General features: G+C 44.2%; 1 long non-coding RNA gene and 1 pseudogene across 1 annotated transcript; both read left to right on the top strand.

Moving 5' to 3' along the window:
- The first annotated feature begins 745 nt into the window (after window positions 1-745).
- On the top strand, window positions 746-67,879 carry LOC135530778 (plexin-B2-like; annotated as a pseudogene).
- Window positions 67,880-93,006: 25,127 nt separating this feature from the next.
- Window positions 93,007-115,358, top strand: LOC135530777 (uncharacterized). The gene is made up of 5 exons (XR_010453895.1): window positions 93,007-93,093; window positions 103,210-103,237; window positions 110,558-110,593; window positions 110,752-110,828; window positions 114,429-115,358. It is a non-coding gene; the product is annotated as an uncharacterized LOC135530777 (long non-coding RNA).
- Window positions 115,359-120,000: the final 4,642 nt, after the last annotated feature.

The raw sequence follows: 120,000 nt of genomic DNA on the forward strand, positions 1-120,000 counted from the left end.
CTTAGTTAAATGCACTGACTGTGATATGTGGTTGGTCTCACCTACCTTAGTTAAATGCACTGACTGTGATATGTGGTTGGTCTCACCTACCTTAGTTAAATGCACTGACTGTGATATGTGGTTGGTCTCACCTACCTTAGTTAAATGCACTGACTGTGATATGTGGTTGGTCTCACCTACCTTAGTTAAATGCACTGACTGTGATATGTGGTTGGTCTCACCTACCTTAGTTAAATGCACTGACTGTGATATGTGGTTGGTCTCACCTACCTTAGTTAAATGCACTGACTGTGATATGTGGTTGGTCTCACCTACCTTAGTTAAATGCACTGACTGTGATATGTGGTTGGTCTCACCTACCTTAGTTAAATGCACTGACTGTGATATGTGGTTGGTCTCACCTACCTTAGTTAAATGCACTGACTGTGATATGTGGTTGGTCTCACCTACCTTAGTTAAATGCACTGACTGTGATATGTGGTTGGTCTCACCTACCTTAGTTAAATGCACTGACTGTGATATGTGGTTGGTCTCACCTACCTTAGTTAAAAGTTAAATGCACTGACTGTGATATGTGGTTGGTCTCACCTACCTTAGTTAAAGTTAAAGTTGCTCTGCACGAGCGTCTGCTGAACAGAAAGTCGTCCTGCTGTAATGTTATTCAATAGGCTGCTCTGACTTAATAGTTGACTAACGTCTTCTGCATCGACCCGGCCTCTGTCTTCTTTCTGCTCGTGTAACGTAGGTGTTGAAGCTGCACCTGTCGACCAGTCCAGAGGTGTACGGCCGCGCCCCTGGGGAGAACACCGGGGACAAGGTCAACAAGAACCTGCTGTTTGACACCAGCCTCACACACCTCTACATCACCACAGAGAAGAAGGTGAGCCGTGATCTTAACGTGGAACTTTATTCCATAGCGTAGATTTTCATCAGTGTGAGGCGTTCCTTGCATTTAGGTTCGTACCGTATCAAAGCCGTGTTTGAATCAGCCGTTTATGTTTTGCTCATAGATCACCAAGGTGCCAGTGCAGGCCTGCCACCTGAAGACAGACTGCCAGTCCTGTGTGGCACAGGAAGACCCCTACTGTGGCTGGTGTGTGCTGCAGGGCAAGTGAGTACAGTCCCAGTTATAGCCAATGTTCCCTCTAAGCAGGGTGCAGCTCCTCTCGGACTGTCGCGCAGAAGAAATACCAGCCCGCGCAGAGATTCAACTTCACTCAACTTTCTAGACTTTCAGTTAACACTATCAATGTTTCCCTTTACTGTGGGAGTTGTGATTGAATCCACGCTTTCAATGCAACATACCGAGGCAGAACGCACGGTGTCGGATTCTATTACATGGACAGGCACGGCTGAGCTGTACTCTACACAGACTGGTGCTCCTTAACCAATCACAGCTGCATGTAGCCACATGTGGCACATTTGTTCATGTTCTTTGCTTGTTAGTGAGTTATTATCCCAGTTATAGATCATTTGTAGTCAACGATAGGGGACGATAGGGGAGGGATTGCTTCCTACAGGAGCACACAACCTTTACATTTCTAGCCATCTTTAAAAAGCCAGTCAGGTGATGAGATTTTTTTTTGTCTTAAAGGGGCAGTGTTGTATTTTGAGACGGGCTTGAATAAGCCAAGTAGCCAATAGGCAGAGGGTAGCATAATTTGTCTGATACTCTGTAATAATGGTATGGGAATAATAATGCATTTTATTTAGAAAAGTGCTTTTTGCATCAACACAACATTTTCAGTCCCCTCCTTGTCTGAAGGACAAGTGGATGGACAGGTTCATGTCAAGCCCTGCATGTTTTTTCAGAAGTCTCATGGAATGTAGACCTATATTGAACACCACACATTAGCTGCAACTGTTGGCTGAATGATAGAACAGCTATTTCCTTGTTAAAATGTGTGGTGTTCAATGAATTTTCTCCATGTTTTTGATGGTAGGCCACTCTGGTAGGCCTACATTATGATCAAATATTCACAGTAGCCTATATAGTCACTGTTTAAAACTGTAACTTAAAGCAGGTACAGCCTCCATGTTCACAGTAATGTGCGCTGGACGTAAGCAGACTTGAAATTTGCTCAGAGACAATTCTTTGGGGAACATTGGTTATAGCTGCAATATTTCCTGCTGCTCATTGATTTTTTCAATTAATAATATAATGTAACTTATAAATGTCTTATGAGCTTAGTACTGATTTATCCTGTTATAGATGGTCCAGGACTATTTTCTCTCTTGAGCTCCTATCAGTGAGGAACTGGGCCTGGATACAGGTCCAGGCTCCTGGTTAGCTGTGGTCCAGACTCCTGGTTAGCTGTGGTCCAGACTCCTGGTTAGCTGTGGTCCAGACTCCTGGTTAGCTGTGGTCCAGACTCCTGGTTAGCTGTAGTCCAGACTCCTGGTTAGCTGTGGTCCAGACTCCTGGTTAGCTGTGGTCCAGACTCCTGGTTAGCTGTGGTCCAGACTCCTGGTTAGCTGTGGTCCAGACTCCTGGTTAGCTGTGGTCCAGACTCCTGGTTAGCTGTGGTCCAGACTCCTGGTTAGCTGTGGTACAGACTCCTGGTTAGCTGTGGTCCAGACTCCTGGTTAGCTGTGGTCAGACTCCTGGTTAGCTGTGGTCCAGACTCCTGGTTAGCTGTGGTCCAGACTCCTGGTTAGCTGTGGTCCAGACTCCTGGTTAGCTGTGGTCCAGACTCCTGGTTAGCTGTAGTCCAGACTCCTGGTTAGCTGTAGTCCAGACTCCTGGTTAGCTGTAGTCCAGACTCCTGGTTAGCTGTGGTCAGACTCCTGGTTAGCTGTGGTCCAGACTCCTGGTTAGCTGTGGTCCAGACTCCTGGTTAGCTGTAGTCCAGACTCCTGGTTAGCTGTGGTCCAGACTCCTGGTTAGCTGTGGTCCAGACTCCTGGTTAGCTGTAGTCCAGACTCCTGGTTAGCTGTGGTCCAGACTCCTGGTTAGCTGTAGTCCAGACTCCTGGTTAGCTGTAGTCCAGACTCCTGGTTAGCTGTGGTCCAGACTCCTGGTTAGCTGTGGTCCAGACTCCTGGTTAGCTGTGGTCCAGACTCCTGGTTAGCTGTGGTACAGACTCCTGGTTAGCTGTAGTCCAGACTCCTGGTTAGCAGTGGTCCAGGGTTAGCTGTGGTCCAGACTCCTGGTTAGCTGTAGTCCAGACTCCTGGTTAGCTGTAGTCCAGACTCCTGGTTAGCTGTAGTCCAGACTCCTGGTTAGCTGTGGTCCAGACTCCTGGTTAGCTGTGGTCCAGACTCCTGGTTAGCTGTGGTCCAGACTCCTGGTTAGCTATGGTCCAGACTCCTGGTTAGCTGTAGTCCAGACTCCTGGTTAGCAGTGGTCCAGGGTTAGCTGTGGTCCAGACTCCTGGTTAGCTGTAGTCCAGACTCCTGGTTAGCAGTGGTCCAGGGTTAGCTGTAGTCCAGACTCCTGGTTAGCTGTGGTCCAGACTCCTGGTTAGCTGTGGTCCAGACTCCTGGTTAGCTGTGGTCCAGACTCCTGGTTAGCTGTGGTCCAGACTCCGGGTTAGCTGTGGTCCAGACTCCTGGTTAGCTGTGGTCCAGACTCCTGGTTAGCTGTGGTCCAGACTCCTGGTTAGCTGTGGTCCAGACTCCTGGTTAGCTGTGGTCCAGACTCCTGGTTAGCTGTGGTCCAGACTCCGGGTTAGCTGTGGTCCAGACTCCTGGTTAGCTGTGGTCCAGACTCCTGGTTAGCTGTGGTCCAGACTCCCGGTTAGCTGTGGTCCAGACTCCCGGTTAGCTGTGGTCCAGACTCCCGGTTAGCTGTGGTCCAGACTCCCGGTTAGCTGTGGTCCAGACTCCCGGTTAGCTGTGGTCCAGACTCCCGGTTAGCTGTGGTCCAGACTCCCGGTTAGCTGTGGTCCAGACTCCCGGTTAGCTGTGGTCCAGACTCCCGGTTAGCTGTGGTCCAGACTCCCGGTTAGCTGTGGTCCAGACTCCCGGTTAGCTGTAGTCCAGGGTTAGCTGTAGTCCAGACTCCAGGTTAGCTGTAGTCCAGACTCCGGGTTAGCTGTAGTACAGACTCCTGGTTAGCTGTAGTCCAGACTCCAGGTTAGCTGTAGTCCAGACTCCTGGTTAGCTGTGGTCCAGACTCCGGGTTAGCTGTGGTACAGACTCCTGGTTAGCTGTAGTCCAGACTCCTGGTTAGCTGTGGTCCAGACTCCTGGTTAGCTGTGGTCCAGACTCCTGGTTAGCTGTGGTCCAGACTCCTGGTTAGCTGTAGTCCAGGGTTAGCTGTAGTCCAGACTCCTGGTTAGCTGTGGTCCAGACTCCGGGTTAGCTGTGGTCCAGACTCCGGGTTAGCTGTGGTACAGACTCCTGGTTAGCTGTAGTCCAGACTCCTGGTTAGCTGTGGTCCAGACTCCTGGTTAGCTGTGGTCCAGACTCCTGGTTAGCTGTAGTCCAGACTCCTGGTTAGCTGTGGTCCAGACTCCTGGTTAGCTGTAGTCCATACTCCGGGTTAGCTGTAGTCCATACTCCGGGTTAGCTGTAGTCCGGGGTTAGCTGTAGTCCGGGGTTAGCTGTAGTCCGGGGTTAGCTGTAGTCCAGGGTTAGCTGTAGTCCAGGGTTAGCTGTAGTCCAGACTCCTGGTTAGCTGTAGTCCGGGGTTAGCTGTAGTCCAGACTCCTGGTTAGCTGTAGTCCGGGGTTAGCTGTAGTCCGGGGTTAGCTGTAGTCCGGGGTGTGACTGGTCTCTTCTCCTCCAGGTGTTCCAGGAAGGGAGACTGTCCCAGGGCTGAGGATGACAACACGTGGCTGTGGAGCCCCAACCAGCAGTGTGTTCAGATCCAGGCCTTTAACCCACCCAACCTCAGCTGTAGGAAGACCGAGCAGGTACTGAGTGGTTGAGTGTACATGTCTACGTTCCCTGTCATTGGCAGCTGTCTTCTCCAGTGTGAAAGATCCCTCATCTGTTGTGCTGGGTTTGCTTCATTCTGAATTCATTCATCCTGAGTGTAACTCTCGTCAATTCCTTTAAGCTCTGCTCCCTTCCAGTGCATTTTCTCTCTCTCTCACACACACACACACACACACACACACACACACACACACACACACACACACACACACACACACACACACACACACACACACACACACACACACACACACAGAGACATAAATTAGTTTTCTGGGACAGTTCTGGATTAATGAACTGTGTACATTTTAAACTGTAGACCTGAATATCAGTCACTTCCTTTATTTCACTTCATTTCATCTCAATTCTCTCCAGGAACTTGAGTTTTTGTCACATAACCATTCCTGTGACTTGAAACATAATTGCATTTCCTCAATGGACCTCTTTGTATTCAAGAGGAAGTTTATTCTCTTGCTTCTTTCTCTCTCTTGGTTTCTGTCTGTCTCTCTCACTCCTCAAAAACCTCTGTTTTTGTCCTGTCCAGGTTGAAATCTACATCCCCTCCCTCCCCAAGATCGGCCCTTCTGACATTATCAAGTGCAGGTTTGGTTCGGACACTAGTGGAGCTGTGGTGATGGACCAGAAGGTCATCTGTGCCCTCCCTGACCCTGTGAACATCCCCTCTACACCTGACAAGCAGGGTGAGTCCTCCTGAATACTGGTCCTAACCCCGGTCCTTAGCTCCTTGGGTGGTAGATGGGTTCTGAATACTGGTCCTAACCCCGGTCCTTAGCTCCTTGGGTGGTAGATGGGTTCTGAATACTGGTCCTAACCCCGGTCCTTAGCTCCTTGGGTGGTAGATGGGTTCTGAATACTGGTCCTAACCCCGGTCCTTAGCTCCTTGGGTGGTAGATGGGTTCTGAATACTGGTCCTAACCCCGGTCCTTAGCTCCTTGGGTGGTAGATGGGTTCTGAATACTGGTCCTAACCCGGTCCTTAGCTCCTTGGGTGGTAGATGGGTCCTGAATACTGGTCCTAACCCCGGTCCTTAGCTCCTTGGGTGGTAGATGGGTTCTGAATACTGGTCCTAACCCCGGTCCTTAGCTCCTTGGGTGGTAGATGGGTTCTGAATACTGGTCCTAACCCCGGTCCTTAGCTCCTTGGGTGGTAGATGGGTTCTGAATACTGGTCCTAACCCCGGTCCTTAGCTCCTTGGGTGGTAGATGGGTTCTGAATACTGGTCCTAACCCGGTCCTTAGCTCCTTGGGTGGTAGATGGGTTCTGAATACTGGTCCTAACCCCGGTCCTTAGCTCCTTGGGTGGTAGATGGGTTCTGAATACTGGTCCTAACCCCGGTCCTTAGCTCCTTGGGTGGTAGATGGGTTCTGAATACTGGTCCTAACCCCGGTCCTTAGCTCCTTGGGTGGTAGATGGGTTCTGAATACTGGTCCTAACCCCGGTCCTTAGCTCCTTGGGTGGTAGATGGGTTCTGAATACTGGTCCTAACCCGGTCCTTAGCTCCTTGGGTGGTAGATGGGTTCTGAATACTGGTCCTAACCCCGGTCCTTAGCTCCTTGGGTGGTAGATGGGTTCTGAATACTGGTCCTAACCCCGGTCCTTAGCTCCTTGGGTGGTAGATGGGTTCTGAATACTGGTCCTAACCCCGGTCCTTAGCTCCTTGGGTGGTAGATGGGTTCTGAATACTGGTCCTAACCCCGGTCCTTAGCTCCTTGGGTGGTAGATGGGTTCTGAATACTGGTCCTAACCCCGGTCCTTAGCTCCTTGGGTGGTAGATGGGTTCTGAATACTGGTCCTAACCCCGGTCCTTAGCTCCTTGGGTGGTAGATGGGTTCTGAATACTGGTCCTAACCCCGGTCCTTAGCTCCTTGGGTGGTAGATGGGTTCTGAATACTGGTCCTAACCCCGGTCCTTAGCTCCTTGGGTGGTAGATGGGTTCTGAATACTGGTCCTAACCCCGGTCCTTAGCTCCTTGGGTGGTAGATGGGTTCTGAATACTGGTCCTAACCCCGGTCCTTAGCTCCTTGGGTGGTAGATGGGTTCTGAATACTGGTCCTAACCCCGGTCCTTAGCTCCTTGGGTGGTAGATGGGTTCTGAATACTGGTCCTAACCCCGGTCCTTAGCTCCTTGGGTGGTAGATGGGTTCTGAATACTGGTCTAACCCCGGTCCTTAGCTCCTTGGGTGGTAGATGGGTTCTGAATACTGTTTTTAAAGCTCCTGGATATATCAGTTCTGTTACTTTCCTAACCCCTTGTCTTTGCTCCTTGGGTGGTAGATGGGTTTGATTCATACAGAACCAGTCAGGTGACCGGGCTAATATTTCCTCTCAGAGCAGTGGAGATGGGTTCTGACATTCTGTCTAACCCGTTCAGACTTTGGACGGTGCAGGTGAAGATCCTGGTCAACCCCGGCTTAGCTCTTGGGTGGTAGATGGGTTCTGAATACAAGTTCTAACAACTGTCCTTAGCCACCGGGTGGAGAGTCCAGGAACACTGGCCGTAAGGTCGCCAGTAAAGCCCTTATTGGTCACCAATTTTCTGAGGCAAGATCACTTTCCAACCCCGGTACCACTTAGATATCCTTTAAAAACAGGACTTAATAATGGTCCTAAGAACAGTAACCTAATAAACACTGTTGTGTAGGAATGGGTTCTGAATACTGGTCTAACCCGGTCCTTATCACAACATTGGGTGGTTTATGCCTTCCTGACTACTGTTCTTCTCAGACCATGTTATATTTCAAAATGAGCTTTGATAACAGAATAGATCAGTTGTATCATTTGTAGATGGGTTCTCAGCTGAGCATAAGCCTTGAAATAATTATCTGTTTATTTTACTGGACTGATGGTCAGTCTCGGAACAGAGGCAACGATGCGCAGCAGGGCATCCAGTCCTGCTTTCTAATCCTTTCCTCTCAGTGAGTGCTGACCTGTGGTAGGGGACATTCATAGTCCCTGCTTTCAGACTTTCCTCCGGTGAGGCTGAAGATCCTGGTCAACACGGCTCGAGGTGACGTCCAGTCCCTGCTTTCTCCTTTCCTACAACTGTGCTGACCAATAGAGAGGGGACACGCCTCATAGTCCCTGCTTTCCCTTTCCTCCGGTGAGGCTGACCTTTAGAGAGGGGATCACCTCTCATAGTCCCTGAGATCTTTCCTCAGATATTCTTTAAAAACAGGACTTAATAATTAGCCGGTGATGAGGCTGACCAATAAACAGGACACATTATCACAATAATAGAGAGGGGTCATAGTCCCTGCTTAGAACAGTCCTCCACACTGTTGTGTAGGAATGAGGTTTCTGCAGTAGGTCTAATACATTATCACAACATATTGGCTTGATGCCTTCCTGAGAGGGGTTCTTCTCAGTCCATGTTATCCTTTCCTCCGGTGAGGCTTTGATAACAGAATAGATCAGTTGCTTTATCATTTCCTCCGGCTCAGCTGAGCATAAAGGGGAAATAATTATCTTTTCTCCTTTCCTGGACTGATGGTCAGTCTCAGCAGAGGAGGGGAGCAGGGCATCCAGTTCCTGCTTTCTCCTTTCCTCCGGTGAGGCTGACCAATAGAGAGGGGACACCTCTCATAGTCCCTGCTTTCTCCTTTCCTCCGGTGAGGCTGACCAATAGAGAGGGGACACCTCTCATAGTCCCTGCTTTCTCCTTTCCTCCGGTGAGGCTGACCAATCCACCTGATGGCCAAACTCAAGTCGCACCACATTATTTCTGCCTCATGCTCCAATTCATGATGTTCCTATGACCAGAAAAGTGAAATATTCCTGGATATTGACATAGACTTGACGAGCTGCTAATAATTAAACAGCAGGCCTGTTGATACACGGCTACTCAGCACGAGTGGAAGTAGGGAGATGCACATTTATGTTTTGTAAAAACTTAACAGAACTCACTCATAAAAACAGCGTTGACAGTACTGAATAGAAGCTTAAACTCCCCATCCCGGATCCGGGATCGTGACTAAAGCCTCAGGCTCATTTGCATAACGCAACGTTAACGATTTCTGAAAATCACAAATAAAATGAAAATAATGCGCCTACTCTCAAGCTTAGCCTTTTCTTAACAACACTGTCATCTCAGATTTTCAAAATATGCTTTTGAACCATAGCAATTGACTAATTTGTGTAAGAGTATGCTAAGCTAGCTTACCATTTTGAGTAGCATTTAGCACGCAACATTTTCACAAAAACCAGATAACCAAATAAATAAAATCATTTACCTTTGAAGAGCTTCGGATGTTTTCAATGAGGAGACTCTCAGTTACATAGCAAATGCGCAGTTTTTCCTGAAAGCGTCTGTGTGTAGGAGAAATCGCTCCGTTTTGTACATCACATTTGGCTACCGAAACGAACCGAAAATTCAGTCACCTACAACGTCAAACTTTTTCCGAATTAACTCCATAATATCGGCCGAAACATGGCAAACGTTGTTTGGAATCAATCCTCAAGGTGTTTTTTCACATATCTCTTCATTGATATATCGTTCGTGGAAGCCTGCATTCTTCTCTGAATTCTGTGGAAAAATACTTGCAGCTGACTTTTGCGCACCAATTTCGGCGCAGGACACCGGGCGGACACCTGGTAAATGTGGTCTCTTATGGTCAATCTTCCAATGATATGCCTACAAATACGTCACAATGCTGCAGACACCTTGGGAAAGGGCAGACTTACTCCTCTCGCATTCACAGCCATATAAGGAGACAATGGAAAACAGAGCCTCAAAAATCCTGCTAATTTCCTGGATGCCGTCTCATCTTGGTTTTGCCTGTAGCTCACGTTCTAGGGCACGCACAGAAAATATCTTTGCAGTTCTGGAAACGTCAGTGTTTTCTTTCCAAAGCTACCAATTATATGCATAGTCGAGCATCTTTTTGTGACAAAATATTGCGCTTAAAACGGGCACATCTTTTTATCCAAATGATATAGCGCCCCTAGAGTTTCAAGAGGTTAAAGAACTCACTCATAAAAACAGTGTTGACAGTACTGAATAGAAGCTTAAAAGAACTCACTCATAAAAACAGTGTTGACAGTACTGAATAGAAGCTTAAAAGAACTCTCATAAAAACAGTGTTGACAGTACTGAATAGAAGCTTAAAGAACTCACTCATAAAAACAGTGTTGACAGTACTGAATAGAAGCTTAAAAGAACTCACTCATAAAAACAGTGTTGACAGTACTGAATAGAAGCTTAAAGAACTCACTCATAAAAACAGTGTTGACAGTACTGAATAGAAGCTTAAAGAACTCACTCATAAAAACAGTGTTGACAGTACTGAATAGATGCTTAAAGAACTCACTCATAAAAACAGCGTTGACAGTACTGAATAGAGGCTTAAAGAACTCACTCATAAAAACAGTGTTGACAGTACTGAATAAAAGCTTAAAGAACTCACTCATAAAAACAGTGTTGACAGTACTGAATAAAAGCTTAAAGAACTCATATAAACAGCAACTGCTTGCTGTATTCTTTGACAGTCTTTCTCTGGTTGTGGAGTTTGTCCCTTCAGACAAATGAAATGGTTGGAACCCTTTGCCTACCCAGCAGAACTGTACGATAGGAGTGCAAGGTGGTCGACTAGGAATGCCTTGAAGATGGACCCGTCGGTGACCACTGCTTTATGGAGACGACCCGTTAATGACGCTTTTCTGACAGTTATTCTGTTCAGTCATTTTACACGGAACACCTTTGGGGATTTCTGTTCTCATTGGCTATATAAACTCTGATTCCTTATCTCTTCCTTCTATTGGTTGATTGTCCCCAGGTGTATAGCATGTGTGACCAGTGAGTGGCAGTGCCAGTGGAATGCCCAGGACCATACCTGCAGTGACAGAGATGTCTCTGTAGATGGAGCTCACATCGTCAAAGCCCAACAAGTAGGAGGAAGCCCTGTCTCAGTGAACTACACAGTTTGGCTCAATCTCCTTTTGTCTTTCCACAACTCCTTGTGTCCTCTCTCCCCGCCTCCTCAAGAAGAAGGTCCAATACTTTTTGAAAAGCAGGCCAGAAGAGAGGATGTGAGGAAGTGAAGGAAGATTAATTGATAAAGAGCTATTGTCTCTGATCCAGCTTGTATCTGTTACTGACTTTCTGGCTTATAGGTGGCAACTGGCAAGCTCCGCCTGTCTGCCTGTCTGCCTGTCTGTCTGCCTGTCTGCCTGCCTGCCTGTCTGCCTGCCTGCCTGTCTGCCTGTCTGCCTGCCTGTCTGCCTGCCTGTCTGCCTGCCTGCCTGTCTGCCTGTCTGCCTGCCTGCCTGCCTGTCTGCCTGTCTGCCTGCCTGTCTGCCTGCCTGTCTGTCTGCGTGTCCGTCTGCGTGTCTGTCTGCGTGTCTGTGTGTCTGTCTGTGTGTCTGTGTGTCTGTCTGTGTGTCTGTCTGTGTGTCTGTCTGTGTCTGTCTGTGTGTCTGTCTGTGTGTCTGTCTGTGTGTCTGTCTGTGTGTCTGTCTGTCTGTGTGTCTGTCTGTGTGTCTGTCTGTGTGTCTGTCTGTGTGTCTGTCTGTGTGTCTGTCTGTGTGTCTGTCTGTCTGTGTGTCTGTCTGTCTGTGTGTCTGTCTGTGTGTCTGTCTGTGTGTCTGTCTGTGTGTCTGTCTGTGTGTCTGTCTGTGTGTCTGTGTGTCTGTCTGTGTGTCTGTCTGTGTGTCTGTCTGTGTGTCTGTCTGTGTGTCTGTCTGCCTGCCTGCCTGCCTGCCTGTGCCTGCCTGCCTGTCCGCCTGCCTGTCTGCCTGCCTGTCCGCCTGCCTGTCCGCCTGCCTGTCCGCCTGCCTGTCCGCCTGCCTGTCCGCCTGCCTGTCCGCCTGCCTGTCCGCCTGCCTGTCTGCCTGCCTGTCCGCCTGCCTGTCTGCCTGCCTGTATGTCTGCCTGTATGTCTGTCTGCCTGTATGTCTGTCTGCCTGTATGTCTGTCTGCCTGTGTGCCTGCCTGTATGTCTGTCTGCCTGTATGGCTGCCTGTATGTCTGCCTGTATGCCTGTATGCCTGTCTGTATGCCTGTCTGTCTGCCTGTCTGTCTGTCTGCCTGTCTGTATGTCTGCCTGTATGTCTGTCTGTATGTCTGCCTGTATGCATGTCTGCTTGTATGTCTGTCTGTCTGTCTGTCTCTCTGATTAAACCAGCTACCTTCTGTTCTCCCTCCAGGCTGATAGCTGTCCTCAGTTTGAGAACCCAGACCCTCATCTCATCCCTGTAGGCTACCCCATCCCCATCAGCTTCCAAGGGAAGAACCTGGACATCTACAAGGTGAGATAGACACAGCTCTTAGGCTTGCTCCCCTAATTACACCATATTGCCTATACAGTGCACTACTTAGGGAATAGGGTGCCATTTGAGTAGGGAATAGGGTGCCATTTTGGGTTCATTGTAGGGAATAGGGTGCCAGTTTGGGTTCACTGTAGGGAATAGGGTGCCATTTTGGGTTCACTGTAGGGAATAGGGTGCCAGTTTGGGTTTACTGCAGGGAATATGGTGCCAGTTTAGGTTTACTGTAGGGAATATGGTGCCATTTCAGACACCTATTTAGTCATTGTCTATCATTGATGATTAACTTGGCTGTTCCTCTAATGAGAGTACATCCTCTTTTCTTCCTCATTCACTATTAGATCATGTACAGTACTGTTTATCTAATATGGTTCGTTGTGCCTGACAGCCTGACTGACTTCTACTCATTCTAATATACATGTTCTCTTGTCCTGTGTGTATCTCTGTCCCGTGTGTATCTCTGTCCCGTGTGTATCTCTGTCCCGTGTGTATCTCTGTCCCGTGTGTATCTCTGTCCCGTGTGTATCTCTGTCCCGTGTGTATCTCTGTCCCGTGTGTATCTCTGTCCCGTGTGTATCTCTGTCCCGTGTGTATCTCTGTCCCGTGTGTATCTCTGTCCCGTGTGTATCTCTGTCCCGTGTGTATCTCTGTCCCGTGTGTATCTCTGTCCCGTGTGTATCTCTGCCCCGTGTGTATCTCTGTCCCGTGTGTATCTCTGCCCCGTGTGTGTATCTCTGTCCCGTGTGTATCTCTGTCCCGTGTGTATCTCTGTCCCGTGTGTATCTCTGTCCCGTGTGTATCTCTGTCCCGTGTGTATCTCTGCCCCGTGTGTATCTCTGTCCCGTGTGTGTATCTCTGTCCCGTGTGTATCTCTGTCCCGTGTGTATCTCTGTCCCGTGTGTATCTCTGTGTCCTGTGTGTATCTCTGTGTCCTGTGTGTATCTCTGTCCCGTGTGTGTATCTCTGTGTCCTGTGTGTATCTCTGTGTCCTGTGTGTATCTCTGTCCCGTGTGTGTATCTCTGTCCCGTGTGTGTATCTCTTGTCCTGTGGTGTGTGTGTGTGTCTCTGTCTGTCCTGTGTGGGTCTCTGTCTCTCTCTCTCTCTCTCTCTCTCTCTCCAGGATCACACGTTTAAAATTGGCACGGAGCTCATGAAACACACGGAGGAAGAGTTCACCTTTAATGAGGGGTTAAAGTTCAACTTCAAGGGTTATGAGGTCAGTAATATCCACCTCTAGTTGAGACAACACAGGTTTTACTTCCCAGCGCCCCACATGAGCAGTACAAGTCTTCTCCCTCAGTCCCAAAGACATTCACCTCCAGCCAGTACTCTGACTCTCTCTGTCTCTCCACCCATCTGTTTTCATACTGAGTTTGAGAGGCTGCCAGTATGGAGTTAAGAGCTATGTTGTGTGCGGATTGTGTGTGCATACGTGCATGTCAGTGTTTTTGTCAGGAAAATGTGGTGCTGGATATTTGACAGGAAGTATTATAATTTAAGACGTTTGAGAAGTTTACCGGGCCCATATGCATTGGGTGGTTAGGGTTAGGGTGGTAACCTGATTAGGGCGTCCACCCACGGTGCTCAGAATGACAGAAATCACATTTACATTATGGTACTTTGTCATAACAGAACATGCAACGATGCTCACGGTGAAGATGAGAGAATAACTGTCCACGCCGACCTTTCCTCAGACAACAAGACGAGTAAAGAACAGCAGAATCACCAGCCTGTCAATCTAATATCCCCCACAATAGAACAGTTGACCTATTGGTTAGCTTGTGATTCTGTGCAAGAAAGAAATTGCCTATTCCAAACAGACTCTGGGTCAGATTCTTAATGGTCCAAAAGCCAGCTATAACCAGCTAGCAGAAACCCTGGTATGTGTGTGTGTGTGTGTGTGTGTGTGTGTGTGTGTGGTGGGGGGGTCCTGTGTGAGCGAGAGAAAGAGCCAGCAAGTGTGTTTTGACATGTCTCTGGCCCTCAGTAACTCAGATGTCAGTTTTCTCTGTTGTGTATATCCTGTGTGTTAGTTTGCCTACGACAAGGAGCAGGAGGTCAATGTGTCCTTCCACATCAAAGACCGAGACACAGAGAAGAAGATTGACAGCACTCTGACTGGTGAGTCAGACCGTCTGACACACTGGAGTTGATGCAGCGCTGCTGTTCAATGCACTGTTCAAACAACTGTCTGAACACAAGTTGATCCATTTCAACTCTTTCACCTTAATGGACCTGCGTTGGATAACCCCAGTATTGGACATGTTTAATATTCAGCCATTATTATTATTCATACATTTTTGGGACAAAGTTCAAGCTTATTTGAATAAGATGTGAACCCTGTACAGACTGGTGGGTTATTGGTATGGAGTCGTTGTTTCATCTCTTTCCCCTTCTCTCAACCCCCCCCCTGCTTCTCTCCCCTCCTCCTCTCTCCCGTTCTACCCTCTCCTCTCTCTCCTCTCTCTATCCTCCACCTCTCCCCTGCTCTTCTCTACCTACTCTCCCTCCTTCTCTCTCCCATTCTACCCTCTCCTCTCTCTCCTCTCTCTATCCTCCACCTCTCCCCTGCTCTTCTCTACCTACTCTCCCTCCTCCTCACTCCCATTCTACCCTCTTCTCTCTCCCCTCTCTCTATCCTCCACCTCTCCCCTGCTCTTCTCTACCTACTCTCCCTCCTCCTCTCTCCCATTCTACCCTCTCCTCCCTCTATCCTCCACCTCTCCCCTGCTCTTCTCTACCTACTCTCCCTCCTCCTCTCTCCCATTCTACCCTCTTCTCTCTCTCCTCTCTCTATCCTCCACCTCTCCCCTGCTCTTCTCTACCTACTCTCCCTCCTCCTCTCTCCCATTCTACCCTCTTCTCTCTCCCCTCTCTCTATCCTCCACCTCTCCCCTGCTCTTCTCTACCTACTCTCCCTCCTCCTCTCTCCCATTCTACCCTCTCCACTCTCTCCTCTCTCTATCCTCCACCTCTCCCCTGCTCTTCTCTACCTACTCTCCCTCCTTCTCTCTCCCATTCTACCCTCTTCTCTCAACCCCCTCTCTCTATCCTCCACCTCTCCCCTGCTCTTCTCTACCTACTCTCCCTCCTCCTCTCTCCCATTCTACCCTCTCCACTCTCTCCTCTCTCTATCCTCCACCTCTCCCCTGCTCTTCTCTACCTACTCTCCCTCCTTCTCTCTCCCATTCTACCCTCTTCTCTCTCCCCTCTCTCTATCCTCCACCTCTCCCCTGCTCTTCTCTACCTACTCTCCCTCCTCCTCTCTCCCATTCTACCCTCTCCACTCTCTCCTCTCTCTATCCTCCACCTCTCCCCTGCTCTTCTCTACCTACTCTCCCTCCTCCTCTCTCCATTCTACCCTCTTCTCTCTCCCCCTGCTCCTCTCTCCCATTCTACCTTCTCCTCTCTCTCCTCTCACTCTATCCTCCACCTCTCCCCTGCTCTTCTCTACCTACTCTCCCTCCTCCTCTCTCCATTCTACCCTCTTCTCTCTCCCCCTCCTCCTCTCTCCCATTCTACCCTCTCTCTCCTCTCACTCTATCCTCCACCTCTCCCCTGCTCTTCTCTACCTACTCTCCCTCCTCCTCCATTCTACCCTCTTCTCTCTCCCCCTCCTCCTCTCTCCCATTCTACCCTCTCCTCTCACTCTATCCCCCACCTCTCCCCTGCTCTTCTCTACCTACTCTCCCTCCTCCTCTCCCATTCTACCCTCTTCTCCCCCTCCCATTCTACCCCCTCTCCCTCTCCTCTCTCTCTCTCACTCTATCCTCCACCTCTCCCCTGCTCTTCTCTACCTACTCTCCCTCCTCCTCCATTCTACCCTCTTCTCTCTCCCCCTCCTCCTCTCTCCCATTCTACCCTCTCCTCTCACTCTATCCCCCACCTCTCCCCTGCTCTTCTCTACCTACTCTCCCTCCTCCTCTCTCCATTCTACCCTCTTCTCTCTCCCCCTGCTCCTCTCCCATTCTACCCTCTTCCCCCCCCCTCCCATTCTACCCTCTCCTCTCCTCTCTCTCCTCTCACTCTATCCTCCACCTCTCCCCTGCTCTTCTCTACCTACTCTCCCTCCTCCTCTCTCCATTCTACCCTCTTCTTCCCCCCCTCTCCCATTCTACCCTCTCCTCTCCTCTCTCTCCTCTTACTCTATCCTCCACCTCTCCCCTGCTCTTCTCTACCTACTCTCCCTCCTCCTCTCTCCATTCTACCCTCTTCTCTCCCCCTCCTCCTCTCTCCCATTCTACCTTCTCTCTCTCTATCCTCCTCCTCTCCCCTTCCTCTCTCCTATTCTTCCATCTCCTCTCTCTCCTCTCACTCTATCCTCCTTCTCTCCCTCCTCCTCTCCATCTCTTAGTGGTGTTGTATAACTGTTCTCTGGGTCGTGAGGACTGCAGCCTGTGTAAGAATGCCGACCCCAAATACAGCTGTGTGTGGTGTGCCAACATGAGGTCCTGTGTGTACAGAGAATTGTGCCAGTCCCAGGAACCAGTGCAGTGCCCCAACCCCAACATCACTGAGGTGAGAATAGTCTCTGTCTCTGATTATCACTAGAGGTGTTCTCCTCTGTCTGGTGCACTCTTCCTTCCTGTCTTCTTCCCTTTAGCTGTCACTGTCTTACTCTTCTCTTACACATGCTGTCCTCCTCAACTTTCCCATGTTCAATTTGGTTTAAATAATGCAAAAATAAAGTGTTGGAGAAGAAAGTAAAAGTGCAATATGTGCCATGTAAAAAAGCTAATGTTTCAGTTCCTTGCTCAGAACATGAGAACATATGAAAGCTGGTGTTTCCTTTTAACATGAGTCTTCAATATTCCCAGGTAAGACGTTTTAGGTTGTAGTTATTATAGGAATTATAGGACTATTTCCCTCTATACCATTTGTATTTCATATACCTTTGACTATTGCATGTTCTTATAGGCACTTTAGTATTGCCAGCCTAATCTCGGGAGTTGATAGTCTTGAAGTCATAAACAGCCCAATGAAGCATTGTGGAGAGCTGCTGGCAACTGCAGGAAAGTGTTTGAATGAATGCCTACAAGCCTGCTGCTGCCTACCACCGCTCAGTCAGACTGCTCTATCCAATATCAAATCATAGACTTAATTATAACATAAATAACACACAGAAATACGAGCCTTATGGCATTAATATGGTCAAATCCGGAAACAATAATTTCAAAAACAAAATGTTTATTTTTTCAGTGAAATACGGAACCGTTCCGTATTTTATCAAATGCGCGGGTACCCTATGTCTAAATATTGCTGTTTCATTGCACAACCTTCAATGTTAAATCATAATTATGTAAAATTCTGGCAAAATAATTACGGTCTTTGTTAGGAAGAAATGGTCTCGACACAGTTCACAACGAGCAAGGCGGCCCAAACTGCTGCATATTCCCTGACTCTGCTTGCACAGAACGTAAGAGAAGTGACACAATTTCCCTAGTTAAAATAAATTCATGTAAGCAGGCAATTTAACTAAATATGCAGGTTTAAAAAATGTACTCGTGTATTGATTTTAAGAAAGGCATTGATGTTTATGGTTAGATACATTGGTGCAACGACTGCTTGTTAAATCACCCGTTTGGGGAAGTAGGCTGTGATTTGATGATAAATTAACAGGCACCGCATCGATTATATGCAACGCAGGACAAGCGAGATAAACTAGTAATATCGTCAACCATGTGTAGTTAACTAGTGATTATGTTAAGATTGATGTTTTTTTATAAAATAAGTTTAATGCTAGCTAGCAACTTACCTTGCACTTGCATAACAGGTGGTCAGTCTGCCACGCAGTCTCCCCGTTGAGTGCAATGTAATCAGCCATGATCGGTGTCCAAAATGCCGATTACCGATTGCTATAACATGAAATCGGCCACCCCTACACTGAACTACTACTGTAACGACTGTTCACTACTATATACACACTGAACTACTACTGTAATGACTGTTCACTACTATATACACACTGAACTACTACTGTAACGACTGTTCTACTATATACACACTGAACTACTACTGTAACGACTGTTCACTACTATATACACACTGACCTACTACTGTAATGACTGTTCACTACTATATACACACTGTTCACTACTACTGTAATGACTGTTCACTACTATATACACACTGAACTACTACTGTAATGACTGTTCACTACTATATACACACTGAACTACTACTGTAACTGACTGTTCACTACTATATACACACTGAACTACTACTGTAATGACTGTTCTACTATATACACACTGAACTACTACTGTAATGACTGTTCACTACTATATACACACTGAACTACTACTGTAATGACTGTTCACTACTATATACACACTGAACTACTACTGTAATGACTGTTCACTACTATATACACACTGAACTACTACTGTAATGACTGTTCTACTATATACACACTGAACTACTACTGTAACGACTGTTCACTACTATATACACACTGAACTACTACTGTAATGACTGTTCACTACTATATACACACTGAACTACTACTGTAATGACTGTTCACTACTATATACACACTGAACTACTACTGTAATGACTGTTCTACTATATACACACTGAACTACTACTGTAACGACTGTTCACTACTATATACACACTGAACTACTACTGTAACGACTGTTCACTACTATATACACACTGAACTACTACTGTAATGACTGTTCACTACTATATACACACTGAACTACTACTGTAATGACTGTTCTACTATATACACACTGTTACTGTAATGACTGTTACTATATACACACTGAACTACTACTGTAATGACTGTTCTACTATATACACACTGAACTACTACTGTAATGACTGTTCTACTATATACACACTGAACTACTACTGTAATGACTGTTCTACTATATACACACTGAACTACTACTGTAATGACTGTTCTACTATATACACACTGAACTACTACTGTAATGACTGTTCTACTATATACACACTGAACTACTACTGTAATGACTGTTCACTACTATATACACACTGAACTACTACTGTAATGACTGTTCTACTATATACACACTGAACTACTACTGTAATGACTGTTCACTACTATATACACACTGAACTACTACTGTAATGACTGTTCACTACTATATACACACTGAACTACTACTGTAACGACTGTTCACTACTATATACACACTGAACTACTACTGTAATGACTGTTCTACTATATACACACTGAACTACTACTGTAATGACTGTTCACTACTATATACACACTGAACTACTACTGTAACGACTGTTCACTACTATATACACACTGAATTACTACTGTAATGACTGTTCTACTATATACACACTACTACTGACTGTTCTACTATATAACTGAACTACTACTGTTCACTACTATATACACACTGAACTACTACTGTAACGACTGTTGAACTACTATATACACACTGAACTACTACTGTAATGACTGTTCACTACTATATACACACTGAACTACTACTGTAATGACTGTTCTACTATATACACACTGAACTTACTGTAATGACTGTTACTACTATATACACTGAACTACTACTGTAATGACTGTTCTACTATATACACACTGAACTACTGCTGTAATGACTGTTCTACTATATACACACTGAACTACTACTGTAATGACTGTTCTACTATATACACACTGAACTACTACTGTAATGACTGTTCACTACTATATACACACTGAACTACTACTGTAATGACTGTTCTACTATATACACACTGAACTACTACTGTAATGACTGTTCTACTATATACACACTGAACTACTACTGTAACGACTGTTCTACTATATACACACTGAACTACTACTGTAACGACTGTTCACTACTATATACACACTGAACTACTACTGTAACGACTGTTCATTACTATATACACACTGAACTACTACTGTAATGACTGTTCTACTATATACACACTGAACTACTACTGTAACGACTGTTCACTACTATATACACACTGAACTACTACTGTAATGACTGTTCACTACTATATACACACTGAACTACTACTGTAATGACTGTTCTACTATATACACACTGAACTACTACTGTAATGACTTCTACTATATACACACTGAACTACTACTGTAATGACTGTTCACTACTATATACACACTGAACTACTACTGTAACGACTGTTCTACTATATACACACTGAACTACTACTGTAATGACTGTTCTACTATATACACACTGAACTACTGCTGTAATGACTGTTCTACTATATACACACTGAACTACTACTGTAACGACTGTTCACTACTATATACACACTGAACTACTACTGAACTAACTGTAATGACTGTTCACTACTATATACACACTGAACTACTACTGTAATGACTGTTCTACTATATACACACTGAACTACTACTGTAATGACTGTTCTACTATATACACACTGAACTACTACTGTAATGACTGTTCACTACTATATACACACTGAACTACTACTGTAACGACTGTTCACTACTATATACACACTGAACTACTACTGTAACGACTGTTCTACTATATACACACTGAACTACTACTGTAATGACTGTTCACTACTATATACACACTGAACTACTACTGTAACGACTGTTCACTACTATATACACACTGAACTACTACTGTAATGACTGTTCACTACTATATACACACTGAACTACTACTGTAACGACTGTTCTACTATATACACACTGATCTACTACTGTAACGACTGTTCACTACTATATACACACTGATCTACTACTGTAATGACTGTTCTACTATATACACACTGAACTACTACTGTAATGACCTACTATATACACACTGAACTACTACTGTAATGACTGTTCACTACTATATACACACTGAACTACTACTGTAATGACTGTTCACTACTATATACACACTGAACTACTACTGTAACGACTGTTCTACTATATACACACTGAACTACTACTGTAACGACTGTTCACTACTATATACACACTGAACTACTACTGTAACGACTGTTCACTACTATATACACACTGAACTACTACTGTAATGACTGTTCACTACTATATACACACTGAACTACTACTGTAACGACTGTTCTACTATATACACACTGATCTACTACTGTAACGACTGTTCACTTCTATATACACACTGAACTACTACTGTAATGACTGTTCTACTATATACACACTGAACTACTACTGTAATGACTGTTCTACTATATACACACTGAACTACTACTGTAATGACTGTTCTACTATATACACACTGAACTACTACTGTAACGACTGTTCTACTATATACACACTGAACTACTACTGTAATGACTGTTCTACTATATACACACTGAACTACTACTGTAATGACTGTTCTACTATATACACACTGATCTACTACTGTAACGACTGTTCACTACTATATACACACTGAACTACTACTGTAATGACTGTTCACTACTATATACACACTGAACTACTACTGTAATGACTTCTACTATATACACACTGAACTACTACTGTAATGACTGTTCACTACTATATACACACTGAACTACTACTGTAACGACTGTTCTACTATATACACACTGAACTACTACTGTAACGACTGTTCACTACTATATACACACTGATCTACTACTGTAACGACTGTTCACTACTATATACACACTGAACTACTACTGTAACGACTGTTCACTACTATATACACACTGAACTACTACTGTAACGACTGTTCACTACTATATACACACTGAACTACTACTGTGATGACTGTTCACTACTATATACACACTGAACTACTACTGTAACGACTGTTCTACTATATACACACTGAACTACTACTGTAATGACTGTTCACTACTATATACACACTGGACTACTACTGTAATGACTGTTCTACTATATACACACTGAACTACTACTGTAATGACTGTTCACTACTATATACACACTGAACTACTACTGTAACGACTGTTCTACTATATACACACTGAACTACTACTGTAACGACTGTTCTACTATATACACATTGAACTACTACTGTAATGACTGTTCACTACTATATACACACTGATCTACTACTGTAATGACTGTTCACTACTATATACACACTGATCTACTACTGTAATGACTGTTCACTACTATATACACACTGATCTACTACTGTAATGACTGTTCTACTATATACACACTGAACTACTGCTGTAACGACTGTTCACTACTATATACACACTGAACTACTACTGTAACGACTGTTCACTACTATATACACACTGAACTACTACTGTAATGACTGTTCTACTATATACACACTGAACTACTACTGTAATGACTGTTCTACTATATACACACTGAACTACTACTGTAATGACTGTTCTACTATATACACACTGAACTACTACTGTAATGACTGTTCACTACTATATACACACTGAACTACTACTGTAATGACTGTTCTACTATATACACACTGAACTACTACTGTAATGACTGTTCACTACTATATACACACTGAACTACTACTGTAACGACTGTTCTACTATATACACACTGAACTACTACTGTAACGACTGTTCACTACTATATACACACTGAACTACTACTGTAACGACTGTTCACTACTATATACACACTGAACTACTACTGTAATGACTGTTCTACTATATACACACTGAACTACTACTGTAACGACTGTTCACTACTATATACACACTGAACTACTACTGTAATGACTGTTCACTACTATATACACACTGAACTACTACTGTAACGACTGTTCTACTATATACACACTGAACTACTACTGTAATGACTGTTCTACTATATACACACTGAACTACTGCTGTAATGACTGTTCTACTATATACACACTGAACTACTACTGTAACGACTGTTCACTACTATATACACACTGAACTACTACTGTAATGACTGTTCACTACTATATACACACTGAACTACTACTTCGACTGTTCACTACTATATACACACTGAACTACTACTGTAACGACTGTTCACTACTATATACACACTGAACTACTACTGTAACGACTGTTCACTACTATATACACACTGAACTACTACTGTAATGACTGTTTCTATATACACACTATACTACACTGATCTACTATACACACTGTTCTACTATATACACACTGAACTACTACTGTAATGACTGTTCACTTACTATATACACACTGAACTACTACTGTAATGACTGTTCTACTATATACACACTGAACTACTACTGTAATGACTGTTCTACTATATACACACTGAACTACTACTGTAACTGACTGTTCACTACTATATACACACTGAACTACTACTGTAATGACTGTTCTACTATATACACACTGAACTACTACTGTAATGACTGTTCTACTATATACACACTGAACTACTACTGTAACGACTGTTCTACTATATACACACTGAACTACTACTGTAACGACTGTTCACTACTATATACACACTGAACTACTACTGTAATGACTGTTCACTACTATATACACACTGAACTACTACTGTAATGACTGTTCTACTATATACACACTGAACTACTACTGTAATGACTGTTCACTACTATATACACACTGAACTACTACTGTAATGACTGTTCTACTATATACACACTGAACTACTACTGTAATGACTGTTCTACTATATACACACTGAACTACTACTGTAATGACTGTTCTACTATATACACACTGAACTACTACTGTAACTGACTGTTCACTACTATATACACACTGAACTACTACTGTAACGACTGTTCACTACTATATACACACTGATTACTACTGTAATGACTACTATATACACACTGAACTACTACTGTAATGACTGTTCTACTATATACACACTGAACTACTACTGTAACGACTGTTCACTACTATATACACACTGAACTTACTACTATATAATGACTGTTCACTACTATATACACACTGAACTACTACTGTAATGACTGTTCTACTATATACACACTGAACTACTACTGTAATGACTGTTCTACTATATACACACTGAACTACTACTGTAATGACTGTTCACTACTATATACACACTGAACTACTACTGTAATGACTGTTCTACTATATACACACTGAACTACTACTGTAATGACTGTTCTACTATATACACACTGAACTACTACTGTAATGACTGTTCTACTATATACACACTGAACTACTACTGTAACGACTGTTCACTACTATATACACACTGAACTACTACTGTAACGACTGTTCACTACTATATACACACTGAACTACTACTGTAATGACTGTTCTACTATATACACACTGAACTACTACTGTAACGACTGTTCACTACTATATACACACTGAACTACTACTGTAACGACTGTTCACTACTATATACACACTGAACTACTACTGTAATGACTGTTCACTACTATATACACACTGAACTACTACTGTAACGACTGTTCTACTATATACACACTGATCTACTACTGTAACGACTGTTCACTACTATATACTACTATATACACACTGACTGTTCTACTATATACACACTGAACTACTACTGTTGACTACTATATACACACTGAACTACTACTGTAATGACTGTTCACTACTATATACACACTGAACTACTACTGTAATGACTGTTCACTACTATATACACACTGAACTACTACTGTAATGACTGTTCTACTATATACACACTGAACTACTACTGTAACGACTGTTCACTACTATATACACACTGAACTACTACTGTAACGACTGTTCACTACTATATACACACTGAACTACTACTGTAATGACTGTTCACTACTATATACACACTGAACTACTACTGTAATGACTGTTCTACTATATACACACTGAACTACTACTGTAATGACTGTTCACTACTATATACACACTGAACTACTACTGTAATGACTGTTCACTACTATATACACACTGAACTACTTCACTACTATATACACACTGAACTACTACTGTAACGACTGTTCACTACTATATACACACTGAACTACTACTGTAATGACTGTTCACTACTATATACACACTGAACTACTACTGTAATGACTGTTCACTACTATATACACACTGAACTACTACTGTAATGACTGTTCACTACTATATACACACTGAACTACTACTGTAACTGACTGTTCACTACTATATACACACTGAACTACTACTGTAATGACTGTTCACTACTACTATATACACACTGAACTACTACTGTAATGACTGTTCACTACTATATACACACTGAACTACTACTGACTGTTCACTACTATATACTGAACTACTACTGTGACTGTTCACTACTATATACACACTGAACTACTACTGTAATGACTGTTCACTACTATATACACACTGAACTACTACTGTAATGACTGTTCACTACTATATACACACTGAACTACTACTGTAACGACTGTTCACTACTATATACACACTGAACTACTACTGTAACGACTGTTCACTACTATATACACACTGAACTACTACTGTAACGACTGTTCTACTATATACACACTGAACTACTACTGTAACACACTGAACTTCACTACTATATACACACTGAACTACTACTGTAACGACTGTTCTACTATATACACACTGAACTACTACTGTAATGACTGTTCTACTATATACACACTGAACTACTACTGTAACGACTGTTCTACTATATACACACTGAACTACTACTGTAATGACTGTTCTACTATATACACACTGAACTACTACTGTAATGACTGTTCTACTATATACACACTGAACTACTACTGTAATGACTGTTCTACTATATACACACTGAACTACTACTGTAATGACTGTTGTAATGACTGTTCTACTATATACACACTGAACTACTACTGTAATGACTGTTCTACTGTTCACTACTATATACACACTGAACTACTACACACTGAACTACTACTGTAACGACTGTTCTACTATATACACACTGAACTACTGCTGTAATGACTGTTCACTACTATATACACACTGAACTACTACTGTAACGACTGTTCACTACTATATACACACTGAACTACTACTGTAACGACTGTTCACTACTATATACACACTGAATTACTACTGTAATGACTGTTCTACTATATACACACTGAACTACTACTGTAACGACTGTTCACTACTATATACACACTGAACTACTACTGTAATGACTGTTCACTACTATATACACACTGAACTACTACTGTAATGACTGTTCACTACTATATACACACTGAACTACTACTGTAATGACTGTTCACTACTATATACACACTGAACTACTACTGTAATGACTGTTCACTACTATATACACACTGAACTACTACTGTAACGACTGTTCACTACTATATACACACTGAACTACTACTGTAATGACTGTTCTACTATATACACACTGAACTACTACTGTAATGACTGTTCACTACTATATACACACTGAACTACTACTGTAATGACTGTTCTACTATATACACACTGAACTACTACTGTAATGACTGTTCTACTATATACACACTGAACTACTACTGTAATGACTGTTCTACTATATACACACTGAACTACTACTTAATGACTGTTCTACTATATACACACTGAACTACTACTGTAATGACTGTTCACTACTATATACACACTGAACTACTACTGTAATGACTGTTCTACTATATACACACTGAACTACTACTGTAATGACTGTTCTACTATATACACACTGAACTACTACTGTAATGACTGTTCACTACTATATACACACTGAACTACTACTGTAATGACTGTTCTACTATATACACACACACTGAACTACTACTGTAATGACTGTTCTACTATATACACACTGAACTACTACTGTAATGACTGTTCACTACTATATACACACTGAACTACTACTGTAACGACTGTTCACTACTATATACACACTGAACTACTACTACTGTTCACTACTATATACACACTGAACTACTACTGTAACGACTGTTCACTACTATATACACACTGAACTACTACTGTAATGACTGTTCTACTATATACACACTGAACTACTACTGTAATGACTGTTCACTACTATATACACACTGAACTACTACTGTAATGACTGTTCACTACTATATACACACTGAACTACTACTGTAATGACTGTTCTACTATATACACACTGAACTACTACTGTAATGACTGTTCTACTATATACACACTGAACTACTACTGTAATGACTGTTCTACTATATACACACTGAACTACTACTGTAATGACTGTTCACTACTATATACACACTGAACTACTACTGTAATGACTGTTCTACTATATACACACTGAACTACTACTGTAATGACTGTTCACTACTATATACACACTGAACTACTACTGTAACGACTGTTCTACTATATACACACTGAACTACTACTGTAACTGTTCACTACTATATACACACTGAACTACTACTGTAACGACTACTATATACACACTGAACTACTACTGTAATGACTGTTCTACTACTATACACACTGTTCACTACTATATACACACTGAACTACTACTGTAATGACTGTTCACTACTATATACACACTGAACTACTACTGTAATGACTGTTCTACTATATACACACTGAACTACTACTGTAATGACTGTTCACTACTATATACACACTGAACTACTACTGTAATGACTGTTCACTACTATATACACACTGAACTACTACTGTAATGACTGTTCACTACTATATACACACTGAACTACTACTGTAATGACTGTTCACTACTATATACACACTGAACTACTACTGTAATGACTGTTCACTACTATATACACACTGAACTACTACTGTAATGACTGTTCACTACTATATACACACTGTTAATGACTGTTCTACTATATACACACTGAACTACTACTGTAACTACTACTGAACTAACGACTGTTCACTACTATATACACACTGAACTACTACTGTAATGACTGTTCTACTATATACACACTGAACTACTACTACTGAACTACTACTGTAATGACTGTTCTACTATATACACACTGAACTACTACTGTAACGACTGTTCTACTATATACACACTGAACTACTACTGTAATGACTGTTCTACTATATACACACTGAACTACTACTGTAATGACTGTTCTACTATATACACACTGAACTACTACTGTAATGACTGTTCACTACTATATACACACTGAACTACTACTTTAATGACTGTTCACTTCTATATACACACTGAACTACTACTGTAATGACTGTTCACTATATACACACTGAACTACTACTGTAATGACTGTTCTACTATATACACACTGAACTACTACTGTAACGACTGTTCACTACTATATACACACTGAACTACTACTGTAATGACTGTTCTACTATATACACACTGAACTACTACTGTAATGACTGTTCACTACTATATACACACTGAACTACTACTGTAACTGACTGTTCACTACTATATACACACTGACTACTACTACTGTTCTACTATATACACACTGAACTACTACTGTTCGACTGTTCACTACTATATACACACTGAACTACTACTGTAATGACTGTTCACTACTATATACACACTGAACTACTACTGTAATGACTGTTCTACTATATACACACTGAACTACTACTGTAATGACTGTTCACTACTACACATATACTACACTGAACTACTACTGTAACGACTGTTCACTACTATATACACACTGAACTACTACTGTAATGACTGTTCACTACTATATACACACTGTTAATGACTGTTCTACTATATACACACTGAACTACTACTGTAACTGACTGTTCTACTATATACACACTGAACTACTACTGTAATGACTGTTCACTACTATATACACACTGAACTACTACTGTAACGACTGTTCACTACTATATACACACTGAACTACTACTGTAATGACTGTTCACTACTATATACACACTGAACTACTACTGTAATGACTGTTCTACTATATACACACTGAACTACTACTGTAATGACTGTTCTACTATATACACACTGAACTACTACTGTAACTGACTGTTCACTACTATATACACACTGAACTACTACTGTAATGACTGTTCTACTATATACACACTGAACTACTACTGTAACTGTTCACTACTATATACACACTGTTCTACTATATACACACTGAACTACTACTGTAACGACTGTTCACTACTATATACACACTGAACTACTACTGTAACGACTGTTCACTACTATATACACACTGAACTACTACTGTAATGACTGTTCACTACTATATACACACTGAACTACTACTGTAATGACTGTTCACTACTATATACACACTGAACTACTACTGTAATGACTGTTCACTACTATATACACACTGAACTACTACTGTACTACTGACTGTTCACTACTATATACACACTGAACTACTACTGTAACTGACTGTTCTACTATATACACACTGAACTACTACTGTAATGACTGTTCTACTATATACACACTGAACTACTACTGTAATGACTGTTCTACTATATACACACTGAACTACTACTGTAACGACTGTTCACTACTATATACACACTGAACTACTACTGTAATGACTGTTCACTACTATATACACACTGAACTACTACTGTAATGACTGTTCTACTATATACACACTGAACTACTACTGTAATGACTGTTAACTATATACACACTGAACTACTACTGTCGACTGTTCACTACTATATACACACTGAACTACTACTGTAACGACTGTTCACTACTATATACACACTGAACTACTACTGTAACGACTGTTCACTACTATATATACTACACTGACGACTACTATATACACACTGAACTACTACTGTAATGACTGTTCACTACTATATACACACTGAACTACTACTGTAATGACTGTTCTACTATATACACACTACTACTGTAATGACTGTTCACTACTATATACACACTGAACTACTACTGTAATGACTGTTCTACTATATACACACTGAACTACTACTGTAATGACTGTTCACTACTATATACACACTGAACTACTACTGTAATGACTGTTCTACTATATACACACTGAACTACTACTGTAATGACTGTTCTACTATATACACACTGAACTACTACTGTAATGACTGTTCACTACTGTTCTACTATATCACACTATATACACACTGAACTACTACTGTAACGACTGTTCACTACTATATACACACTGAACTACTACTGTAACGACTGTTCACTACTACTACTATACTGTAACACTGAACTACTACTGTTCACTACTATATACACTGAACTACTACTGTGACTGTTCACTACTATATACACACTACTACTACTATATACTGACTGTAACGACTGTTCACTACTATATACACACTGAACTACTACTGTAATGACGACTGTTCACTACTATATACTACACTGAACTACTACTGAACTACTACTGTAATGACTGTTCACTACTATATACACACTGAACTACTACTACTGTTCACTACTATATACACTGAACTACTACTGTAACGACTGTTCTACTATATACACACTGAACTACTACTGTAATGACTGTTCACTACTATATACACACTGAACTACTACTGTAACGACTGTTACACTACTATATACACACTGAACTACTACTGTAATGAACTACTACTGTTCACTACTATATACACACTGAACTACTACTGTAACGACTGTTCTACTATATACACACTGAACTACTACTGTAATGACTGTTCACTACTATATACACACTGGACTACTACTGTAATGACTGTTCTACTATATACACACTGAACTACTACTGTAATGACTGTTCTATTATATACACACTGAACTACTACTGTAACGACTGTTCACTACTATATACACACTGACTACTACTATATACACACTGAACTACTAATGACTGTTACTGTAATGACTACTATATACACACTGAACTACTACTGTAATGACTGTTCTACTATATACACACTGAACTACTACTGTAATGACTGTTCTACTATATACACACTGAACTACTACTATAATGACTGTTCACTACTATATACACACTGAACTACTAATGACTGTTCTACTATATACACACTGAACTACTACTGTTCACTACTATATACACACTGAACTACTACTGTAACGACTGTTCTACTATATACACACTGAACTACTACTGTAATGACTGTTCTACTACTGAACTACTACACACACTGAACTACTACTGTAATGACTGTTCACTACTATACACACTGAACTACTACTGAACTATATACACACTGAACTACTACTGTAATGACTGTTCTACTATATACACACTGAACTACTACTGTAATGACTGTTCACTACTATATACACACTGAACTACTACTGTAATGACTGTTCACTACTATATACACACTGAACTACTACTGTAATGACTGTTCACTACTATATACACACTGAACTACTACTGTAACGACTGTTACTACTATACACACTGAACTACTACTGTAACGACTGTTCACTACTATATACACACTGAACTACTACTGTAATGACTGTTCACTACTATATACACACTGAACTACTACTGTAACGACTGTTCACTACTATATACACACTGAACTACTACTGTAATGACTGTTCACTACTATATACACACTGAACTACTACTGTAATGACTGTTCTACTATATACACACTGAACTACTACTGTAATGACTGTTCTACTATATACACACTGAACTACTACTACTGTAACTGACTGTTCACTACTATATACACACTGAACTACTACTGTAACGACTGTTCACTACTATATACACACTGAACTACTACTGTAACGACTGTTCACTACTATATACACACTGAACTACTACTGTAATGACTGTTCTACTATATACACACTGAACTACTACTGTAATGACTGTTCTACTATATACACACTGAACTACTACTGTAATGACTGTTCTACTATATACACACTGAACTACTACTGTAATGACTGTTCACTACTATATACACACTGAACTACTACTGTAATGACTGTTCACTACTATATACACACTGAACTACTACTGTAATGACTGTTCTACTATATACACACTGAACTACTACTGTAATGACTGTTCACTACTATATACACACTGAACTACTACTGTAATGACTGTTCACTACTATATACACACTGAACTACTACTGTAATGACTGTTCACTACTATATACACACTGAACTACTACTGTAACGACTGTTCACTACTATATACACACTGAACTACTACTGTAATGACTGTTCTACTATATACACACTGAACTACTACTGTAATGACTGTTCACTACTATATACACACTGAACTACTACTGTAACGACTGTTCACTACTATATACACACTGAACTACTACTGTAACTGACTGTTCACTACTATATACACACTGAACTACTACTGTAACTGACTGTTCACTACTATATACACACTGAACTACTACTGAACTAATGACTGTTCACTACTATATACACACTGAACTACTACTGTAATGACTGTTCTACTATATACACACTGAACTACTACTGTAACGACTGTTCACTACTATATACACACTGAACTACTACTGTAATGACTGTTCTACTATATACACACTGAACTACTACTGTAACGACTGTTCACTACTATATACACACTGAACTACTACTGTAATGACTGTTCACTACTATATACACACTGAACTACTACTGTAACGACTGTTCACTACTATATACACACTGAACTACTACTGTAATGACTGTTCTACTATATACACACTGAACTACTACTGTAACGACTGTTCACTACTATATACACACTGAACTACTACTGTAATGACTGTTCACTACTATATACACACTGAACTACTACTGTAATGACTGTTCTACTATATACACACTGAACTACTACTGTAATGACTGTTCTACTATATACACACTGAACTACTACTGTAACGACTGTTCTACTATATACACACTGAACTACTACTGTACTACTACTGACTGTTCACTACTATATACACACTGAACTACTACTGAACTAATGACTGTTCACTACTATATACACACTGAACTACTACTGTAACGACTGTTCACTACTATATACACACTGAACTACTACTGTAATGACTGTTCTACTATATACACACTGAACTACTACTGTAATGACTGTTCACTACTATATACACACTGAACTACTACTGTAATGACTGTTCACTATATACTGAACTACTACTGTGACTGTTCTACAATATACACACTGAACTACTACTGTAATGACTGTTCTACTATATACACACTGAACTACTACTGTAATGACTGTTCTACTATATACACACTGAACTACTACTGTAATGACTGTTCTACTATATACACACTGAACTACTACTGTAACGACTGTTCACTACTATATACACACTGAACTACTACTGTAATGACTGTTCTACTATATACACACTGAACTACTACTGTAACGACTGTTCACTACTATATACACACTGAACTACTACTGTAATGACTGTTCTACTATATACACACTGAACTACTACTGTAATGACTGTTCTACTATATACACACTGAACTACTACTGTAACGACTGTTCACTACTATATATACACACTGACTGTTCACTGAACTATATACACACTACTACTGTAATGACTGTTCACTACTATATACACACTGAACTACTACTGTAACGACTGTTTACTACTATATACACACTGAACTACTACTGTAATGACTGTTCACTACTATATACACACTGAACTACTACTGTAACGACTGTTCTACTATATACACACTGAACTACTACTGTAACGACTGTTCACTACTATATACACACTGAACTACTACTGTAATGACTGTTCTACTACTATATACACACTGAACTACTACTGTAATGACTGTTCTACTATATACACACTGAACTACTACTGTAAACTGACTGTTCACTACTATATACACACTGAACTACTACTGTAATGACTGTTCTACTATATACACACTGAACTACTACTGTAATGACTGTTCTACTATATACACACTGAACTACTACTGTAACGACTGTTCACTACTATATACACACTGAACTACTACTGTAATGACTGTTCACTACTATATACACACTGAACTACTACTGTAATGACTGTTCACTACTATATACACACTGAACTACTACTGTAACGACTGTTCTACTATATACACACTGATCTACTACTGTAACGACTGTTCTACTATAACACTACACACTCATCTAAATCATCCCCTCTCTCTCTCTCTTCCCCACAGATCATCCCTCGAACTTCGGGCCTCTGAACGGGGGGGATAGTGGTGACCATTAAAGGGTCTAACCTGGGCATAAAGAAGGAGGACATTAAGAAGGTGACGGTGGCTGGAGTGGACTGTGTTCACCAGGGGGACAGATACTCTGTCTCCACCAGGTATAGTGATAGTAGTGGGGGGGGGTTTGTTTCCGTCCATTTTTGACAAGTTGACAAGATCAAGGCAAAGGGTGGCGACTTTTTAACAATCTCAAATATAACATGTATTTTGATTCACGTGTTTTGGTTACTACATGATTCCATATGTGTTATTTCCTAGTGTTGTCTTGACTATAATTCTACAATGTAGAAAATAATAAATAAAGAAAAACCCTTGAATGAGTACAGTAGGTGTCCAAACTATTGACTGCTTCGGTCTTTTCAACTTTAATTCACAACCGAAAATGAACCTGATTTTAAACGTCTAGAAAATACATATTTTAGATGTCTTTTCAACATAATTTTGCTTACTGGGACTATTCTCGGTTTGTGAAAGGGGGGGGTGGCATTTTTGGTCTTGCCAGAACGGCAAGGACCGGCCCTGCCTGTAATGGACTTTTATGTCCAGCGAATAACATGTTTCATTAAACACAACATTTCGATGTACAGTATGTCTGCTTGTGTGTGTGGTGGAGAAACCGGGCCTTTGTCTTACTCCAGCTGTTCTGTGTCTTCTCCAGTGTTGTGTGTGAGATCGGTCCGGTCCGGTCTTCAGTGGACAACCCAGGTCCCATCAACCAGGGGGTAGTGGAGGTGGAGGTGGAGGGGGGCAGGAGAGGACGTTCAGAGGTCCTCTTCACTTACAGGGTACGTTTCATACAGCTACAGGGCCATTCTTTACCCCAACATGAATCCTAACTGTTGTAAGAGTCACACTGCAGGAGTGATCTGACGTTTCATACTGTACATGGCTCTTAGTGTGGTTGAAGCTCTGCTCAGTGCTCAGACAGCCACGATGTTAGTCTCTCTCTGCTGGTTTTACATCTCCACGTTCATCAATGTACTTAGTTCTTAGGAGATGCTCTTAGAATTCAGAATATCATCTGTTGAAAGGAAACAGAATTTAACAGGGGAGTTTAACGAGTATAATGATTGACTCAGGCTCCCATTATAGATGTGGTTTTATTTCACTTCATGGTAAATATTTACACTAATTTATTTTGGGGTTCGTATTTTCTTGTTTGTTTGTTTCTGCCAAAATAACAATGTCCCCATGAGAATGTACTGAGCTACTTATCCTTCTTATAGATTTGATCAAAGCTTCAGATTTTCTAGGGAACATAACATTATTTTGCTCTCTCTGGCTCTCGTTTGCTCTCTCTGGCTTTCGTTTGCTCTCTCTGGCTCTCGTTTGCGCTCTCTGGCTCTCGTTTGCTCTCTCTGGCTCTTGTTGTGGTGTTCAAGTGGGGCTCAGTAGCTGTGTTGTGGTGTTCAGTAGTTGTGATGATAAAGTGGTGTTCAGTAGCTGTGTTGTGGTGTTCAGTAGCTGTGGTGTTCAGTAGCTGTGTTGTGGTGATAAAATACTAAGTGGTGTTCAGTAGCTGTGTTGTGGTGATAAAGTACTGCTGTTGTGGTGATAAAATACTAAGTGGTGTTCAGCAGCTGTGTTGTGGTGATAAACCAGTGAAGGGGAATGGGACGTGACATGAGGTCTAACTGGTGGTTCCAGTGGGCTCTGGGTTGTTAGACAGTGGGCTCTGGGTTGTTAGACAGTGGGCTCTGGGTTGTTAGACAGTGGGCTCTGGGTTGTTGGACAGTGGGCTCTGGGTTGTTGGACAGTGGACTCTGGGTTGTTGGACAGTGGGCTCTGGGTTGTTGGACAGTGGGCTCTGGGTTGTTGGACAGTGGGCTCTGGGTTGTTGGACAGTGGGCTCTGGGTTGTTAACTGTAAAGCACTTTGGATGAAAACATCTGCTAAATAACCATATAGAATGGAGAGGAGTTTTTCCTTGTCAGGTCATGCAGTCAAGAAAAGGTCCAGGACCTAAGTATGTTTCCTTATCACTGATGTCTCATCTCTTATCCCCTCCAGGACCCCATCCCTGAGACAGTTTCCCCCCTGAAGGGCCCTGTGGCCGGGGGAACAATCATCACTATCTCTGGGAAACACCTGGATACGGCAAACAAGGATGATATCATTGTCACCGTGGGGGGAACACCCTGTGAAGTGTAAGGATGATCATACTTGAGTCTTCCAACCCCTGCAGGTTGCTGTCTGGACAGGTTGCCTGAGTCATGTCCTATTCACTTCTTATACAGTAAATTTGTTCCTTTGAGATTACCTTCTCTCCCCTCAACACTATGACCCCAGTTTGACCTTTCCCATGATGCTCTCTGTCCCCGTTTCTCCCTCAGGTTGTTGTTTGGCAGTGAGATCACCTGTGAGACAGGTGTATACAAGGGACAAAAGGTTCCATTGGAGTCCCTGAGAGTCTCGGTGAAGTATGGGAAGAGCACCACCAAGGACATCCCTGTCACTTCCAACTTCCAGTACTCTGAGAACCCCAAACTCACGGACTACAGCCCCAAGACCAGCTTCGTATGGTGAGTGGAGTCCACAGTGCCCCAGAGAGGGTGGAAGTCAAAGCGCCTCTTTAAGCCAAGCTTGAGTTGAATGCAAAACACTTTGAAGCGGATAATTAAATGGCCGTATCTTATTGGACACATTCAGGTCGTGTCTCCTCTTTCAAAACGTTTCAAGAGGTTTCTTCTGTGTTGTGCTTCCTAACATGACCCTGATATATGGTGTCGTCGTCTAGTGTTTCAGTGGAGGCAGGAGGATTACATGTTAGTCATTTAGCAGACGTTCTTATCCAGAGCCGCATAGTTAGTGCCGTCATCTTGAGATGGCTAGGTGGGACAACCACATGGGGTGGCAGGTAGCCTCGTGGTTAGAGTGTTGGACAGGTAACTGGGAGGTTGCAAGATTGAATCCGCGAGCTGACAAGGTAAAAATCTGTCGTTCTGCCCCTGAACAAGGCAGTTAACCCACTGTTCCTAGGCCGTCATTGAAAATGAGAATTTGTTCTTAACTGACTTGCCTAGTTAAATAAAAATAAATCAGTCATAGTACTGGAAGTACATGTTTCATCTGTCTATATCTTCAAAGTCCCAGCTAGTAAGAGAGAAAAGAGTCAAGTATGAGCGTTGGTTCACAAAAGATGTTTTCAGAAGACGGACAGGGACTCTGCTGTCCGAGCTTCAGGGGGAAGCTGGTTCCACCATTGGGGTGCCAGGACAGAGAAGAGGTTGGACTGGGCTGAGCTGGAGCTGCCCTCCCGTAGGGGTAGGAGAGCCAAGAGACCAGAGGTGGCTGAACAGAGTACTCTGGTTGGGATGTAGGGTTTGAACATAGCCTGAAGGTAGGGAGGGTCAGGTCCTCTTGCTGCTCCGTAGGTAAGTACCAGGGTCTTGTGGTGGATTCAGCTTTGACTGGAACCCAGTGCAGTGTGTGGAGGAGCGGACTGACATGGGAGAAGTTAGGAAGGTTGAACCTCAGGGGGCTGACATGGGAGAAGTTAGGAAGGTTGAACATCAGGGGGCTGACATGGGAGAAGTTAGGAAGGTTGAACCTCAGGGGGCTGACATGGGAGAAGTTAGGAAGGTTGAACATCAGGGGGCTGACATGGGAGAAGTTAGGAAGGTTGAACATCAGGGGGCTGACATGGGAGAAGTTAGGAAGGTTGAATCTCAGGGGGCTGACATGGGAGAAGTTAGGAAGGTTGAACCTCAGGGGGCTGACATGGGGGAAGTTAGGAAGGTTGAACCTCAGGGGGCTGCAGCGTTCTGCTGAGTTGCACAGGTTTGATGGCACAAGCAGGGAGCTCAGCCAACAGAGTTGCAGTAGGATTGTGTGTGTTGTATTGAGAGCTGACGTGTGTGTTGTCTGGTGTTTCAGTGGAGGCAGGAGGATCGTGTGTGTGGGCAGTGGTTAGGAAGGTTGACCTCATCAGAGAGCCATCATGAAGGTGCTGCCCTCTGCTGATGACTTCTCTCAGTCCCCTCCCGTTGAGGTCAGTACACACTACTCACTACTATTACAATACACCTAAAGTTATCATTCTAGAGTCCCCTCCTATTATACAATACACCTAAAGTTATCATTCTAGAGTCCCCTCCTATTATACAATACACCTAAAGTTTTCATTCTAGAGTCCCCTCCTATTATACAATACATTGCATGTTATCATTCTAGAGTCCCCTCCTATTATACAATACATTGCATGTTATCATTCTAGAGTCCCCTCCTATTAAACAATACATTGCATGTTATCATTCTAGAGTCCCCTCCTATTAAACAATACATTGCATTTTATCATTCTAGAGTCCCCTCCTATTATACAATACATTACATGTTATCCATTCTAGAGTCCACTCCTATTATACATTACATTACATCATTCTAGAGTCCACTCCTATTATACATTACATGTTATCCATTCTAGAGTCCCCTCCTATTATACAATATATTGCATGTTATCATTCTAGAGTCCCCTCCTATTAAACAATACATTGCATTTTATCATTCTTGAGTCCCCTCCTATTAAACAATACATTGCATGTTATCATTCTAGAGTCCCCTCTTATTAAACAATACATTGCATTTTATCATTCTTGAGTCCCCTCCTATTAAACAATACATTGCATGTTATCATTCTAGAGTCCCCTCCTATTAAACAATACATTGCATGTTATCATTCTAGAGTCCCCTCCTATTATACAATACATTACATGTTATCCATTCTAGAGTCCCCTCCTATTATACAATACATTACATGTTATCATTCTAGAGTCCACTCCTATTATACATTACATGTTATCCATTCTAGAGTCCCCTCCTATTATACAATATATTGCATGTTATCCATTCTAGAGTCCACTCCTATTATACATTACATTACATCATTCTAGAGTCCACTCCTATTATACATTACATGTTATCCATTCTAGAGTCCACTCCTATTATACAATACACCTAATGTTATCATTCTAGAGTCCACTCCTATTATACAATACACCTAATGTTATCATTCTAGAGTCCACTCCTATTATACAATACATTACATGTTATCCATTCTAGAGTCCACTCCTATTATACAATACATGTTATCCATTCTAGAGTCCACTCCTATTATACAATACATTACATGTTATCCATTCTAGAGTCCACTCCCATTGAGGTTAGTATACCATTCCACAAGTTCTCTGTTTCCTGCCAGTAGTGTATTCTAATCCCTCTAGTGTACAGTACAGCTGTGCTATTATCCATGGCAGGTAGCTAGCATGTCCTAGTCTACAGTACTCTAGCTGTGCTATTATCCATGGCAGGTAGCTAGCATGTCCTAGTGTACAGTACAGCTGTGCTATTATCCATGGCAGGTAGCTAGCATGTCCTAGTCTACAGTACTCTAGCTGTGCTATTATCCATGGCAGGTAGCTAGCATGTCCTAGTGTACAGTACTCCTAGCTGTGATATTATCCATGGCAGTAGCTAGCATGTCCTAGTCTACAGTACTCCTAGCTGTGGTATTATCCATGGCAGTAGCTAGCATGTCCTAGTGTACAGTACTCCTAGCTGTGGTATTATCCATGGCAGTAGCTAGCATGTCCTAGTGTACAGTACTCCTAGCTGTGGTATTATCCATGGCAGGTAGCTAGCATGTCCTAGTGTACAGTACTCCTAGCTGTGGTATTATCCATGGCAGTAGCTAGCATGTCCTAGTGTACAGTACTCCTAGCTGTGGTATTATCCATGGCAGTAGTTAGCATGTCCTAGTGTACAGTACTCCTAGCTGTGGTATTATCCATGGCAGTAGCTAGCATGTCCTAGTGTACAGTACTCCTAGCTGTGGTATTATCCATGGCAGTAGCTAGCATGTCCTAGTGTACAGTACTCCTAGCTGTGGTATTATCCATGGCAGGTAACTAGCATGTCCTAGTGTACAGTACTCCTAGCTGTGGTATTATCCATGGCAGTAGCTAGCATGTCCTAGTGTACAGTACTCGAGCTGTGATATTATCCATGGCAGTAGCTAGCATGTCCTAGTGTACAGTACTCGAGCTGTGATATTATCCATGGCAGTTAGCTAGCATGTCAACAGTGACTCAGTGAGTTGTAGGTTTTTGTCTGTGACTACAGACTTCTCTGTGAGACTAAACACAGCCAGTGTCCTGCCAGGAATGAAATATCTTTCTCTCTCTCTCTCTTCTCTCTCTCTCTGCCCTCCTCTCCAGTTCATCCAGCATGCCGTAGGTAAGAACGACACTGTGCTGTTGTTTGACAGTCCAGTGGTGAACAGGTCCTCTGAGACCCAGTCCTTTAGGGCCTTCCTCCAGCTAGACAACGTGATAGAGGAACTGAATTCCTTTGAGTACCACCCCGACCCATTCTTCAATGAACTGACCAAGAACATCATCACTGAAACCTCCATCATCATCGTTACGGTAAAGAACAGTAACACTACTCTTATGGGGTTGTGTTGTCATGGTTACTGTCTAGTAGTTTTTTGGGTTATTTCTAGTAATACTCGCTTATTGTTTTCTGTGGGCCATTGTGGCGTAAATGTTATTCTGCTTCAGCCTCCCGAGTGGCACAGTGGTCTTAGCTGTGCCACTAGAAATTCTGGGTTCGAGTCCAGGCTCTGTCGCAGCTGGCCGCGCCTGGGAGACCAATGGGACGGCGCACAATTGGCCCAGCGTCGTTCAGGTTAGGGGAGGGTTTGGGCCGGCAGGGATATCCTTGTCTCATTGCGCACTAGCGACCCCTGTGGCAGGTCGGGCACAGTGCACGCTGACACGGTCGCCAGGTGTACGGTGTTTCCTCCGACACATTGGTCCGGCTGGCTTCCAGGTTAAGTGGTCAAGAAGCAGTGCGGCTTGGTTGGGTTGTGTTTCGGAGGACACACAGCTCTCGACCTTCGCCTCTCCCGAGTCTGTATGGGATTTGCAGCGATGAAACAAGACTATAACTACCAATTGAATACCACGAAATTGGAGAGAAAAAGGACAAACAAACAAACAAATGTATTCTGCTTTGTGACTATGATGTCTCCTCAGAGAGAAAAGACAATTATAGTGCATTGATATTGATAGAATTAATATCAATATTGAGATAATCATATCTGCTTTTACAAATGATTGCATGTCCCTGTAGTCCAGAGGTTGACGACCAACCACCTCTTTCTCCCCAGGGTCGTGGTTTCAGCAAGGCCATGACAGCTGAAGAAGCCCAGGCGTTCGTGGGAGATGCGTCCTGTAAGGTGACCATCCTGCAGGATGACAAGCTGTTCCTGGAAGCTCCGTCCACCCAGCCCAGAGCCCGCTCCAAACGCCCGCGCAGAGACACCAGCTCCGACCATTTGGACCTAACGGTGACAACACTGGCCTTCTGTCTAAACCCAAGGCATAGAGAGAGGCTTCAGGCATTAGCACTGGACAAGCTGATATGTCTCTCTGGCTCTCAACATGTATTTCAGATAGGTGCTTGTGTTCCAGTACATTTCTATCTAAATCAGGGCTGTCCAAACTTAATCCAATGTCCTGTTGCAGGCATTCACTTCAGTCAAGGCAGTAACACACTGGATTCAACCATACAATAATCCTAGTCTTCTGACCGGGACCACTCAGTCCTGACAGAAAAATATCACTATCAACACCATGATGTATATCTGACTCTCCACAATTATACACGTCTTGTAGCGAATTAGCTTTCTTCTATTTGCCTTTAACTGACTTGAACTCTCTTTCTCTCTCTCTTTCTGTCCATCTCTCTCTCTGTCTCTCTCTTTCTGTCCATCTCTCTCTGTCTCTCTCTTTCTGTCCATCTCTCTGTCTCTCTCTTTCTGTTCATCTCTCTCTGTCTCTCTCTCTCTCTGTCCATCTCTCTCTCTGTCTCTCTCTTTCTGTCCATCTCTCTGTCTCTCTGTCTCTCTCTTTTTGTCTCTCTCTGTCCATCTCTCTCGCTCTCTCTTTCTGTCCATCTCTCTGTCTCTCTGTCTCTCTCTTTTTGTCTCTCTCTCTCTGTCCATCTCTCTCGCTCTCTCTTTCTGTCCATCTCTCTCCCACACTCCCCCCATCTCTCTCATTCCCTTGCTTTCTATATCTATCTTTCTTTCTTTATCTCCCTCCCTCCCTAACAGATCAAGTTTGGTAATGGTGAGTGGGTGGTGGGCTCAGTGAACTATGAGAGGAAGTACGAGGTTCCTTTGGCTATCATCATCCCAGCTGTCCTCGTCCCTATGCTACTGTTCATAGCTGTGTCCATCTACTGCTACAGGTACACACCTACACTTCCCATCAAGCACCACTCATGTAGTTCTGATAAATTAATTGTTTTTAGTTTACCCGGTGAAATGGGTGTCTGGAGTTTACACTCTAGGACCAATGAATTAATCTCAAATGTGCAAACTATAGATTCACATAGTGGAACAGTTCTGTACTCTAATGGACTGTTCCGATGTGTTAATGTCTGTAGTCTAATGGACTGTTCCTATGTGTTAGTAGTCTAATGGACTGTTCCTATGTGTTAGTAGTCTAATGGACTGTTCCTATGTGTTAGTAGTCTAATGGACTGTTCCTATGTGTTAATGTCTGTAGTCTAATGGACTGTTCCTGTGTGTTAGTAGTCTAATGGACTGTTCCTATGTGTTAGTAGTCTAATGGACTGTTCCTATGTGTTAGTAGTCTAATGGACTGTTCCTATGTGTTAATGTCTGATGGACTGTTCCTATGTGTTAGTAGTCTAATGGACTGTTCCTATGTGTCTGTAGTCTAATGGACTGTTCCTATGTGTTAGTAGTCTAATGGACTGTTCCTATGTGTTAATGTCTGATGGACTGTTCCTATGTGTTAGTAGTCTAATGGACTGTTCCTATGTGTTGGTAGTCTAATGGACTGTTCCTATGTGTTAGTAGTCTAATGGACTGTTCCTATGTGTTAATGTCTGTAGTCTAATGGACTGTTCCTATGTGTTAATGTATGTAGTCTAATGGACTGTTCCTATGTGTTAGTAGTCTAATGGACTGTTCCTATGTGTTAGTAGTCGAATGGACTGTTCCTATGTGTTAATGTCTGTAGTCTAATGGACTGTTCCTATGTGTTAATGTCTGTAGTCTAATGGACTGTTCCTATGTGTTAATGTCTGTAGTCTAATGGACTGTTCCTATGTGTTAAGTAGTCTAATGGACTGTTCCTATGTGTTAATGTCTGTAGTCTAATGGACTTCCTATCTAATGGACTGTTCCTGTGTGTTAATGTCTGTAGTCTAATGGACTGTTCCTATGTGTTAGTAGTCTAATGGACTGTTCCTATGTGTTAGTAGTCTAATGGACTGTTCCTATGTGTTAGTAGTAATGACTGTTCCTATGTGTTAATGTCTGTAGTCTAATGGACTGTTCCTATGTGTTAATGTCTGATGGACTGTTCCTATGTGTTAGTAGTCTAATGGACTGTTCCTATGTGTTAGTAGTCTAATGGACTGTTCCTATGTGTTAGTAGTCTAATGGACTGTTCCTATGTGTTAGTAGTCTAATGGACTGTTCCTATGTGTTAATGTCTGTAGTCTAATGGACTGTTCCTATGTGTTAATGTCTGTAGTCTAATGGACTGTTCCTATGTGTTAGTAGTCGAATGGACTGTTCCTATGTGTTAATGTCTGTAGTCTAATGGACTGTTCCTATGTGTTAATGTCTGTAGTCTAATGGACTGTTCCTATGTGTTAATGTCTGTAGTCTAATGGACTTCCTATGTGTTAGTAGTCTAATGGACTGTTCCTGTGTGTTAATGTCTGTAGTCTAATGGACTGTTCCTGTGTGTTAGTAGTCTAATGGACTGTTCCTATGTGTTAGTAGTCTAATGGACTGTTCCTATGTGTTAGTAGTCTAATGGACTGTTATGTGTTAATGTCTGTAGTCTAATGGACTGTTCCTATGTGTTAATGTATGTAGTCTAATGGACTGTTCCTATGTGTTAATGTGTTAATGGACTTCCTATGTGTTAGTAGTCTAATGGACTGTTCCTGTGTGTTAATGTCTGTAGTCTAATGGATGTGTGTTAGTAGTCTAATGGACTGTTCCTATGTGTTAGTAGTCTAATGGACTGTTCCTATGTGTTAGTAGTTCTAATGGACTGTTCCTATGTGTTAGTAGTCTAATGGACTGTTCCTATGTGTTGGTGTTAATGGACTGTTCTATGTGTTAGTAGTCTAATGGACTGTTCCTATGTGTTAATGTCTGTAGTCTAATGGACTGTTCCTATGTGTTAATGTATGTAGTCTAATGGACTGTTCCTATGTGTTAGTAGTCTAATGGACTGTTCCTATGTGTTAGTAGTCGAATGGACTGTTCCTATGTGTTAATGTCTGTAGTCTAATGGACTGTTCCTATGTGTTAATGTCTGTAGTCTAATGGACTGTTCCTATGTGTTAATGTCTGTAGTCTAATGGACTTCCTATCTGTTAGTAGTCTAATGGACTGTTCCTGTGTGTTAATGTCTGTAGTCTAATGGACTGTTCCTGTGTGTTAGTAGTCTAATGGACTGTTCCTATGTGTTAGTAGTCTAATGGACTGTTCCTATGTGTTAGTAGTCTAATGGACTGTTCCTATGTGTTAATGTCTGTAGTCTAATGGACTGTTCCTATGTGTTAATGTCTGATGGACTGTTCCTATGTGTTAGTAGTCTAATGGACTGTTCCTATGTGTTAGTAGTCTAATGGACTGTTCCTATGTGTTAGTAGTCTAATGGACTGTTCCTATGTGTTAGTAGTCTAATGGACTGTTCCTATGTGTTAATGTCTGTAGTCTAATGGACTGTTCCTATGTGTTAATGTCTGTAGTCTAATGGACTGTTCCTATGTGTTAGTAGTCGAATGGACTGTTCCTATGTGTTAATGTCTGTAGTCTAATGGACTGTTCCTATGTGTTAATGTCTGTAGTCTAATGGACTGTTCCTATGTGTTAATGTCTGTAGTCTAATGGACTTCCTATGGAGTCTAATGGACTGTTCCTGTGTGTTAATGTCTGTAGTCTAATGGACTGTTCCTGTGTGTTAGTAGTCTAATGGACTGTTCCTATGTGTTAGTAGTCTAATGGACTGTTCCTATGTGTTAGTAGTCTAATGGACTGTTCCTATGTGTTAATGTCTGTAGTCTAATGGACTGTTCCTATGTGTTAATGTCTGATGGACTGTTCCTATGTGTTAGTAGTCTAATGGACTGTTCCTATGTGTTAGTAGTGGACTGTTCCTATGTGTTAGTAGTGTAATGGACTGTTCCTATGTGTTAGTAGTCTAATGGACTGTTCCTATGTGTTAATGTCTGTAGTCTAATGGACTGTTCCTATGTGTTAATGTCTGTAGTCTAATGGACTGTTCCTATGTGTTAGTAGTCTAATGGACTGTTCCTATGTGTTAATGTCTGTAGTCTAATGGACTGTTCCTATGTGTTAATGTCTGTAGTCTAATGGACTGTTCCTATGTGTTAATGTCTGATGGACTGTTCCTATGTGTTAGTAGTCTAATGGACTGTTCCTATGTGTTAGTAGTCTAATGGACTGTTCCTATGTGTTAGTAGTCTAATGGACTGTTCCTATGTGTTAGTAGTCTAATGGACTGTTCCTATGTGTTAATGTCTGTAGTCTAATGGACTGTTCCTATGTGTTAATGTCTGTAGTCTAATGGACTGTTCCTATGTGTTAATGTCTGTAGTCTAATGGACTGTTCCTGTTATTTGTATAATGGACTGTTCCTGTGTTAGTAGTCTAATGGACTGTTCCTATGTGTTAGTAGTCTAATGGACTGTTCCTATGTGTTAGTAGTCTAATGGACTGTTCCTATGTGTTAATGTCTGTAGTCTAATGGACTGTTCCTATGTGTTAATGTCTGATGGACTGTTCCTATGTGTTAGTAGTCTAATGGACTGTTCCTGTGTGTTAGTAGTCTAATGGACTGTTCCTATGTGTTAGTAGTCTAATGGACTGTTCCTATGTGTTAGTAGTCTAATGGACTGTTCCTATGTGTTAATGTCTGTAGTCTAATGGACTGTTCCTATGTGTTAGTAGTCTAATGGACTGTTCCTGTGTGTTAATGTCTGTAGTCTAATGGACTGTTCCTGTGTGTTAGTAGTCTAATGGACTGTTCCTATGTGTTAGTAGTCTAATGGACTGTTCCTATGTGTTAGTAGTCTAATGGACTGTTCCTATGTGTTAATGTCTGTGTCTAATGGACTGTTCTATGTGTTAATGTCTGATGGACTGTTCCTATGTGTTAGTAGTCTAATGGACTGTTCCTATGTGTTAGTAGTCTAATGGACTGTTCCTATGTGTTAGTAGTCTAATGGACTGTTCCTATGTGTTAATGTCTGTAGTCTAATGGACTGTTCCTATGTGTTAATGTCTGTAGTCTAATGGACTGTTCCTATGTGTTAATGTATGTAGTCTAATGGACTGTTCCTATGTGTTAGTAGTCTAATGGACTGTTCCTGTGTGCTAGTAGTCTAATGGACTGTTCCTATGTGTTAGTAGTCTAATGGACTGTTCCTATGTGTTAATGTCTGTAGTCGAATGGACTGTTCCTATGTGTTAATGTCTGTAGTCTAATGGACTGTTCCTATGTGTTAGTAGTCTAATGGACTGTTCCTGTGTGTTAATGTCTGTAGTCTAATGGACTGTTCCTGTGTGTTAGTAGTCTAATGGACTGTTCCTATGTGTTAGTAGTCTAATGGACTGTTCCTATGTGTTAGTAGTCTAATGGACTGTTCCTATGTGTTAGTAGTCTAATGGACTGTTCCTATGTGTTAATGTCTGTAGTCTAATGGACTGTTCCTATGTGTTAATGTCTGATGGACTGTTCCTATGTGTTAGTAGTCTAATGGACTGTTCCTATGTGTTAGTAGTCTAATGGACTGTTCCTATGTGTTAGTAGTCTAATGGACTGTTCCTATGTGTTAGTAGTCTAATGGACTGTTCCTATGTGTTAATGTCTGTAGTCTAATGGACTTCCTATCTGTTAGTAGTCTAATGGACTGTTCCTATGTGTTAATGTATGTAGTCTAATGGACTGTTCCTATGTGTTAGTAGTCTAATGGACTGTTCCTATGTGTTAGTAGTCTAATGGACTGTTCCTATGTGTTAGTAGTCTAATGGACTGTTCCTATGTGTTAATGTCTGTAGTCGAATGGACTGTTCCTATGTGTTAATGTCTGTAGTCTAATGGACTGTTCCTATGTGTTAGTAGTCTAATGGACTGTTCCTATGTGTTAGTAGTCTAATGGACTGTTCCTGTGTGTTAATGCCTGTAGTCTAATGGACTGTTCCTATGTGTTAATGTCTAATGGACTGTTCCTATGTGTTAGTAGTCTGATGGACTGTTCCTATGTGTTAGTAGTCTAATGGACTGTTCCTATGTGTTAGTAGTCTAATGGACTGTTCCTATGTGTTAGTAGTCTAATGGACTGTTCCTATGTGTTAGTAGTCTAATGGACTGTTCCTATGTGTTAATGTCTGTAGTCAAATGGACTGTTCCTATGTGTTAATGTCTGTAGTCTAATGGACTGTTCCTATGTGTTAATGTCTGTAGTCTAATGGACTTCCTATGTGTTAGTAGTCTAATGGACTGTTCCTGTGTGTTAATGCCTGTAGTCGAATGGACTGTTCCTATGTGTTAATGTCTGTAGTCTAATGGACTGTTCCTATGTGTTAATGTCTGTAGTCTAATGGACTATGTGTTAGTAGTCTAATGGACTGTGTGTTAATGTCTGTAGTCTAATGGACTGTTCCTGTGTGTTAGTAGTCTAATGGACTGTTCCTATGTGTTAGTAGTCTAATGGACTGTTCCTATGTGTTAGTAGTCTAATGGACTGTTCCTATGTGTTAGTAGTCTAATGGACTGTTCCTATGTGTTAGTAGTCTAATGGACTGTTCCTATGTGTTAATGTCTGATGGACTGTTCCTATGTGTTAATGTTTGTAGTCTAATGGACTGTTCCTATGTGTTAATGTCTGTAGTCTAATGGACTGTTCCTATGTGTTAGTAGTCTAATGGACTGTTCCTATGTGTTAGTAGTCTAATGGACTGTTCCTATGTGTTGGTAGTCTAATGGACTGTTCCTATGTGTTAATGTCTGTAGTCTAATGGACTGTTCCTGTGTGTTAGTAGTCTAATGGACTGTTCCTATGTGTTAGTAGTCTAATGGACTGTTCCTATGTGTTAGTAGTCTAATGGACTGTTCCTATGTGTTAGTAGTCTAATGGACTGTTCCTATGTGTTAATGTCTGTAGTCTAATGGACTGTTCCTATGTGTTAATGTCTGTAGTCTAATGGACTGTTCCTATGTGTTAGTAGTCTAATGGACTGTTCCTATGTGACAGGAGGAAGAGCCAGCAGGCAGAGAGAGAGTATGAGAAAGTGAAACATCAGTTGGATCATCTGGAGGAGAGCGTGAGAGACCGCTGCAAGAAGGAATTCACAGGTATGTTCACACTATCACACACCATACACACTGCTATAACATTACACACACAATATCAAACACTATCAAACACCACACACACCACACACACTGCTATAACATTACACACACACTATCACACACTATCAAACACCACACACACCACACACACTGCTATAACATTACACACCATACACACTGCTATAACAGTACACACACACTGATATACCATTACACACACACTATCACACACCACACACACTGCTATAACATTACACACACAATATCACACACCACACACACTGCTATAACATTACACACACAATATCACACACCACACACACGGCTTTAACATTACACACACACTATCAAACACCACACACACCACACACACTGCTATAACAGTACACACACACTGCTATACCATTACACACACACTATCACACCACACACACTGCTATAACATTACACACACACTATCACACACCACACACACGGCTTTAACATTACACACTGCTATGACATTACACACACACACTATCACACACCACACACACTGCTATAACATTACACACCATACACACTGCTATGACATTACACACACACTTTCACACACCACACACACTGCTATAACATTACACACACACTATCAAATCAAATGTTATTAGTCACATGCGCCGAATACAACAGGTGTAAATCTTACAGTGAAATGATTACTTACAAGCCCCTAACCAACAATTCAGTTTAAAAATAAGAATAAGAAATAAAAGTACCAAATAGTTAAAGAGCAGCTGTAAAATAACAATAGCGAGACTGTATACAGGGGGTACCGGTACAGAGTCAATGTGGAGACTGTATACAGGGGGTACAGAGTCAATGTGGAGACTGTATACAACGGTACAGAGTCAATGTAGAGACTGTATACAGGGGTACCAGTACAGAGTCAATGTAGAGACTGTATACAGGGGTACCGGTACAGAGTCAATGGAGGGGACTACAGAGTCAATGTAGAGACTGTATACAGGGGTACCGGTACAGAGTCAATGTGGAGACTGTATACAGGGGTACCGGTACAGAGTCAATGTAGAGACTGTATACAGGGGTACCGGTACAGAGTCAATGTGGAGACTGTATACAGGGGGTACCGGTACAGAGTCAATGTGGAGACTGTATACAGGGGGTACCGGTACAGAGTCAATGTGGAGACTGTATACAGGGGTACCGGTACAGAGTCAATGTAGAGACTGTATACAGGGGTACCGGTACAGAGTCAATGTGGAGACTGTATATAGGGGTACCGGTACAGAGTCAATGTAGAGACTGTATACAGGGGTACCGGTACAGAGTCGATGTGGAGACTGTATATAGGGGTACCGGTACAGAGTCAATGTGGAGACTGTATACAGGGGTACCGGTACAGAGTCAATGTGGAGACTGTATACAGGGTACCGGTACAGAGTCAATGTGGAGACTGTATACAGGGGTACCGGTACAGAGTCAATGTAGAGACTGTATACAGGGGTACCGGTACAGAGTCGATGTGGAGACTGTATACAGGGGTACCGGTACAGAGTCAATGTGGAGACTGTATACAGGGGTACCGGTACAGAGTCAATGTGGAGACTGTATACAGGGGTACCGGTACAGAGTCAATGTGGAGACTGTATACAGGGGGTACCAGTACAGAGTCAATGTGCTGGACCACCGGTTATTCGAGGTCATATGTACAGTTGAAGTTGGAAGTTTACATACACCTCAGCAAAATACATTTAAACTCAGTTTTTCACAATTCCTTGACATTGAATCCTAGTAAAAATTCTATGTCTTAGGTCAGTTAGAGTTCGGTTTCTCCTAGGAGCTAGTCTTGTTGTTGCGTTCGGGTTCTCCTAGGAGCTAGTCTTGTTGTTGCGTTCGGGTTCTACGAGGAGCTAGTCTTGATGTTGCGTTCGGGTTCTCCTAGGAGCTAGTCTTGTTTTTGCATTTGGGTTCTCCTAGGAGCTCGTCTTGTTGCGTTCGGGTTCTCTTAGGAGCTAGTCGTGTTGTTGCGTTCGGGTTCTACTAGGAGCTAGTCTTGTTGCGTTCGGGTTCTACTAGGAGCTAGTTTTGTTGTTGCGTTCGGGTTCTCCTAGGAGCTAGTCTTGTGGCGTTCAGGTTCTCCTAGGAGCTAGTCTTGTTGCGTTTAGGTTCTACTTGGAGCTAGTCTTGTCGTTGTGCTCGGGTTGTCTTAGGAGCTAGTCTTGTTGCGTTTGGGTTCTACTAGGTGCTAGTCTTGTTGTGTTTGGGTTCTACTAGGAGCTAGTCTTGTTGTGTTTGGGTTCTACTAGGAGCTAGTCTTGTTGCATTTGGGTTCTACTAGGAGTTAGTCTTGTTGTTGCGTTTGGGTTCTACTAGGAGCTAGTCTTGTTGTTGCGTTTGGGTTCTACTAGGAGCTAGTCTTGTTGTTGTGTTTGGGTTCTACTAGGAGCTAGTCTTGTTGTTGCGTTTGGGTTCTACTAGGAGCTAGTCTTGTTGCATTTGGGTTCTACTAGGAGTTAGTCTTGTTGTTGCGTTTGGGTTCTACTAGGAGCTAGTCTTGTTGTTGCGTTTGGGTTCTACTAGGAGCTAGTCTTGTTGTTGCGTTTGGGTTCTACTAGGAGCTAGTCTTGTTGTGTTCTGTATCTTCCTCCAGACCTGATGATTGAGATGGAGGACCAGACCAATGACCTGAGTGAGGCCAGGATCCCCTTCCTGGACTATAAGACCTACACAGACCGGGTCTTCTTCCTGCCCTCTAAAGACGGGGACAACGACGTCATGATCACTGGCAAGCTGGACATCCCGAGGGACGGAAGGTCATCGTAGCTCAGGCCCTCAACCAGTTCTCTAACCTGCTCAACTCCAAGACCTTCCTCATCAATGTAGGTTTACTCAGCTAGCTGAGATGACTGACTGTTTCTCTCCTGTCTGTCTGGCTCTGTCTGCCTGTCTGTTAGTCTGTCTGCCTGTCTAAAGTACCTGTGCCAAGATACAGTTTGAGTATTGCCGTCGTTCTATACCTACAGATGTTCTATAGCGTTATACTGAGTTGCTAACCCCATCTCTCTGTTGCGTTCTCTGTGTGTTCTCAGTTCATCAAGACCTTGGAGGGCCGTCCAGACTTTAATGCCAGGTCCAGGGTCTACTTTGCCTCGTTACTGACCGTGGCTCTGCATGGTAAACTAGAGTACTACACAGACATCATGAGAAGCCTGCTGCTGGAGCTGATGGAGGAATACGTGCACAGCAAGAACCCCAAACTCATGCTGCGCAGGTGAGACACACCCTGCCTTCCAATCAGGCTTGTCTTCATGAAAACAGGCATTTGTTATTGGACAAGGTTCGATAGTATCTCTCTGTTGAGCAGTGTTTTGGTATGGTGCCTAGTACACCCAGGTGGTGACAGTAGTTAACATGCTGACTGTTGTGTACAGGTCAGACAGTAGTTAACATGTTGACTGTGTGTGTATAGGTCAGAGACAGTAGTTAACATGTTGACTGTGTGTGTACAGGTCAGAGACAGTAGTTAACATGTTGACTGTGTGTGTACAGGTCAGAGACAGTAGTTAACATGTTGACTGTGTGTGTACAGGTCAGACAGTAGTTAACATGTTGACTGTGTGTGTACAGGTCAGACAGTAGTGAACATGTTGACTGTGTGTGTACAGGTCAGAGACAGTAGTTAACATGTTGACTGTGTGTACAGGTCAGAGACAGTAGTTAACATGTTGACTGTGAGTGTACAGGTCAGAGACAGTAGTTAAAATGTTGACTGTGTGTGCAGGTCAGACAGTAGTTAACATGTTGACTGTGTGTGTACAGGTCAGACAGTAGTTAACATGTTGACTGTGTGTGTACAGGTCAGGCAGTAGTTAACATGTTGACTGTGTGTGTACAGGTCAGACAGTAGTTAACATGTTGACTGTGTGTACAGGTCAGAGACAGTAGTTAACATGTTGACTGTGTGTGTACAGGTCAGAGACAGTAGTTAACATGTTGACTGTGAGTGTACAGGTCAGAGACAGTAGTTAAAATGTTGACTGTGTGTGCAGGTCAGACAGTAGTTAACATGTTGACTGTGTGTGTACAGGTCAGACAGTAGTTAACATGTTGACTGTGTGTGTACAGGTCAGGCAGTAGTTAACATGTTGACTGTGTGTGTACAGGTCAGACAGTAGTTAACATGTTGACTGTGTGTACAGGTCAGAGACAGTAGTTAACATGTTGACTGTGTGTACAGGTCAGAGACAGTAGTTAACATGTTGACTGTGTGTGCAGGTCAGAGACAGTAGTTAACATGTTGACTGTGTGTGCAGGTCAGAGACAGTAGTTAACATGTTGACTGTGTGTACAGGTCAGACAGTAGTTAACATGTTGACTGTGTGTGCAGGTCAGACAGTAGTTAACATGTTGACTGTGTGTGTGCAGGTCAGAGACGGTGGTGGAGAGGATGCTGTGTGTACAGGTCAGACAGTAGTTGACATGTTGACTGTGTGTACAGGTCAGAGACGGTGGTGGAGAGGATGCTGTGTAACTGGATGTCCATCTGTCTGTATCAGTTCCTCAGGGTGAGACTCACCTTGTTCATTCAAACCTGCTCTTTTAAACCCTCGCTCTCTCGCTCTCTCTCTCGCTCTCTCTCTCTCTCTCTCGCTCTCTCTCTCTCTCTCTCGCCCTCTCTCTCGCTCGCTCTCTCTCTCGCTCTCTCTCTCGCTCGCTCTCTCCTCGCTCGCTCTCTCTCTCGCCTCTCTTCGCTCTCTCTCGCTCTCTCTCTCGCTCTCTCTTCGCCTCTCTCTCGCTCTCTCTCTCGCTCTCTCTTCGCTCTCTCTCTTCTCTTGCTCTCTCGCTCTCTCTCGCTCTCTCTCGCTCTCTCTCGCTCTCTCTCGCTCTCTCTCGCTCTCTCTCGCTCTCTCTCTCTCTCGCTCTCTCGCTCTCTCTCGCTCTCTCTCGCTCTCTAGCGCTCTCTCGCTCCGCTCTCTCTCGCTTCGCTCTCTCGCTCCGCTCTCTCTCGCTTTGCTCTCTCGCTCCGCTCTCTCTCGCTTCGCTCCTCTACATTTCTTCTAATGTTTTAGATGAAATGTTCCAATTTATTTGGTCTTATTGATTTTTTGGATTAAAGCGCTCTTTAAACAATCAGTCATGTGTGACAGTGAACATGGAGCCGTATCTTCAGTAATCACACTGAGAGAATGGTTTCATTAGAACTGATGAGCTCACTCCCCTCTCGCTGTGTGTGTGTGCACCTTCACTTTGTGTTTGTAGGACTCTGCGGGTGAACCCCTATACAAGTTGTTCAAGGCCATCAAGCACCAGGTAGAGAAGGGCCCAGTGGACGCTAAGATGAAGAAGGCCAAGTACACTCTGAACGACACGGGGCTCCTAGGGGACGACGTGGAGTACTGCGTCCTGGTGAGTACACTCTGAATGACACGGGGCTCCTTGGGGACGACGTGGAGTACTGCGTCCTGGTGAGTACACTCTGAATGACACGGGGCTCCTAGGGGACGACGTGGAGTACTGCCTCCTGGTAGGTACACTCTGAACGACACGGGGCTCCTAGGGGACGACGTGGAGTACTGCGTCCTGGTAGGTACACTCTGAAAGACACGGGGCTCCTAGGGGACGACGTGGAGTACTGCGTCCTGGTAGGTACACTCTGAACAACACGGGGCTCCTAGGGGACGACGTGGAGTACTGCCTCCTGGTAGGTACACTCTGAACAACACGGGGCTCCTAGGGGACGACGTGGAGTACTGCGTCCTGGTGAGTACACTCTGAATGACCCGGGGCTCCTAGGGGACGACGTGGAGTACTGCGTACTGGTGAGTACACTCTGAACGACACGGGGCTCCTAGGGGACGACGTGGAGTACTGCGTCCTGGTGAGTACACTCTGAATGACACGGGGCTCCTAGGGGACGACGTGGAGTACTGCGTCCTGGTGAGTACACTCTGAATGACCCGGGGCTCCTAGGGGACGACGTGGAGTACTGTGTACTGGTGAGTACACTCTGAACGACACGAGGCTCCTAGGGGACGACGTGGAGTACTGCGTCCTGGTGAGTACACTCTGAATGACACGGGGCTCCTAGGGGACGACGTGGAGTACTGCGTACTGGTGAGTACACTCTGAACGACACGGGGCTCCTAGGGGACGACGTGGAGTACTGCGTCCTGGTGAGTACACTCTGAATGACACGGGGATCCATGCTGGGTTCTCCAGCTATAACCACTCTACGACACAAGCCCTCAATACAAGAACACTGGCTGTCTTATCACGTCTAACCATCTCCTCTGCCTCCTGTGATCTAGTCCTAATGCCCTCTACTCACACTGGTACCTGCTCCTCTATGGATAATCTCACTCTGTCTATTATTGTGATGCGTACTTGACCCAGAGAGAGAGAGACCGAGAGCGTTGAGAGACCGAGAGCGTTGAGAGACCGAGAGCGTTGAGAGACCGAGAGCGTTGAGAGACCGAGAGCGTTGAGAGACCGAGAGCGTTGAGAGACCGAGAGCGTTGAGAGACCGAGAGCGTTGAGAGACCGAGAGCGTTGAGAGACCGAGAGCGTTGAGAGACCGAGAGCGTTGAGAGACCGAGAGCGTTGAGAGCGCGAGAGCGTTGAGAGAGCGTTGAGAGAGCGTTGAGAGAGCGTTGAGAGAGCGTGAGAGACCGAGAGCGTTGAGAGCGTTGAGAGACCGAGACGTTGAGAGCGTTGAGAGACCGAGAGCGTTGAGAGACCGTTGAGAGACCGAGAGCGTTGAGAGACCGTTGAGAGACCGAGAGCGTTGAGAGACCGTTGAGAGACCGAGAGCGTTGAGAGACCGTTGAGAGACCGAGAGCGTTGAGAGACCGTTGAGAGACCGAGAGCGTTGAGAGACCGAGAGCGTTGAGAGACCGAGAGCGTTGAGAGACCGAGAGCGTTGAGGGAGAGAGTGAGAGGGCGGGCGTCGAGAGTGAGAGAGCGAGGAGAGCTCAATAAGGAGCAGAGATGGGCTCGAGGTAAATGTTTCCATCAGACTCCACTGATAAGGTTGGTTTAACGGACCCTGTAATATGATTGGCTCTCATAATGGACCCTCTAATATGATTGGGTTTCGTAATTGACTTCTGTGAAAACAGCGTGTCATCATCTGGATGAGAAATCAACTCAGTGATTTATGGGAAAACTTATAGAGAGACATCATGTTTCATGTCTTCTCCCCATGCTGTTTTTCATTCACTTAGGCAATAAACCTTATTTTAGTCCGATAATCAATACACACAAGGCAAATGAATCTACAGAATGTTGTTTAAGACAGCTGTACCCAACATGTTGCTAGCATGTACCAAAACAAATGGGTTGACCTAATCATGAGGTCAGTGTGATTCTGGATGATAGATGATTGACAGCTGTGTGTGTCCAACCAGACTCTGCAGGTGCTGGTGCACGGCGAGGACCAGACGTGACGCGGTGAAGGTGCTAAACTGTGACACCATCTCTCAGGTGAAGGAGAAGATCATTGAACAGGTGTACCGCAACCTGCCCTACTCACAGAGACCCAAGGTGGACAGTGTTGCTCTTGGTGAGAACACACACGGTTCTACCACTGTTATCCTGTGCTAAGAGTTGGGGGGAACAACAATGAGTTTCATATTTTTGCACGTACGTTAATCTAGTCTGTATATACAGTTGAAGTCAGAAGTTTACATCCACTTAGGTTGGAGTCATTAAAACTCGTTTTTTCAACCACTCCACAAAATTCTTGTTAGCAAACTATAGTTTTGGCAAGCCGGTTAGGACATCTACTTTGTGCATGACACAAATAATTTTTCCAACAATTGTTTACAGGCAGATTATTTCACTTATAATTCACTGTATCACAATTCCAGTGGGTCAGAAGTTTACATACACTAAATTGACTGTGCCTTTAAACAGCTTGAAAAATTCCAGAAACTTATGTCATGGCGTTAGAAGCTTCTGATAGGCTAATTGACATCATTTGAGTCAGTTGGAGGTGCACCTGTGGATGTATTTCAAGGCCTACCTTCAAACTCCATGCCTCTTTGCTTGACATCATGGGAAAATCAAAATAATCAACACCTCAGAAAAAAATTGTAGACCTCCACAAGTCTGGTTCATCCTTGGCCGCATTTTCCAAACGCCTGAAGGTACCACGTTCATCTGTACAAACAATAGTACACAAGTATAAACACCATGGGACCACGCAGCCATCATACCGCTCAGGAAGGACATGCGTTCTGTCTCCCTAGAGATGAACGCACTTTGATGCGAAAAGTGCAAATCAATCCCAGAACAACAGCAAAGGACCTTGTGAAGATGCTGGAGGAAACAGGTACAAAAGTATCTGTATCCACAGTAAAACGAGTCCTATATCGACATAACCTGGAAGGCCACTCAGCAAGGAAGGAGCCACTTCTCCAAAACCACAATAAAAAAGCCAGACTACGGTTTGCAACTGCACATGGGGACAAAGATCGTACTTTTGGAGAAAGGTCCTCTGGTCTGATGAAAGGAAATTAGAACTGTTTGTCCGTAATGCTCATCGTTATGTTTGGAGGAGAAAGGGGGAGGCTTGCAAACCAAAGAACACCATCCCAACCGTGAAGCACATGGGTGGCAGCAGCATGTTGTGGGGGTGCTTTGCTGCAGGAGGGACTGGTGCACTTCACAAAATAGATGGCTTCATGAGGAAAGAAAATTATGTGGATATTTTGAAGCAACATCTCAAGACATCAGTCAGGAAGTTAAAGCTTGGTCGCAAATGGGTCTTCCAAACGGACAATGACTACCTAGCTTGTGGAAGGCTACCCAAAATGTTTGACCCAAGTTAAACAATTTAAAGGCAATGCTACCAAATACTGATTGAGTGTATGTCAACTTCTGACCCACTGGGAATGTGATGAAAGAAATTAAAACTGAAATAAATCATTCTCTCTACTATTATTCTGACATTTCACATTCTTAAATGAAGTGGTGATCCTAACTGACCTAAGACAAGGAATTTTTACTCAGATTAAATGTCAGGAATTGTAGAAAAACTGAGTTTAAATGTATTTGGCTAAGGTGTATGTAAACTTTTGACTTCAACTGTACCTTTCAGTAATATTGTAATGTATAAGGTGCACTTCCCACCCCGTCCACAGAGTGGCGGCCTGGCTCTACAGGGCAGATCCTGTCTGACATGGACCTGACATCACAGAAGGAGGGCAGGTGGAAGAGACTCAACACCCTGGCACATTACAACGTGAGTGGCTGTATTCGTGTTCTCTCTGAATATCTTCTCAGCTTACTGTATAGTTCATGTGAATATCTATCAGGGCTGGCTGGCTTTATTAACCTTGAATTGTTCCTGGGCTTCAGATTTTCAGAGTTGAGCATGCCAGATATTCAGTTGAAATTTTGGGTTTTGCTATTTCACAGTTTTAATGAAACTATGTGAAACTCAAACTATATGTTTCTGTACTGTTAACTATACAGAAAGTATTCAGAACCCTTGACTTATTCTAAAATAGTTTAAATAATAAATAAAATTTAAAAAAATCCCCCAGGCAATCTACACACACTGCCCCGTAATCACAAAGCGTAACATTTGTGTATATATATATTTTTAATACCTTATTTACATAAGTATTCAGACCCTTTGCTATGAGTCTCGAAATTGAGCTCTGATGCATCATGTTTCCATTGATCATCCTTTAGATGTTTCTACAACTTGATTGGAGTCCACCTGTAGTAAATTCAATTCATTAGACACGATTTGGAAAGGCACACTCCTTTTTATATAAGGTCCCACTGTTGACAGTGCATGTCAGAGCAATAACTAAGCCATTGAGGTCTAAGAAATTGTCTATAGTGCTCCGAGACAGGATTGTGTCGGCACAGATCTGAGGAAGGTTACCAGGGGGAAAAATGATGCAGCATTGAAGGTCCCCAAGAACACAGTGGTCAAACTGAGCGATCGGGGGACAAGGGCCTAAACAGTGTTTAAACCCTTTACAATGAAGATCTGTGAAGTTACTTGGATTTTTACGAGTTATCTTTGAAAGACAGAGTCGTGAAATGGGACGTTTATTTATTTTTTTGCTGAGTTTATATGTGGTACGGTACTGTGTTAACTATATGTGGTACTGTGTGTTTCAGGTGAGAGACAATGCTACGCTGGTGCTGTCCAGAGTGCTTCACACCCATCGCCAGTTCCACCAGAACCAGGATAGCCATGAAGAAAGTGAGTCCGATTTCATTATATCCTCAGTATGTTATCCCTAGGCACAGATCTAGGCTCAGCCTACGTGTCCTCCAATCCTAACCTTAACTATCAGGGTGGGTAATGCGCTACTGACCTGAGATCAGCATCTTGGAAAAACATCTCAACTTTGCGTCTTGTTCATTATGGCCAACCATTTTGCATGAGGAAACAAAAAAGAGTTGAGGTTGTCCAACCTTGTTTGAGTCTGTTGTCTTCCGTTTGATGCCCACTGAACATGTCCCTGGTGTCCCTGTAGAAAACGCCCTGTTGGAAGATGACAAGGTGTTCCACCTGGTGCGGCCAGCAGACGAGCTGGATGAGGTCAAATCGAAGAGAGGAAGTTTGAAGGCCAAGGCCACGACTAAAGCCATCGCTGAGATCTACCTGACACGACTGCTCTCTGTCAAGGTTAGTCAGTCTGATAACTACACTACCTACAGCAGTTATAGCACTACCTACAGCAGTTATAGCACTACCTACAGCAGTTATAGCACTACCTACAGCAGTTATAGCACTACCTACAGCAGTTATAGCACTACCTACAGCAGTTATAGCACTACCTACAGCAGTTATAGCACTACCTACAGCAGTTATAGCACTACCTACAGCAGTTATAGCACTACCTACAGCAGTTATAGCACTACCTACAGCAGTTATAGCACTACCTACAGCAGTTATAGCACTACCTACAGCAGTTATAGCACTACCTACAGCAGTTATAGCACTACCTACAGCAGTTATAGCACTACCTACAGCAGTTATAGCACTACCTACAGCAGTTATAGCACTACCTACAGCAGTTATAGCACTACCTACAGCAGTTATAGCACTACCTACAGCAGTTATAGCACTACCTACAGCAGTTATAGCACTACTTACAGCAGTTATAGCACTACCTACAGCAGTTATAGCACTACCTACAGCAGTTATAGCACTACCTACAGCAGTTATAGTACTACCTACAGCACTTATAGCACGACCTACAGCAGTTATAGCACGACCTACAGCAGTTATAGCACGACCTACAGCAGTTATAGCACTACCTACAGCAGTTATAGCACTACTAACAGTTATAGTACTACCTACAGCAGTTATAGCACTACCTACAGCAGTTATAGCACTACCTACAGCAGTTATAGCACTACCTACAGCAGTTATAGCACTACCTACAGCAGTTATAGCACTACCTACAGCAGTTATAGCACTACTAACAGTTATAGTACTACCTACAGCAGTTATAGTACTACCTACAGCAGTTATAGCACTACCTACAGCAGTTATAGCACTACCTACAGCAGTTATAGCACTACCTACAGCAGTTATAGCACTATCTACAGCAGTTATAGCACTACCTACAGCAGTTATAGCACTACCTACAGCAGTTATAGCACTACGTAGAGCAGTTATAGCACTACGTAGAGCAGTTATAGCACGACCTACAGCAGTTATAGCACTACGTAGAGCAGTTATAGCACTACCTACAGCAGTTATAGCACTACCTACAGCAGTTATAGCACTACCTACAGCAGTTATAGCACTACCTACAGCAGTTATAGCACTACCTACAGCAGTTATAGCACTACCTACAGCAGTTATAGCACTACGTAGAGCAGTTATAGCACTACGTAGAGCAGTTATAGCACTACGTAGAGCAGTTATAGCACTACGTAGAGCAGTTATAGCACTACGTAGAGCAGTTATAATATAGTTATAACACCTTTAGCACAGTGCAGAATTACTCCTACATTACTGATTTGACCCGGAACATGTAGAAGATGCAGCACTGATTGGGTGGGTGGACAGGAGACACACTGATTGGGTGGGTGGACAGGAGACACACTGATTGGGTGGGTGTAAGTGTATGTTGGTGTACATAATGTGAGCTGATTTTGTATCCGTCAGATACTGTCTACTGACGACTAATATGATATATGGTTGTCCCACCTAGCTATCTTAAGATGAAGGCGCTCTGGATATGTCCTACTTTGTGTGTCCTACTGTGTGTGTGTCCTCTGTGTGTTGCAGGGTACTCTGCAGCAGTTTGTGGATGATTTCTTCCGCAGTGTGTTGTGTTCTGGAGCGGTGGTTCCTCCTGCGGTTAAATACTTCTTTGACTTCCTGGATGAGCAGGCTCTGAAACACGACAACGTAGAGGAGGAGACCGTCCATATCTGGAAGACCAACAGGTACACACACACACTGACACAAAAACTCACACGCATATGAACACTGTACACACGCGCACACACACATGCATGCACGTAACCACACCCACAGATATGCACACTGAATACACACAATAGTTCAGTACCTCCAACCTTCTTCTACACTTGACTGCTTCTCACCGTGTTGTAGGCCTAGGGTCTGACTCCTCCTCACCGTGTTGTAGTACTAGGGTCTGACTCCTCCTCACCGTGTTGTAGTACTAGGGTCTGACTCCTCCTCAACGTGTTGTAGTACTAGGGTCTGACTCCTCCTCACCGTGTTGTAGTACTAGGGTCTGACTCCTCCTCAACGTGTTGTAGTACTAGGGTCTGACTCCTCCTCACCGTGTTGTAGTACTAGGGTCTGACTCCTCATTGTGTTGTAGTCCTAGGGTCTGACTCCTCCTCAACGTGTTGTAGTACTAGGGTCTGACTCCTCCTCAACGTGTTGTAGTACTAGGGTCTGACTCCTCCTCACCGTGTTGTAGTCCTAGGGTCTGACTCCTCCTTACCGTGTTGTAGTCCTAGGGTCTGACTCCTCATTGTGTTGTAGTCCTAGGGTCTGACTCCTCATTGTGTTGTAGTCCTAGGGTCTGACTCCTCATTGTGTTGTAGTCCTAGGGTCTGACTGTCCTCACCGTGTTGTAGTCCTAGGGTCTGACTGTCCTCACCGTGTTGTAGTCCTAGGGTCTGACTCCTCCTCACCGTGTTGTAGTCCGAGGGTCTGACTCCTCCTTACCGTGTTGTAGTCCTAGGGTCTGACTCCTCCTCACCGTGTTGTAGTCCGAGGGTCTGACTCCTCCTTACCGTGTTGTAGTCCTAGGGTCTGACTCCTCCTTACCGTGTTGTAGTCCTAGGGTCTGACTGTCCTCACCGTGTTGTAGTCCTAGGGTCTGACTGTCCTCACCGTGTTGTAGTCCTAGGGTCTGACTGTCCTCACCGTGTTGTAGTCCTAGGGTCTGACTGTCCTCACCGTGTTGTAGTCCTAGGGTCTGACTGTCCTCACCGTGTTGTAGTCCTAGGGTCTGACTCCTCCTCACCGTGTTGTAGTCCGAGGGTCTGACTCCTCCTTACCGTGTTGTAGTCCTAGGGTCTGACTCCTCCTTACCGTGTTGTAGTCCTAGGGTCTGACTCCTCCTTACCGTGTTGTAGTCCTAGGGTCTGACTCCTCCTCACCGTGTTGTAGTCCTAGGGTCTGACTCCTCCTCACCGTGTTGTAGTCCTAGGGTCTGACTCCTCCTCACCGTGTTGTAGTCCTAGGGTCTGACTCCTCCTCACCGTGTTGTAGTCCTAGGGTCTGACTCCTCATTGTGTTGTAGTCCTAGGGTCTGACTCCTCATTGTGTTGTAGTCCTAGGGTCTGACTCCTCATTGTGTTGTAGTCCTAGGGTCTGACTCCTCATTGTGTTGTAGTCCTAGGGTCTGACTCCTCATTGTGTTGTAGTCCTAGGGTCTGACTCCTCATTGTGTTGTAGTCCTAGGGTCTGACTCCTCATTGTGTTGTAGTCCTAGGGTCTGACTCCTCATTGTGTTGTAGTCCTAGGGTCTGACTGTCCTCAACGTGTTGTAGTCCTAGGGTCTGACTGTCCTCACCGTGTTGTAGTCCTAGGGTCTGACTGTCCTCACCGTGTTGTAGTCCTAGGGTCTGACTCCTCCTCACCGTGTTGTAGTCCTAGGGTCTGACTCCTCCTCACCGTGTTGTAGTCCTAGGGTCTGACTCCTCCTCACCGTGTTGTAGTCCGAGGGTCTGACTCCTCCTTACCGTGTTGTAGTCCTAGGGTCTGACTCCTCCTTACCGTGTTGTAGTCCTAGGGTCTGACTCCTCCTCACCGTGTTGTAGTACTAGGGTCTGACTCCTCATTGTGTTGTAGTCCTAGGGTCTGACTCCTCATTGTGTTGTAGTCCTAGGGTCTGACTCCTCATTGTGTTGTAGTCCTAGGGTTTGACTCCTCCTCATAGTGTTGTAGTCCTAGGGTCTGACTCCTCCTCATCGTGTTGTAGTCCTAGGGTCTGACTCCTCACCGTGTTGTAGTCCTAGGGTCTGACTCCTCACCGTGTTGTAGTCCTAGGGTCTGACTCCTCCTCACCGTGTTGTAGTCCTAGGTCTGACTCCTCTTTACCATGTTGTAGTCCGAGGGTCTGACTCCTCCTTACCATGTTGTAGTCCGAGGGTCTGACTCCTCCTTACCGTGTTGTAGTCCTAGGGTCTGACTCCTCCTCACCGTGTTGTAGTCCTAGGGTCTGACTCCTCCTTACCGTGTTGTAGTCCTAGGGTCTGACTCCTCCTCACCGTGTTGTAGTCCTAGGGTCTGACTCCTCCTCACCGTGTTGTAGTCCTAGGGTCTGACTCCTCCTTACCGTGTTGTAGTCCTAGGGTCTGACTCCTCCTTACCGTGTTGTAGTCCGAGGGTCTGACTCCTCCTTACCGTGTTGTAGTCCGAGGGTCTGACTCCTCCTTACCGTGTTGTAGTCCTAGGGTCTGACTGCCCTAACTCCCCTGAAACCCCTGAAAGTTATCCGAGTGAATTAGTGAACTCCTGTTGATGGGAACTATTAAATATAGATAGTGCTTGTGATGCGTATTGGATTGACAGGTGGGGATGAGTGGCAGAGTAAGATCTCTAGTCAGGATGAGGAGATGAAAGACTGAATTCTTTAGACTCTAGAGACATCTCTCTCACTATCCATCGTCTCTTCTTTCACTCACTTACTCTTCCCCTGTTTCTCTCCTCTCCTGTCTCCATTCTCAGTCCCTTCCTAGATGTCTCTCTCCTGTTTCACACACTTACTCTTCCCATGTTTCTCTCCTCTCCTCTCTCCATTCTCAGTCCCTTCCTAGATGTCTCTCTCCTGTTTCACACACTTACTAACCCTCTTTCTCTCTCTCCCTCTCTCTTTCTCTCTCTCTCTCTTTCTTTCCCACCCCTCTCCTGCATATCAGCATGAGGGGACATATCAAGCAATTAAATGAGGGCTTTCAGTGAATGTGATTCAGCTAAAAAGGCTTGATAATTCTCCCCAGTATCCTGGATAATGTTCCTCAGGCCTGTTCTCCAGTCAAGAAGAGGTTTGTAGGGGTTAGAGCAGGTGTGAAGCTGAGCTGGCTAGAGGGGACGGAGAGGAAAGAGACAGAGAACGTAAGACCTTGAGCGGGAGAGTGAGCATCCAGCCAACAAATATAAATTCTTAAAGAGGCTGTAGCTCGGTGTACCCCGAGGTGACCTGGAGGATAAGACACTCACACACTCTCTCTCTCTCTCTCACACACACACACACACACACACACACACACACACACACAGACACACACAGAGACACACACAGAGACACACACAGAGACAGACAGACAGACCGTAGAGTCATTAGGAATTCACTGGACCAAGGCTGATTCAGAGGTAGATGGAGATTACCCCTGCAGGCTCCCCCAGTCAGCGTTTTAATAACACAGCACTTCTAGTCCTTCTCAGAGGAGGAGCATCACACCACTGCAACAGGATTTCTTTTGGACTGGGCTGCTTTATATTAGGCTTCATTCAGCCATACACCTGTTTAGTTGTTCTTTCCTGGGTTGAGTTCAGAAGTCTGGGTTTGAGTGACTCAGCTTGTCTGTGAGGCAGAAGGAAAAGGGATCTGTTATCTTGTTAAATTAGATGGGAAGGAGTTGGCTTTTAGTTTGGATAGCCTGCGACTGTTTCACCTTGCTCTCATGCTGGGTTGCTCTGCGTGGTGCGGTGTGTGTTGGTGTGTATACTAATGTGTGTGTTCTCTATCCCCAGCCTGCCCATGCGTTTCTGGGTGAACATCCTGAAGAACCCTCACTTCATCTTTGACGTGCACGTGACGGAGGTGGTGGACGCGTCGCTGTCCGTCATCGCTCAGACCTTCATGGACGCCTGCACCAAGACGGAGCACAAACTGAGCCGGGAATCTCCCAGCAACAAGCTGCTCTATGCAAAGGAGATCTCCACCTATAAGAAGATGGTGGACGAGTGAGTTCTCTCATGTTCATCTCTTTTCATGATTGACTGCCTATCAAATGAGCCGATACTGCAGTACTCTTGGCCGATATAGAGAATAGGTTGCAGTCAGAACACACAAGAAGTACTCTCTTCTAGTGCATCAGAAAAAACACAGGGATACGTTGGTAGGACCTGGCAGCCAATCAGACATCTCATCTCTCTATCATTCTGTCTCTCCTCAGTTACTACAAGGGAATCAAGCAGATGGTCCCAGTCAGTGACCAGGACATGAACACACACCTGGCTGAGGTGTCCAGGGTACGTACACGTGACCTCACATCTGTTTGTACTTGTGTGTGGGCAGTCTTCTATTGCATCATCAGAATACAACAATACAATTCATCCTTCCTTCTTTGTGCTCTCCAGGAACACACAGACACGCTGAATACCCAGGCAGCCTTGCACCAGCTCTACCAGTATGCCAGCAAATACTATGACGGGGTAAAAATACGACTCACTTCCTTGTCTGGTGGTTTGAAGGCCCTATCCACTTGGTTAAGAACCTTAGGACTCACTTCCTTGTCTGGTGGTTTGAAGGCCCTATCCACTTGGTTAAGAACCTTAGGACTCACTTCCTTGTCTGGTGGTTTGAAGGCCCTATCCACTTGGTTAAGAACCTTAGGACTCACTTCCTTGTTTGGTGGTTTGAAGGCCCTATCCTCTTGGTTGACTACATCCTGTAGGAAATTAGACAAATTAATGTCACTTGCTGTCTCAGGAAAATCTGTTTACTAGTGTCTCTTTTGTGTCCTATCTAATTTTTCCCTCCCTCCTCCCTCCCTCCCTCCCTCCCTCCCCTCCCTCCCTCCCTCCCTCCCTCCCTCCCTCCCTCCCTCCCTCCCTCCCTCCCTCCCTCCCTCCCTCCCTCCCTCCCTCCCTCCCTCCCTTTTTTCCCTCCCTCCCTCCAGATCATCCAGTCTTTAGATGAGGACCCAGCCGCCCAGAGTAAACAGCTGACCCTGCGGCTGCAGCAGATAGCCGCCGCCCTCGAGAACAAAGTCACCGACCTTTAACCTCTGACCCCTAGAGAAAGGGGGAGGGGCTATGGGACCACTCTGTAGACCAAGATGAGGGGGACCGGAGACTGAGGCAGACTTCAGACTATTACAGTATCAGCCATGAAGAGCTCCACATATCTCTTCCCCCTAGAGACATGAGAAGCTGTGGGAAACTATTGCGTTTTGGCCAAAATACTTGTAAAGGAGCAGAGCTACTGGGCCAAAGTTGGACAGGGTGATCTCTAATCATCAGTCTCCCTCTCTCTCTCTGACTCTATGGATCCTATAGACTGAATGATCAAGGGCCTTCAGTATAGTCCCTGAGTGAGCTAGCAGACTGTAAACCCAGCTACAGAGGATATACGGTACACCACCACTGACCAACCATAGCAACTATACCTGTCAGCCCCATGATATACAACCTGGTGTTGATGACTTACAGCTTGTACAGAGAATCAGATGTTTAATGTGCTCCAGAGTAGACCCGACTTAGGAGAGTGGTGTTGTATGTAAATATATTTTTATGGCACAGGCTTTATGCAAAAGACGCTTTACATACCAAGATGAAATTATTTTTTAAAAGGATGGATGGGCACAACTAAGTTTGTTAATTTGTGTTTTTAAAAAGTTTCTAGAAGCGAAGAAGCAGGGTGTTCCATGATGTCATATCCTGTGTTTAATCGATTGGTTGCTTACTGTGTAATCTGCATTGCCATTGGCTAGTTATGACTGGTTAATCACTTTGTTTTTGTCATGATTTGTATTTGTCGCTGATATATTTTTGATGTGGGTTCTCAGTGTAGTGCATTATGCAGGGAATGGGGCGCAGCCTTGAACCACTTCACATGATGACTGTGTCCCTATTCAGGGTCAGCTCTCCCCTGTACGGTAGTAAAACAAGCCAAACGGATGAAAAGATGAAGCACATTCATACTGTACCATTGATATCAACGTCTCACTGAAACTAACTGGTGGACATAGTTAGAGCTCTCACACACGTTAGGCTTTAGCTTGACTAAGTGCCAATACAGAGTAGAGCTGAAGTTGAACATATTCTCATTTTTATACAAGAAATAAATCATTTGTCTTCATTTTTCCATCTCGGGTCCAGAAATAGTACTATGTGGATAGATGAATCAGGGCTCTGTTTATCTGAAATAGTACTATGTGGATAGATGAATCAGGGCTCTGTTTATCTGAAATAGTACTATGTGTATAGATGAATCAGGGCTCTGTTTATCTGAAATAGTACTATGTGGATAGATGAATCAGGGCTCTGTTTATCTGAAATAGTACGTATCTGGATAGATGAATCAGGGCTCTGTTTATCTGAAATAGTACTATGTGGATAGATGAATCAGGGCTCTGTTTATCTGAAATAGTACTATGTGTATAGATGAATCAGGGCTCTGTTTATCTGAAATAGTACTATGTGGATAGATGAATCAGGGCTCTGTTTATCTGAAATAGTACTGTTTATGAAATAGTACTATAGATGAATCAGGGCTCTGTTTATCTGAAATAGTACTATGTGGATAGATGAATCAGGGCTCTGTTTATCTGAAATGTACTATGTGGATAGAGGGCTCTGTTTATCTGAAATAGTACTATGTGGATAGATGAATCAGGGCTCTGTTTATCTGAAATAGTACTATGTGGATAGATGAATCAGGGCTCTGTTTATCTGAAATAGTACTATGTGGATAGATGAATCAGGGCTCTGTTTATCTGAAATAGTACGTATGTGGATAGATGAATGTTTATCTGAAATGTAACCACTTTAGCTCAATGCTGAACGTATAGAATGTTTGCTGGTATGTTTTATGCCATAATTGTTTTTCTGTATCATTTTTCAAAACCGTTTATTTTAAAATGTCTCTTATTGTCGTTGTAGACCATTGCCTGTGTGTGAAACATGAGACTAGATATGGAAAAGAGAAATGCTAAAATGATCATTACTTATGTATATAATGGAATGGTACTTGTGTAAATCATTGAGCTGTGAACCACCATGACTTGTGGAGGTTGTCTACAGCACAGGTACTGCCTTTCTCTAGTGATCCCTGTCACAACTGTCAATTCTTCTGAAACCATGACGATGGATTTCAAACATCATCCTTAAATCATTTGCCAAATAGTTTTCACGTGGTCATCAGCTCGTTTGTTTCTTCTGCTATGCAACTGCTTCATTTTGAATCACTCCTCAAATATATTTTAATACTAAACCAATGTGTTGCTGTGTTGTCATGCTGAAGATATAGGGGGTAGATGAATAGAATGTCTCTATGGTACATGATGTGTTGCTGTGTTGCCATGCTGAAGATATAGGGGGTAGATGAATAGAATGTCTCTATGGTACATGATGTGTTGCTGTGTTGCCATGCTGAAGATATAGGGGGTAGATGAATAGAATGTCTCTATGGTACATGATGTGTTGCTGCATATATCCTCACATATTGACCTGGTTATGTATTTAAGGTGCATCCAAAATGCTCCTTATATAGTGTGCTACCCCAAAAAAGTGCACTATAAAGGCAATAGTGGTATTTGGGGCGCTGCCTAAGTGTGTCTGAGTTCATCTGAGCATTGTTAGGTTGCTCCTTACTGTGCTCACCACTCATAGGGTCAAATGGGGACACTTGATAACTCTGATAAATATTAATGCGTCTTTTGAATTGAAATTCGAGTCTTTCCTCAACTACAGGATTAGTCTCAGTTCATCAGAGGATGCTGGGTTCTCCTTGCTTGCCAGCTATATGGGTGAATGAGGACCAATCCTAATACGGGATATGATTTAGCACCTAACTCAGATACTTGGATGAATGAGGACTAATCCTAATATGGGATATGATTTAATAACTCAGGGATATGATTTAGCACCTAACTCAGATACTTGGATGAATGAGGACTAATCCTAATATGGGATATGATTTAGCACCTAACTCAGATACTTGCACAACTCTGTCATGAATATTAACAGGAATTGAGACTCTATCCTCAGGTTGTGATTGGTCTCAGAACCCCTCTGTTACCATAGCAGGTGGCTATGACTGAGAATAAGACTAAAACGGCACCCTATTCCCTATAGGACCCTGGTAAAAAAAAAAGTAGTGCCTTATATAAGGTGCCGAGATGGTAGATGGCATCAGCAGACTGTCTGGTGTTGCTATGGCTGCCAGTCACATACCCCGTCTCTGCCCACTCTAGAGGACCCACACCAGACAGACAGACACAGCAGGGGGACTCCTTTGATCTCTAATTACAATCAGACTGCACAAGTCATCACTGACTGACTCATTTATGCATTCTCTTTTTTCATTTTCTTTGTCACTTTCTCTCTTGTTCTCCATGGTTCTTTCTCACTCTTCTCCTCTTATGCATGTCCCTCTCTCGTTCTCTCTCTCCTCTCTCTCTCGTTCTCGCTCCTCTCGTTCTCTCGCTCCTCTCGTTCTCTCGCTCCTCTTGTTCTCTCTCTCTTCTTGTTCTCTCTCTCCTCTCGTTCTCTCTCTCCTCTCGTTCTCTCTCTCCTCTCGTTCTCTCTCTCCTCTTGTTCTCTCTCTCCTCTCGTTCTCTCTCTCTCCTCTCGTCCCTCTCGTTCTCTCTCCTCTCGTCTCTCTCTCTCCTCTCGTTCTCTCTCTCCTCTATCTCTCGTCTCTCTCTCGTTCTCTCTCCTCTCTCTCGTTCTCTCTCCTCTCTCTCGTTCTCTCTCCTCTCTCTCGTTCTCTCTCCTCTCTCTCGTTCTCTCTCTCCTCTCTCGTTCTCATTTTCTCTCTCTCTCATGCTAAATCAAATCAAATCCATTTTTATTTGTCACATACACATGGTTAGCAGATGTTAATGCGAGTGTAGCGAAATGCTTGTGCTTCTAGTTCCGACAATGCAGTAATAACCAACAAGTAATCTAACTAACAATTCCAAAACTACTGTCTTATACACAAGTGTAAGGGGATAAAGAATATGTACATAAAGATATATGAATGAGTGATGGTACAGAGCAGCATAGGCAAGATACAGTAGATGGTATCGAGTACAGTATATACATATGAGATGAGTATGTAAGCAAAGTGGCATAGTTAAAGTGGCTAGTGATACATGTATTACATAAGGATGCAGTAGATGATACGGAGTACAGTATATACGTATACATATGAGATGAATAATGTAGGGTAAGTAAACATTATATTAGGTAGCATTGTTTAAAGTGGCTAGTGATATATTTTACATAATTTCCCATCAATTTCCATTATTAAAGTGGCTGGAGTTGAGTCAGTGTGTTGGCAGCAGCCACTCAATGTTAGTGGTGGCTGTTTATCAGACTGATGGCCTTGAGATAGAAGCTGTTTTCAGTCTCTCGGTCCCGGCTTTGATGCACCTGTACTGACCTCACCTTCTGGATGATAGCGGGGTGAACAGGCAGTGGCTCGGGTGGTTGTTGTCCTTGATGATCTTTATGGCCTTCCGGTAACATCGGGTGGTGTAGGTGTCCTGGAGGGCAGATAGTTTGCCCCCTGTGATGCGTTGTGCAGACCTCACTACCCTCTGGAGAGCCTTGCGGTTGTGGGCGGAGCAGTTGCCGTACCAGGCGGTGATACAGCCCGCCAGGATGCTCTCGATTGTGCATCTGTAGAAGTTTGTGAGTGCTTTTGGTGACAAGCCAAATTTCTTCAGCCTCCTGAGGTTGAAGAGGCGCTGCTGCGCCTTCTTCACGATGCTGTCTGTGTGAGTGGACCAATTCAGTTTGTCTGTGATGTGTATGCCGAGGAACTTAAATCTTACTACCCTCTCCACTACTGTTCCATCGATGTGGATAGGGGGGTGTTCCCTCTGCTGTTTCCTGAAGTCCACAATCATCTCCTTAGTTTTGTTGACATTGAGTGTGAGGTTATTTTCCTGACACCACACTCCGAGGGCCCTCACCTCCTCCCTGTAGGCCGTCTCGTCGTTGTTGGTAATCAAGCCTACCACTGTTGTGTCGTCCGCAAACTTGATGATTGAGTTGGAGGCATGCGTGGCCACGCAGTCGTGGGTGAACAGGGAGTACAGGAGAGGGCTCAGAACGCACCCTTGTGGGGCCCCAGTGTTGAGGATCAGCGGGGTGGAGATGTTGTTGCCTACCCTCACCACCTGGGGGCGGCCCGTCAGGAAGTCCAGTACCCAGTTGCACAGGGCGGGGTCGAGACCCAGGGTCTCGAGCTTGATGACGAGCTTGGAAGGTACTATGGTGTTAAATGCCGAGCTGTAGTCGATGAACAGCATTCTCACATAGGTATTCCTCTTGTCCAGATGGATCAGGGCAGTGTGCAGTGTGGTTGAGATTGCATCGGGCGGTAAGCAAATTGGAGTGGGTCTAGGGTGTCAGGTAGGGTGGAGGTGATACGGTCCTTGACTAGTCTCTAAAAGCACTTCATGGTGACTGAAGTGAGTGCTACGGGCGGTAGTCGTTTAGCCCAGTTACCTTAGCTTTCTTGGGAACAGGAACAATGGTGGCCCTCTTGAAGCATGTGGGAACAGCAGACTGGTATAGGGATTGATTGAATATGTCCGTAAACACACCAGCCAGCTGGTCTGCGCATGCTCTGAGGGCGCGGCTAGGGATGCCGTCTGGGCCTGCAGCCTTGCGAGGGTTAACACGTTTAAATGTTTTACTCACCTCGGCTGCAGTGAAGGAGAGTTTGCATGTTTTCATTGCAGGCCGTGTCAGTTGCACTGTATTGTCCTCAAAGCAGGCAAAAAAGTTATTTAGTCTGCCTGGGAGCAAGACATCCTGGTCCGTGACTGGGCTGGTTTTCTTTTTGTAGTCCGTGATTGACTGTAGACCCTGCCACATACCTCTTGTGTCTGAGCCATTGAATTGAGATTCTACTTTGTCTCTATACTGACGCTTAGCTTGTTTGATAGCCTTGCGGAGGGAATAGCTGCACTGTTTGTATTCGGTCATGTTTCCAGTCACCTTGCCCTGATTAAAAGCAGTGGTTCGCGCTTTCAGTTTCACACGAATGCTGCCATCAATCCACGGTTTCTGGTTTGGGAATGTTTTAATCGTTGCTACGGGAACGACATCTTCAACACACGTTCTAATGAACTCGCACACCGAATCAGCGTATTCGTCAATGTTGTTGTCTGACGCAATACGAAACATATCCCAGTCCGCAGTCTTGGAGTGTGGAGTGTGGAATCAGCTTGGTCGGACCAGCGTTGGACAGACCTCAGCCTGGAAGCTTCTTGTTTTAGTTTCTGTCTGTAGGCAGGGATCAGCAAAATGGAGTCGTGGTCAGATTTTCCGAAAGGAGGGCAGGGCAGGGCCTTATATGCATCGCGGAAGTTAGAATAACAATGATCCAAGGTTTGCCAGCCCTGGTTGCGCAATCGATATGCTGATACAATTTAGGGAGTCTTGTTTTCAGATTAGCCTTGTTAAAATCCCCAGCTACAATGAATGCAGCCTCAGGATGTATGGATTCCAGTTTGCAAAGAGTCAGATAAAGTTCGTTCAGAGCCATCGATGTGTCTGCTTGGGGGGGAATATATACGGCTGTGATTATAATCAAAGAGAATTCTCTTGGTAGATAATGCGGTTAACATTTGATTGTGAGGAATTCTAAATCAGGTGAACAGAAGGATTTGAGTTCCTGTATGTTTCTGTGATCACACCACATCTCGTTAGCCATAAGGCATACGCCCCCGCCCCTCTTCTTACCAGAAAGATGTTTGTTTCTGTCGACGCGATGCGTGGAGAAACCCGCTGGCTGCACCGACTACGATAGCGTCTCTCCAGTGAGCCATGTTTCCGTGAAGCAAAGAACGTTACAGTCTCTGATGTCCCTCTGGAATGCTACCCTTGCTTGGATTTCATCAACCTTGTTGTCAAGAAACTGGACATTGGCCAGAAGAATGCTAGGGAGTGGTGCACGATGTGCTCGTCTCCGGAGTCTGACCAGAAGACCGCCTCGTTTCCCTCTTTTACGGAGTCGTTTTTTTGGGTCGCTGGCTGGGATCCATTCCATTGTCCTGGTTGAAAGGCAGAACACAGGATCCGCTTCGCGAAAGTCATATTCTTGGTCGTACTGATGGTTAGTTGACGCTGATCTTATGTTCAGTAGTTCTTTTCGACTGTATGTAATGAAACCTAAGATGACCTGGGGTACTAATGTAAGAAATAACACGCAAAAAAACAAAAAACTGCATAGTTTCCTAGGAACGCAAAGCAAGGCGGCCATCTCTGTCGGCGCCGGAAGTAGACATGCTGACAGTATTGCAGAGGTTTAATTCTCTTAATGAATAGAGGATTGGTGGTAATAAAGGTAGTGACGATGGGCGCAGGAAAGAGAAGACGTGCTTATTGGATTTATTATCAGAGAATTAGGGTGTCCCTCAAATGGTACCCTGTACATCACACTGTAATGGGTAAAACCATGACACGGTCAACACTGTAATGGGTAAAACCATGACATGGTCAACACTGTAATGGGTACAACCATGACACGGTCAACACTGTAATGGGTACAACCATGACACGGTCAACACTGTAATGGGTACAACCATGACACGGTCAACACTGTAATGGGTACAACCATGACACGGTCAACACTGTAATGGGTACAACCATGACACGGTCAACACTGTAATGGGTACAACCATGACACGGTCAACACTGTAATGGGTACAACCATGACACGGTCAACACTGTAATGGGTACAACCATGACACGGTCAACACTGTAATGGGTACAACCATGACACGGTCAACACTGTAATGGGTAAAACCATGACACGGTCAACACTGTAATGGGTAAAACCATGACACGGTCAACACTGTAATGGGTAAGTGATATGTGTGTTGACTGACTGAACACAGCAGACCAGTGTTTTCCTCCCTACATCCTGACAGTGTGTTTTGGACTACAGATGAAAGATTTGTCGGGCTGCAGATGGGGCTGGAGCAACAACTGTTTAATCAATCACAGTAAGGACAAACCCAATACTCACCACTTCTTAATGGTTCAGAAAGGAGAGATTGGTGGAGTGCTTTATGTAGCCACCCACACTCAACATGAGTGTTTTGTAGTCCGAGAATGTTGATCGAGACTAATTTTGTTCAAGAGATCAGCTGGTGTGTGTGTGCGTGCGTCCTTCCGTGTGTAGTTTTGAGCAATGTTTCTGTCCACGCTGCTGAGCAGGTCTGTGTGAACTCTTCTGACTGAGATGGATCTGATTTCTGTCCACGCTGCTGAGCAGGTCTGTGTGAACTCTTCTGACTGAGATGGATCTGATTTCTGTCCACGCTGCTGAGCAGGTCTGTGTGAACTCTTCTGACTGAGATGGATCTGATTTCTGTCCACGCTGCTGAGCAGGTCTGTGTGAACTCTTCTGACTGAGATGGATCTGATTTCTGTCCACGCTGCTGAGCAGGTCTGTGTGAACTCTTCTGACTGAGATGGATCTGATTCCTCCTCTGTCTGATAAGCCCGTTGGTGTTCCTGACTGTGGCCTGGACTGGGAGGGTATGAAGAGTGGTGAGATGTCCGCCCGCCCATGTTAGTGAATCGGCTGGCTGTGTGGAAACCAGACTTCTAACCAAATGCCCCTGCCCAGCCCTGCCTTGCCCAGCCCTGCCTTGCCTTGCCCAGCCCTGCCTTGCCTTGCCCAGCCCTGCCTTGCCTTGCCCAGCCCTGCCTTGCCTTGCCCAGCCCTGCCTTGCCTTGCCCAGCCCTGCCTTGCCTTGCCCAGCCTTGCCTTGCCCAGCCCTGCCTTGCCTTGCCTTGCCTTGCCCAGCCCTGCCTTGCCTTGCCTTGCCTTGCCTTGCCCAGCCCTGCCCTGCCCTGCCTTGCCTTGCCTTGCCTTGCCCAGCCCAGCCCAGCCCAGCCCAGCCCAGCCCAGCCCTGCCCAGGCCTGCCTTGCCCAGCCCAGCCCAGCCCTGCCTTGCCTTGCCCAGCCCAGCCCAGCCCAGCCCTGCCTTGCCTTGCCCAGCCCTGCCTTGCCTTGCCTTGCCCAGCCCTGCCTTGCCCAGCCCTGCCTTGCCTTGCCTTGCCCAGCCCTGCCTTGCCCAGCCCTGCCTTGCCTTGCCTTGCCCAGCCCTGCCTTGCCTTGCCCAGCCCAGCCCTGCCTTGCCCAGCCCAGCCCTGCCTTGCCTTGCCTTGCCTTGCCCTGCCTAGCAGAGGAGAAGTGGGCAACACATTTAGAGAATGCCAGCCGGATACCCCAGCCCCTTCCAGGTCTGGTCTGGGGCTCCTCTCCTCTGCAATCTCAGCCATGACTGACTGAACTCTGGCCAACACTGGTCCAACAGCCAGGCCAGACTTACATTCCTCTACATCTCTTAAAGCTCCAACATACAGAACCCTTTGGTATACAATACAGTCTGTTCAACACCACATACAGAACCCTTTGGTATACAATACAGTCTGTTCAACACCACATACAGAACCCTTTGGTATACAATACAGTCTGTTCAACACCACATACAGAACCCTTTGGTATACAATACAGTCTGTTCAACACCACATACAGAACCCTTTGGTATACAATACAGTCTGTTCAACACCACATACAGAACCCTTTGGTATACAATACAGTCTGTTCAACACCACATACAGAACCCTTTGGTATACAATACCGTCTGTTCAACACCACATACAGAACCCTTTGGTATACAATACAGTCTGTTCAACACCACATACAGAACCCTTTGGTGTACAATACAGTCTGTTCAACACCACATACAGAACCCTTTGGTATACAATACAGTCTGTTCAACACCACATACAGAACCCTTTGGTATACAATACAGTCTGTTCAACACCACATACAGAACCCTTTGTTATACAATACAGTCTGCTCAACACCACATACAGAACCCTTTGGTGTACAATACAGTCTGTTCAACACCACATACAGAACCCTTTGGTGTACAATACAGTCTGTTCAACACCACATACAGAACCCTTTGGTGTACAATACAGTCTGTTCAACACCACATACAGAACCCTTTGGTGTACAATACAGTCTGTTCAACACCACATACAGAACCTTTGGTATACAATACAGTCTGTTCAACACCACATACAGAACCCTTTGGTATACAATACAGTCTGTTCAACACCACATACAGAACCCTTTGTTATACAATACAGTCTGCTCAACACCACATACAGAACCCTTTGGTGTACAATACAGTCTGTTCAACACCACATACAGAACCCTTTGGTGTACAATACAGTCTGTTCAACACCACATACAGAACCCTTTGGTGTACAATACAGTCTGTTCAACACCACATACAGAACCCTTTGGTGTACAATACAGTCTGTTCAACACCACATACAGAACCCTTTGGTGTACAATACAGTCTGTTCAACACCACATACAGAACCCTTTGGTGTACAATACAGTCTGTTCAACACCACATACAGAACCCTTTGGTGTACAATACAGTCTGTTCAACACCACATACAGAACCCTTTGGTGTACAATACAGTCTGTTCAACACCACATACAGAACCCTTTGGTATACAATACAGTCTGTTCAACACCACATACAGAACCCTTTGGTGTACAATACAGTCTGTTCAACACCACATACAGAACCCTTTGGTGTACAATACAGTCTGTTCAACACCACATACAGAACCCTTTGGTATACAATACAGTCTGTTCAACACCACATACAGAACCCTTTGGTGTACAATACAGTCTGTTCAACACCACATACAGAACCCTTTGGTGTACAATAGTCTGTTCAACACCACATACAGAACCCTTTGGTGTACAATACAGTCTGTTCAACACCACATACAGAACCCTTTGGTGTACAATACAGTCTGTTCAACACCACATACAGAACCCTTTGGTGTACAATACAGTCTGTTCAACACCACATACAGAACCCTTTGGTGTACAATACAGTCTGTTCAACACCACATACAGAACCCTTTGGTATACAATACAGTCTGTTCAACACCACATACAGAACCCTTTGGTATACAATACAGTCTGTTCAACACCACATACAGAACCCTTTGGTGTACAATACAGTCTGTTCAACACCACATACAGAACCCTTTGTTATACAATACAGTCTGTTCAACACCACATACAGAACCCTTTGGTATACAATACAGTCTGTTCAACACCACATACAGAACCCTTTGGTGTACAATACAGTCTGTTCAACACCACATACAGAACCCTTTGTTATACAATACAGTCTGTTCAACACCACATACAGAACCCTTTGGTATACAATACAGTCTGTTCAACACCACATACAGAACCCTTTGGTATACAATACAGTCTGTTCAACACCACATACAGAACCCTTTGGTGTACAATACAGTCTGTTCAACACCACATACAGAACCCTTTGGTATACAATACAGTCTGTTCAACACCACATACAGAACCCTTTGGTGTACAATACAGTCTGTTCAACACCACATACAGAACCCTTTGGTGTACAATAGTCTGTTCAACACCACATACAGAACCCTTTGGTGTACAATAGTCTGTTCAACACCACATACAGAACCCTTTGGTGTACAATACAGTCTGTTCAACACCACATACAGAACCCTTTGGTATACAATACAGTCTGTTCAACACCACATACAGAACCCTTTGGTGTACAATACAGTCTGTTCAACACCACATACAGAACCCTTTGGTATACAATACAGTCTGTTCAACACCACATACAGAACCCTTTGGTATACAATACAGTCTGTTCAACACCACATACAGAACCCTTTGGTGTACAATACAGTCTGTTCAACACCACATACAGAACCCTTTGGTGTACAATACAGTCTGTTCAACACCACATACAGAACCCTTTGGTATACAATACAGTCTGTTCAACACCACATACAGAACCCTTTGGTATACAATACAGTCTGTTCATCACCACATACAGAACCCTTTGGTATACAATACAGTCTGTTCAACACCACATACAGAACCCTTTGGTGTACAATAGTCTGTTCAACACCACATACAGAACCCTTTGGTGTACAATACAGTCTGTTCAACACCACATACAGAACCCTTTGGTATACAATACAGTCTGTTCATCACCACATACAGAACCCTTTGGTATACAATACAGTCTGTTCAACACCACATACAGAACCCTTTGGTGTACAATACAGTCTGTTCAACACCACATACAGAACCCTTTGGTATACAATACAGTCTGTTCAACACCACATACAGAACCCTTTGGTATACAATACAGTCTGTTCAACACCACATACAGAACCCTTTGTTATACAATACAGTCTGTTCAACACCACATACAGAACCCTTTGGTGTACAATACAGTCTGTTCAACACCACATACAGAACCCTTTGGTATACAATACAGTCTGTTCAACACCACATACAGAACCCTTTGGTATACAATACAGTCTGTTCAACACCACATACAGAACCCTTTGGTATACAATACAGTCTGTTCAACACCACATACAGAACCCTTTGGTGTACAATACAGTCTGTTCAACACCACATACAGAACCCTTTGGTGTACAATACAGTCTGTTCAACACCACATACAGAACCCTTTGGTGTACAATACAGTCTGTTCAACACCACATACAGAACCCTTTGGTGTACAATACAGTCTGTTCAACACCACATACAGAACCCTTTGGTGTACAATACAGTCTGTTCAACACCACATACAGAACCCTTTGGTATACAATACAGTCTGTTCAACACCACATACAGAACCCTTTGGTGTACAATACAGTCTGTTCAACACCACATACAGAACCCTTTGGTATACAATACAGTCTGTTCAACACCACATACAGAACCCTTTGGTATACAATACAGTCTGTTCAACACCACATACAGAACCCTTTGTTATACAATACAGTCTGTTCAACACCACATACAGAACCCTTTGGTGTACAATACAGTCTGTTCAACACCACATACAGAACCCTTTGGTATACAATACAGTCTGTTCAACACCACATACAGAACCCTTTGGTATACAATACAGTCTGTTCAACACCACATACAGAACCCTTTGGTATACAATACAGTCTGTTCAACACCACATACAGAACCCTTTGGTGTACAATACAGTCTGTTCAACACCACATACAGAACCCTTTGGTGTACAATACAGTCTGTTCAACACCACATACAGAACCCTTTGGTGTACAATACAGTCTGTTCAACACCACATACAGAACCCTTTGGTGTACAATACAGTCTGTTCAACACCACATACAGAACCCTTTGGTGTACAATACAGTCTGTTCAACACCACATACAGAACCCTTTGGTATACAATACAGTCTGTTCAACACCACATACAGAACCCTTTGGTATACAATACAGTCTGTTCAGAAGATGTCCTGAATCTTTTCCAGTCTGTTCTGCAGACGCCCGTCTGTGTATATTTGAGTGTTAATAATGATATTCTGTTGAGAAATCCTCCTAACAGTTGGGGCAAGAGCTCTGTAAAGACATCCTCGTTAGCCCAGAGCACCAACGGCTCTGCTAAAATGAAATAAAAAGGATGAAAAGCGTTTGGATTTTTTTTTTTTTTACCTTAATTTTACTTGGCAAGTCAGTTAAGAACAAATTCTTATTTTCAATGACGGCCTAGGAACAGTGGGTTAACTGCCTGTTCAGGGGCAGAACGGCAGATTTGTACCTTGTCAGCTCGGGGATTTGAACTTGCAACCTTTCGGTTACTCGTCCAATGCTCTAACAACTAGGCTACACTGCCGCCCCTAACAAGCCCCTCGTAGCAGAGGGCGTACCAAAGCCCCCACACACACTGCATCAATGTTACTGTACAGTATATTAGAGTACACTATAGTAGGTTTCCCAAACTCTGTCCTGCCAGAGAGGGGTGGACACTGATCTGATGGGAGATGGCCAGAGGGAGGGGTGGACACTGATCTGATGGGAGATGGCCAGAGGGAGGGGTGGACACTGATGGAGATAGCCAGGGAAGAGGGGTGGACACTGATGGAGATAGCCAGGGAAGAGGGGTGGACACTGATGGAGATAGCCAGGGAAGAGGGGTGGACACTGATGGAGATAGCCAGGGAAGAGGGGTGGACACTGATGGAGAAGCCAGGGAAGAGGGGTGGACACTGATGGAGATAGCCAGGGAAGAGGGGTGGACACTGATGGAGATAGCCAGGGAAGAGGGGTGGACACTGATGGAGATAGCCAGGGAAGAGGGGTGGACACTGATGGAGATAGCCAGGGAAGAGGGGTGGACACTGATGGAGATAGCCAGGGAAGAGGGGTGGACACTGATGGAGATAGCCAGGGAAGAGGGGTGGACACTGATGGAGATAGCCAGGGAAGAGGGGTGGACACTGATGAAGAGACATGATGGAGATAGCCAGGGAAGAGGGGTGGACACTGATGGAGATAGCCAGGGAAGAGGGGTGGACACTGATGGAGATAGCCAGGGAAGAGGGGTGGACACTGATGGAGATAGCCAGGGAAGAGGGGTGGACACTGATGGAGATAGCCAGGGAAGAGGGGTGGACACTGATGGAGATAGCCAGGGAAGAGGGGTGGACACTGATGGAGATAGCCAGGGAAGAGGGGTGGACACTGATGGAGATAGCCAGAGGGATGGGTGGACACTGATGGAGATAGCCAGAGAGAGGGGTGGACACTGATGGAGATAGCCAGAGAGAGGGGTGGACACTGATGGAGATAGCCAGAGGGATGGGTGGACACTGATGGAGATAGCCAGAGGGATGGGTGGACACTGATGGAGATAGCCAGAGGGATGGGTGGACACTGATGGAGATAGCCAGAGAGAGGGGTGGACACTGATGGAGATAGCCAGAGAGAGGGGTGGACACTGATGGAGATAGCCAGAGGGAGGGGTGGACATTGATATGATGAAGATAGCCAGAGGGATGGGTGGACACTGATGGAGATAGCCAGAGAGAGGGGTGGACACTGATGGAGATAGCCAGAGGGATGGGTGGACACTGATGGAGATAGCCAGAGGGATGGGTGGACACTGATGGAGATAGCCATAGAGAGGGGTGGACACTGATGGAGATAGCCAGAGAGAGGGGTGGACACTGATGGAGATAGCCAGAGAGAGGGGTGGACACTGATGGAGATAGCCAGAGGGATGGGTGGACACTGATGGAGATAGCCAGAGGGATGGGTGGACACTGATGGAGATAGCCAGAGGGATGGGTGGACACTGATGGAGATAGCCAGAGGGATGGGTGGACACTGATGGAGATAGCCAGAGGGATGGGTGGACACTGATGGAGATAGCCAGAGAGAGGGGTGGACACTGATGGAGATAGCCAGAGGGAGGGGTGGACATTGATATGATGAAGATAGCCAGAGGGAGGGGTGGACACTGATGGAGATAGCCAGAGAGAGGGGTGGACACTGATGGAGATAGCCAGAGGGATGGGTGGACACTGATGGAGATAGCCAGAGAGAGGGGTGGACACTGATGGAGATAGCCAGAGAGAGGGGTGGACACTGATGGAGATAGCCAGAGGGAGGGGTGGACATTGATATGATGAAGATAGCCAGAGGGATGGGTGGACACTGATGGAGATAGCCAGAGAGAGGGGTGGACACTGATGGAGATAGCCAGAGGGATGGGTGGACACTGATGGAGATAGCCAGAGGGATGGGTGGACACTGATGGAGATAGCCATAGAGAGGGGTGGACACTGATGGAGATAGCCAGAGAGAGGGGTGGACACTGATGGAGATAGCCAGAGAGAGGGGTGGACACTGATGGAGATAGCCAGAGGGATGGGTGGACACTGATGGAGATAGCCAGAGGGATGGGTGGACACTGATGGAGATAGCCAGAGGGATGGGTGGACACTGATGGAGATAGCCAGAGGGATGGGTGGACACTGATGGAGATAGCCAGAGGGATGGGTGGACACTGATGGAGATAGCCAGAGAGAGGGGGTGGACACTGATGGAGATAGCCAGAGGGAGGGGTGGACATTGATATGATGAAGATAGCCAGAGGGAGGGGTGGACACTGATGGAGATAGCCAGAGAGAGGGGTGGACACTGATGGAGATAGCCAGAGGGATGGGTGGACACTGATGGAGATAGCCAGAGGGATGGGTGGACACTGATGGAGATAGCCATAGAGAGGGGTGGACACTGATGGAGATAGCCAGAGAGAGGGGTGGACACTGATGGAGATAGCCAGAGAGAGGGGTGGACACTGATGGAGATAGCCAGAGGGATGGGTGGACACTGATGGAGATAGCCAGAGGGATGGGTGGACACTGATGGAGATAGCCAGAGGGATGGGTGGACACTGATGGAGATAGCCAGAGAGAGGGGTGGACACTGATGGAGATAGCCAGAGAGAGGGGTGGACACTGATGGAGATAGCCAGAGAGGGGTGGACACTGATGGAGATAGCCAGAGGGATGGGTGGACATTGATATGATGAAGATAGCCAGAGAGAGGGGTGGACACTGATGGAGATAGCCAGAGGGATGGGTGGACACTGATGGAGATAGCCAGAGAGAGGGGTGGACACTGATGGAGATAGCCAGAGAGAGGGGTGGACACTGATGGAGATAGCCAGAGGGATGGGTGGACACTGATGGAGATAGCCAGAGGGATGGGTGGACACTGATGGAGATAGCCAGAGGGATGGGTGGACACTGATGGAGATAGCCAGAGAGAGGGGTGGACACTGATGGAGATAGCCAGAGAGAGGGGTGGACACTGATGGAGATAGCCAGAGAGAGGGGTGGACACTGATGGAGATAGCCAGAGGGATGGGTGGACACTGATGGAGATAGCCAGAGGGATGGGTGGACACTGATGGAGATAGCCATAGAGAGGGGTGGACACTGATGGAGATAGCCAGAGAGAGGGGTGGACACTGATGGAGATAGCCAGGGAAGTGGGTGGACACTGATGGAGATAGCCAGGGAAGTGGGTGACTATTGGAGGATGTCAACATCCCACCATCACAACAGCTCTCCATCTTAATAGTCACACCCTATTCCCTATATAGTGCAGTAATTGTGGGCGCTATGTAGGGAATAGGGTGCCACTTGGAGAATAATCACTGACATTCTCCTGCTAACTGATTTATTTCACTGCCATACCACACTAGTAAAGCACTTAGAATGAATGACCATTACATTACTTCATTCTAAGTGCTGTCCTAGTGCGGATACTGAAATGAAGTACTTGTCTCCTATGGAAGTCCTATGTGATCCTGAGGAATTGCTGTTGGGAGGTTATATTTGAATTTCCCTCGTCAGCCCACTGATTACGACACCTCGAGAGGGAGGGCTGCATCTCTGAAGTAGTTAAGTAATCAGACCAACCCACATGAGAAATTCTTTAGTGTCTGCAGATGTGGCTTGGCTTCATCATAACTGCAGCATTGTGTGTGTGGACACCGCGAGTCACGTGGACAAGCCAGAAGACTGATAAGTAATGGCTCCACGCTGCTGCTTCTGATCTATCCTGTTACCTATTCACTTTACCCCTACCTATATGTCCATACTGTATCTACCTTCATTACCTCGTACCCCTGCACATCATCTCTTTACCCCTATCTATATGTCCATACTGTATCTACCTTCATTACCTCGTACCCCTGCACATCATCTCTTTACCCCTATCTATATGTCCATACTGTATCTACCTTCATTACCTCGTACCCCTGCACATCATCTCTTTACCCCTATCTATATGTCCATACTGTATCTACCTTCATTACCTCGTACCCCTGCACATCATCTCTTTACCCCTACCTATATGTCCATACTGTATCTACCTTCATTACCTCGTACCCCTGCACATCATCTCTTTACCCCTATCTATATGTCCATACTGTATCTACCTTCATTACCTCGTACCCCTGCACATCATCTCTTTACCCCTACCTATATGTCCATACTGTATCTACCTTCATTACCTCGTACCCCTGCACATCATCTTTACCCCTACCTATATGTCCATACTGTATCTACCTTCATTACCTCGTACCCTGCACATCATCTCTTTACCCCTATCTATATGTCCATACTGTATCTACCTTCATTACCTCGTACCCCTGCACATCATCTCTTTACCCCTACCTATATGTCCATACTGTATCTACCTTCATTACCTCGTACCCCTGCACATCATCTCTTTACCCCTACCTATATGTCCATACTGTATCTCCCTTCATTACCTCGTACCCCTGCACATCATCTCGCTACTGGTACTCCCTGTATATAGCCATGTTATTACCTGGTACTCCCTGTATATAGCCATGTTATTACCTGATATTCCCTGTATATAGCCATGTTATTACCTGGTATTCCCTGTATATAGCCATGTTATTACCTGGTACTCCCTGTATATAGCCATGTAATTAACTGGTACTCCCTGTATATAGCCATGTTATTACATGGTATTCCCTGTATATAGCCATGTTATTACCTGGTACTCCCTGTATATAGCCATGTAATTAACTGGTACTCCCTGTATATAGCCATGTTATTACCTGGTACTCCCTGTATATAGTCATGTTATTACCTGGTATTCCCTGTATATAGTCATGTTATTACCTGGTATTCCCTGTATATAGCCATGTTATTACCTGGTACTCCCTGTATATAGCCATGTTATTACCTGGTACTCCCTGTATATAGCCATGTTATTACCTGGTATTCCCTGTATATAGTCATGTTATTACCTGGTACTCCCTGTATATAGCCATGTTATTACCTGGTACTCCCTGTATATAGCCATGTTATTACCTGGTACTCCCTGTATATAGCCATGTTATTACCTGGTACTCCCTGTATATAGCCGTGTTATTACCTGGTACTCCCTGTATATAGCCATGTTATTACCTGGTACTCCCTGTATATAGCCATGTTATTACCTGGTACTCCCCCTGTATATAGCCATGTTATTACCTGGTACTCCCCCCTGTATATAGCCATGTTATTACCTGGTACTCCCCCCTGTATATAGCCATGTTATTACCTGGTACTCCCTGTATATAGCCATGTTATTACCTGGTACTCCCTGTATATAGCCGTGTTATTACCTGGTACTCCCCCCTGTATATAGCCGTGTTATTACCTGGTACTCCCCCCTGTATATAGCCTTGTTATTACCTGGTACTCCCCCCTGTATATAGCCTTGTTATTACCTGGTACTCCCTGTATATAGCAATGTTATTACCTGGTACTCCCTGTATATAGCCATGTTATTACCTGGTACTCCCCCCTGTATATAGCCTTGTTATTACCTGGTACTCCCTGTATATAGCCATGTTATTACCTGGTACTCCCTGTATACAGCCATGTAATTTTTACTAATTGTTTTTCATTATTTCTGTGTTTCTATTCCTTGTGTTGCTATTTCTATTATTATTTTAAATTTTTAACTGCCATATTGAAAGGTATCTCGTAAATAAATATTTCACTGTTTGTGACCTGTTTGTTATGAAAGGTGACAAATGAAATGTGATTTGATTGTAGATGAGGTGTTTATGTCAAGTGGTCAAGAGGACATAGAGGTGATTGTATTTGGGTCTCTCGGTTGGGCTGGTGTGGGTGTAGATGTAGTTGGGTCTCTCGTAGGGCTGGTGTGGGTGTAGATGTAGCTGGGTCTCTCGTAGGGCTGGTGTAGATGTAGTTGGGTCTCTCGTAGGGCTGGTGTAGATGTAGTTGGGTCTCTCGTAGGGCTGGTGTAGATGTAGTTGGGTCTCTCGTAGGGCTGGTGTGGGTGTAGATGTTGTTGGGTCTCTCGTAGGGCTGGTGTAGATGTAGTTGGGTCTCTCGTAGGGCTTTTGTGGGTGTAGATGTAGCTGGGTCTCTCGTAGGGCTGGTGTAGATGTAGCTGGGTCTCTCGTAGGGCTGGTGTAGATGTAGTTGGGTCTCTCATAGGGCTGGTGTGGGTGTAGATGTAGCTGGGTCTCTCGTAGGGCTGGTGTGGGTGTAGTGTAGTTGGGTGTAGGGCTGGTGTAGATGTAGTTGGGTCTCGTAGGGCTGGTGTAGATGTAGTTGGGTCTCTCATAGGGCTGGTGTGGGTGTAGATGTAGTTGGGTCTCTCGTAGGGCTGGTGTGGGTGTAGATGTAGCTGGGTCTCTCGTAGGGCTGGTGTGGGTGTAGATGTAGTTGGTTCTCTCGTAGGGCTGTTGTGGGTGTAGATGTAGCTGGGTCTCTCGTAGGGCTGGTGTGGGTTTAGATGTAGCTGGGTCTCTCGTAGGGCTGGTGTGGGTTTAGATGTAGCTGGGTCTCTCGTAGGGCTGGTGTGGGTGTAGATGTAGCTGGGTCTCTCGTAGTGCTGGTGTGGGTGTAGTTGGGTCTCTCGTAGGGCTGGTGTAGATGTAGTTGGGTCTCTCGTAGGGCTGGTGTAGATGTAGTTGGGTCTCTCGGTAGGGCTGGTGTATATGTAGTTGGGTCTCTCGTAGGGCTGGTGTATATGTAGTTGGGTCTCTCGTAGGGCTGGTGTGGGTGTAGATGTAGTTGGGATGTAGGGCTGGTGTATATGTAGTTGGGTCTCTCGTAGGGCTGGTGTGGGTGTAGATGTAGTTGGGTCTCTCGTAGGGCTGGTGTGGGTGTAGATGTAGTTGGGTCTCTCGGTAGGGCTGGTGTGGGTGTAGATGTAGTTGGGTCTCTCGTAGGGCTGGTGTAGATGTAGGGCTGGTGTAGATGTAGTTGGGTCTCTCGTAGGGCTGGTGTAGATGTAGTTGGGTCTCTCGTAGGGCTGGTGTAGATGTAGTTGGGTCTCTCGTAGGGCTGGTGTAGATGTAGTTGGGTCTCTCGTAGGGCTGGTGTAGATGTAGCTGGGTCTCTCGTAAGGCTGGTGTGGGTGTAGATGTAGTTGGGTCTCTCGTAGGGCTGGTGTGGGTGTAGATGTAGTTGGGTCTCGTAGGGCTGGTGTAGATGTAGTTGGTGTATGGCTGGTGTGGGTGTAGATGTTGCTGGGTCTCTCGTAGGGCTGGTGTGGGTGTAGATGTAGCTGGGTCTCTCGTAGGGCTGGTGTAGATGTAGTTGGGTCTCTCGTAGGGCTGGTGTAGATGTAGTTGGGTCTCTCGTAGGGCTGGTGTAGATGTAGTTGGGTCTCTCGTAGGGCTGGTGTAGATGTAGTTGGGTCTCTCGTAGGGCTGGTGTAGATGTAGTTGGGTCTCTCGTAGGGCTGGTGTAGATGTAGTTGGGTCTCTCGTAGGGCTGGTGTGGGTGTAGATGTAGTTGGGTCTCTCGTAGGGCTGGTGTGGGTGTAGATGTAGTTGGGTCTCTCGTAGGGCTGGTGTAGATGTAGTTGGGTCTCTCGTAGGGCTGGTGTAGATGTAGTTGGGTCTCTCGTAGGGCTGGTGTGGGTGTAGATGTAGTTGGGTCTCTCGTAGGGCTGGTGTAGATGTAGTTGGGTCTCTCGTAGGGCTGGTGTAGATGTAGTTGGGTCTCTCGTAGGGCTGGTGTAGATGTAGTTGGGTCTCTCGTAGGGCTGGTGTAGATGTAGTTGGGTCTCTCGTAGGGCTGGTGTGGGTGTAGATGTAGTTGGGTCTCTCGTAGGGCTGGTGTGGGTGTAGATGTAGTTGGGTCTCTCGTAGGGCTGGTGTGGGTGTAGATGTAGTTGGGTCTCTCGTAGGGCTGGTGTAGATGTTGTTGCTTGACAAAGCTGCCCTCACATGGTCAAAAGTAAAATAACAACCAACAATCACTGCCATGGACATACATACTCCAAGTCCAATTTACATGAGCAAATGAACGGCTCTGGGATATGAGGTAACAACAAGGCCTGGCCTTTGTTAAAAGTGTTTTAAATTATTAGAATACAACAAAAAAACTATTGTGTTGAATTGTCTTTGGGAAATAAAGAGAGACCTGGTTTAAAAAAGATAGTGGTAATATTTCAGAAATGTGTAGGCATTTACCCATAATTTACCCTGTCTCACAGCTCAACTTACCCTGTCTCACAGCTCAACTTACCCAATACCCAGGGTAAGTTGTGCCAAGAGACTACTTTTTTGAGGGCAATTTTCTAAACTGTAATGTTTACATGAATTCTGATTATTTCCAGAGACACACAACATTGTGAAATATATGTAGATACCCTTGTTAGTTGGAATAGTATTTTTCCTTTGACGGAGTGATGCTGTATGTGAAAACGTACCCCACTCTCCCCTACAGGTAGTGCTTCATCTTAAAGGGCAAACCTGTGGGAGCTAAATACATTTTTGACATGGCTCTGTCTATGAATTTGAGAGGGGTGACATTTCTTTATCCCTCAGCTTTTTAGCAAAACAGTTGCAGGGAGTTCACTTTGTTATTGTTTCAACTGCTGATTGGCACTTGAAGGTAGCTAGGTGAGACAATACAATTGTGATATGTGGTTAAGTACAACTGCGGAGGGCGCATTGGGGGTTATTTAAGATACTCTTCAAAGAGGTAGGGTTACGGAAGATGGGCTGGGATTCCGCTGTCCTGACGTAAGGAGAACCTTGTTCCACCATTGGGGTCCCAGGACAGAGAAGAGCTTGGGCTGTGTGGGAGTTAAACCCCTGTAGGGGAGGGAGGACCAGCAGACCAGAGATGGCAGAATGGAGTGCTTGGGTTGGGATGTAGGGTTTGAGCCGAGCCTGAAGGAAGAGAAGGGCAGTTTCCCATGGTCTTAAAGTGGATGTGAGCTTTGACTGAGCTGTGTGGGAGTTAAACCCCTGTAGGGGAGGGAGGACCAGCAGACCAGAGATGGCAGAATGGAGTGCTTGGGTTGGGATGTAGGGTTTGAGCCGAGCCTGAAGGAAGAGAAGGGCAGTTTCCCATGGTCTTAAAGTGGATGTGAGCTTTGACTTGCAGCAGTCCCAACCAGGGGCGTCATGCGCCTTAAAAATCTGACTGGGGCATAAAGTACATGAGGATGGCTGGGGGGTGGTCCATATGGGGGCTCGGCCCCCCGTTGTAAATTTGATAATTTTGCAATTTTCAAACACTTATTCCTGCAATCTGAAGTCATAGTCATTATTCTTAATTCTATGTAAAAAATATATATATTTCAACATATCTAAGCATTCATCTTGGTTCTTTTTTTAAAGAAACTAAATATGCTTCTCTGCACATCTGCTAAAATCTGTGTAAAAGATTGAAAGGTTTGTGAGTCTTATTCAGTAAATATGTTTCTAATGTCTACCAACCTGGCAGCTAAGATTGTTAGACCAGCTCGCTCCTCTAACCTGATTGACAGCCTGAAATGGCTTCTTGGTTTCTTGTTATGAGGTTGGGTAGCTAATAGTACTATAGAGAAACAAATATATAAAATAAACAAATTATATATATATATATATTTATACATGTGTGTGTGTATATTATAATTTTTTTGGAACAGGACCAATGTGAGGGGGGGACATTGGACGTATGTCTCTGTCCCTGCTTGGAGTATGGTACACCATTTTACTGCAAAGAATGACTCATTCCTCCAAGTGTTTCTTGTTTGTTTTGTGAAACTGTAGTTACGGTTGGATATATATATATATATATATATATATATATATATATATATATATATATATATAGCATTATAAGAGCTAAGGCGAGGACACACAAGTCATAATCGCTGTTCTGCTGCTAGTCTTGGTCTTTGTAGAAAATGTGGAAAATAACAGTGTAATTGTCTGAACGTATGGTGTTCCGGTCCATTAAATATATATGCCATTAATGAACTGAGGCGAATAACTCCAATTGGTGCCATCATGGTTGTTCCGGTGCCACTGGGACGTCTTCATCCTGGTCAGATTAAGTACTAAAGCCTAGATGACAGGGTACTGTGAAAGCACACACACAGGATGTCTCTGAGTCATAGCCATTACGGGTTAGAATGGATAACATGAACAACCAAACAGCCGTGATTGCATGACGACCATGTGCACCTGAAATAGACTAATGACAGACAACCGGAGTGAATATACAGCCCACCTCGCGGCTGTATATTTAGAATCTAGTTCTACAGAATATAGTTCTGATTTCTTAGAAATTAACTTTTTTCTTTGAATCTTCTAAAATATTCTTAATTGAAGGCAATACAGCAGTTGTGTGTGCTCGTGCTTGACATGTTTTCGCTAATTTTGTCTGGCCTTCATTTTAAACTTTCGATCTTGACGACACTCAGGGCCCATCCACGGCTGCATCCAGTAGCTAATGCCCTGGTAACCTTCCCTCAACCCTCCTTCAACTTTGCCGCAACCTTCCCCTGACGCAATCAGCAGCACGTGCTTCATAAACAGTGAACTGTGTCAGAAAGGTATGCTCAGGGAGGGCTGGAGACATGGATACTCAAACATTAAAAGCGCATTATGTGTAAGATTAGTCCCTGTGCCCAAGAACACTAAGGTAACCTGCCTAAATGACTACTGACCCGTAGCACTCATGTCTGTAGCCATGAAGTGCCTCGAAAGGCTGGTCATGGCTCACATCAACACCATTATCCCAGAAACCCAAGACCCACTCCAATTTGCATACCGCCCCAGCAGATCCACAGATGATGCAATCTTTTCTAATAAAACATTTTTTCCCCTGTTTTTTTTATATCCAATTGGTAGTTACAGTCTTGTCTCATCGCTGCAACTCCCGTATGAACACCAAAGTGTCGGAGGAAACACCATACACCTGGCGACTGTGTCAGCGTGCACTGTGCCCGGCCAGCCACAGGAGTCACTAGTGTGCGACATCCTGGCCGGCCAAACCCTCCCCTAACCCCGGACGCACACTGGGCCAATTGTGCGCTGCCCCATGGGTCTCCCAGTCGCGGCCAGTTGCTACAGAGCATGGACTCGAACCCAGAATCTCTAGTGGCACAGCTAGCACTGCGATGCAGTGCCTTAGACCACTGCGCCACTCGGGAGGCCACCGATGATGCAATCTCTATTGCACTCTGCACTGCCCTGTCATACCTGGACAAAAGGAACACCTATGTGAGAATGCTATTCGTTAACTACAGCTCAGAGTTCAGCACCATAGTGCCCTCAAAGCTCATCACTAAGCTATGGAGCCTGGGACTGATCACCTCCCTCTGCAACTGGATCCTGGACTTCTTGAAGGGCCACCCCCAGGTGGTATGGGTAGGTAACAACACATCCGCCACTCTGATCCTCAACACGGGAGCCCCTCAGGGGCGCGTGCTCAGTCCCCTCCTGCACTCCCTGTTCACTCATAACTGCACAGCCAGGCATGACTCCAACACCATCATTAAGTTTTCCAATGACACAACAGTGTCATTGGTCAGTGTCACCAACAATGATGAGACAGCCGATAGGGAGGAGGTCAGAGACCTGGCCATGTGGCGTAAGGACAACAACCTATCCCTCAACGTGATCAAGACAAAGGAGATGATTGTGGACTACAGGAAAAGGAGGACAGAGTCCGCCCATTCTCATCGACGGGGCTGTAGTGGAGCAGGTTGAGAGCTTCAAGTTCCTTGGTGTCCACATCACCAACAAACTAACATGGTCCAAGCACACCAAGACCATCGTGAAGAGGGCACGACAAAACCTTTTCCCCCTCAGGGGATAAAGGATTTGGCATGGGTCCACAGATCCTCAAAAGGTTCTACAGCTGCACCATTGAGAGCATCCTGACAGGTTGCATCACTGCCTGGTATGGCAACTGCTTGGCCTCCGACCACAAGGCATCTACATATTACCGGTACCCCCTGTATATTGCCTCGCTATTGTTATTTTACTGCTGCTCTTTAATTATTTGTTAAGTTAATTTATTTTTTGTGGTATTTTTCTTAAAACTGCATTGTTTGTAAAGGACTTGTAAGTAAGCATTTCACTCTAAGGTCTACACCTGTTGTATTTGTGATTTAGCGTTCATGATTATATTGACAAATAAGATTTGATTTGTAAAATTATATTGGTGATGTAGCACGGTTCAGTAAAATTATATTGATGATATAGCACGGTTCAGTAAGATTATATTGGTGATGTAGCACGGTTCAGTAAGATTATATGATTACGGTTCAGTAAAATTATATGGCCATCGGACCTGTACAGATGTGCATGTAGTCCTTTGAAGACAGTTATTCCTTGCAAGTAAGCTTTTGGTGTGTTGAGCTTTTTGATTAAATTGAAATAGATTGATTAAATTGCTTCAACAGGCTGGTTGTCTCAAGACGGAAGTAGAGAACAAGGAAACACACACACACACACACAGCCCTCTCATTGGCTGAGCCCCCTCCCTGACATGCCCACTCCTTGTTACCTGGGCAACCCCACCAGGGAGAGGAATATACCCACCCTCTTCTCCATCGCCACCTCTCTCTCAAACACACAACACACGCACGCACGCACGCACACACGCACACACGCACACACACACAGTGTTACAACAGTTAACCTCTCTCTTCCTCCCTCGCTCTTCTACTCCTCCCCTCTCTTTAAGTTTCCTCCCCCAATCCTTGACTTAACATGCTGCTTCAGTCTCACAGTGGAGACACTCAGAGAGCACCACAGAGAGAGACAGCAGCAGCAAACCAAAGACCGCACTACTACTGTCCCCCTCTCCACCTCTCCACCTCTTCTCTCCACTACTACTGTCCACCCTTCTCTCCACCTCTTCTCCACTTTCTTCTCTCTCTCTGTGTCTCCCTTGTTCATCTTGTCAGGTCAGTGTGGATGTGAGATGGGTTGTGGATATTCCTCAACGACCAGCACGGCTGGAGGAGGTGAGTGTGCCATCGATCTATAATATAAAGTTGTGGAAACAGGGATTTACAATATAAAGTTGTGGAAACAGGGCTTTACAATAGAGAGTTGTGGAAACGGGTTTACAATAGAGAGTTGTGGAAACGGGTTTACAATAGAGAGTTGTGGAAACAGGAATTTACAACAGAGAGTTGTGGAAACAGGGCTTTACAACAGAGAGTTGTGGAAACAGGGCTTTACAATAGAGAGTTGTGGAAACAGGGATTTATATTTATGGAGAGTTATGGAGTTTTTTATGAATAGAGATGAATAGTACAGAAGTACCTTCTGTGTACAGTATGTGGGCAATGATTTCTGTGTGTTTGTTTGTTTGTTTGTGTGTGTATGCGCTCGCTCATTCAAGTGCAACCGTGTGTGCGTGCTTGCCTGGCGTGTGTGAGTGTGTGTTGATCTGAAGCTAAACTAGTTGAATCAGACACACTGTCCGTTTGAATCAAAGCAGCAGTCTTGATATCATTGATATGTCAACACTCTGAGGGAGAGAATTTCACAAATCAAAGCCAATAGACATTACCCTTGAAATGCTTTCCCCTGACATGATCAGTATGAAAAGAGAAACCCTTATGAAAGCAGATGTTCTTTGTTAGTCTGTTATTTTCAATATGTTTGGCCAATGTGCCTTGGGTTTGATGTTCAATAGAAGGCATTTTCAACCTCTAATTCAACATGTAATGTTGTGTATGGAAAATGGATACTAGTGAAAATCAACAGGAAACGAGAGTACCATAGACAGACACCATGTCCTACTGATGTACTGGTTAACATCTACCACTGTTAAAATATTATCAACTGTCACATGAACAACACCATCATATGGCTTGTTTACCTTGACTAACAGTAGACCACTAGTATAGCTGAGGTTGAGGATATGACTTGTTAACCTTGGCTAACAGTAGACCACTAGTATAGCTGAGGTTGAGGATATGACTTGTTTACCTTGACTAACAGTAGACCACTAGTATAGCTGAGGTTGAGGATATGACTTGTTTACCTTGACTAACAGTAGACCACTAGTATAGCTGAGGTTGAGGATATGACTTGTTTACCTTGACTAACAGTAGACCACTAGTATAGCTGAGGTTGAGGATATGACTTGTTTACCTTGACTAACAGTAGACCACTAGTATAGCTGAGGTTGAGGATATGACTTGTTTACCTTGACTAACAGTAGACCACTAGTATAGCTGAGGTTGAGGATATGACTTGTTTACCTTGACTAACAGTAGACCACTAGTATAGCTGAGGTTGAGGATATGACTTGTTTACCTTGACTAACAGTAGACCACTAGTATAGCTGAGGTTGAGGATATGACTTGTTTACCTTGACTAACAGTAGACCACTAGTATAGCTGAGGTTGAGGATATGACTTGTTTACCTTGACTAACAGTAGACCACTAGTATAGCTGAGGTTGAGGATATGACTTGTTTACCTTGACTAACAGTAGACCACTAGTATAGCTGAGGTTGAGGATATGACTTGTTTACCTTGACTAACAGTAGACCACTAGTATAGCTGAGGTTGAGGATATGACTTGTTTACCTTGACTAACAGTAGACCACTAGTATAGCTGAGGTTGAGGATATGACTTGTTTACCTTGACTAACAGTAGACCACTAGTATAGCTGAGGTTGTTGAGGATATGACTTGTTTACCTTGACTAACAGTAGACCACTAGTATAGCTGAGGTTGAGGATATGGCTTGTTTACCTTGACTAACAGTAGACCACTAGTATAGCTGAGGTTGAGGATATGGCTTGTTTACCTTGACTAACAGTAGACCACTAGTATAGCTGAGGTTGAGGATATGACTTGTTTACCTTGACTAACAGTAGACCACTAGTATAGCTGAGGTTGAGGATATGACTTGTTTACCTTGACTAACAGTAGACCACTAGTATAGCTGAGGTTGAGGATATGACTTGTTTACCTTGACTAACAGTAGACCACTAGTATAGCTGAGGTTGAGGATATGACTTGTTTACCTTGACTAACAGTAGACCACTAGTATAGCTGAGGTTGAGGATATGACTTGTTTACCTTGACTAACAGTAGACCACTAGTATAGCTGAGGTTGAGGATATGACTTGTTTACCTTGACTAACAGTAGACCACTAGTATAGCTGAGGTTGAGGATATGACTTGTTTACCTTGACTAACAGTAGACCACTAGTATAGCTGAGGTTGAGGATATGACTTGTTTACCTTGACTAACAGTAGACCACTAGTATAGCTGAGGTTGAGGATTGACTAACAGTAGACCACTGTATAGCTGAGGTTGAGGATATGACTTGTTTACCTTGACTAACAGTAGACCACTAGTATAGCTGAGGTTGAGGATATGACTTGTTTACCTTGACTAACAGTAGACCACTAGTATAGCTGAGGTTGAGGATATGACTTGTTTACCTTGACTAACAGTAGACCACTAGTATAGCTGAGGTTGAGGATATGACTTGTTTACCTTGACTAACAGTAGACCACTAGTATAGCTGAGGTTGAGGATATGACTTGTTTACCTTGACTAACAGTAGACCACTAGTATAGCTGAGGTTGAGGATATGACTTGTTTACCTTGACTAACAGTAGACCACTAGTATAGCTGAGGTTGAGGATATGACTTGTTTACCTTGACTAACAGTAGACCACTAGTATAGCTGAGGTTGAGGATATGACTTGTTTACCTTGACTAACAGTAGACCACTAGTATAGCTGAGGTTGAGGATATGACTTGTTTACCTTGACTAACAGTAGACCACTAGTATAGCTGAGGTTGAGGATATGACTTGTTTACCTTGACTAACAGTAGACCACCAGTATAGCTGAGGTTGAGGATATGACTTGTTTACCTTGACTAACAGTAGACCACTAGTATAGCTGAGGTTGAGGATATGACTTGTTTACCTTGACTAACAGTAGACCACTAGTATAGCTGAGGTTGAGGATATGACTTGTTTACCTTGACTAACAGTAGACCACTAGTATAGCTGAGGTTGAGGATATGACTTGTTTACCTTGACTAACAGTAGACCACTAGTATAGCTGAGGTTGAGGATATGACTTGTTTACCTGACTAACAGTAGACCACTAGTATAGCTGAGGTTGAGGATATGACTTGTTTACCTTGACTAACAGTAGACCACTAGTATAGCTGAGGTTGAGGATATGACTTGTTTACCTTGACTAACAGTAGACCACTAGTATAGCTGAGGTTGAGGATATGACTTGTTTACCTTGACTAACAGTAGACCACTAGTATAGCTGAGGTTGAGGATATGACTTGTTTACCTTGACTAACAGTAGACCACTAGTATAGCTGAGGTTGAGGATATGACTTGTTTACCTTGACTAACAGTAGACCACTAGTATAGCTGAGGTTGAGGATATGACTTGTTTACCTTGACTAACAGTAGACCACTAGTATAGCTGAGGTTGAGGATATGACTTGTTTACCTTGACTAACAGTAGACCACTAGTATAGCTGAGGTTGAGGATATGACTTGTTTACCTTGACTAACAGTAGACCACTAGTATAGCTGAGGTTGAGGATATGACTTGTTTACCTTGACTGACAGTAGACCACTAGTATAGCTGTTATGACTTGTTTACCTTGACTGACAGTAGACCACTAGTATCAGTCCTGTGGTGTGTGTGTGTGAGAGAGTGGTGAGTGGGAGAGTGGTGCTCTGATGACTACCTGACCAGATATATCTGTTATGACTGGGGAGAGTGGTGCTCTGATGACTACCTGACCAGATATATCTGTTATGACTGGGGAGAGTGGTGCTCTGATGACTACCTGACCAGATATATCTGTTATGACTGGGGAGAGTGGTGCTCTGGTGACTACCTGACCAGATATATCTGTTATGACTGGGGAGAGTGGTGCTCTGATGACTACCTGACCAGATATATCTGTTATGACTGGGGAGAGTGGTGCTCTGATGACTACCTGACCAGATATATCTGTTATGACTGGGGAGAGTGGTGCTCTGATGACTACCTGACCAGATATATCTGTTATGACTGGGGAGAGTGGTGCTCTGGTGACTACCTGACCAGATATATCTGTTATGACTGGGGACAGTGGTACTCTGATGACAGCCTGACCAGATATATCTGTTATGACTGGGGACAGTGGTTCTCTGATGACTACCTGACCAGATATATCTGTTATGACTGGGGACAGTGGTTCTCTGATGACTACCTGACCAGATATATCTGTTATGACTGGGGACAGTGGTTCTCTGATGACTACCTGACCAGATATATCTGTTATGACTGGGGACAGTGGTTCTCTGATGACTACCTGACCAGATATATCTGTTATGACTGGGGACAGTGGTTCTCTGATGACTACCTGACCAGATATATCTGTTATGACTGGGGACAGTGGTTCTCTGATGACTACCTGACCAGATATATCTGTTATGACTGGGGACAGTGGTTCTCTGATGACTACCTGACCAGATATATCTGTTATGACTGGGGAGAGTGGTGCTCTGGTGACTACCTGACCAGATATATCTGTTATGACTGGGGAGAGTGGTGCTCTGATGACTACCTGACCAGATATATCTGTTATGACTGGGGACAGTGGTACTCTGATGACTACCTGACCAGATATATCTGTTATGACTGGGGACAGTGGTGCTCTGATGACTACCTGACCAGATATATCTGTTATGACTGGGGAGAGTGGTGCTCTGATGACAGCCTGACCAGATATATCTGTTATGACTGGGGACAGTGGTTCTCTGATGACTACCTGACCAGATATATCTGTTATGACTGGGGACAGTGGTTCTCTGATGACTACCTGACCAGATATATCTGTTATGACTGGGGACAGTGGTTCTCTGATGACTACCTGACCAGATATATCTGTTATGACTGGGGACAGTGGTTCTCTGATGACTACCTGACCAGATATATCTGTTATGACTGGGGACAGTGGTACTCTGATGACAGCCTGACCAGATATATCTGTTATGACTGGGGACAGTGGTTCTCTGATGACTACCTGACCAGATATATCTGTTATGACTGGGGACAGTGGTTCTCTGATGACTACCTGACCAGATATATCTGTTATGACTGGGGACAGTGGTTCTCTGATGACTACCTGACCAGATATATCTGTTATGACTGGGGACAGTGGTTCTCTGATGACTACCTGACCAGATATATCTGTTATGACTGGGGACAGTGGTTCTCTGATGACTACCTGACCAGATATATCTGTTATGACTGGGGACAGTGGTTCTCTGATGACTACCTGACCAGATATATCTGTTATGACTGGGGACAGTGGTTCTCTGATGACTACCTGACCAGATATATCTGTTATGACTGGGGAGAGTGGTGCTCTGGTGACTACCTGACCAGATATATCTGTTATGACTGGGGAGAGTGGTGCTCTGATGACTACCTGACCAGATATATCTGTTATGACTGGGGAGAGTGGTGCTCTGATGACTACCTGACCAGATATATCTGTTATGACTGGGGACAGTGGTACTCTGATGACTACCTGACCAGATATATCTGTTATGACTGGGGACAGTGGTTCTCTGATGACTACCTGACCAGATATATCTGTTATGACTGGGGACAGTGGTTCTCTGATGACTACCTGACCAGATATATCTGTTATGACTGGGGACAGTGGTGCTCTGATGACTACCTGACCAGATATATCTGTTATGACTGGGGAGAGTGGTGCTCTGATGACTACCTGACCAAATGGGGAGAGTGGTGCTCTGATGACTACCTGACCAGATATATCTGTTATGACTGGGGAGAGTGGTTCTCTGATGACTACCTGACCAGATATATCTGTTATGACTGGGGACAGTGGTGCTCTGATGACTACCTGACCAGATATATCTGTTATGACTGGGGACAGTGGTACTCTGATGACAGCCTGAGTACAGAATCGATAGGTGACTCAGGGACAAGATGTTTTCAACAGCACTCACAATGGGACAATGGCCAAGCTCATGAACACTGAAAGCAGTCAAGGCTTCTCTGTTTCTCTGCCTTTTCTTTTTAAAACAGTGGATGGGAGAGATTTCAGACACACACACACACACACACACACACACACACACACACACACACACACACACACACACACACACACACACACACACACACACACACACACACAGAGCAATATCCATTGCTATTTTCTCTCATAGCTGCAACTCCCCAACGGGCTCAGGAGAGGCAAAGGTCAAGTCATGAGTCCTCCAAAACATTACCCGCCAAATCGCGCTTCTTAACACCCGCCTGCTTAACCCGGAAGCCAGCCGCACCAATGTGTCGGAGGAAACACTATTCAACTCATGACCGGAGTCAGCCTGCAGGCGCCTGGCCCACCACCAGAGCACACTAGAGCGCGATGAGCCAAGTAAAGCCCCCCCGGACAAACCCTCCCCTAACCCGGACAACGCTGGGCCAATTGTGCACTCCCTATGGGACTCCCGTTCATGGTTGTGACACAGCCTGGGATCAAAGCCGGGTCTGTAGTGATGCCTCAAGCACTGTGATGAAGTGCCTTACACCTCTGAGCCAATCTGGAGGCCCATTCCTTTTATGTTTTATCCTGAAAAACTCCCCAGTCCTTAACGATTACAAGCATACCCATAACATGATGCAGCCACCACTATGCTTGAAAATATGGTACTCAGCAATGTTTTGTATTGTATTGGTCCTTAACACAACACCTTGTAGGCCAGTGACAAAAAAAATCTAAATTTATTCAATTTTACATTCAGGCTGTAGCACAACAAAATGTGGAAAAGGTTAAGGGGTGTGAATACATTCCGAAGGCACTATAGGTGAAGGTAGGTAGATTTAGGCACAGCCGTGGGAAGTAGGGGTACTGAGTGTGCTGCAGCACCCCCTGTGATGATTTGGCTCAGTTGGTAGAGCATGGTACTTGCAATGCTATGATTGTGGGTTTGTTTCCCACGGGGGACCAGTACGAAAAAGAATGAAATGTTTGCACTCACCACTGTAAGTTACTCTGGATGAGTCCTGTATTACTAAAACGGAAATGGAATGAATAAACCATTTCAGTTTTCACATAGAAATAAGTTGAATTTGCAAAGTATTTCAAGAAACTGAAAAACATATATCAAGCAAGTATTTTTATATTCCACAAAAGCATTATCAGATTAATTGTTTTGAACAGATAATTATCAGACTCAAGTTACAAAAATAGGTAAACACTCAAATACATTTAGTTCGACGTCTGTAACACGGACCTTTACTAGTCCTGTATTAACAGACCTTTACTAGTCCTGTATTAACAGACCTTTACTAGTCCTGTATTAGCAGATCTTTACTAGTCCTGTATTAACAGACCTTTACTAGTCCTGTATTAACGGACCTTTACTAGTCCTGTATTAACAGACCTTTACTAGTCCTGTATTAGCAGATCTTTACTAGTCCTGTATTAACGGACCTTTACTAGTCCTGTATTAACAGACCTTTACTAGTCCTGTATTAGCAGATCTTTACTAGTCCTGTATTAACAGACCTTTACTTGTCCTGTATTAAAGGACCTTTAGTAGTCCTGTATTAACAGACCTTTACTAGTCCTGTATTAACGGACCTTTACTAGTCCTGTATTAACGGACCTTTACTAGTCCTGTATTAACAGACCTTTACTAGTCCTGTATTAACGGACCTTTACTAGTCCTGTATTAACGGACCTTTACTAGTCCTGTATTAACGGACCTTTACTAGTCCTGTATTAACGGACCTTTACTAGTCCTGTATTACCTTTACTAGTCCTGACCTTTACTAGTCCTGTATTAAAGGACCTTTACTAGTCCTGTATTAAAGGACCTTTACTAGTCCTGTATTAAAGGACCTTTACTAGTCCTGTATTAACGGACCTTTACTAGTCCTGTATTAACAGACCTTTACTAGTCCTGTATTAACGGACCTTTACTAGTCCTGTATTAACAGACCTTTACTAGTCCTGTATTAACAGACCTTTACTAGTCCTGTATTAACGGACCTTTACTAGTCCTGTATTAACGGACCTTTACTAGTCCTGTATTAACGGACCTTTACTAGTCCTGTATTAACGGACCTTTAGTAGTCCTGTATTAACGGACCTTTACTAGTCCTGTATTAACGGACCTTTACTAGTCCTGTATTAACGGACCTTTACTAGTCCTGTATTAAAGGACCTTTACTAGTCCTGTATTAACGGACCTTTACTAGTCCTGTATTAACGGACCTTTACTAGTCCTGTATTAACGGACCTTTAGTAGTCCTGTATTAACGGACCTTTACTAGTCCTGTATTAACGGACCTTTACTAGTCCTGTATTAACTAGACCTTTACTAGTCCTGTATTAACGGACCTTTACTAGTCCTGTATTAACGGACCTTTACTAGTCCTGTATTAACGGACCTTTACTAGTCCTGTATTAACGGACCTTTACTAGTCCTGTATTAACGGACCTTTACTAGTCCTGTATTAACGGACCTTTACTAGTCCTGTATTAACGGACCTTTACTAGCCCTGTATTAACGGACCTTTACTAGTCCTGTATTAACGGACCTTTACTAGTCCTGTATTAACGGACCTTTACTAGTCCTGTATTAACGGACCTTTACTAGTCCTGTATTAACGGACCTTTACTAGTCCTGTATTAACAGGACCTTTACTAGTCCTGTATTAACGGACCTTTACTAGTCCTGTATTAACGGACCTTTACTAGTCCTGTATTAACGGACCTTTACTAGTCCTGTATTAACGGACCTTTACTAGTCCTGTATTAACGGACCTTTACTAGTCCTGTATTAACGGACCTTTACTAGTCCTGTATTAACGGACCTTTACTAGTCCTGTATTAACGGACCTTTACTAGTCCTGTATTAACGGACCTTTACTAGTCCTGTATTAAAGGACCTTTACTAGTCCTGTATTAACAGACCTTTACTAGTCCTGTATTAACGGGCCTTTACTAGTCCTGTATTAACGGACCTTTACTAGTCCTGTATTAACGGACCTTTACTAGTCCTGTATTAACGGGCCTTTACTAGTCCTGTATTAACGGGCCTTTACTAGTCCTGTATTAACGGACCTTTACTAGTCCTGTATTAACGGACCTTTACTAGTCCTGTATTAACGGGCCTTTACTAGTCCTGTATTAACGGACCTTTACTAGTCCTGTATTAACGGACCTTTACTAGTCCAGTATTAACGGACCTTTACTAGTCCTGTATTAACGGACCTTTACTAGTCCTGTATTAACAGACCTTTACTAGTCCTGTATTAACAGACCTTTACTAGTCCTCTATTAACAGACCTTTACTAGTCCTCTATTAACGGACCTTTACTAGTCCTGTATTAACGGACCTTTACTAGTCCTGTATTAACAGACCTTTACTAGTCCTGTATTAACAGACCTTTATTAGTCCTGTATTAACGGACCTTTACTAGTCCTGTATTAACAGACCTTTACTAGTCCTGTATTAACAGACCTTTATTAGTCCTGTATTAACAGACCTTTACTAGTCCTGTATTAACGGACCTTTACTAGTCCTGTATTAACAGACCTTTACTAGTCCTGTATTAACAGACCTTTACTAGTCCTGTATTAACAGACCTTTATTAGTCCTGTATTAACAGACCTTTACTAGTCCTGTATTAACGGACCTTTACTAGTCCTGTATTAACGGACCTTTACTAGTCCTCTATTAACAGACCTTTACTAGTCCTGTATTAACAGGCCTTTACTAGTCCTGTATTAACAGACCTTTACTAGTCCTGCATTAACAGACCTTTACTAGTCCTGTATTAACAGACCTTTACTAGTCCTGTATTAACAGACCTTTACTAGTCCTGTATTAACAGACCTTTACTAGTCCTGTATTAACGGACCTTTACTAGTCCTGTATTAACAGACCTTTACTAGTCCTGTATTAACAGACCTTTACTAGTCCTGTATTAACAGACCTTTACTAGTCCTGTATTAACAGACCTTTACTAGTCCTGTATTAGAGGCCCGTTGAACCATCCTAAATGAATATACCTTTGTTCTCACAGGTCCAGGCGAAGCCCCCAAAGAAGAAGTGTGAGTATGGTTGTCTCTCTCTGGCCCCAAGCCCATATTTCTCTCACTAATCCACTGCTTTTCAATTCTTAAGGGGGCACAAACGAGTGTACACATTATCTGGGGAGTAGGGGAATCGGCATTGAGCTAGAGTTGTTATTGTTGTTGTTGTCAGTGTGACAGCTGTAGGTGGAGAATGTGCTGTTGTTGTCAGTATGACAGCTGTAGGTAGGTAGAGAATGTGCTGTTGTTGTCAGTATGACAGCTGTAGGTAGGTGGAGAATGTGCTGTTGTTGTCAGTATGACAGCTGTAGGTAGGTGGAGAATGTGCTGTTGTTGTCAGCATGACAGCTGTAGGTAGGTGGAGAATGTGCTGTTGTTGTCAGTATGACAGCTGTAGGTAGGTAGAGAATGTGCTGTTGTTGTCAGTATGACAGCTGTAGGTAGGTGGAGAATGTGCTGTTGTTGTCAGTATGACAGCTGTAGGTAGGTGGAGAATGTGCTGTTGTTGTCAGCATGACAGCTGTAGGTGGAGAATGTGCTGTTGTCAGCATGACAGCTGTAGATGGAGAATGTGCTGTTGTTGTCAGCATGACAGCTGTAGATGGAGAATGTGCTGTTGTTGTCAGTATGACAGCTGTAGGTAGAGAATGTGCTGTTGTTGTCAGCATGACAGCTGTAGGTGGAGAATGTGCTGTTGTTGTCAGCATGACAGCTGTAGATGGAGAATGTGCTGTTGTTGTCAGTATGACAGCTGTAGGTGGAGAATGTGTTGTTGTTGTCAGCATGACAGCTGTAGATGGAGAATATGTGGTTGTTGTCAGTATGACAGCTGTAGGTGGAGAATGTGCTGTTGTTGTCAGCATGACAGCTGTAGATGGAGAATGTGCTGTTGTTGTCAGTATGACAGCTGTAGGTAGGTGGAGAATGTGCTGTTGTTGTCAGCATGACAGCTGTAGATGGAGAATATGTGGTTGTTGTCAGTATGACAGCAGTAGATGGAGAATATGCTGTTGTTGTCAGTATGACAGCTGTAGATGGAGAATGTGTTGTTGTCAGTATGACAGCTGTAGGTGGAGAATGTGCTTTTGTTGTCAGCATGACAGCTGTAGATGGAGAATGTGCTGTTGTTGTCAGCATGACAGCTGTAGGTGGAGAATGTGCTGTTGTTGTCAATATGACAGCTGTAGGTTGGTGGAGAATGTGCTGTTGTTGTCAGTATGACAGCTGTAGGTTGGTGGAGAATGTGCTGTTGTTGTCAGTATGACAGCTGTAGGTTGGTGGAGAATGTGCTGTTGTTGTCAGTATGACAGCTGTAGGTAGGTGGAGAATGTGCTGTTGTTGTCAGTATGACAGCTGTAGGTGGAGAATGTGCTGTTGTTGTCAGTATGACAGCTGTAGGTAGGTGGAGAATGTGCTGTTGTTGTCAGTATGACAGCTGTAGGTAGGTGGAGAATGTGCTGTTGTTGTCAGTATGACAGCTGTAGGTAGGTGGAGAATGTGCTGTTGTTGTCAGTATGACAGCTGTAGGTGGAGAATGTGCTGTTGTTGTCAGTATGACAGCTGTAGATGGAGAATGTGCTGTTGTTGTCAGTATGACAGCTGTAGGTGGAGAATGTGCTGTTGTTGTCAGTATGACAGCTGTAGATGGAGAATGTGCTGTTGTTGTCAGTATGACAGCTGTAGATGGAGAATGTGCTGTTGTCAGTATGACAGCTGTAGGTGGAGAATGTGCTGTTGTTGTCAGTATGACAGCTGTAGGTTGGTGGAGAATGTGCTGTTGTTGTCAGTATGACAGCTGTAGGTAGGTGGAGAATGTGCTGTTGTTGTCAGTATGACAGCTGTAGGTAGGTGGAGAATGTGCTGTTGTTGTCAGTATGACAGCTGTAGGTAGGTGGAGAATGTACTGTTGTCAGTATGACAGCTGTAGGTAGGTGGAGAATGTGCTGTTGTTGTCAGTATGACAGCTGTAGGTAGGTGGAGAATGTACTGTTGTCAGTATGACAGCTGTAGGTAGGTGGAGAATGTGCTGTTGTCAGTATGACAGCTGTAGGTAGGTGGAGAATGTGCTGTTGTTGTCAGCATGACAGCTGTAGGTGGAGAATGTGCTGTTGTTGTCAGCATGACAGCTGTAGGTGGAGAATGTGCTGTTGTTGTCAGCATGACAGCTGTAGATGGAGAATGTGCTGTTGTTGTCAGTATGTGCTGTTGGTGGAGAATGTGCTGTTGTTGTCAGCATGACAGCTGTAGATGGAGAATATGTGGTTGTTGTCAGTATGACAGCTGTAGATGGAGAATATGTGGTTGTTGTCAGCATGACAGCTGTAGGTGGAGAATGTGCTGTTGTTGTCAGTATGACAGCTGTAGGTTGGTGGAGAATGTGCTGTTGTTGTCAGTATGACAGCTGTAGGTGGAGAATGTGTTGTTGTTGTCAGTATGACAGCTGTAGGTTGGTGGAGAATGTGCTGTTGTTGTCAGTATGACAGCTGTAGGTGGAGAATGTGCTGTTGTTGTCAGTATGACAGCTGTAGGTTGGTGGAGAATGTGCTGTTGTTGTCAGTATGACAGCTGTAGGTGGAGAATGTGTTGTTGTTGTCAGTATGACAGCTGTAGGTGGAGAATGTGCTGTTGTCAGTATGACAGCTGTAGATGGAGAATGTGCTGTTGTTGTCAGTATGACAGCTGTAGATGGAGAATGTGTTGTTGTCAGTATGACAGCTGTAGGTGGAGAATGTGCTGTTGTTGTCAGCATGACAGCTGTAGGTGGAGAATGTGCTGTTGTTGTCAGCATGACAGCTGTAGATGGAGAATGTGCTGTTGTTGTTAGCATGACAGCTGTAGGTGGAGAATGTGCTGTTGTTGTCAATATGACAGCTGTAGATGGAGAATGTGTTGTTGTCAGCATGACAGCTGTAGATGGAGAATGTGCTGTTGTTGTCAGTATGACAGCTGTAGGTGGAGAATGTGCTGTTGTTGTCAGTATGACAGCTGTAGGTAGGTGGAGAATGTGCTGTTGTCAGTATGACAGCTGTAGGTGGAGAACGTGCTGTTGTTGTCAGTATGACAGCTGTAGATGGAGAATGTGCTGTTGTCAGTATGACAGCTGTAGGTGGAGAATGTGCTGTTGTTGTCAGTATGACAGCTGTAGGTTGGTGGAGAATGTGCTGTTGTTGTCAGTATGACAGCTGTAGGTAGGTGGAGAATGTGCTGTTGTTGTCAGTATGACAGCTGTAGGTAGGTGGAGAATGTGCTGTTGTTGTCAGTATGACAGCTGTAGGTTGGTGGAGAATGTGCTGTTGTTGTCAGTATGACAGCTGTAGGTAGGTGGAGAATGTGCTGTTGTTGTCAGTATGACAGCTGTAGGTAGGTGGAGAATGTGCTGTTGTTGTCAGTATGACAGCTGTAGGTTGGTGGAGAATGTGCTGTTGTTGTCAGTATGACAGCTGTAGGTTGGTGGAGAATGTGCTGTTGTTGTCAGTATGACAGCTGTAGGTGGAGAATGTGCTGTTGTCAGTATGACAGCTGTAGGTTGGTGGAGAATGTGCTGTTGTTGTCAGTATGACAGCTGTAGGTGGAGAATGTGTTGTTGTTGTCAGTATGACAGCTGTAGGTGGAGAATGTGCTGTTGTCAGTATGACAGCTGTAGGTGGAGAATGTGTTGTTGTTGTCAGTATGACAGCTGTAGATGGAGAATGTGCTGTTGTCAGTATGACAGCTGTAGGTGGAGAATGTGCTGTTGTTGTCAGTATTTCAGCTGTAGATGGAGAATGTGCTGTTGTCAGTATGACAGCTGTAGGTGGAGAATGTGCTGTTGTTGTCAGTATGACAGCTGTAGATGGAGAATGTGTTGTTGTCAGTATGACAGCTGTAGGTGGAGACTGTGCTGTTGTTGTCAGCATGACAGCTGTAGATGGAGAATGTGCTGTTGTTGTCAGCATGACAGCTGTAGGTGGAGAATGTGCTGTTGTTGTCAATATGACAGCTGTAGATTGGTGGAGAATGTGCTGTTGTTGTCAGTATGACAGCTGTAGGTGGAGAATGTGTTGTTGTTGTCAGTATGACAGCTGTAGATGGAGAATGTGCTGTTGTCAGTATGACAGCTGTAGGTAGGTGGAGAATGTGCTGTTGTCAGTATGACAGCTGTAGGTGGAGAACGTGCTGTTGTTGTCAGTATGACAGCTGTAGATGGAGAATGTGCTGTTGTCAGTATGACAGCTGTAGGTGGAGAATGTGCTGTTGTTGTCAGTATGACAGCTGTAGGTTGGTGGAGAATGTGCTGTTGTTGTCAGTATGACAGCTGTAGGTAGGTGGAGAATGTGCTGTTGTTGTCAGTATGACAGCTGTAGGTGGAGAATGTGCTGTTGTTGTCAGTATGACAGCTGTAGGTTGGTGGAGAATGTGCTGTTGTTGTCAGTATGACAGCTGTAGGTAGGTGGAGAATGTTCTGTTGTTGTCAGTATGACAGCTGTAGGTGGAGAACGTGCTGTTGTTGTCAGTATGACAGCTGTAGGTAGGTGGAGAATGTGCTGTTGTTGTCAGTATGACAGCTGTAGATGGAGAATGTGCTGTTGTCAGTATGACAGCTGTAGGTGGAGAATGTGCTGTTGTTGTCAGTATGACAGCTGTAGGTTGGTAGAGAATGTGCTGTTGTTGTCAGTATGACAGCTGTAGGTTGGTGGAGAATGTGCTGTTGTTGTCAGTATGACAGCTGTAGGTAGGTGGAGAATGTGCTGTTGTTGTCAGTATGACAGCTGTAGGTAGGTGGAGAATGTGCTGTTGTTGTCAGTATGACAGCTGTAGGTGGAGAATGTGCTGTTGTTGTCAGCATGACAGCTGTAGATGGAGAATGTGCTGTTGTTGTCAGCATGACAGCTGTAGGTGGAGAATGTGCTGTTGTCAGTATGACAGCTGTAGATGGAGAATGTGCTGTTGTTGTCAGCATGACAGCTGTAGATGGAGAATGTGTTGTTGTTGTCAGCATGACAGCTGTAGATGGAGAATGTGCTGTTGTTGTCAGCATGACAGCTGTAGGTGGAGAATGTGTTGTTGTTGTCAGTATGACAGCTGTAGATGGAGAATGTGCTGTTGTCAGTATGACAGCTGTAGATGGAGAATGTGCTGTTGTTGTCAGTATGACAGCTGTAGGTGAAGAATGTGTGGTTGTTGTAAGCTAATAGGTGTGTTCTTTCATTAAAGGTGAACTTCCAGTCACTGCTCTGTTTATCCCAGCCAGGCACCACAATCATCTCCATCCGGTCTCACTCACACTCAGTCCTCACCTTGCCCACAAGGCCCTGCCTCTCAACTATAAAAGGAAAAACACAATTTCCTAGAATTAATGAGTCAGACATTAGTCAAATACTGTGGATTACTTCCTGATAAACATATTGACAGTTAGGCAGAGTTCTCAACAAGCTGCCTGATAAACATATTGACAGTTAGGCAGAGTTCTCAACAAGCTGCCTGATAAACATATTGACAGTTAGGCAGAGTTCTCAACAAGCTGCCTGATAAACATATTGACAGTTAGGCAGAGTTCTCAACAAGCTGCCTGATAAACATATTGACAGTTAGGCAGAGTTCTCAACAAGCTGCCTGATAAACATATTGACAGTTAGGCAGAGTTCTCAACAAGCTGCCTGATAAACATATCGACAGTTAGGCAGAGTTCTCAACAAGCTGCCTGATAAACATATCGACAGTTAGGCAGAGTTCTCAACAAGCTGCCTGATAAACATATTGACAGTTAGGCAGAGTTCTCAACAAGCTGCCTGATAAACATATTGACAGTTAGGCAGAGTTCTCAACAAGCTGCCTGATAAACATATTGACAGTTAGGCAGAGTTTCAACAAGCTGCCTGATAAACATATTGACAGTTAGGCAGAGTTCTCAACAAGCTGCCTGATAAACATATTGACAGTTAGGCAGAGTTCTCAACAAGCTGCCTGATAAACATATTGACAGTTAGGCAGAGTTCTCAACAAGCTGCCTGATAAACATATTGACAGTTAGGCAGAGTTCTCAACAAGCTGCCTGATAAACATATTGACAGTTAGGCAGAGTTCTCAACAAGCTGCCTGATAAACATATTGACAGTTAGGCAGAGTTCTCAACAAGCTGCCTGATAAACATATTGACAGTTAGGCAGAGTTCTCAACAAGCTGCCTGATAAACATATTGACAGGCAAGCCAAGTTCTCAACAAGCCTAGTGGGTCCCATGTGGCTCAGTTGGTAGAGCATGGTGCTTGCAATGCCAGGGTTGTGGGAGAATATGGGTTTGATTCCCACGGAGGACCAGTACTAAGTAAAAAAAAAAGTGTGACTGTAAGTCGCTCTGGATAAGAGCCTCTGCTAAATGACTGAAAATAATGATAGCCAGGTCATCAATGAGACTGGTTTCACCACTGCAACAGAGCTTCAAAACAGGTCTCTGGTGGAGAAAAGACCCCTAGATGGTGAACACCCATGAGCATGCACATTTACATATTGGACAGACCTGAGTTGATTACTATTTCCTAGCCATGCCATTCATTAACCTTTTTTTGATGTGACTGTGTGTTTGACCGTGTGTCAGAGCTCCCGGGGGTGATGGACTTATCACTGACTTATCACTGACTTATCACTGACTTATCACTGACTTATCACTGACTTATTACTGGCTGACTTATTACTGGCTGACTTATTACTGGCTGACTTATTACTGGCTGACTTATTACTGGCTGACTTATTACTGACTGACTGAGTTATTACTGACTGACTGAGTTATGACTGACTGACTGAGTTATGACTGACTGACTGAGTTATTACTGACTTATTACTGACTGACTGAGTTATGACTGACTGACTGAGTTATTACTGACTTATTACTGACTGACTGACTGACTGAATTATTACTGACTGACTGAGTTATTACTGACTGACTGAGTTATTACTGAGTGACTGTGTTATTACTGACTGACTGAAGTATTACTGACTGACTGTGTTATTACTGACTTATTACTGACTGACTGAGTTATGACTGACTGACTGAGTTATGACTGACTGACTGTGTTATTACTGACTGACTGTGTTATTACTGACTGACTGAAGTATTACTGACTGACTGTGTTATTACTGACTTATTACTGACTGACTGAGTTATGACTGACTGACTGTGTTATTACTGACTGACTGTGTTATTACTGACTTATTACTGACTGACTGAGTTATGACTGACTGACTGTGTTATTACTGACTGACTGTGTTATTACTGACTGACTGTGTTATTACTGAGTGACTGAGTTATTACTGAGTGACTGAAGTATTAGTGACTATTACTGACTGATGATGTCATTTACAGCACAGAGGAGTCTGCACAAGAAGAAGAAAAAAGGATGTGAGTAATATGCCCTGTGTGTGTGTGACTTTGTTTGCTTGAAGGTCACTGTGATCAAGACCTGTCTATCTATGTCTTTCTCACTGTGTGTGTGTGTGTGTGTGTGTGTGTGTGTGTGTGTGTGTGGTTGTGTGTGGTTGTGTGTCCTCTTCTCTCAGGAACTATGGAGGTGTGTATGTGGGACTACCAGCAGACCTGAGCATTATGCCTCCTATCCAGATGGGAACACACCAAGGTAACAGTCATACAGAGAGAGGCTGAGTATTGTTCTTAAACAAGATGTGCTGGGTTTGGATGTGAGTTTGAGAGGATGTCCACGTCTCAATGTGTTTCTCAGCCTCCGTTATAGACACAAAGACTCTCAATTTCCTGTCAGGCCTTAGAGGTCAGGAGGAAGCATGAGAGAGTTCTGGTTAAATACTTCTGACTGAGGAGGATCATTCTGAGAGAGAGGGATGTGGATATGGTGCTGTGGAACTGATCTGGTTGTGTGTTAGCAATCTGTGCTGCGGGGCGATCTGGCTGTGTGTTAGTGATTTGGTGGTGCCAGAGTGATTTGGTGGTGCCAGAGTGATTTGGTGGTGCCAGAGTGATTTGGTGGTGCCAGAGTGATTTGGTGGTGCCAGAGTGATTTGGTGGTGCCAGAGTGATTTGGTGGTGCCAGAGTGATTTGGTGGTGCCAGAGTGATTTGGTGGTGCCAGACTGATTTGGTGGTGCCAGAGTGATTTGGTGGTGCCAGAGTGATTTGGTGGTGCCAGAGTGATTTGGTGGTGCCAGAGTGATTTGGTGGTGCCAGAGTGATTTGGTGGTGCCAGAGTGATTTGGTGGTGCCAGAGTGATTTGGTGGTGCCAGAGTGATTTGGTGGTGCCAGAGTGATTTGGTGGTGCCAGAGTGATTTGGTGGTGCCAGAGTGATTTGGTGGTGCCAGAGTGATTTGGTGGTGCCAGAGTGATTTGGTGGTGCCAGAGTGATCTGGTGGTGCCAGAGTGATCTGGTGGTGCCAGAGTGATCTGGTGGTGCCAGAGTGATCTGGTGGTGTGTTAGGGATCTGGTGGTGTGTTAGGGATCTGGTGGTGCCAGAGTGATCTGGTGGTGCCAGAGTGATCTGGTGGTGCCAGAGTGATCTGGTGGTGTGTTAGTGATCTGGTGGTGCCAGAGAGATCTGGTGGTGTGTTAGTGATCTGCTGGTGCCAGAGTGATCTGGTGGTGTGTTAGTGATCTGATGGGGGGCGTGATCTGGTGGTGTGTTGGTGATCTGGTGGTGTGTTGGTGATCTGGTGGTGTGTTGGTGATCTGGTGGTGTGTTGGTGATCTGGTGGTGTGTTTGGTGATCTGGTGGTGCCAGAGTGATCTGGTGGTGTGTTAGTGATCAGGTGGTGCAAGAGTGATCTGGTGGTGTGTTAGTGATCTTATGGGGGGCGTGATCTGGTGGAGTGGGAGTGATCTGGTGGAGTGGGAGTGATCTGGTGGAGTGGGAGTGATCTGGTGGTGCGTTAGTGATCTGGTGGTGTGTTAGTGATCTGGTGGAATGGGAGTGATCTGGTGGAGTGGGAGTGATCTGGTGGTGCATTAGTGATCTGGTAGAGTGGGAGTGATCTGGTGGTGTGTTAGTGATCTGGTGGAGTGGGTGTGATCTGGTGGTGCATTAGTGATCTGGTGGAGTGGGAGTGATCTGGTGGTGCGTTAGTAATCTGGTGGTGCATTAGTGATCTGGTGGTGCGTTAGTGATCTGGTGGTGCCAGAGTGATCTGGTGGTGTGTTAGTGATCTGGTGGTGCCAGAGTGATCTGGTGGGGTGTTAGTTATCTGATGGGGGGCGTGATCTGGTGGTGCGTTGGTGATCTGGTGGTGTGTTGGTGATCTGGTGGTGTGTTGGTGATCTGGTGGTGTGTTGATGATCTGGTGGTGTGTTGATGATCTGGTGGTGTGTTGGTGATCTGGTGGTGCGTTAGTGATCTGGTGGTGCGTTAGTGATCTGGTGGTGCGTTAGTGATCTGGTGGAGTGGAAGTGATCTGGTGGAGTGGAAGTGATCTGGTGGTGCGTTAGTGATCTGGTGGTGCGTTAGTGATCTGGTGGTGCGTTAGGGATCTGGTGGTGCGTTAGTGATCTGGTGGTGCGTTAGTGATCTGGTGGTGCGTTAGTGATCTGGTGGTGCGTTAGTGATCTGGTGGTGCCAGAGTGATCTGGTGGTGCCAGAGTGATCTGGTGGTGCCAGAGTGATCTGGTGGTGCCAGAGTGATCTGGTGGTGCCAGAGTGATCTGGTGGTGCGTTAGTGATCTGGTGGTGCCAGAGTGATCTGGTGGTGTGTTAGTTATCTGATGGGGGGCGTGATCTGGTGGTGCGTTGGTGATCTGGTGGTGCGTTGGTGATCTGGTGGTGCGTTGGTGATCTGGTGGTGTGTTGATGATCTGGTGGTGTGTTGATGATCTGGTGGTGTGTTGGTGATCTGGTGGTGCGTTAGTGATCTGGTGGTGCGTTAGTGATCTGGTGGTGCGTTAGTGATCTGGTGGTGCGGAAGTGATCTGGTGGAGTGGAAGTGATCTGGTGGTGCGTTAGTGATCTGGTGGTGCGTTAGGGATCTGGTGGTGCGTTAGGGATCTGGTGGTGCGTTAGTGATCTGGTGGTGCGTTAGTGATCTGGTGGTGCCAGAATGATCTGGTGGTGCCAGAGTAATCTGGTGGTGTGTTAGTAATCTGGTGGTGCCAGAGTGATCTGGTGGTGTGTTAGTGATCTGGTGGTGTGTTAGTGATCTGGTGGTGCCAGAGTGATCTGGTGGTGTGTTAGTGATCTTATGGGGGCGTGATCTGGTGGTGTGTTAGTGATCTGGTGGAGTGGGAGTGATCTGGTGGTGCGTTAGTGATCTGGTGGTGCGTTAGTGATCTGGTGGAGTGGGAGTGATCTGGTGGTGCGTTAGTGATCTAGTGGAGTGGGAGTGATCTGGTGGTGCGTTAGTAATCTGGTGGTGCGTTAGTAATCTGGTGGTGCATTAGTGATCTGGTGGTGCCAGAGTGATCTGGTGGTGTGTTAGTGATCTGGTGGTGTGTTAGTGATCTGGTGGTGTGTTAGTGATCTGGTGGTGCCAGAGTGATCTGGTGGTGCCAGAGTGATCTGGTGGTGCCAGAGTGATCTGGTGGTGCCAGAGTGATCTGGTGGTGCCAGAGTGATCTGGTGGTGCCAGAGTGATCTGGTGGAGCGGGAGTGATCTGGTGGAGCGGGAGTGATCTGGTGGTGCGGGAGTGATCTGGTGGTGCGGGAGTGATCTGGTGGTGCGGGAGTGATCTGGTGGTGCGGGAGTGATCTGGTGGTGCCGGAGTGATCTGGTGGTGCCGGAGTGATCTGGTGGTGCCAGAGTGATCTGGTGGTGCCGGAGTGATCTGGTGGTGCCGGAGTGATCTGGTGGTGCCGGAGTGATCTGGTGGTGCCGGAGTGATCTGGTGGTGCCGGAGTGATCTGGTTGTGTGTTAGTGATCTGGTTGTGTGTTAGTGATCTGTTGTGTGTGATATTGATGCAACAGATACAGGTTATACACAGTGAAGATGGGTAAGAAAACGGGTTAGGTTTAGGGGTTAGGGAAAATAGGATTTTGATTGGGACTGAATTGTGCATGTGTGTGCGTGTGTGAGAGTATACATTTGTGTGGTCGTTTGTGTGTCCTGTTGGGTGTTATAATGAGGAGACTGGGGTCCTGTGGCAGGTAATTGGTAATGCCACTCTCCCCAGGGACTGGCAGAAGTGATGAGCACCTCAAGGAGGCTAGGGCTTACAGCCTTAATGAAGGTGTGTGTGTGTGTGTGTGTCAACATCTAGTCATTTTCTCTTTCCTCCCCACAGATGAGTGAAGCATCATTGAAACACCTTTCACTAAAGGTATGATGTCAACAGCTCCGATCTCAATATCAGATGTCAATATCCTATGTTAAACTCTCTGCCTCAATCTCAGAAGTTCATCTTTTGGGACTCTCACACCCACTACAGAGAGGGAGAGAGAGAACCTTCAGGATAATGATGATGTCAACAAGAATGAAGGAATGAATTGTTCTCTTTGATCTCTGATTGGCACCATGGGACCCAGTAGAACCCCTGGGGGACCAATCATCTCCCTCTCTCGCGCCATAGGAACTGAACTGGGATCAGTTTCTAAGGTGAGTAATCAGACAATGGGTCATATGCTCACCATGGATGTGACTGCTCAGGAGTCAGCGTTGTGTTTAATAGGCACAAAACAGAAGAAAAAAGTCTAAAACTCAATGAAAGGGAGAGGTACTTGTCCAATAAGAAATACTTATTTTCATTTGGGTTCCACAAAATTTGAAAACAGGCACCTTAATGAACACGACCCAGGTCAAAGGGCATCACGGATGTTGGAGTCGGCATTCACCACTCAGGATCATGAGACAAGACAACCTTCTACTCAGAACTAAATGTCAGACGGGATCAGATAGGCCTATTCAGATCTCCGCAATACCAGGAAACAAAACAAGACCTCTCTCAGAACTCCTATTCAAATATTTCTTGATTTTCTCTCTCTGTCTCTGAGTCAATAGTTCTCAGAAATTCTCTCTATAGGAGCTGGATCAAATGTTCCCCATTGTATCATTGGTCGAATAGAGAATAATCTTTCTTCACTCAATATGTAGCATATGTATTTGGAGCATCAATATGTAGGCATATGTATTTGGAGCATCAATATGTAGCATATGTATTTGGAGCATCAATATGTAGGCATATGTATTTGGAGCATCAATATGTAGCATATGTATTTGGAGCATCAATATGTAGCATATGTATTTGGAGCATCAATATGTAGGCATATGTATTTGGAGCATCAATATGTAGCATATGTATTTGGAGCATCAATATGTAGGCATATGTATTTGGAGCATCAATATGTAGGCATATGTATTTGGAGCATCAATATGTAGCATATGTATTTGGAGCATCAATATGTAGGCATATGTATTTGGAGCATCAATATGTAGCATATGTATTTGGAGCATCAATATGTAGCATATGTATTTGGAGCATCAATATGTAGCATATATATTTGAAGCATCAATATGTAGCATATGTATTTGTAGCATCAATATGTAGCATATGTATTTGGAGCATCAATATGTAGCATATGTATTTGGAGCATCAATATGTAGGCATATGTATTTGGAGCATCAATATGTAGCATATGTATTTGGAGCATCAATATGTAGGCATATGTATTTGGAGCATCAATATGTAGCATATGTATTTGGAGCATCAATATGTAGCATATGTATTTGGAGCATCAATATGTAGGCATATGTATTTGGAGCATCAATATGTAGCATATGTATTTGGAGCATCAATATGTAGGCATATGTATTTGGAGCATCAATATGTAGCATATGTATTTGGAGCATCAATATGTAGGCATATGTATTTGGAGCATCAATATGTAGCATATGTATTTGGAGCATCAATATGTAGCATATGTATTTGGAGCATCAATATGTAGCATATGTATTTGGAGCATCAATATGTAGGCATATGTATTTGGAGCATCAATATGTAGGCATATGTATTTGGAGCATCAATATGTAGCATATGTATTTGGAGCATCAATATGTAGCATATGTATTTGGAGCATCAATATGTAGCATATGTATTTGGAGCATCAATATGTAGCATATGTATTTGGAGCATCAATATGTAGGCATATGTATTTGGAGCATCAATATGTAGCATATGTATTTGGAGCATCCACGTTTTCTTTTCTTGAATGTATTCCAACATGTTAAATATTTTCACAACATAGTTTCCACATTCTTAAATAAATCTCATGGAAATGCATTGTGTGCTCGTGTGCATATGTCTTCACGTATGATTTCTGTACGTGTGCGTGCATGTGTTGTGTGTCTGTCTCTGTGTGTGTTTTTTTCTCTGTGTAATTGAAAGGCCTATTCCTCACCATTCATCTCCTCAGTATGACTGGCCTACACTTCATGTACAGTTTACTTGTTTCAAACGACTATAGACTAGTTTTAGATCGACTCCTTGGAGACCGTAACTATCAGCTCCTCAGAGACCGTAACGATCAGCTCCTCGGAGACCGTAACTATCAACTCCTTGGAGACCGTAACTATCAACTCCTTGGAGACCGTAACTATCAACTCCTTTGAGACCATAACTATCAACTCCTTTGAGACCGTAACTATCAACTCCTTTGAGACCGTAACTATCAACTCCTTTGAGACCGTAACTATCAACTCCTTGGAGACCGTAACTATCAACTCCTTGGAGACCGTAACTATCAACTCCTTGGAGACCGTAACTATCAACTCCTTGGAGACCGTAACTATCAACTCCTTGGAGACCGTAACTATCAACTCCTTGGAGACCGTAACTACCGACTTCTTGGAGACCTTTCAGAGACACATTTCAGAGACACAACTCCGACTGTATGATACCATAACCTATGTAACTCTGGATAAGAGCGTCTGCTAAATGACTTAAATGTAAATGTAAATGTAACAACAGAAACCTACTTACTCTAGGTTGACAGTATGGAAAAATACATGATGAAATTATGAATCTGTGTACGTGTGCGTATGTGTGACACAAGATGTCAATCACCTACAGCACAAGCAGCATCCACACTCTCTTACTGTGTTTGTTGTCAATCAGATCCTTGTGGTTCATTATGTCAACAAGCTAGCTAAAACTGTGGTCTGGTTATCAGTCAATCAGCTTAAAGATTTCAGTAACATGGTTCAGGCCTTATTGAATTGACTTGCCCTATGGACTGGTTGGACTGTGGTTGCGTTCCAAATGGAACACTATTCCCTATATTGAAGTAGTTGGTGTTTTTAAAGGAGATGGTTTCTCATGACATCATTTCCTTTGTGTTGTGTGGTGTTGTGTGTCAGTCACCTCTCAGTAACACTGGCTAATCCAGGAACATTGGATAATCACCAACTCTGTTATTATCAACCTAGAAAACACAGAATACACCGTCTCTATGGTAACATCTCATCTGTGTGTGTGTGTCCATCACAATCCTCTTCGTCTTTACTTCCTGGGCTCCATTAAGGCTTGTTGTCCAGATTATGTTGTAACATGATGTCAAATAAACCAATGAGATGGGTTGATGCACATACAATAGTTTTCCTCGCTGTATATCTTGACTGTTTTGTTGGTTTTGATTCCACCTCCCTTGAAGCCACGTACGACCATCTTGATCCCATGAGTTTACGTTCTGTTTCGCTACACGGATTGGCAAAACATGATGTGAACTCATGAGTTCAAGACTGTCCTACGAGGCTGCCTCCCTTGTTCCAGAGAATAAAGAGATCATTCATTTGTGGTGATTAAATACATGGACAGGAACAATGACACTCACTCACACACACACACACACACACACACACACACACACACACACACACACACACACACACACACACATACAGAGAGAGGTTGGTGGCACCTTAATTGGGTAGAACGAGTTTGTGGTAATGCAGGGAGAGGAATCAGTGGAATGGTATCACATGGTTCCCAGGTGTTTGGGGAGAAGGTGTTTGTGGTAATGCAGGGAGAGGAATCAGTGGAATGGTATCACATGGTTCCCAGGTGTTTGGGGAGAAGGAGTTTGTGGTAATGCCGGGAGAGGAACCAGTAGAATGGTATCACATGGTTCCCAGGTGTTTGGGGAGAAGGAGTTTGTGGTAATGCAGGGAGAGGAACCAGTAGAATGGTATCACATGGTTCCCAGGTGTTTGGGGAGAAGGAGTTTGTGGTAATGCCGGGAGAGGAACCAGTAGAATGGTATCACATGGTTCCCAGGTGTTTGGGGAGAAGGAGTTTGTGGTAATGCCGGGAGAGGAACCAGTAGAATGGTATCACATGGTTCCCAGGTGTTTGGGGAGAAGGAGTTTGTGGTAATGCCGGGAGGGGAACCAGTAGAATGGTATCACATGGTTTCCAGGTGTTTGGGGAGAAGGAGTTTGTGGTAATGCCGGGAGAGGAACCAGTGGAATGGTATCACATGGTTCCCAGGTGTTTGGGGAGAAGGAGTTTGTGGTAATGCCGGGAGAGGAACCAGTAGAATGGTATCACATGGTTTCCAGGTGTCTGACGCCATTCCATTTGCTCCGTTCTGGCCATTATTATGAGCCGTCCTCCCCTCAGCAGCCTCCACTGACACACACACCCCCGCACATCTTTGTCACAGTAAACGGCGTGTAGACCAGTACCTCTGGCCTCAACAATGTGGCTAATTGCTGTTCTCTCAGGTAATGGGTGATAACACAGTCTACGTCCCCTGTGGGACCCTGTTCTCTATGTCGTGCACTACTTTTGACCACGGCCCACATAGGGCTTTGGTGATAAGTAGTGCACTATTAGGGAATAGAATGCCATTCCTATATGGCCAATGACTCACAACACTAAATCCCACTCACTCAGTCACTTCTCCCTGCTAGTTACAAACACCAACGCGTAGCAGACCTCTTCCGCTGAATCACCACTGTTTAATGGTAGTCACATGACTGTGTTCTATTGCCTTTAGAACATCATTGGAACAGCATGAACAGCACAACTGGGACATCTCATCACAGAGAGGAGGCAGTTGCCCCTGGAGACTGATATAATGTACAGATAAGAAACTGTGGTGGGTAAACTGATCCTAGATCTGTGCCTATGGGCATATTCTACCAGGAGCCACTTGGGGTTTGGTCCGAGGCTGCAGGGGTAGATGGGATGTTGAAGGATCTCTCAGGGGGATTGATGGTGGATTTCTGACTGGTGATGTGGCATTAACTGCAGGCCAAACACTGCCAATCAACAACACTGTAATCATAATAAGCTGTTTTCTGTGACACATGACATGGTACATGTCCACAGATAGATTATTTCATTTACACTTAACAGGATGGGCCATTTTAAAGATTCTCCCAACCCATGACTAGATTTAGAAAACAACTAAATGATGGAGTAAGAGAAAATATAACTATATGTAGTATTTCATGTTGAAAGAAGAGCAGTTTTGATGGTAGTTGTTCAGTTGGATGTAACAGCAGAGTCAAAACGGAAGTGTCTTGCTGTTCCACTGTCTGCCACAAAGTGTCAGTGTTATTCCACAGGAGAAATCGCACTACAGTTGTTTCAATGCCGGCCTCCTATGCTGTGTAAGGCAGAGGAGGCTGGTGGGAAGAGGCCAGTGGCAGTTCTAGCTTGTATGGCTCCCCGGGCGAACCCCCCCCCTTCACTCGAGCATCAATACATTACCCATCCCCCAACACTGTCAACCAAGAGTTAAGACTAAACTAATTCACCTTGGTGTTGTGCAGACTGGTCTTATATTATTCTTCTCTATATTATTATTCTCAACCTACCCCCCTCCCCCTACCTCTGGCTTCCAGTGGGGAGACCT

Source organism: Oncorhynchus masou, unplaced genomic scaffold, assembly GCF_036934945.1.
Source record: "Oncorhynchus masou masou isolate Uvic2021 unplaced genomic scaffold, UVic_Omas_1.1 unplaced_scaffold_1416, whole genome shotgun sequence".
NCBI lineage: Eukaryota > Metazoa > Chordata > Actinopteri > Salmoniformes > Salmonidae > Oncorhynchus > Oncorhynchus masou.